General features: G+C 51.7%; 1 protein-coding gene across 2 annotated transcripts; it reads right to left on the bottom strand.

Moving 5' to 3' along the window:
• Positions 1-41,678: 41,678 nt before the first annotated feature.
• PAX7 (paired box 7) lies at positions 41,679-140,831 on the bottom strand. Of its 2 annotated transcripts, none has more exons than XM_057746725.1 (9): positions 140,747-140,831; positions 137,994-138,229; positions 137,299-137,428; positions 136,137-136,271; positions 87,250-87,449; positions 81,263-81,428; positions 79,886-80,088; positions 49,027-49,273; positions 41,679-41,946 (listed from the first exon to the last, which is right to left on the bottom strand). In XM_057746725.1, the coding sequence occupies exons 1-9, from the start codon at positions 140,829-140,831 to the stop codon at positions 41,831-41,833; spliced, it is 1,518 nt and encodes a 505-aa protein (XP_057602708.1). In that variant the 3' UTR covers positions 41,679-41,830. The 2 variants fall into 2 exon arrangements, with proteins under 2 accessions (XP_057602708.1, XP_057602717.1); XM_057746734.1 differs by having other exon boundaries at positions 136,137-136,265.
• Between the last annotated feature and the right edge of the window lie 1,854 nt (positions 140,832-142,685).

The raw sequence follows: 142,685 nt of genomic DNA, 5'->3' as shown, positions 1-142,685 counted from the left end.
TGGAGTATAGCTGATTTACAATGTTGTGTTAGTTTCAGGTGTACAGCAAAGCAATTCAGTTATACATATACATATATCCATCCTTTTTTCAGATTCTTTTCCCATATGGGTTATTACAGAATTTTTTTTAAGTGTAAAGCTTCATTTATTAGCACAAAAGTTAAGAAGCAGAATATTATCAACTCCCCAGAAGTCACCTGTGATCCCTTATAATCACCAGCTCCTAACCACCACTTTTCTCACTTTTGACACCATGGTTTTTGCTCCTTCTTTCTTTTTTAACTTATGTTGATGAAATAACGCAGTTTTTTGTCATTTGTGATTGGCTGCTTTTGCTTTACATTGATCCATGGTGACATGTGGCTGTAGTTCATGTGTTGTCATCGTGTGTAACAGTCTATTGAATGTATTTGTTTTACAGTTGAGGGTCTGGGTTGTTTTAAGTTTTGCGGTAATAAAGTTTGAACTTCCTTGAACATGTCTTTTGGTGTACCTGGGTTATTACAGAATATTGAGAAGAATTCCCTATGCTATACATTAGGTCCTTGTTGAGTATCTGTTTTATATATAATAGTGTGTATACAGTTTTTTTTTTTTTTTTTTTTTTGGCCGCACCATGCAGCATGTGGTATCTTAGTTCCCTGACCAGGGATCAAACCTGCACCCCTTGCATAGGAAGCACAAAGTCTTAACCACTGGACCGCCAAGGAAGCCCCAGTAGTATCTGTTCATCCCAAACTCCTAATTTATCCCTCCCCCTCCACTTTTCCCCTTTGGTAACCATAAATTCGTTTTCAAAAAAGCAATACACTTCTTTTTTTTAAAAAGAACTTTTATTGAGATATAATTGACACACAATAAACTGCATATATTTAAAGTGTACAATTTGATTTTTTTTTCTTATTAGCAATGTATATATGGCAATCCCAATCTCCCAATTCATCCCATCCCAGCCCCCCACCACCTTCCCTCCCCACCACTTTCCCCCTTTGGTGTCCATATGTTTGTTCTCTACATCTCTGTCTCTATTTCTGCCTCGCAAATTGGTTGATCTGTACCATTTTTCTAGATTCCACATATATGCATTTATATACGACATTTGTTTTTCTCTTTCTGACTTGCTTCACTCTGTATGACAGTCTCTAGGTCTATCCATGTCTCTACAAATGTCCCAATTTTGTTCCTTTTTATGGCTGAGTGATATTCCATTGTATATATGTACCACACCTTCTTTATCCATCCATCTGTTGATGGACATTTAGGTTGCTTCCATGACTTGGGTATTGTAAATAGTGTTGCAGTGAACATTGGGGTGCATGTGTCTTTTTGAATTATGGTTTTCTCTGGGTATATGCCTAGTATTGGGATTGCTCGGTCATATGGTAATTCCATTTTTAGTTTTTTTAAGGAAACTTCATACTGTTCTCCATAGTGGCTGTATCAGTTTACATTCCCACCAACAGTGCAAGAGGTTTCCCTTTTCTCCACATCCTCTCTAGCATTTACTATTTGTAGATTTTCTGATGATGCCCATTCTAACTGGTGTGAGGTGATACCTCATTGTAGTTTTGATTTGCATTTCTCCTAGTAACTAGTGATGTTGAGCAACTTTTCACGTACCTCTTGGCCTTCTGTATGTCTTCTTTGGAGAAATGCCTATTTAGGTCTTCTACCCATTTTTCGATTGGGTTTTTTTTTTTAATATTGAGCTGCATGAACTGTTTATATGTTTTGGAGATTAATCCTTTGTCTGTCAATTCATTTGCAAATATTTTCTCCCATTCTGAGGTTGTCTTTTCATCTTGTTTATAGTTTCCTTTGCTGTGCAAAAGCTTTTAAGTTTCATTAGGTCCCACTTGTTTATCAAAAAAACAATATACCTCTTAATCACTTCCACTTAGCAAGCTAATTCTAATTGTCTCTGAATCAGAAATGAATGAGAATTTTTAGAAAGGCTTTAGTAGTGAAAAATATAGCACTTTAATTTAGTCTTTCTGGGAAAAAGCAACTACCATAATCAGGGCACATGGATATTTTCTTTGGTGAAGTGTCTGTTAAGTCACTTGACCATTTTTCTGTGGGTTTCTCTATTTCTTATTTATGGGTAGAAAACAAATTTAATATTCTGGACATGCATCCTTTGTCAAATATATGCAGATAGCTTCTCCCTCTCTGTGGGTTGCATTTTCACCTTCTTAGAGAAGTCATTTGATGAATAGAGTTCTTGATTTTAATATAGTCTAGTTTATAATTGTTTTCTTTTACGGTTAGTACTTTTTGTGACTGGTTAAAGAAATGATACCCACCTACAGGTCACAGAGATGGTCTTCCCTTTTCCTGTAAAAGTTTTATTATTTTACCTTTCACACTTGGAGCTGCTGTCCACCCAGAAATGACTGTATATGGTGTGAGGAAGGGTTTAAGAATCACTTTTTTTTTTTCCATATGGATTTCCAGTTTTCCCAGTGCTATTTATCATTGTTGGGGAGGGTGATGTGGGTGGGGGATGTGTTTGCAGAGATATTGGGGTTGGGGGAGCAGGGGAAGAAGGTAGGGGCATCTTTTCCCCTAATTTGCAGAGCAGTCTGTCCCATGATGTCTATTTCGTAGACCCTGGGACTTAGGGTTTGTCTTCACATTACTCCTTGTCAGAAGTCCATGCAAGAGACTGTTCTTGAGTAGAAACTGCCCCTGCCCCTCCCACATTGGAGGAGCCTGATTGCTCAAGGCTCTGAAGTGCTGGGTTGTTGAATGTCCAATGTGAATGCCTCTTTCTGGAAAACACACGGCTTTTCTTCCCTCATTCATTCATTTCTTCATTAATTTATTCACCCATTTCTGCCTTCCTCCATCCTTCTCTTTTCATCTCCCTCCCTCCGTTCCTTCCTTCCTTTCTTCCTTCCATGGACACCCTATGTAAAATTCCAATCCCCCAACCCCAGTTTCTTCCTTTAGTTTCCTCTTAGCGTTTAGAACTACCTAATACCATATACATTTTCCATACATATATATTTTACTTATTCTTTACTGAGGCTTAATTTATATACAGTAAAATGTGCAGATCTTACATGCATGGTTTGAAAAGTTTTGACAAATGTATACAGCCATGTTATCACCTCCCCAATCAAGATATACAACATTTCCTTCACCCCAGAAAACTCGCTCGTGCCCCTTCCAGCCAATCCTCCCTCCAGAGGCAACCATTGTTCTGATTCCTGTCACCAAAGATGAGTTTGGCCTGTTCTTGAGCTTCATATAAATGGAATCCTACAGCAACACTATGTGTCTTATTTATCTTGTTTATTGTCTGTCTCCCCAGCTAGACTGTAGACTGTAGGCTTGGATTTTTGTTTGTCCTCTTCATTGCTGAATCCCCAGCTTCTAGAATAGTGCCTGGCATGCACTTAGCAGTTCTCTGAGCCTGCCAAGTTCTTTGGTTCTGGCCCCACATGAAAATCCCAAGTTCAAGGCTCAGCTCCTCCAAGAAGCTGAGGATGTACAAGTAAAATTATGGAGTTGCCCTTTCACTCACCCATTTGTTTATTTTTTCTCTAATAGGAGTTGGGATGAAGTTAAGAGAGAGGGCCCCAGAGTCAGACTGCACCCTGGCTCTACCACCTATCTGCTCTCTGAACTGGGAGAAGTTGCCTCAGTTTCTTCATTTGTGAAATGGGGATGTGAATGTACCTACCTCATAGGTTAGGAATCTCACCCGTAGGGTAGGATCATAGGAGCTGATATATGTAAAATGATTTAGTAAGCTTTCATTAAATGTTAATGATTGTAATTAATTGATTAATTAACTGTTTGTTAACATACACTTAGAGGTCATCCAGGCCATTCACTCATTATTTGTTCAACAAATATTTATAGATGACTTGCCTGGTGACACATACTGGTGTTATAACAGTGAATAAATCGAAGTCCCTTCTTCATGGGGGCTAGCATTTTGGTGAGAGAGTATATTAGTATTATATATTAGTATAAGCTGCTAGAAAAAATAAACCCAACAATACAGTTTCTTAAAGTTTTTTGTTTATTTATTTTTTTACCTTGAGTAATACTCCAGAAGTGGTTCAGCCCTGTTAGGGCAACTCTGTCATCCTTAGCATGTGGCTTCTATCTCTGGGTCCACAATGGCTGCTGTAGCTCCTGCCATCTCATCTGCAATCAGGTAAACAGGAAGTGGGAAAGGGCAAGAGAAATGTCTGTTCTTTCCTTTTAAGGCATGACCCAGAAGGGTCCTATGTCACTTTTATTCACATCCCACTGACCAGAACTTACTCATGTGACCACACCTCACCACAGGGAGGTTGGGAAATAGAAGCTCTAGCTGAAATTTCTAAGAGCTTGGGAACTAGTGGTTTGGGGCACTGACTCCATATCCCCAGGTGAGCCAGGCCCCTTGTGGGGTAGTTTGGGATATCTCAGAGCTAGGACTGCCAGATTTAGCAAATAAAAATATAGGATACCCAGTCAACTTGAATTTCTGATAACAATATTTGGGACATCTTTATACTAAAAAGTTATTATTTATTTGAAATACTATATTTTATCCATCAATCCTGTTCAAAGCTTTTCCTTGGGTAGGGCCCAAACTAGTCTTCTCTAGGTCTCCCAGTCCAACCCAGCTCTGCCTCCAAAGCCCATGGAACAGTTAAGCCAAGGCTTACCTATGGGGTGCTAAATGCAGCAGAAGAATGCAGAAAACACAGGTGATGGGGCACCTGCTCCTCGGGGCATAGAAGCTGCATCAGGACAGGCAGCTGCATCTTTCCGCATGAAGGTGTATTAAGCAGAAGCCCACGGTTTGTGCCGGGAGACAGCTGATCCAGGGCAGCCTAGAGGTGCCCATCCTGGAAGTCTCATCACAGTGGGCTGAAATCTGCCTGAGAAGGCTCCTTTGAGAAGCTGAGCCTTGAACTTGGGATTTTCATATGGTGCCAGCGCAAGGCCCACGTCCTAGAAGCACCCTACCCCCGGTTCAAATCCCAGGTCTGCTCCTTCCTAGCATTGTGATCTTGGGTAGATCCCCTCACCTCTCCAAACCCGGGTTTTCTTATCTGTAAAATGGGGATCAAAAGAGAACCCGCTTCAGAGCATGAAGGTGAAGGCTGGGTGAGACAGTGTCCGTGCAATGCTCCCGGTGCAACCTTATCTTGCAAAATAAGATCTGGATTGATGTTTCTTGTCTGGCTGCTGTAACTATTTTTATTGAGCCTTTGAGGGAACAAAGGATTGGGATGGCTATGCAGGAGGCAGCAGGACTCTCACAGCAGGATGGGGGTGGGAGGGAGGGCAAAGGCATGTATGTAAAAGGGGTGGGGGTCATCCTCCTGGCCACGCAAGGGGGCTTGGCACCCCAGGGCCAGCCTTGGTGTCATGAGTGACCTGGCTGGGGACAGATGAGGGCTAGTAGGACCCTGAAGGATGGCAGCACTATCCATCCTCTTGTCCCCAAGCCCCTGCCCCTCTCTACCCCCTCACTCAGTCCAGTGCACCTCTGGTTCCTGCACCCCACTGCGTCCTAGCCCACCATGGCCACGGCCATGGCCACGGCCATGCTGTGGAATTTCCAATTTTCAGCTAATGTGCAGGTCGTGACAGAGGCTCAGAGGCCCTGGTCAGACATAATGGCAGAAGAATTGTAAATGTCGCCCCAGTGAATGGCAATGAGGAAGGGCAGGGAGGGGACATTTTCCATCGGCCGCTCGCAGAGCCCGGGAATACATTTTCTCTCCGAGTGTGTCGCATTAGATTTCCAGAGGTGCTGGGGCTCCAGGTACATGTCATTAGTAACAGTTTGGGCGATAATGAATCCTTTTATTTCTTTTCCTCACAGCTCATGAATACATAACGAGGCCCCGCTCAGGCGCATCTGGCCTGGGCCCCGAGCCTCTGCCACCTAATCTCGTCCTTCTCCAATATCCAGGCGGCCCAGCTGGGGCCTGCCTTAAAGGAGCCGTGTGCCCTTTCCTGCCTGGGGATGCCCGGCCAGGCTGGCCGAGGAGCTGAGCCCTGACTGAGAGTCTAGCACATGGAGGAGAGTGGCAGAGCTGGGGAAGAAGAGGTCCCCAGATCCTGCCTCAGTTGTGAGCATCACGCGGTGCATCCAGCAGGCACTCAGCTTAGTGCACAGTGCCTGTCTGGCTGGGGGGGGAGATGTCTGAAGGCTTTATAGAGAGCCCCATGTGGAGCCTGGCCAGCTGTTCTATCAGGCGGGGTTGTGAGGTTGTGATCCCATTTTACAGCTAAAGAAACTGAGGCCTAGAAGGGTGGGGGGCTTCGTCTTGGGCTTAGCAAGGCAGGACGAGGCAGAGCCCAGCTCCTCCCCAGCTGGCCATCATTTAAGCAGGTTCCCAGGGAAGGGTATTTTATCAAGTGATTCTTGGTTTTTTAAAATGTTCCCTACCAAGAATTCGGTTTCTGTATTCATTGTGAACCTGTGTAGTTTTATCACTTAATTGAGCAAATGCTTCATGGGAGAACAAAGGGTTGGTTTTTAAACATTGTTTTCCTAGATGTCTACAAACTTCTTTTCCAAAAATCTCCTTCCTCCCCTCTTTGGCCCACCCTCTTTTCTTCACTGCACCTGTCAGGTCCTCTCATGCTCTCTTACATCTCACATTGTATTTGTTTTCTGTCCCATGAGGATGTGAGCTCCATAGGAGCAGGGACTTTGTTCTCAACTGGATCTTCAGTACCAAGGACAGTGCCCGGCACACAGTAGGTGATCAGCCTACAGGTGCAGAACAACTAATCAGGTTGCATCCCAGTCATGGTCACCCCAAGGCTGGGCTCTGGACTCCACTGACCCCAGGAGGAAAGGCCTCCACGGTGGCAGGCCTCCAGGTCAGTGTGTGGCCTCGTGTCCGAGGCTCTCTGGGACTTTCAGGTGTGGTCAGGACTGGCTGGCCTCCTGGACACCGTTGGGGTGGAGGAGAGGGTGCAGGTAGTCATAGCTCCCTGGTGGGAGGGGTGTGGAGGCAAAGTTCAGACGCTGAGGTGACAACGCCATTGTGATGACCCGGGTCTCAGCTTTCTGATGGTTCCTCCTCAGGCAGGAGGCGCCTGCCCCCAGAGCTACGGGGACCTGATAATGTCTCTGGGGGATAATGCTGGGACTCAGAGAAGGACGTCCATCTATGGAGGGCTTGTTATCTGCCAGGCAACGTTTCAAACACATTTAAAACATTAAAAAACACTTAACTCTTCTGGGAGGCAAATAGGTATTGTCATGCACCCATTTCCTCGTGTAAGGAAACAGAGGCACAGAGAACTTAGGCAACTTGTCCAAGGACACACAGCAGTAAACAGCAGAGGTAGGATCTGAACCCAAACTGTCTGGCTTCTGCATTCAGATTCTTAACTACAAGACTGTTCTGCTGTTCTGATGTGACTTCCTAAGAAGGCACATAGCATTATGAGGACCCTCTCTGCCAAGCCAGCCAACCCATCTTTCTGGATCCACTGAACGCTGAGAAACTCTCTACGATTCCACTCCTAAATCTGAGCTGTGTTGGTGTGAGGTCTCTAATGGACCAGGGCCTGGGAGGCAGTGTTAAGTGTGTGGGCCCTGCAGTCAGACAGACCCGGGTTGAAACCTTGGATCTGCTACTTAGAGTTGTGTGATCTTGAGCAAGCCACTTTCCCTCTGTGCCTCAGCTTCCTCATCTGTAAAGTGGGGATGATACAGCACCACCTCATGGGGATCTGGGGGATCAATGTGCCAATACATGTAACGCTTTTAGACCAGTGCCCACGATGCTCAAGGAGGGTTAGGTGTTTCTAGGAAAAGCATGAAGGGGGGCAGGAGAGGCACTCTGGTTAGGGCTCCACCATGGCTTTGTCATGGTGATCACTTATCATGACCTCTTACCTCATCCCCTCCACTGTCTTCACCTCCACCATCCTCATGGTGACCGCCCCATCAGGCTCTGATCAGATGATTATTTATTAAATACCTACTATGTGCCAAGTCCTAGGGCTGAGTCCTTTGCATATTACCTCATGTAATGCTCCCAAAAATCCTGAGAGGAAGGTGTCGTTATTCCTATTTTATAGATAAGGAAACTGGGGCTCAGAGGGGTTAAGTAATTTTTCCAAGGTCACACAGTGGGTACAAGGAAAAGCCTGGATTCAGAACTGGGTCTGACTCCAAAGCCCATGGTCTTAATTACAATGTAGCCCTGCCTTTCTTCCACCTACCCATCTCTGCCTCCCGCCCCTGAACTTGCGCCCTGGCTGAGAAGCCTTCCCAGATGAAAGGACAGAGGGGGAATAAACGCCCCATCCCCCGCCCATGTCTGAGGTTTGTCTTGCACAGAATTTGTCCCATAACTTTCAGGGGCTGTGCCTTAGAGCTGAGTGTCTGGGTGGGCAAGCTCGGCCCCTGGAGGCTCAGGAAGGCAGGAAGCTGAGTGTCAGAGCCTTGATGCCCAGCTCTGCCCCTTAAGGTGCCAGAGTCCTTGACCTAAACCTCATCACCCCAGGTTTGCCATCTCCACCGTGTACTTGTCGGGAGGCAGTGTGATCTGGGGTAACTACACCCTTGGGGGAGGGAAAAGGCCTCGATCCCAGCCCCAGCTCAGCCACTTACTAGCTTTGTGACCTTCTGGCCAGTGGCCCCTCTGTGACTCAGTTTCCTCATTTATAAAATGGGCGTAATAATGCTACTTCCTGTGTAGATATTGCCTGTGCTGAAACAGTGGTCAGCACTTGGAAGTTCTCAGTAAACATCAAGCTATAATTACAATAAGGATTATTTTATTTCCTTCTCTTAAGCAGTCTCTGTCCTGTGGCCTATTCACTCAGGGCCCTGTCTACACAGCCCTTGCTTGCCTGCCTTGCTGAGTTCACTCTTTAACCTATTTTGTGAGAGCTGCCCTGATGAGTCTTCTGAGAACACATCTCTGATCATGTCAGTGTCAGCCCCAGGAATCTTCAGTGGCTCTCTCTTGTCTCTAAGACCAAACCACTTACCCTGGCATTCACAGCCCTTTGCAAACAGTCGTCAGCCTCCCCATCCACTCGGACCCTCACATGGCCCCAGGCAAGCCCTCTCCTCCCCGCAGGCACCCACCCCACGCGTGCCCAGTCCTGCCTCACTGGCTTTGCTCTTGCTGTATTCTCCTCCTGCAAAGCATTCTCCCCCTTCCAGCTTGAGTTTCACCTCCTCCAGGAAGTGGTCCCTTCACCTGACCTCCCTGAGCCTCTGTTTTCTCATCTGTCAAGTGGATGTCCAGTGTGCTTGCTTTGTGGGGTTTCCGTGACAACTGAATGTTCTCAAAGCAAAGTAAGGACTTTGAAAATCGTCATCATGGAACATCTTCTCATGATCCCGCCTCTAATCCCCCAGCACATGGCAGTGAAGCCCCTCAGATGCTGTCTGGTGAGGACCCCGCCCCGTGCCCTACGCAACCTCTCCCAGCCTTGCTGTTGACTTTGGCACGGCCCTCACCTGGGCTGCCGTGACCGGCCTGGAATTTCAAGCTGAATTTGATTTGACCTGTTCCGCGGGGCTGGCCCCTAAACCAAACCATATTCCTGCCGAGGCCCCAGTGCCCAGTGTTCCCCCGAAGATCTGGGGATGGAGCCTGGCTGGGCCACCGCCTGGGGCCACCTTCACCAACCCCTGCCCAGCACTGCCTCCTGAACTAATTCCATAATCCTACCTCCTGCCTGGCCCGGCGGCTCAGGAAGGCTTCTCTGGCCGGCTCTGATCCCACCTTCCTGCTCAGCCTGGGCTCGCAGCCCCTCGGCCCCTCACCAGCCCACACTAGAGCCCTGCTGGGGCTCTGAAACTCATTTAAGTCCCGTGCTCTGCTGCCTTAGCACCCCCACCCCTGGACCCCCAGCCAGGCCCTGTAACAGGATCCAGATGTTCCTTCCCCTGTCCCCAGGGTCCTTGGGATAATCCGTGACAGTCGGGGGGCCAGCTGGGGCAGGCACAGCTGCTGGGATAGAGGACAGAAACAGGGTATGGGGCCCAGAGTCAGTGGAGGGATAAATATATGCACCCCAACCCAGGCACCCTCGGTCCAGACAGCTCCACCCTCCTCCAGAAAGCATCCTCATCTCCCCAGGGGAGGGTGGAAGTGCTGTGTGACCTTGGGTAGGTTGTGGACTTCTCTGAGCCTCATCTGCCTCACCTGCTGGAGCAGCTCTGACCTCACAGCATTGCTCTGCACAGGTGAAGGGCTGACTTGGCGCAGGAGCCTGGCACATAGTAGGAACTCACCAAACAGTCTCGGGAAAGTCACCTCATCACTTGGAACTGATTTCCTCATGCATAAAATGGAGATAATAGTGCCTGCCTTTCAGGGTTTCAGGGAGAACTGGCACAGAGCAGGGGTTCAGCTAATGGCAGGGGCTCCCCTCTTGCCTTCCAGTGTCACTGGCCAGCATCCGTGTGGCAGAAGGAGGAGCCAGCCATCTCCTGGAGCCTGCCTCAGAGGAGTCCCTCATCCAATGGGGAATCCAGGTCAGGAAGACCCGGGTTCCAGTCTGAGGTCCACGTCCAGGCGAGTCCCTTCCCCTGAAGGCCTCAGTTTCCCCATCTGAAACATGAGACCTTTTCCAAGCATCTTTGAAATAGTTGATGCTCCATGAATATCTGTTGAATGATACTCAGGATGCCCTCCATCCTTTTCTCTCTTCCAGCTTTCTGTGCCCACTGTTGCATTCCCCCCAAATGGCTGAGCTACCCGTGGGCCTGACCACCTTCCGCAGACTCTCACGGGCACACCCACGCAGCAGAGGAGGGACTGAGGGCCAGGTGATGGGCCCAGAGGACAGGTCCTGGAGGGACCTCCTGGCCTTCCAAGGCTCCCCATGAAAGACTCCGGGGAGACAGAGTGGGAGACCGAGCTTCTTGTTGAGGTTGTGGTCTCAGCAAGTCACTCAGCATCTTTGTTCCCCAAATTCCTCCTTGGAAATAGAATAACAGTAGTTACCATGATCTGAGGCATCACAGGAGTCGGGCACCAAACCAAGGCCTTTATGAGTCTATTCTCTTCCACCCTTATCTGAATCAGGGATGCTCGAAGTGGTTGGCAGCATCTGGGAACTGGTTAGAAATGCAAATTATCCAGCTCCATCCTAGACCTGCTGAAGCTCCAGCTCTGGAGGTGGGGCCCAGCAGTCTGTGTTTCAACAAGCTCTCCTGATGATGCTTGTTTGGAACTCAAGCAGGAGAACCACAGATCCACGTCCTCCTCCTCCTGCTCGCCCCAGAGCCTTCTTGTCTACAGTTCCTTGGGGGCATCCTTTAAAAAGCCCCCACTTCTCTGACAGGATACAGGGAACTTCCCCCACTTCCTAGGGTCTCCAGTGTTACCGACTGTGCTCTTCTCTGATCTGGAGTCAGCCACGCACCTGTGAGGTCCCTGCAGGCAGATGCCCTGTCCATCCCCCAGTGCACCCCCAGCTGCACATGTACTCCCATCTTTGCGATGGGTCTGCTGCCAGCCCACCTCTTCTATACATGGACAAATGCCTGGCAGCCATCAACAGGCCACTCACCCCGGCTCCATGCCCCATCATTGTGACCTAGTGAAATGAAGTGATTTAAAGCACTCACTGAACTTCCCTGGTGGCACAGTGGTCAAGAATCTGCCTGCCAATGTGGGAGACATGGGTTCGATCCCTGGTCCAGGAAGATGCCACATACTGTGAAGCATCTAAGCTGTGCACCACAACTACTGAGCCCGTGCGCTAGAGCCTGCAAGTCACAACTACTGAGCCCGTGTGCCACAACTAGAAAGAACCAACGCAGCCAAAATAAATAAATTAATTAAAGCACTCACAGCCTGGGGTTGAATCCTGGCTCCTTCGCTTACCAGCTGTGTGTCCTCAAATAAGTTTCTTAACTGCTCTGTACCTCATTTTCTCACATTTAAAACAAAGAAAATAATACCTTTTCTAGGGTGTTGGCAAGAATTAAAGATGATAATATGGGTATGTACTGTATGAAAAGTATATGGCAGGTACTGTACAAGTGTTAGAAATTATGGTTCTCTGGGCCCTGTCCACACAGTCCCTCAGTCTTACCTGCTTCTCCTTCCCCCCTTGTACCAAGTCCCAGCCAAAGTGGGTTACTGTGACTCCCTGAACCTGCTGTTCTCTTCCATGCCTCCATCCCTTTGCATATGCCGTGATCTCTGTCTGGAGTGTTTCTTCCTCTTCACTTGGAAAACTTCTGCCTGCCCACCCTTTCTATTCCTGTGAATGACACTTCTCTACTCACAGCCTGACTGGCTTAGCTGTCTGCCCCACCCCCCAACATACACCCTGATCCCTCCCTCCAAGCCCTCAGTTCCTGGGCACTTAAATATCTGATTTGATGTCTGGCTTCTCCTCTACAATGTAAGTTCCTTGAAAGCAGAGTCTGGGTCTTATTTATCTTCATATTCTGGGTCTGATTTTTAGTGAGTGTTTAATAAATGTTTGTGGAGTAAAATATAGGAGGGAACTTAAAAAGGTGAATTAGAGTTGCAGGGACTGACAAATGAAGATCTTCAAGATATAGTGAGTGAAGCTGGCAAAAAAAATCTACGATATGATCCCATGTAATCACCCTCCCCAAACTGCATTTCTGCACATATATTGAATGCTTAGAAAGGAATCTGGAAGAGTGAACACTGGACGTGCCAAGCCTTTTCTACCACAGGGCCTTTGCATCTGCTGTTCCTTCGACCCAGAATGCCCTTCCCCAGCTTCTAGGTGGCTGCCTTCTCTGGATCATTCAGGTATCTGTAAATATAGCAACCTCAGAGGCATCTAATTGAGCCTATCATCCTCTGCTCTTTCACTATGCTTAGTACACCTGCGATTATTATTTTCAGTCTTTATCTTTCAGTTGCTTACTGTCTGTCTCCACTTATAGAACATGAGCCCTCTGAGGTCAGGAACTGTGACCATGTTGTCCCTGCTGCACCCCAGTGCCCAGGGCAGCTCTGGGATATAGTGAGAGCTCATGTAATATTAACTGAATGAATAAAATCCTCTTTAATGGTCTTTTTTTTTTTTGGTCCAGTGTTTTTGAGCTTTCGGGGGGTGCGTGTGTCTCCCTCTTTTTGTATGTGAGTATGTGTGTGTGTGTGTGTCTTTTTTCTTAGCTTCTCTAGTTCAAACATTGACCATCTAATATATTCCCTACCCTTGGAACCCTGGAGCTCTCACTAACTCAGTGTCCTTTAAAGAACTGCCCAATGGTCCAAATAAGCTTTTCAAGCAATGACAGTGAAGAAATGCAAGCCTAATCCTGTGAAACCCCAAAACTTCTCAGAAGAGATGGTTCAGAGCCTGTTCTAACGAACACATGGCTGGTGATGACAGCATATCGGTGCTTTTCAAGCCAATGCGTTCTTTGTTTTCCTTAAGTGTCAAAAATTTTAGCTATTGACTCATACATCCACATCATTCAAAATTCAAAAGGACAAAGGCATCTCTCCCTGTCCTCTTTTCTACACGGCAACCCATGCGACCAGCTTCTCAAGTAGCTGCCAGAGATTTTTTTATATATGTTCAAACAAGCACACATCTATATGTTCTATTTTTCCTCTTTCATACACATACAAATGGTGATATACCATACACGCAGTTCTGCATTTCTTTTTTTAACCTAACTGGATATCTTGGAGATCTTTTCATGGTTAATAACTAAAGGGCATCCACGTATTTCCTTACAGCAGCAGAGAGAGAAAAATGCTTTTTTGCATGCAGTGGTCCAGGTGATGTTTACCAGGCTCCTGCCTTAGTGAGCTGAGCCTGGTGGTGGTGAAGGTCAAGAAACCAGGGCTTGAGTTCCAACTCTGCCACTGGCCCGTGAGGGAGTCGCTTAAGTGGAACCTCTGTGCACATCTACAAAGGGGACAATCCCAGCATCTGCCTCATGAGTGGTGGCCAGGATTAAGTAAGGTCATGCATGCCGGAGACTTAGTTCTTACACATAAGGTGCTCAATAAGTGGTGGCTGCTTAGACAAGCATTATTAATTATAAAAATAAGTATTACTGTCCAGTCCCAATTGCTCAGCTGGGGGGTGAGGATTGTGGATACTGTGACATGGGTGTCTTGTTGAAACTGGAACCCTCAGTTTATTATTATTATTATTTTTACAATTAATTAATTTATTTATTTTATTGGCTGTGTTGGGTCTTCCTTGCTGTGCATGGGCTTTCTTTTAGTTGCGGCGAGTGGGGGCTACTCTTCGTTGCCGTGCGCGGACTCCTCATTGCCGTGGCTTCTCTTGTTGCGGAGCACAGGCTCTAGGCACATGGGCTTAGTTGCTCCACGCCATGTGGGATCTTCCTGGAGCAAGGCTCAAACCTGTGTCCCCTGCATTGGCAGGCAGATTCCCAACCACTGCACTACCTAGGAAGCCCTATTATTATTTTTTTAATTGAGGTATCGTTGATTTACAATGTTGTGTTAGTTTCTGGTGTACAGCAAAGTGATTCAGTTATACACACACACACATACACACACACATATTCTTTTTTTATATTCTTTTCTATTATGGTTTATTACAAGATGTTGAATATAGTTCTCTGTGCTATACAGTAGGACCTTGTTGTTTATCTACTTAATATTTTATATATAGTTGTTTGTATCTGCTAATCCCAAACTCCTAATTTATCCCTCCTCCACCCCTTGTCCCCTTTGGTAACCATAAATTTGTTTTGTTTGTGAATCTTTCTGTTTTGTAAATAAGTTCATCTGTGTAATATTTTAGATTCCATGTATAAGTGATATCGTACGGTATTTGTCTTTCTCTGTCTGACTTACTTCATTTAGGATGATAATCTCTAGGTCCATCCATGCTGCTGCAAATGGCGTTAGTTCATTCTTGTTTGTGGCTGGGCAGCATGGAATCCTCTGTTTGGAAGAAGCTGTGATGACGGCTCATGGGAGGTGGCCTTGGTGCATCTGGGCAGAAGGGACCCTGGGAGGCCATCCACCCTCCACCCCCTTCATGTGAGAATGGGGAAGAGGAGCAAAGGCCAGCGAATGAGCCCAGGGGTCCTCCTTGTGCATTGGGTGACAAAGGGGTGTGAGCTTTCCTTTGCAGCCTCACAGCCTTTTTTAGTTCTTAGTCACTGGACGCATTTAGGCTTGAAGATTTTTGGATTTTGTTAAATTCCTTTGTTCCATTTTCCTTTCCCAGGTAGAGGCAGCTTCTGCTTTCCTTGGAGAGAAGTCATTAATAAGAAGTAATAACCAAGAACAGGGCATTTTCCCCCCTAGTCTTCTTTCTCCCATTTACTCACTGTCTGCCTTTTGTTTTATGAATTTCTAATTATCAGAGTTATAGAGCATCTCTTTGGAGAGTAAAAAGCAAATCCCCATAAGCCCATTCTCGACGGCAATTCCTGTGAACACTTTCACACTGTCCCTTCTGCTCTACCTTCTACGCACTTCAACATATTTGAGATCATATCAGAAAGCCAGTTTTCTACTCCCAATTATTTAGATCATCGTTGGAGCATCACCTTTCCTTGTGTTGTTAAAAAAATCATAAATGTCCATTTTAATGACTGCAGAATAGCTTATCGAGTGGAAATACCGTATTTCCTGCAACTGTTTCCCTATTTTTTGGAACTTTGGGTTTTTCTCATTTTATTTCACTTTCCTGGGCATTCACTTAGAAAGGGCTCTGCCCCCATCATAGGTTTTTTTCCTCTGAGGCTTGGATTCCCAGGAGTGGAGTCCCTTGGTCAATGACTGTAAAGATGTTTAAGGATCTTGATTCTCCCCACCTCCATTACCTCCAATCAGTTTTATTTTAATATGTGGCTTAGTAACTCCTGCCTCCGTAACAGACAGGGCTCTGACCTGAGTGACTTAAATTTCACACTTGTTTCCCCTAAAGCATCTCTGAAGTCCCTGAATCCAAGACCATTAGAACCTGGTGCAAACGACTTTCCAAGGCATCCATGATGGCCCCACCGCACTGTCAAAGCAGCTCAGTTAAGGACAGAAAATCTGCCACGTCCAGCAGACCTGTGTTCCAGCCATTCCCACTCACCACCCCATCCCTGTCACTTTGTAGCTGTGTGATCTTGCAAAAGATCTTGGCCACTCTGAATATCAGTCATCTTTAAAATAAAGTTAACCCTCCACTCTTCTGAATATTGGCTGCTGATTTCCTAAGGTCGCTACAGTTCGAAGAGGACTGTGCACACACTCTTTCGTTTACTCAATACATATTTAACTAATGCTGTGTCAGGCTCCTGATTTGATTCCTCATTGCCCACAGTTCCATCTATACTCATTGATTCAACAGAGATGTGAGCTAGAGTCAAACAGTTGTGGGTGTGGTACTTGGGGAAGTCATAGAAATTCTCTGAGTACCCGTTCTCTCATCTGTGAACTGGGGACTATAATGGTACCTGTAAGGTGGTTGTGAGTATTAAATGATGTACTGCATGGACTTAGTAAGCACCCAGCAAATGTTAGCTATAGTAGGAATTGTTAAACTGTTATTACATTGCATAAGAGGGTCTCAAACCACTTCTAAGATAGTCATCTTTCTCCCTTTTTTGGAGAGCAATTGCCTTAACTCTGTTCCAGTCGTGTGGCTATAGAGGGAGAGGAGAGGCTACTATTGCCTGGGTACCTACAGGAAGGTTCTCCAGGGCTTATTCATGGGGCCTATTTGCCCCCCTAGCCTCCAACTAGGGTCTGGTCAACCCCCCTGTCCATGACAGAATCAGATACAGGTGAATTGAGGATTAGAGGGCTTCAGTGGAGACCAGACAGATTGAATGTTGGAACAAGGCAGGGCCTGCATGTTAGAATAATGTCATTATCAAGGGTGACAATGTTATAATATTAGGATGTTAAAATGATTCAATGCTAGAATGTGTAGATATTATAATAACCAATAGAACATTATACTGGAAGAACTTTGGCTTTGGAAGGGCTTATTTAAGAGGATCTGGTCTTTTGGTGAATCTGCAGATATGCAAAACCACAGAAAAAAGGCAGTATAACATTTCTGGGGATTGGCGGTAGTGGGTTTAGACAGAATTGCGAGGGGGAATATTCAGAAGTGAACTGGCACCATTTTCATATTATAGCATGCATGTGGGAACAGAATGCAAAATTAGAATGCATTTTTAAGATTTAAAAAATTTGACCATTTAAACGAATGTTGGTTTGGGGTGGGCTGTTTGGGGTTATTCGCCTGCTCCAAGTGCACCGGGCACAGCACCCATGGTCCCTCTTCTGCTCTTTGGGAAGCTTGTGGAAATATGAGCAGACCATTGATTTCAGATCAGACTTTCATTCTACAGGTGAAGATGAAGTGATCTTCACCTTGGCCCAGGGATACCAAGTGATCTGGTCAAGGCACATGGGGGGCTTTGCAGAACCACGAGTGGAATCTGAACTCCTCCTAACTATGCATCCCCTATACTCCCCACCCCTACTGCCTCAGCTGCTCCCTGGGTCATGGTCTGACCAGAGTGCCATGGGGGTGCTTGGTAACACTGCCTCTTATGTTTGACATGAGTGAATTCTGCCTTGGGATAAAGCTAATTGTGCACATGCCATTCTCAACCCACTAGCTGTTGACATACCTTTGGTTCCTAGGACATGTCTTATTTAGTGATATCTTTTTACTGAGAAAAAAATAGTTGGGGAAAGACAGGCATCTGGTCTACCTAGAGCACTTGAATATGGCAGCTTTTAAGAGCCAGAGTCTCCAGCTCTGCCACTTCTTACCTGTGTGATCCTGGGCAAATAACATAACCTCTCTGTGACTCAATTTTTCTGTTTGTTAAATGGGGTTAATAGTAGCCTCATAATATTGTCATGAGGATTAAATGAGAAAATGACCCTTGTGCAGTGTCTGTAACAGAGAGTAGGTGCTTAATAAATGTTATTCTATTTATACTGATAATTCGTAATAATTTAAAATAATCTTTCCTTCCTGTTTCCCCTCAGCTCCTACCACCCCCTCCCTGGACGTTCACACATTCGTCTTTCAATACCCTGGTGTCTGCTTCACGCACAGTAACTTGACTCACCCCCAAATACCAACATGTTTCCAAGTGATAGATATTATGAGGTTTGGAGTTTCTTGATGAACTGGAAGGGTTTTTTTTTTTTAATATCTCAAAATCCCTTAGCAAGCTGTGAGCCACTGCATGAGAGGGGGGAAGTTCACACCTGCTGAAAGCTTACCACATGCTCTCAAAGTTAGTTCTCACAGCCTCCACGTAGAAGAAGTGTCACTACCTCCATCTTACAGGTGAGAAAACAGAGGCACAGAAACCAATTAATTTGGCCAACGTCAAAGAGCAAGAAACAGATGGAGGTTAGATTCTGAAACTCTGAATGCTTGACCCTAAAACCCATTCTGTTTCCACTAGAACAGCCTGTTTTGCTTTCTGAGCTGGAATATGACCCAGTTTTCATCTCGTCCTGGGGTCAGGAGGCAGATAAGAGGGTGGCGTGTAGGGTAGGATGGAGTCAGAGGAAGAGGATATGGTCCAAGTTCACAAAGTTCCATGAAGTACCTTCCAAACAAATACCTGGGAGACATAGCAATGGGTTTGGAATTGCTTTGGCAATTTCCTGCGTGGGCCTAGAATACCTGTTTACTTCCTCTGTAGCATGCTCTGTGCGTCCCTTGTGGGTGAGGTCCTCCACACAGGGCAGTTGCTAGATGGGACTGAGTTCCAGGCAAGTGAAAGTGCTTGGAAAACAAATGTAAGTGTGCTAAGAAAAAGCAAGGGGCTCTAACTGCTGCATCTTAGCATCAGTGTTTCACATCGGGCTCCTTTTACATCTCAAAGAGAAGATAGGAGGATGACCGTGCTGAATGGAGGAAACTTGGGTCAGGCTCTTGACTAGCCCAGGATGGACTGTGAATGAGCCAGAATTACCCTTAAGGAGGGAAAGGCAGGGCATGGCTGGCGGAGAGAGTGAAGTGAGAACACACAACAGATGGAAACCAAGTCTTGAGGGCAGCAGCTGTGGGGTTGGGAGTGCTGAAGCCCCCACAGCAGGCAATGGGTCAGGGTAGGAGGCTCAGAACCAAGACCAAGAACCAAGTGAGAGTTCCAAGGTCTGCTCTCAGGTGATTTGGTTGCAGACCTAAAGGTCCAGAGGTCCACCCAAAGCTCAGACCAAAGGGATGGGTTGTTCAAGATGGCGGACTTGCAGACACAGGGAAAAGATGGATTAGGGCAGGAATGACCTTCATCAAAGTCACCCAGCTTGGGCGATGAACAGAGAGCCCCACCCAGAAACTAAGATCCACTGGCCACCTCCCCTATCCACTCCTGCTGAGCCCCAAAGTTCTTTAACCCACAAGGCTGGAGCAAGTCACAGGCAGCGCTGCTCATCTTTCGTCTTCGGCCATAAAGAGACAACAGAATGGAAAAATAATTAAAAAATAAGAGTGGAGGTTGGGAGGGGGCGGTGTGCATTGGTAGGGGGGAGAGTGGGGGTTGGGGAAGCGATTTCCAGAGAAGAGAGGGATGGAGGGTTGGAGTGGCTGGTGTTGAGATAACCAACAGATGCGATTCTTCAGATAAGCGTAGCAATTTAGATAAATCTCAGGCTTTGGAGCTGGTCGCCTGCGTCCCCTCTCCTCCGTCTGCCTTTTTTCAATTTTATCTCTGAGCCAAGGGAGGGGGAGAGGGAGGGCAGGGAACTCTGAGGGGTGAGGAGATGGGAAGAGGGGGGCCAACTTCATCTTCGGGGACTTTGGCTTTTCTTTTTAATGTGTTTTTCCCAGAAGGTGGGAAATGCCAACACACACTCGGAGACCTAGAAGGCGGCCTATGTTTTTTAAAAAGCGGCGGACAAAAATCAAAATATTTGAAAATGTATTTCATGGTAATTATGTCATATTTCATGGGCTGGTGCCACTACTGAAAGAGAGGCTGAATGCCTTAATTTGTATAGAAATTGTAATCATTTGTTCATTTCAAGGTGAAAATTGCATTTTTTAATTTAAATTGTATCCTGCATGATAGTCTATTATCTAGTAAAATTGTCTCCATGTCTGAATGCCTTATATGCAGCTGCAATGCTTGTTACAAATCCACTTATATTCATAAAAGCAGGTGGACATCTCAGGAAATGGAAGCTGTTGTGTGTGCGTGTGTGTGGATGCGTGTGGATGCGTGTGGAGGCGGTGGCTCCTCTGCCCATCTCACTCCTGCCCCCTCCCGCCCCCCACCTCCGACTCTTCTCTCAGCATTTCCAGATCTGCTTAACAAATGATAATTAGTTGGAAAAAGTGAGGGAGCTACACAACGTGGAGGAACAAGCCCGGGACTGAGACAGGGGGCCAGGCAGGGCTCTCTCTCCACCTTACATTGCACCCCTGTTCAGGTTGCAGCCTTGATCCCCACTCTGGGCCTCAGTTTCCCCATCTGTAAGGTCAGAAGCTTGACTTCCCCCAAGTGACGTTTCTATGCTCACGTAACAGCAGGGTGGTTAAGAGTCTGGGTCCATAGCCTGGTTGCCTTTGCCACTAGCAAGCTGTGCGAGCTGACACAAATTCCTTAACCTCTCTGAGACTCAATTTCCTCATCTCTAAAATGGGAAAACAATAAAATCAACTTCATCTGGTTGTTGTCAGCAAACGATGGCCGGTGAACTAAATCTGCTTGTCAGTTGCCTACACAGCCTGCCAGCTTAGAGTGGTTTCTACGTTTTTTTTTTTTTTTTTTGGGGGGGTACACCAAGTTCAATCAACTGTTTTTATACACACATCCCCGCATTCCCTCCCTTCCTTGACTCCCCCCCCCTCGAGTCCCCCCCATCTACGTTTTTTTAATGGTTGAAAAATAAATCAAAAGCAGAACAATATATTGTGACATAATATTATATAGATTCAAATTTAAGTGTCTATAAATAAATAAAGTTTTACTGGAACACAGACACGTTCATGGGTTTATCTATGGCTGCTGTCACCTTATATCAGATTGAGTAGTTGCAACAAAGCCCATATGGCTTGCAAAGCCTAAAGTATTTACTTTGGCCCTTTATAGGAGAAGTTTGCCAACCCCTGAAATAACATAGGTCAAGTACTCAGCCCAGTGTCTGGGATGTCAGAGCATCAGATCTTGTTAAAATTACTACAGAGTGGGAGATTTAAGGAAGTTTGGGTGCCAGGAAGAAAATCAATCAACCAGTATTTATACAATAGTTACCAACAGTTACCATCTGCCTCTTAGATAGAGAATTTCTCTGTGGGGCAAAAACCAGAATTGGGGGCTTTGTTTTTCCAGAGGAATTTTACCCAGAGTTAAAAAAAAAATTCTATAGTATTTTTTTAAAAAATTCAAGAGTGTCAGAGGGGTTCTGGACCAGAAGTAAGATGCTCTCGTCCATCCACCTTAATTTTCCATGTAAAATGGATCCCTTCCAGCAAAAGGTACAACTTCAAGTGCCCCATGCCACATGTAAAGGGTTAGCATGTTGCTGGGCATGTAGCAGCTGCCCAGATGGTTAATTTCTTCCTCTCCTTTCACTGGGGCAGATTCCTTGGTCACTGGAGGACCCTGTTTAGAAGCACCTACTCCCATCTTGTAGCCCAGCTTGTCCCTTCCTCCCTCCTCCCCTCCCACTTTCTCTTCTTTCTTACCTCCCTCCCTCTCTTTCTCCCTTCCTTCCTCTTCCTTCCTTCCTTTCTTCCTTCCATCCCTTCTTCACCCAACGATTTCCAAGCATCTCTATGTCCCAGGCACTGTCTTGGAGGAGATTCCATGTAGTTCTACTTAATTCCAGCCTCCCTTTGGCAAAAGAGAAAGACACCTGCACTCAAAACCAAGCTGAATGGTGAATGACTTGGTCTCTGAGCATCATTTCCCCAACTAGAAAATGGAACTAATAATTTCCCTCTCCTTCACAGGATTATAGGGTAGGATTCAAAGAGATGATGTGTGTCAAAATGCCTTGTCAACTGTAAAGAGTCATACAATTGTTATTTAAGGATTTACCTTTTTCAGAACCCAGGTCAGGGATGACTTGCCCCAGGCCACACAGCTAAAAAAAGTAACCTAGATGAGTTTTTCATCAATGTTTCAGTTATGGACTGAAAGTTTTTGTGCCCACCAAATTCATATGTTGAAATTCTAACTCCCAAGGTGATGGCATTTGGAGATGGGGTTTTTAGGTAATTAGGGTTAGATGAGGGTGGAGGCCCATGATGGGATTAGTGCGCTTATAAGTTGAGGAAGAGATCAGAGCTCCGTGTGCACTGAGCAAAGGCCATGTGAGCACACAGGGAAGAGGCAGCCGTCTGCAAGTCAGGAAGAGAGTCCTCACCAGAACCCGACCATGCTGGCACCCCAACCTCACACTCCCAGCTTTCACAACTGTGTGCAAATAAATGTCTATTGTTAAAGTAATTTGTTATAGCAGCCCAAGCAGAGTAAGACACCTGGGCTCTTTACCACCCAACACGCTTCCTTCCTGGACTTATTTTATGAAGGCAGAGAATGTCAGCCTTCTGTTTGCAGGCTGGGGGAATTTCGGGTAGGAGAGAGTTAGGGTTAGAGTTCAAGGGTCTCAGTTTTCCCATTGATTGTCAATATTGGCTGTGTGACGGTGTCAACTGGGGAGCTAAAATAATAATAGTAATAATAGTAATAATAGTAATAATAATAATAATAGCATTAGTAGTAGTAGTAACAATGCCTGAGCTTCATTCCCAGAGCTTCTGATTTAATGGGTCCAGGAGGGGCCTGGACATTGGTGTGTTTTACAGCCTCTCCCCCTGCCCTACTCACCCATCCCTCTGTGACCATACAGGGTAGTTGTTGGGTGGAGACCCTTCCCTAAGCAGCAGCCATCTGAACATGAGGTGATCCTCCTCCTTTCCCATCGGCCCAGGGGAAGTGGAGAGCTGCTGTGGGCAGGGGGGCCAGTTCACGTGGCAAGTCCGTCCGTGCCTCATACCCAGCCAGGATACCTGGAGGGCTCCCAATACTTCGTGTCAACTCCTGAGAGTCTGGGAACATTGAAATGATTCAACCAGAGTGGATCCTGGGGCTTGAGGGCTGGGCCCCCGAGCCTGCATGCCTGGCCAGGGAGCATCTGTATGGTTGAAGAGGGCCTATTGGTGGACTGACAGGCAGTGGCGAGGAGTTTGCAGATGGGGCGCTTTCTTGGCAATCTCCCAAGCACGTTTAGCATTAATAACAATATTTAGTGATGACTGCAGGCCTACAATCTTCTAGAGGCTTTGCTTGTGTCATGCAGACCTACTATGTGCCAGTGTGTTGCCTCATCACCTGCTTCCCCTCTTGGCTTCTGGCACCATCCTCCCCTGCTTGTCCTCCTGTCCCCAGCTGCTCCTTCACTGATTCTTTCCCCAAAATTCTCTCTCTCTCTCTTTTTTTTTCTTTTTGAACTCTAGAGGCTGGAGTGCCTGCAGCCTGGTCCTTGGCTCTCTTTTCGTCTATTTTCTACCTCGCTCGCTCTCTAAGTGGTCTCAGCCAACTTTAAAAACCAACCAGACTTCCAAAGTCACCCATGAAGCATCATCCCCTCCTCCAGTTACAAGAGTGTCAAGTGGAGTTTTCTCCACCTGGGAATTCTCAGCTCTAGTGTGGCTGAACAGGCCCAGTGAATCTCTGCTCCACTTTTTATTGAAATAAAATCCAAACCCTTTGCCAGAGTCTGCAAGGCCTCCCATTATCTGGCCCCAGCCCATTTCACCCTTCCTATCTCCTACTGCAAATGAATGCTGATTGGCTGACTGCGTGAACAAATGAATGAATGAATGAATTTTCTGGGAAGGGTCTGGTCTGAGAATTAAGACATGTACTCAAGCTCTGGTTATTCTGGAACTTTGGACAATCCCCTTTTCCTTTCTGGGCCTTTGCTTTCATAGCAAATAAATTCTTCCTGCGAAGTAGGCTTTGTTACACCCATTTTAAAGGGAGAAAAAATCGTCTCGGAGGGGCTAAGTCCCATGTCAGGGTCACCCGGTGGTAACTGAGAGGGCTAGGGTTTGAACTCAGGTCCATCTGGTTCCAAAGCCTACATACATCTTCACTGTGCTTCTGCTCTGATTGTGCCTCCCATCCCAGACCCCTCCCCTGGTCTCCAGGTTGGGACCAGAGACATACTCAGCTGCCGCTGGAACCCCTGCCTTCCTTCTGGATGGGGGCTGGGGCCCCTCCTTCTGCAGAATCCTCCATCCTCCAGAACCTGGCTACCCCCAGACCAGCTGCACAAGCTTGGAGAAGATACTTTATGAGCCACAGCGTACCAGACTGAAAACGGGCACGTAGCCCGATCCAGCTGTCTTCCGGAAAGAACCAGATCAACTGCTACTCTGGTAAAGCTGGGAAAATTCCATTAATTTAGTGAGTCTGGACACAGTGTGAGATGACTGAAGCCTCAGTCTCCCAGCCTCTGTGTGATGGAGCTAACCCTCTCCTGATCTTCCTCTAATCCCCAATTTCTCAACCTGGGCACTATTGACATTTAGGTCAGATAATTCTTTGCTACAGGGGCTGTTCTGTGCATTGTAGGAGGTTTAGCAACCTTCCTGGTCTCCACTCACTAGATGCCAGTAGCAGGCCACTCATCCAGTTGTGACAGCCAAAATGATCTCCAGACTGCTAAACGTCTCCTGAGGGGACCCAAACTGCCCCTGGTTGAGAATCACTAATCCTAAGCATAGCTTGGTCCTCATCTGTTCTAACTTACAGGATGGTAACCATTATCCTAGATGGTTATTTTCCATGCATCAGACTTCCAATGCTTAGGAACTCATGTTGAGCACCTACTATGTGCTGGGCATAGACACTCAATCCTCACAGCAGCCCTTTGGGATGGGTAGTATTATTATCCCATTTTACAGAGGACGAGACAGGCACAGAGAAATTAGGTGAATCACTTGACATCTGTTCCTGCAGACCACCTGCTTCAGCTAGGCTGTCTGCTGGGCATGTGCCCGCATTCATGTTCTTCTTCACTCCTCGCAACTTTGCAAGTCACAGTGTTGTGATGCTCAAATTCCCAGGAGGAAATTGAGGTTCATGTGGTTTCCATGAGCTCACCCAGTGTCCCATAGCCATTGCAGTGGACAGAGCTGGGTTTGAACCCAAACTTTTTGGTAAAGCCCATTATCTTCCCACCTCTCCTGGCTACCTTTTAGAGACTTGTAGATATATTTTCAGCTTGACGGGCCCTTAGAGGTCATTCACTTACTCAACAAGTATTTATTGATGCCCGTTCCATGCCAGGCCTTGTGGTTAAGAGTGTGGGCTCTTCCTCATCTGTTAGAGCCACTTACTGAAATATCTAAGGATAAGATGAGGTAGGATCTGGGATTTGCTCCAAAGTATGGATGTGGAAGGGAGGTGGGCAAGGGTACAGATGAAACAAGCTTGGTGGTGCGTTGATAATTATTGAAGCCAGGTAATGGCTACATCTTTACTTCTGCGGATTTTCCCATCATGCAACACATTTAGAAGTGTGGATATTGATTCCTTGTCTGGGTTTAAATCCCAGCTTCACTACATTTGGTATAATCTTGGGTAATTTTCTCTGCCTCTCTAGACCTCGGTTTCCTCATCTGCAAAGTGAGGGAATAATTTGTAGCTTACAGGGTTGTTGTGAGGTTTAAATGAGATAATACAAAGTATATGTGACAGTTCCTAAACAGAGTAAGGACCTGGCTGAGAGCAGGCCTCCTCAGGGTCATAGCATCTTAACTTTCTTCACTGCAAGAACCTCAGTGTCTACAATGGAATGGGGAGACCCAGTCTCATCACAGAACTCCTCCTATTGGTATCCTTGGTCCACCTCCAGCCCTGGTCACCAGGGAAACTCTATGCCCTGTGACGGCCCTGGAGGGAGGGACTCTAACCCCAAGTTACCCACAGAGCGAGGCAGAGACAAAACTCCTAATCCCCATGAAGGACTCTGAGTCCGTGCAAGTCCCCCCTCGGCCCCAGCTGTGACAAAGCCTCTTCTGGAATTCCTGGTGGCCAAACTGCCAGCAAGATCCTTGCAGAAGGCCCAGATGAAAGGCCCCTCCTGCCCATTCAGCCCTCTCCCTGCACTCTCTCTGTTCTCCTGGTGGGACAGCCTCTTTCATTCATCAGCTGTCTGTGCTGGTTGAATTATTTCAATGTTCTCAGACTCTCGGGAGTTGGCATGGAGTGTTGGGAGCCCTCCAGGAATTCTGGCTGGAAACAGGGCACAGATGGACTTGACTCCATGAGAACTGTTCCCCACTCAGCACCCGTCCACGTCCCCTGGGTTGATGGGACGGAATGAGGACCATCTCATGCTCAGAAGGCTGCTGCTTGGGGAAGGGCCTTCACCAACAAATATCCTGTGGGTGGCTCTACATCTCCCAGAATGCCTTGAGGCAGTAAGCTGCAGCCATGAGGCCAATGGCCAATTCTATGAGAGGACATGATGGGTAACTTCTGGGCTGAGACTGTAAGAGCCAGTGTGCCTCAGCCGTCCTTCCTTTCTGAGCTACGGTGACCTGGGGGCCACGCATTCCAAATGGCGCAGGAACATAAAGGAGAAAGCAAACCTTTATTGTGTAGGGCCACCAAGATTTGGGGATTATCTGCCTCTGCTGGTGGATGTAACAGCCCCACCTCCAATGTCTGGAGACCACAGGCAAGCCACGTGGGCAGTCAGCCTCAGCTTCCCAATAAAAACTCTTCACCATGAGGCTCAAGTGAGCTTTCCTGGTTGGTGTTAGCCTGTGTGCACAGGTACTATCACACCTATTTTCCAGAAGGAGTTAACGTGGTCTGTGACTCCACAGGGCAAGAAGCTCTGTGTTTGGAACCTTCCTGGATTCTGCCCAAGCATCTCTATTCTAAGCTGTTTTTAATCTGCATCCTTGAGCGGTCCTAAACCATAATAGTGGGTGGAACAAATTTCAATGAGTTCTGTGAGTCCTTCCAGCAAATTACTGAACCTAAGCATGGTCTTGGCAACCTGCAAAGTCTGAAATAAGTGAGTATCAAAAGCGAGGGTGACCATGCAGACTACACCGCTAACTTCACAGTGTTCTTCGGTCATGAAAGAACTACAGCTGAATGTGACACCATGCAAATGGACCTCATGTACTCTGGAGATAGGATTCATGGGCCAATCTGTCCTCCTGGGACAAAATCACCAATGTGGACAATGACAATGAGATCCCCCTTGGACAGACTTGGGCTATCCAGCAGTACTTGATGGCCTCACAGTCCCACTGCTGGGTGCCAGGCCAGGTCTGCAAGGGGGCTGGTGCCAAGATGTTCATTCAGCACTGTCTGTGGGGGTGTGGAGCGGGAGGCCACCAGGCATGCACCTCTCAGGAGGTGGAGAGGGGACATCTGATGGAATGTTAAGTAGCACACAGAGCTGCTGCTCCAATACAGTCACGTGGACAAATTTCAATGTCACCTGAGAGCAGAAGAAACATAAGGCAATCCACAACACAAAGACATTTCTGCAAATTCATAACACACACAAAGCTATTTTTCAAAAATCTGTTTAAGGATGTACATTCAACATGGAGGATGCTAATGGATGAAGAAAATGATAAACAAAATAAGACAATGAAAATTAACATCTGATTGGAGATTATAGAACTATGGGAGGCATTATAGTTTATAAAATTACTGGCCTAACTTTGTCCTCTTTGGGGGTCTTTGCATTGCCCTGCCCCCCTTTCTTGACTTTCTTTTCAAGCATGCACGGCAGCCAGCATCGATTTCAATGAAGTTCCTCTGCCTTATTTTTCCCTGGCTTCCCTGATTTCCCACCTGCCTTTGGCACCCCATGAGCCCAGATACACCATTGGGTAGACCTCAAGCCTCCTCCCAGGCAGTCGGGGGTCTCAGTCCTGACTGCAACTTAGAATTGCTTGGGACACAGAAAATTACCCACATTCCCCACCACGATGTTGATATAATTGGCTGGGGTGGGGGCTGGCATTGGCCCTTTAGACGGCCTCCGGGTTGCATTCAGGGATGGGAACCACTGGGGTGGATGCTCCTTCCTGGGGCTTCTCTCGGTCAGAGCCCCACTCATTGCCAGTGTCTTTTCAACGTGTCTTTCCCCAACTTCGCAACTGTTTCTGAACCATCTTGAACAGGACCTGGCATAGACCAGCCTCTCAGAAAAATGTTTCTTTGAGATGAACTATTTTTAAGCTGTTCAAACAGATGGGACACAGATGTCCTTATTCAGTTCAGCCTGGCACTGCAGTCATAACTTTTTTCAGCCACCCCAAGATTCAGCTTCTAATTCCCACTTGGATCCTGGTCCTCTTTCTTACAGAGAAAGAAATGTCTTCTCTTTTGCTTTATAAGTTTTAAACAGCTGGGATCCGCTGCCTTGTCGGTCCACTGCTTTCTTGGGAGGCCAAGGGTTTGAGGTGGTAAGCCGAGTGGTTCAGGGCAGGCTCTGGGATCGTTTGGGCCTGGGCTTGACTGTTCCACCACTCCCAAGGGATGAAACCCCAACTTCTCATCATAAAATGGGCTGTCTTGAGAATGAAGAGTGATAGTATATGAAGAATGCTTAGTATGGTATCTAGCACATATAATATGCGTCATTAGCAAAATCCATAAAAATATTGAGTCACTATGTTGTACACTTGAAACTAATGCAATATTTTAAATCAACTACATTTTAATTTAAAAAAAGCTATGTGAGGGACTTCCCTGGTGGCTCAGTGGTTGAGAATCCACCTGCCAATGCAGGGGACACAGATTCCATCCCTGGTCTGGGAAGATCCCACATGCTGAGGAGCAACTAAACCTGTGCGCCACAACTACTGAGCCTGCGCTCTAGAGCCCACGAGCCACAACTACTGAAGCCCATGTGCCTAGAGCCCATGCTCTGCAACAAGAGAAGCCACCACAATGAGAAGCCCGCGAACCACAACGAAGAGTAGCCTCCCACTCGCTGCAACTAGAGAAAGCCCGCGTGCAGCAACAAAGACCCAACACACCCAAAAAAATGAAAATAAATAATAAATATTAAAAAAAATTCTAAAAAAAAAAGGAAGAAAAAAATAAAAATAAAAACAAAAAAAGCTATGTGAGCCCCCAACCCCCCAAAAATTATAAGTAAAACCCCCCACTATTTTTATCAGCTTCTTTTGGTGATATTGTTAGGCACTTCCAAGCATTAAAACTACCTGTGGAACTTGGGGTCCAAGAAGGCACAGAAGCCTGGGGTCCATGGGTCCATGGACCTCATTTACCTACAAGTGGAAAGCTCTAAAACCTTGACTTTCTGGCCATAGGACCAGGGGTAAATGTTCCTGTGAGCCAGAGATTATGAGAGAAATCCCTATTTTCTTCTTATTGTTTTAAAAAACTGTGCCCCGAGGCCAACTCCTGCAGAGGAGCTGCACCACCACGAGGGCAGTGGTGGCAAGAGGATGCCTAAGAGTAGGGAAAACCTACCCTCTCAACGGAGGTACCAGGCAAAGGGGCCTTGTGTTGTGAAGAGTGTGGCAAAATCCCAGGATTTTATTATTTTTAAACCTTTTGTGCTGTCTCCCTGAAAGTGGGTGTAGTCACATAGTTGTGACAGTATGGGAGGCTAAAACACTGAGAGAACCCTGTCTTTCTAGCCAGGAGGACCCAAAAAGGGGACCCCGGGAGTCAGAGGATATGGCGGAAGTCTCCAAGAGGAGAGAAATGGGGACGGGGAATCGTTGATTCTTTATGTGAACTGACACAAGTACCTGGGTCACCTTTGGGCCGTGTGTGCATGGAACACACATGAAAACAAAACAACAAGGACCTACTGTATAGTACAGGCAACTATAGTCAAGATCTTGTAATAACCTATAATGGAAAAGAATCTGAAAAAGAATATAGATACAGATATAGATAGATATAGATATGAATCACTTTTCTGTACCCCTGAAACTAACACAACATTGTAAATTAACTATACTTCAATTTAAAAAATGGTTTTAAAAAACTAAAAAAAAAAGCTCTTCCATTTGCTCAAATCTTATTCTGTCTTCCAATAAGACTTCAGTCTTCTTCACAGAATTTCTGTGGCTTTCTTTTAAAATTTATTCCTAAATAATTTCATAATTTTTTCATTACTGTGAATGGGATATCTGTTCCTACTTCACTTTTAGGAAATCATTGCTTAGAATAAAGAAAATCTATTGTCTGTTGTATATTTATCTTATATGTAGCCATCTTAATTTTTCTTAAGTCTAGTTGATTTTTTTATTAGACTCTGACTTTTTAGATTTTTCTATCAGCAGCAAAAATACAATTTTATGTTCAATTTTCTCATCTTTATGGTGTCCTTTCTTAGTGCTTTCATTAGCATTTGCTTAATAATAAAAAGCATAGTTCTAACTTTAAAAAAAATAGCAAAGGCTTTGAAGACTGAGGATGATACAAACCACTATTCAAGTTCCAGACCAATGCCTGGATGGCACATGAATAGGACAGACCCAAACAGCATAGTAAAGGCTTTGAACACTGGAGTAAAGTTGAAACCACCATTTGCAGAAGACAAGACAGATCTTGAGATCTGAACTTAAATGGGTTGATTGTCTGCTAAATTAAAACAACAAAACAAACAAACAAAAACCTATTCTCCAGAGGATGTTTAACAGGATCCAGAGACTCAGAATGTAATATTAAAAAAATTCAAAATTACTTGACATATCAAGAACCAGAAAACACTAAACCAATTCTCCAGGGAAAAGACAAGAGATGCTGACTCTGAGATGACCCAGATATTGGAATTACCAAAGACTTTATTTATATTTATAATCATACCCCATGAGGTAAAGTGAATGTTCTTGAAATAAAGGGAAAGGTAGAAATTCTTAGCAGAGAAATAGAAACTACAAAAAATAACCAAATGGAAATTTTATAACTGAAACATAATATCAGGAAAATTTTAAAAAGTCACTGGGTGAGTTTAATAGCAGAATAAAGATAACAGAGAAAACAGTCATTGAGGTTGAGAAGAGATCAATAGGAATTACCTAATCCAAATAGCATAGAAAAAATATTTTAAAAAATGAACAGAGCCTCAAAGATCTTTGGGATAATAAGAAAAGATCTAATGTTTCTATCATTGGAATCCCTGAATAAAAGGAGCAAGAGAGATAGTAGGAAAATATTAAATAACATATGATAGCTAAAAATTTCCCAAACTTAAGTGAAAAACATACATTTACAGATTCAAGAGGTTAGTGAGCCCCAAAGAGGATAAGCCCAAAGAAAACCAGGCCCCAATACAACGTAATCAAACTTCTGCAAATAAAAGATAAAGTCGTTAAAGCAGTCAATGTTTTAGAAAAACTACATGTTACATAAAAGGGAACAGCAATTCAAAGAACTGTGAATGTTTCATCAGAAACCATCTATAACACAATATCTTTGAGGTGTTGTCTTTGAGACAACATCTTTTCAGAAAGAAAATAACCATCGACCCAGAATTCTATACCTAGCTAAAATATCCTTCAAATATGAAGATGAATTAAAGATATTTGATGAAGGAAAACTAAGAGAATTCTTAACCAGCAGATATGCTTTAAAAGAAAGACTAAAGGAAGTCCTGGCTGAAGGAAACTGATATCAGAGGGAAACTTGGAACTTCAGGAATAAAGGAAGAACAGCAGACGTGGTAGATATGTGGGTAAACATAATAGACCATTTTTCTCCTCTTAAGTTCTTTAAAACATATGCTTGTTCAAAAAAAAGTATTACAGGGCTTCCCTGGTGGCACAGTGGTTAAGAATCTGCCTGCCAATGCTGGAGACATGGGTTCGATCCCTGGTCTGGGAAGATCCCACATGCTGTGGAGCAACAAAGCCTGTGTGCCACAACTACTGAGCCTGCTCACTGCAACTAGGGAAAGCCCACATGCAGCAACAAAGATCCAATGCAGCCAATAAATTAATTTAATTTTTTAAAAAATTATTACATTATTTGGGAAGGTTCAATGTATGTACATGTAACACACACAACTATAATATCAAGGGTTGTAAGGCTTCTATGTTTTATAAGAAGTTGTAAAATATTAATGCTAAGTAGACTGAAGAAGTTAGGTACATATACTGTAATCCCTGGACCAATCGCTAAAAGCTAATATAAAGAGATAGAGGAACTTCCCTGGTGGTCCAGTGGTTGGGACTCTGCACTTCCAATGCAGGGGGTGGGCAGCACAAGTTCAAGCCTTGACTGGGGAACTAGGATCCCATATGCTGCTCAGTGCAGCCAAAAAATTTTTAAAAATAATAAAATAAAATGAGACTTTTGAACAAACACTTAGCTGCCTGGGGAAAGGCCATTAAAAAAAAAATGGAGATAGAGCCAAAAAGCCAAGAGATAAACTAAAATGAAACTCTAAAATACATTTTAAAAAATCCAAAGTAAGGCAGGAAGAAAGGAACAGAGAAATTAAAAATGGAGTAACAAACAGAAAAATAATGAAATGGTAGACATAAACCCAATGACATCAATCATTAAATTAAAGGTATTTCAGGATTTTATTCTTGAGTTGTTATTTATTATATCACACTGTCTGTTTAGCAATATACCAGGGAGAACCTTTCTTTAGCAAGTTTCTTTTTTCTCATTGACACTGGTACTTGGATAACTTATCAGGTTTCCCATTTTCCATTGGCTACTAGGCAGCTACAGGAACCTCCCCATAATGTTAATAAGCATTCCTGCAATAAAAGATCCTGTGGTCAGGATCTTTGTGAAACACAGGACTAAAGAAAGTTAAATAAATTTCCTTATTCTGTCTCATTTAGTCTTCATAACTATCTTGGGAGATGGTATCATCATGAGGCCAGTTTTATAAATGACAAGAAAACTGAGTCTTCAGAGAAGTTTAGACTATTTGCCCAGAGTTATCCAGTTGTGACATTAGGATTGGAGCATAGGATGTCTGACTTCAGAGTCTGCCCTCTTAAAAATGTAGAAAAATTATGTATATAAAGTCTGTGTCACAGAGGAAATGCTCTTCCTTATGGCATGGGCAGTTCAAGGGCTAGCCTTAAGCCTTGCTTCACAAAAGGAGGGTGTTCTATAGGGTTAGGGAGGTGTGACCCAGCCCAAAGAATCAAGGAATCCAGCCATCCCTACCCCAATACTTACCTAAGTCCTTCTGCTTGGGGATGCTCATGATGACACCAGTTTTATCCAAAGCTGCTCCTGATGACCCCAAAACCTCATACTGATCTTCACCCTGATTTCTCCTAGATCCCACTTTCCTCTCTTAGAGGCTTTCTTCAAGAGATAAATTTGCGGGGCTGGGGAAGAGGGCTTCATGGACTTCAAATTCATCATAGAGGCAACTGCTTATTGGTCACCTGTGTACCCATGGAAGCGGAAGAGGTAGAACAAGACATAATTTTTTTGGCTAAATTTCTTGTATAATGGGTCCCAGTTCTTAACTCCCCTGTGATAGAATTTGACATCCATATCCTTTTCGTGTCTCAAGATGTGTGGAATGGACTTCCCCAGCCCTTGACTTTGGGCTTGCCCATGGAACTTGCTTGGCCAATGGGTTGTTAGTAGATCTGATAAGAAAGAAACTTGCAGTATGGCTTGAAATGGAATCCCACCCCCCTCACCAATGCCCTTAGAACTCTGGTGATATGTAATCATGGGCAAGTATCTACTTTATTCATGGGCCTCCCAAAACAATTATTGCCAGACTAAGAGCTTGAAGCCCAACTGTCCATCTGTGTTATTTTTCTATTGCTGCATAAAAAATTACTACAAACTTAGTGGCTTAAGACAACTCATTTATTATCTCACAGTTTCTGTAGATGAGAGGTCTGGGCACAGCATAGCTAGGTCCGCTGTTTAGGATCTCACCAGGTTGAAATCAAGGCAGGGGCTGTGAGCTCATCTGAAGGCTTGATGGAGGAGAATCTGTTTCCAAACCCATTCAGGGTGTTGGCAGAATTTGCTTTCTTATGTAACACTGAAGTCCCCTCTTTCTTGCTGGCTGTCAGCTCCTAAAGGGTGACTTCACATCCTAGCAATGGCCCTCTCATAACACAGCAGCTCACTTCTTTAAATGTAGCAGGAGAACCTCACTCCAGTCTGCTGTGGTGGAGTTTTATGTAATGTAATCACACGAGCGACTATCCCATCACCTTTGCCAGATAACATAACCATGTCAAGATAGTGACCATCTCACCATCTTCACAGATCCCACTCACATTCAAGGGCAGGGGATTATATAGGGCATGTACACCAAGGGACAGGAGTCTTGGTGGACATCAGAGAGTTCTAGCTACCACACGATCCAAGCCTAAATTTACCAAACCATGGTCAACCTATCAACCTGTGAAGGAAAGAATGAATACTTGTTGTGAGCCGCTGAATTTTGAGGCAGCTTATTATGCAGCATTATTGTGGTGATGGCTGACTGATACACTTTTTTTTTTCCCCAAGAAGCATTGCCCTCCTAGTTCATATTTCCATTTTGGGGAGGCAGCTTTCTATGATGGACAGGGCATCGGGACCAGTGAGGTCTGGGTTTGAATCTCCACTCCTCCCCCTCCTGGCTGGGGGGCCTTGAGCCAGTTACTTCACTTCTGTGGATCCATTTCCTCATCTGAATAGTGGGACCCACAATGCCTACCTCATCTGGATGTTGGGAGGGTTAACTAAACAATGAATGAGGACCACCTGGCACATAGTAGTCTCCACAAATATTAGTGTCTTCTCTTTCTCTGAAGCTCATAGCCAACATGCCCCTATCTTCAGAGGATGAATGTGATATGAATTCTGGGAGGGGCCACTGCACTGCTGATACCTGGGGGTTGCCTGGGGAATGCCTTATCATGAGATGAGGGGCCGACCTGCAGGGCTCTCTGACCTTGAATGGATTCTCTGTTTGAGCTAGACTGTGGAAAGCAGCCCTCCCTGGTTTCTATAGGGTAGAGACCCTGGGCATCCACTCTCAGACGAGACCCTGGTTCCATCCCTCCAGCACTTTAATTTTAAATTAATTTAGAAACATAAAATGGAAGCCTTCTTTTAAAGAGTTCTGTCTCTTTCACTAACCAGCTGTGTGAGTTTGGGCAAGTGACCTTAACTTTCTGACCCTTGGTTTCCTCCCCAAACATTAAGGGTAATATCTCCACCTCACAAGGTTGTTATGCTGATGATATGACAAAAATTGTGTGCCTGGGCCCATCACAGACACTTCACAGATGCTGTTCTCATTCCCGCAGAGAAGTGACAGTCTATGTCTGTTCTTTCAGTGCTACTCCCTGCTCCTCCCTACCACCTGGAGAAGAGCACATTTCTGGCTCTTAAGGAAATGTTTGCTGTCATTTTTTCATCTTTAGCCTCATTTGATGCTAGTGTAAACCCTGTGCTGCAGGTTGGTGTGGTGGTCCTGAGGGTTGTTTCCAATAGTTCTGCCTCCCACCTCCCAGCACAGGGTCAATTATGCTTCCCTGCTCCCTTTCAAGTTCATTGTGGCCATAGGACTGGCTTTTGTTGTTGTGGAATGAGTGGAAGTGTTATGTGTCACTTCGGTGGAAGATTTAGGGAGGCAGTGCATGATTCACCACCTCTCTTTCCTTCTGATACCAGTGACCAGTAACACAAGATAATGCCCATTCTCTGTCAGGCTGACTCTGATGAGTCTTGTGCATGAATATGAGCAAGAAAAAAAGTAAACCTTTGGTGTTTTTAAGGCACCGAGATTTGGGGTTGATTACTGCCTTCCAGCCTGATATACTGGGACAGACTTTATCTCCATTTGAAGGATGACAGGAAGTGGCTTACCTACAGTCACACAGAAGGCACCCAGGACCACGGGTGGGGTTTTACCTGAGAAAGCACACTTGATTCATCCCAGGGGAAAGAGTGGAGGTGACTGGAGCGCTGAACGCACTCTCCCTGGTGCCTGTGGGAAGTGAGTCTCTGCTCCCTGCCACAGCTGTTTACATGATCAGGAGCAGGAGTGATTCTCTGTTCAGAGAAAGTCAGTGACAGCCTGGGGAGTGGATGGGATGGAGTTCTAGAAGCTGTATTCTCAGGAGGACTTGACATTCTAGACTTAACTTTGTAACAGATAGGATTATACTCAGAAGCCCCAGTCTCTGTTCTGTGTTTCCTTCCCCATCTTGATGGCTCCATTTATGTCCTGTCTCAGGAGGCTTTTTCCTTCACAGTAAAATTTTCTCAAGAAAAGGCTGTGGAACTCATCCACCATAAGGTGTGCCTGACAAATGAGACCAGGAACAGAGATGGCTATGTTATGCAGCATTGCTGTGGTGGTAGCTGACTGATACACTTGTCTAGTTGATATCCATTCTTCCCTTTTCCCTTAGGTACAGAAACCTGGTTTTATTCTGGATAGTAGTGTGCCTGGGCAGGGGACTATGTTTCTCAGCTTTCCTTGGGGTTATTAACAAAGGTTGTTGAGTGGGATCCTTAGGAAAGCTCCCTAAGAGAGGGTCGGAGAACTCTCTGGGGGCTCCCAAGGGCAGGTCTGTGTCTGGAGCAACTTGGCATCCTACTCTCAGCACCTAGCACTTTGTGTTTCCTCCACAGCATGGGCGATGGACAGCTCTGAGCCACTGGGCACTCTCTGGGCTGCTTTAAGACCAAGCTTTGGCTCAGTTTATTGTCATGGTAACCTGGAAGATCTTGGATGTCATCTAGCCTGCTTTTTATAAATACACAGAAATAAGGTCTGAGAAGGGGAAAAAATCATCTCAGGACCCACAGTGAGTCATACACAGAGCTCACAGTAGAACTTGAGTAGTTCTTGACTCTCCCCCATATCTTCCTGTTTTACTGAATGACAATTGCTTGGTTGGGGTGGTGGGTAGGTAGAAAGACAGACCTGGGGTGAAATACGGTTGGGAGCCCTGATCCTGACATAAGCTGCCTGGATTCCATAGGGGGCTGGTACAGAGCTCATCACACTGCAGGGATTCTATGTGGGAAAGGATGTTTGGCAGCCTTCTGATTGGTCTGAACTTGGGAAGAGAACTTGATTGGATTGGATGGACTCAGGTCCTTCCCTCCTGTGCACCTTACCAATCCTTCATGTACACTTTCTCCCCCAAACTCCTCCATCTCGCCTCTTCCCTGTTCAGATCATCCACGTAAACCAGCACCCTCAAATGGCATGGATGCCCTGGTGTAGAGCCAGGGGAACACATGTGGAGTAGACGGTGCTGGTCCTTGCCCAGAACCCCTTTTACTGGGCCAGCACACCCGCCCCCTAACTGATGTGAATGTTGCTGCTAAGGGCTCACGTCTGCACCTTTCTCTGGAGAACTGCCCTCAGCCCATAAGAGCCAATTTAACCGAGCTACTTGGCCACATAAGCCCTTTACCCGCCCGTCCGCAGCCCCAGGGACAGCCAGCAGCCAATGAATGATTGAACCGTGCAACAAAAGTCCTCTGGTCTTAAGGTGAGCCTAACTCCATGCAACGATTCACACTCCAGACCTCGCTGCAGTATAAGGTTGGGGCTAGACTCCCTTTGCCAGCTCCTCCCCCTGCCCTATCTTGCTTCCTTCACTCCCTTATGGATTTCTCTTGAGCACTCTCCCTCAATAATTTGCCTGCCCAAGAATCTCCATATCAGGATCTGCTTCTAGGGCAACAGGAAAGCTTCTGAGCTCTCTCTCACCTTCCAAATTCTACATACTGGGAGATGGCCACAGAGGGTTCTAAGTTCAGTGGCAGGAAAATTTGTCCTGGCGGATAGGAGCGAGGTTTCCCCAGAGAGATGCTTTAGAAAGGCATCTATTGATCAATTATTGATGAGGCTTTCGCTATGTGCCCAGCACCTGCTTAGCACAGGGGGACATGGTGGGCCACAAGAGAAATGCAGTTCCTACCCCACCCCCATCCTCTAAATTAGGTCAAAGGTCTTACTGACTGCCCCTGAGTCCCTTTTAAGGGCAGCCGCGCCTTGGAGATCAACTGAGTACACAGAATCTTGGAGATGCTTTTAATTTCTTTTTAATGTATATGTAACAGTTACGCCTGAGTTACAGAGGAAGCGCTTACAAGCAGGTAGTTAAAGCAAATGCCAGTTTCTCTTTCTAGTCTACTACTCCATATAGCTGAATAAATTATGGTGCGATTATATTTAAACACACGCCTTTGCGCACACACGCCCTCGTGGACACCCCACTCACACTCTCATGCACGCACACTCACTCCCACGCGGAAGAAAATGGCTGTGAGTCAAACACGGAAGCAACCAAGTTGCAGTTACTAGGAAGAAGGAATGATCTAGAGTGCTATGCAGATAGTTCCCAGTTAGGGGATTGGCCTCGTTAGATTTGGCAGAGAAAGCATTCGATACATAGATGTCTCTGAGCATTTCAAGACAGCGGCTGGAGGACCCCCATTTGGCCTTGGTTTGGTTCCTCTGCAGGAGGAGAGAGGAGAAGATCTGTCGACCTCAAAAAGCATCCAAGAGTGAAGGGCACATTCGGGAGCTAGAGGAGAATATCAGCCTGACAGAGGCCCCAGAGCATGTCTTTTTTGGGCCATCATGGAGTTTCCCAAGTCCCAGGATCCAAATCTCAGAATTTTTCACCCGCTCCACCTCAAACAGCATAGGAATTTGGTGGCATGATCAAGGTCTGGGACACACCATGTTCTCAAGCCATCGTCAGATTGGAAATCTGACCTTCTCATTTTTCTTCTGGGCAAATCTCTCTCTTGATTCTTCTCTCCTGCTCTCTCATTCCCCTATCTCTCTTCTCCTTCATGTTCCTCTGGCAAAAGAATGGCAAATGTAAATCAAGGAAAACATAAGAGTATAAAAGCATAGCTTGGTTCTTACACATCACTGCTTCTTCTTCTTTTTTTTTTTTTATAGCAAGAGAGAAATACCAAATGAAAAACAAAGCAATAAAAATGAAAGAACCCAACAGAGCCCGGAATGTATAATTTGAAACACACGATATGCAGATATATCCCTACAGATGGTCCCTGGCACTAGCACGACACACACTGTGGGGGTTTTCTTTCCTTTTTTAGTATATATATATATTTATAAAAGTCAACTTCCTATAAACGAACAGCACATCACCACGTTTCCAACTAATGTACAATGCGTTCAGAAGAGGGCCCCCATAGGTAGGACCAACAGCTACTTGTGATAAGTTGGAGGAAATATCTTTTATTTTGCTATGGACTCTATTTATAGGGATGGATGGGGATTGTTTCCGGGCCGGCCTAGCCACCGGGATTCAGGCCTTCTTCCTCAGCCTGTGGTCAACGCTCAAGAGTTTGAGGCCTTGTAACTTTCATCCCATATCATCTTTCTGGTGAAGCTGCAAGCTGTTAACACAAGACTAGATTTTATAGACCGAGTTGGCTAGACACATTAGCACACTGAGTTTTAGGAAAACCTGTTAGGGTCAGGGTCTCTTTCTGAGGAGGGTGGAGCCCCTGGGGGAATAAGATGCATTTTCTACCATGATGGTGGCCTGGGAGAACTCCAGAGAAGATGGCGTAATGAGAAATCATTTGGTTTGTCCCCATTTCGCCACTGGGGGCAGATATTTGGCACTGGTCCCAGCACTGGAATGTCACTTCCTGGGGGTGGGGTTGGGTGGTTTTGATGTCACCTGCCTGAGATCCCTGCTCCTGAGTAACCTAGGGTGTAAGGAGATCAGAGGATTTCTGAGACAGGCCTCCAAGGGGAAAGATTGACCATTCAAGGAATGTGGATGAAGATTGTGGTTGATCTCAAGGAAGAGCTGCTTCCTGGCTATGATAGCTACAAAATCATGGACCAGATCACCAACAGACAACACACCCTTCCTTTTCGTCCAGAGCTTGAAGAACCCAAAGTCTCTTGCCGTGGATGCTTCCGTTGAAACCTTGGCTGAACTTGATGGGCCATACACCTCTGGGCATCCGCTGCTACCAAAGAGTCCGTTCGTCCCCAATTAATAATAGGTTCCTTGAAAGCAGAGATACAAACCACCTTGGTCAGGGTCCAGGACAGGCTTGAGATGACTGAATCTGAAGAACAGAAGCAGGTGAGCATTTGTCACAGCAGTGATGTCCATGCAGGAAAGTGTCCTAGTATCTTGCCAACCCAGCTCCCCAGTAGAGAGGAACTCAGGTTGATTCTCAAAGCAGCAGCCCTTCCCTCTGGGAATGTCTTGTTGGCTGAGGGCAAGAGGCATGGGTTGAGCGAAGAGGTGGCCTCCGGTGCCCAGGTGGGGTCAAGCAATTTGGTCCGGTCTTCGTGGATTCAGTACTGTGTCTCCCATGTCAAGTGCCTTTGACCCAGCAGCACTTGACACAGGTGATCCAACTGTAGATTATAACGATGGCGATGGAGAAGGTAAATATAATTTTGATCAACAGGTGAAGGTGGTGAAAAGTTCCAAGCGAGGCTGTAGTCAGGGGCTTGAACCATTCCCCAAAGGTCTCAACTTGTAAAGAGAGGGGAGCTGGGGAGAGCCACAGGAGCGGCCAAGGAAGGCGACTTTGCCCTCTTCTCCAGAACCTTTGGTGTCCCCCTCTGCCCAGGGGTGGTGGCTCAAAGTTTAGCCACACCTCTGTGCCCAGCCGTGCTGGATCAGAAGACAGAGGCACCTCGGCTGAGAATGTGTCAACACTGAAAGATGCCACTCTGGGTGGGACAGGGACATGCCCCCAACCCCAAATGCCAAGGGGAATCGGTGGTCTTGTCTGTGGGGCAAGCAGCCCCTAATGATCCAAGAACCCGCCTCCGGAGCTCCAAGGGAAGCTCTCTATACCCCCATCAGCTTAAAGGGGCTTCTGGACAGATGGAGGCCCCATTCCTAGAGGGTAGGGCATGCAGGAGAGAGGCCTGGGTCTCCAAAGGAGGCTTTGTGAGAAATCGAAGCTCCACAGGGTATGGACCTGAAGGCATAGAGTCAAAGCCTTTGGCAACAAAGGTTTGCCGCCCACAAGCAGAGGGACCCCAGTTATGAAACACCCTTCTGAGCCTGCCTTTTCACTCACATGTCCTCAAGGCTTGATCCCCTCCCCCTGCCATCTGATTCAGTGAGTGAGAAAACTGGAGGGTCTATGGGCTCCCCAGGCCCTACATGTGGTGGGAATGGTTGGAACTGGGGCTTCAGTCTAAGAGCCCAAAGCTGCTACCGGATGCCTGGCTTGGGTCCTGGTACCCTGGGCCTGCCCACTGCCAACAAGCCCCACCCACATGGCCCTGCCCCTTGGTTAAGCCTCTTCCTGGTCATCCCAGTCCCCCTGCCTGGGCTAGAGTCTCCCCTTCAGCCAGCAGAGATATGTGGACAGGGTCCTGAAGTCCTAAGAATTCCTGGGTGATTCCCTGGGAACACCTCAAGGTTAGGATCCCTCCTCTGCTTAAGTTCCAGTGTCCAGAGGAGGAATGGGCTGTGGTTCCGGCCCTGAGCCAGAGACCCACTTGGGAGGGCCAGCTCCCAGCACTCCCAGCAGAGAGAGGCCCTGTGAGCTCCACCTCCTCCTCTGGTCAGGGGACCCACTGGAGTTGGGTCTACAGGGCTCCAGAACCTCATCCTGGACACCATCTTCCTTTGGTTGCCCAAGGTGCTGTATTTAGGGTGAACCATGACAGGATTTGGCTGGGGGAAGACAGCAGGTTGACCAGAGACTCTCCTGCGGGGAGAGTGAAGGGACAGACTCAAAGGGGGTCACTCCAGGTCCCTAAATACAGGCGAATGGTGGGTGGGCTGTTCACCTCCAGAGGGCTGGCCATGAGAAGGGGATGGGCTCCTTTCCTGGCCTCCTGGGACCCCAGGGCAGTGAAGGGACTGAGGCTGGGAGGCTCAGGGATCAGTAAGGGTTAGGCTGGGACTTGGGCTGGGGCAAGTCGCCCCAGGGGCTCTAGTAGGCCTGGCCAGTTTCCACAGGCAGGAGTCCCAGCACAGCCGAGTGCTCCCCAAGCTTCATGCGACGCTGTGTGGAGAGGCTCACGTTTTTGGCCAGGTAATCAACAGCAGCTGGAAAAAAAAAAGAGAAACTCCTAGAAATTGAGGTTATTTTTGCCTGTTATTCAATCTGCCTCATATCCATCCATCCATCCACCCATCCATCCATTTATTCATTCATCAATTTATCCATCCATCCTTCTGTCCATCTACCATCTCTTCTTCCATCCATCCATCCCTTCCATTCCAACCATCCCTCCCTCCATCCATCCACCTCTTCTTCCATGCATCCCTTCCATTCCATCCATCCATCCAACCATATATTTATCCATCTATCCATCATCCATCCATTTATCCTTTCATCAATTTGTTCAACCACTCTTTGTCTATCCAATTGTTCATCCATCCATCCATCTCTTTATGACTCTCTGTCACTTCCTCGCCAATCATTCAGCAAATATTTGCTTGACACATTATTTACTCTCTCATGGGTTCTGTAGGGACGTACAGAAGGTATCACACTGTTTAGTGAAGAATGAGTCCCTCTTTCCAACACGTCTCTACCTATCCCTGTTCTGGGGGACATACAGTGAGTCCCATGGTGTCTAGATAGTAATGAGGGCAAGGTCCTTCTGCCTTTTCTGGACCCTACGCCCAGCTCACGGATGAGGCAAAGCAAGACCTCTTACTCAAAAACCAGAGGAGCTTTTGGCGGGGAGCTGAGGGGTCCACGCAGAAGGAAGAGCCAGGAGCCTGTAGGGCAGGGAGCTGAGACCTTCAGCCTCGTCAGTTCTGGTCTCCCAGAGGAAAGGAGGAGAGTCTGAGGGTGTGTACTCATGTGTGTGTGAACCATGGAAACAAGAATCTCCATGATGTAGTATTAGGCATACACAACACTTGCACATATACTTGTGCACGGATGTGGGTGAGTGGTGTGAACCTGCATGAGTAGAACAGTGGGAACACCTGTGCATGCACAGGTAGCTGTGCACAGGTGAGTTCTACCTAAGCCAGGTCGATGAGTCGGGGTGTGGGCACGTGTGCTGGTATGTCTGCGAACGTTCTGTCTTGACTGTCCTAATTGTGCCCTCCTGGGGCTGCAGCAGAAATCATCCCTGACCGAACGATCTGACTGGCAAGTGACCAAGGCCTCTCGAAAGGCACAGAGATGCTGCTTCCCAAGCCAGAATCTGTGGCTGTGGTCCATCCAACCCCCTGGGACCCCTCGGATCCAGAGGCGAGAGGAAGATGGAGAGGCGGCTACACTAGGAAACACCCTCGCTGTCACTTGCCCACTGAGGGGCCCTGTAATACTCCACATGCCTCCCCAAAACTGGGGGCTCCTGTCTAGGGCAGGTGGGTGGAGCCGGGAGGTGATGGGCATGGCTGGATGGGCTGTATCAATAACTGAGCTCTAGTGGGACGTCCCTGGTGGTCCAGTGGTTAAGACTTCGCGCTTCCACTGCAGGGGGGGCAGGTTTAATCCCTAGTCAGGAAACTAAGACCTCCCACATGCCAGGCAGCATGGCTAAAAAAAAAAAAAATTCTAAAAAATAATTGCATTCCAGGAGGCCAGATTGCCTAGGGGCTCCAATGACCTAGATGCAGACTCTGCTCCTGTCAACTCTCAGAGTGTGATATGGGGCATACCATCTCACCTTTCCAAGCCTAAGTTTCCTTGGAAGATAACAGCACCTAAGTTGAAGGGTTATTGTGATTAAATGAGAAACTGTATATAAAGTGGGTAGTTAGCACTGTGCCTGGTGTGCAGAGTGAGTTGGATAGATGTGGGCTCCTAGGATTGGGGCTTAGTAACCAGACGTGCCCTTTGATGGGGGCAAGAAGGAAAGAAACAGTGAATGGGACAATTCAGAGGCCCAACTACCTCCTGCTTATGTGGCTTTGGGCAAATCACTTTGCTTCTCCAGCCCTGTTTCCTTGTTTGTAAAATGAGGAGAACAAATTCCAGCCTCCTCAAGGGCTGTTATGAGGGTCAAATGAGATAATGTGCTTTAAGATGCCGGGCACAGAGGGCTCAGGGCATGGCCCCCTAGATTCCTAAAGGATGTGCAAATGTCCTGGGGTCTTTCTGGAGTGTCTGGACTCTGCCCCTCAGCTTCCCAGGCTCTAGGGCCTGCACTGGGTCCCCTGGGTGCTACCTCTGCGGTTACTCAGCCTCTTGGCTCCCAGCTGGTGGGACAGAATGGTGGTGGCTAGCCTTGCCCTGCCTTGGGTCTGCCCCTTACTCTGGCTGAGGGTGGGAAAATCTCCCATCTCTGGCCTCAGGGGGACCCAGCAGCTGTGGCCACACCATCTCTGCTACGTGGAGCCAGTTTTACCTGGGCTCCAGGTCCTGCCCATGAGGAGGTCTCACTGTCAGAGTGATAACAGGAAGGGGAGGAGGGGGAGCTAACGTTTCCCCAGAGCTGGCTCTCTGCCAGTCCTGTTCTAAGCACTTTATGTGCATCATCTCATTTAATTCTCACAACAGCTCTGTGAGGCTGGTATTATTATTATCATTCCCATTTTACAGATGACAAAATCGAGGCCCTGCCCTGAGAGACTGCATAACTTGAAAGATCCCAGGGCTCCTAAATTGTGGAGCCATAATTCAAACGCAGGCAATCTGATGCCAGCTGCTAAGCACTCCCACCAGTGATGCTATAGCATCACCCCTGGTCTGTGCACAGCACTTCAGTGTGTACAGGACACTCTCCACCTCAAAGCCTGCATTAGCCCCATTTTCTACTCCAGGACTTGCCTAAGGGCACAGCTTTTCCTGCAGGAGTGGCAGAAAGGTCTGTCTTTGAAATAACAATGATGGGAACCTCTAGGTGCTACGTAGGCAAAATCTCATCTAATTCTTTCTACAGCCCCATACTTTAGGTACGGTTGCTCCCATTTTACAAACATGCAAACTGAGGCTCAGAAAGATGGCTGGCCCAAAGGCAACACACACAGCACGTGAGCTGGAGGAGGCTGAATTTGTCCTCCTTGCACCTCTGGTCACTCTGTCTCTTCTCCTTTAGCCTCTCCCTGTCACCAGCCATGGCCCTCGCACAGTAGGGCCATGTTGTCAAGGTGAGCAAGGAAACACCAAGACGCCAAACTTCACTGATGACCCAGCCAACTTCAAGGGCACCCGCCATCCCGCAGAGCCTGCCTCTCCCTGGGGTCAAGCTAGGGTGCAGCGAGGGCAGGGCTGTGACATTTCTCATTACAGCCTCTGTCAACGGCCCTTCCTGTCCCTCTGTCTCTCTGCACGTCCCCTCCTCTGCCTCACACCCGAGCCTGGGCTCTAAACGTCTCAAATTAGATTAATCGGGAGTTGGCAGGAGAGGTGGCAGCGATGCCAACCGGTAAACAAATCTCAGCCGTCAGCGTCTCGTCAGCCCACGGCCCCAGAGGAGGACCCTTCTAGACACAAATTCTTATTAGACTTGTCAGATCTATTAAAATTCTTTTCACACTTCTGCGTTCTATCAGCGCCATCATTAGCACGGCCCTGGCCTCTGGGAACACCAGGGCCATATTAATCTGCCGTGTGCCCCATCCCTGCCCCCACCCCCACCCCACCCCCTTTACGGATGGGGAGAGACAGACAGATGGATGGACGATGGAGGGGGCAGGAAAGGAAGGTGTGAAGGTATCCCCGGGAAGACGGGAGGCCCGGGGAGAGGAGGTGGACTCTGCTGCTTAAGAGTTTGGCCCATGTGACTCCAGGCACACCTGAAAGTGATGCTCTCTGTGGCTAGAGGTGTGGCCGTGTACACGTCGATACGTACCACTGGGTGATCTCAGGCAGCCAACCTCTCTGGGATCCCATTTCCTCATCTGCCCAGTGGGAAGAACCCTGTACCCTGTACAGGGTGGCCGTGAGGATGGATTGCCAGGCCCATAGTAGATGCACAAGAAACGGTCATTTCTCCTTTCTTTATACACATACCGTTTGTATAGTTCTACCTTGAAGCCGTGCATAGACACACATTAGTGCATACTCACAGAGAAATAAATCTCTGTCCGTGCACAGGTTCATGTGAAGTTATGAACATGAAACCACACCCAGGTGGGTCTAGGTGGGCATCCTCACCCAGCATCTTACACAAGTTTGCGGTTTGGCCCAAAGAGAACTGGGTTTGAATTCAGGAGACCTGGAGTCCATCGTTTGCTTTCTGTGTGACTTGGGGAAAGCTCCTAGCCTCTCAGCCTTAGCTTTTGCAGCTGTAATCTGAGGGCAAATACTGTGGGATTTTTGAGGATTACATGAAATGAGAAACACGCATCTCGCCCAGTGCCCTGTGGGCTAACCCCGTGCACGGGACAGATGTGGGAAGATGCCAGGTGGCTTGGAACATGAGGCTCTCACACACGGACTGTGGGAGCCCAGTCACAGGTGAATTTGGCTGCCTATGAACATGTGGTGGTGGTCAGTGTGTGTCCCTGGGCTGTCCCAGGATGTCACAGCTGAGGGGGATGTTACCAGGGGAAAACATCAAGATGACTCAGTCTAATCCCCGGGCCCCCATTTCACAGATGGCAAAACTGAGGCTCAGAGAGGCGGGTGACTTGCCCACACTGTGGTGGCAGAGGGGCAGACTCTCCCTCAGGCCCCTCCCAGCCCAACCCCGGAGCCTCTGTGGGGTGGGTGGAGGGGGATGGGGTCTGAGCGGGGAGGGCCAGAGAAAGTGACCCAGGAGGAACCCTGAGCAACCCCTGGAGGAGTGGGGTGGAGGGGGAAGGGTGGAGTTAGAGGGGGAGTGAGTGGGAGGAGGAGGAGTCCGGGGGAGGAAGGAAGAGAGTGAGGGGGATAAGGGGTGGGGGGAAAGGAACTCTCTGACCAGCTTTTCCCCAGCAAAGGGGAACAAAACTTCTTTCTCGCCTCCTGGGCCCTTTGCCTTTTGATCCCCGCTCCCTCACGGCCCCCGTGCTGACTTTGGGGTTAATTCTATTTCCGAGTTGGGCAGGCGCCCCTGCAGTGGGGCTCGGGGCTCCGGGTGTGACTAACGCCTGCCCCCGGCTGGGCAGCCACCGCTGGAGCTGCCCTAAGCTCTTTATCAAGAGCATGTGTGTCCCGCGCGGTGCCCGGGAACACGGGCTGGGGCAGGGGGTCACCCTGGCCCCTCTGGAAACACTCCCGTGCACATGTGCACCCTGCTCTCAGATATACACGCGCACACGTGTCCTGTGACCCCATGTACACACATTCACACAGACGCAGTTACACACACGGACAGCATCATGTGTTCACACCCAGATGCACAACTGGACACCAGTACACACAGCCATACCCACGCACACACTCAAGCATACCCGCACCCGTATGTACACCCTGTAGACACATGTACCCCCAAATACTATCACTCACACACTCCAGTGTATGTACATGCTGAACACAACTTATACACGTGTACAAACAGCCATACGTATTTGTACGCTCACACACACACCTCCATGCCCACATATTTATAATACATTCCACAGAGTGACGCAGGTCAAACACACAGGCACCTACATAGACACCAAGCCACCTGTATACACCTGAATGCATATTTCAACCCACGTGCGTATGTATTGTAGCCACGTACACTCACGTGACCAAATGTGGGCAGGTGTGTTCACATACAAACCCACATGCAACCACGTGTACACAATATGCTCCTTTATACTCACACACGTGTCAACTGTCATATACACATATACCCACATGGGCCGCTCACACATTCACATGTGTGCGTATATACATATTCACCTAGACACAAGATGTGTGCACTAGCATGGGTATGCCGAAACACACACACATACACACACACACACACACACACACACACACTCTCTGTAATGTATCCATGACACGTGTATTCACACTCACCCAGATACACGTATGTGAGCGCACACACACAGGGAAGGGGCCATGAACACAGCTGGGAAGTGGAGGCTGGCACAGCTGGCCCTCATTTAGCCGTGGAGGCCAAGGCTGTGTGAGGAGGGGTGGGTGGCTGTGGGGTCAGGAAGCAGAGGTCAGTGGGGCCGGGCCGAGGCTGCGGTGGGGGCAGAGAAGGCCCTGGGGCTGGGAGGTCGCACTCTCTCGACACACGCCCTCCTGATTAGTTTGACACCAGCAGGTGACGCCTTTGCCAGGGGGCGGGGCAGGAAGGGCAGCCCATGGACCTCGGCTCCCTGGGCCGTCTTGACCGGCCCTGCTGCTACCCCATCCATCTGGCAGCGGGAGGCTGCGGCCAGGCCCGCCTTTTGCAGCCTTTGGCCTGAGGGTCCGCCGTCTCTGCCCCCAGACCAGGTGCCAAGGGTGTGGCGGCTGGGGTGGGCACCTGAGACCAGCTCACAGTTTGGGGAAACCAAAGCTGAGGATGGGGGGGGGGAGAGAGCTCAAGATAGAGCTTTGCCCCATAGTGGGGGCGGAGAGGGGGCGGAAAGACGCAGGCTCTCTCACGAGGCGTTGCTGGACTCAGCCGCCGCCAGCCACGTGTGGCTCTCGAGCCCTTGAAATGTGCCTGGTGCAACCCGCGAACCGAATGTTACCTTTTGATCTCATTTTATCCAGCTTAAATTTAAAAACTGAAATTCACTTTAATTTAGGGGTTGGGAAAGTTTCAGGATATTTGGAACAACTTGGGTGTGTAAATCTACTTCCTCGGTTGTAAATTTGATGAAACTTAAAGGCAGATCAAGTATTTCCAAAGAAAACTTAGTATCGGAATGAAAATGGGCTGGATTTCAAAGGTAGAGTATGAAAAAAGAAAGTAAAAAAATCTTCTTACTAATTTTATATGGATTACATATTGAAATGATCATCTTTTGGATATACTGGATTACATTAAAAATGTTAGTAAAAATCAATCCGCTTAAAAAATGTGGCTACTGGGAAATTTCAAATGACACCGGTGGCTCGTATTAAGTTCCTATGGGACAGCGCAGCTCTAAGACAACATTTAGTGGTGAGTGCAGCGGTCTGGCGCAGCAGCATCTTAGGACAACGCTTCTGCCTTCCTGGACCTCAATTTCCTCACTTGTGAAATGGGCACCCCCACCCCACCCTGCAACACCACCTTGCAGTTCTCTGCAAATAAGCGGGAGGTCCTTGGAGGGGGCGGGGCAGGGAGAGGGAGGGGGACGCCCAGGGCGCCAGGCACTCACTCTGGCCATACTGGCCGTACTGGTAGCCAGCCACGGGGTCCACGCTGTAGCCGGTGGTGCTGTAGGTGGGCGGGCAGTAGGACTGGGAGGTGGGCAGGCTGTCTCCCGGCTTGATGGAGTCAGCCCGCTGGCTGCAGCTGGCCGAGATGGAGGTGGCGGAGTCCAGGCCGCCGTGCAGAGGAGAGATGGAGAAGTCGGCCTGAGGCTGCGGCGGCACCGCACTGGGGTTGCTCAGAATGCTCATCACCTGCGGGGGAGAGACCGTCAGTGCCGGCCCCACGGCAGGCGTGGGGGCTCGGAGCAAGGACCTTGCAGACGCACGTGTGAGCAGGGCAGATGCCAGGCTGGCCTTGGACAGGCCTTTGCTGGAGTCACTCCCTTGGGGTCTCTGCAGCTTTGAGATCCTCCATCTACCTGGCTTGCTTGCCTTTGTGGGTGAGATGGTTAGTGGTGTCTCTGGTGAAGCCCTGGCCCATGGAGCCTCCCTCCGCTGAGAGCTTTCCAGGGAGGGGGCAGGGCAGGCCTAGTTTCCCTCTCTATTCCTTGGCCTGGCTCTGACGGGCACCTTGTGCCTGTCTGCTGAATGGATGAATGCGTACGTGCATGAACGAATGAATGAATGAATGAACAAGCTAATTACGTCTTTCTCATCAGACAGGGAGCTCCCCTGGGACCCGTGTCTCCCCCATCAGACTGGGAGCTCCCCTAGGACCTGTGTCTCCCCCATCAGACTGGGACGCCCCCATCTTCCAACACAAAGGTTAAAGACGCTGGATCTGTCCAGCTTCAACCCCCATCCTGTGCTGGGCCTACTATGCTCTTAACTTTGAGCTTCCACCCCTCCATGGCCAATGCTTTCAAACAGCATTGATTCTGGCAGCTCCCAGATGTCTGGGACCATCACCCCATTCCTGCTTAGCCTAGTTTAACAAACAGGAACCTACCACCCATCAGTGCTGGCAACCCCAGCTGACAGACAGGGTGAAGCTTGTCTCTAGAAACTCAGCTTAAAGAACCTGGTGTTGGTTCATTAGTGTGTTTATTTATTTATTCATTCAACAAATGTACATTGATGTACCATGGCTCCAGGCCTCAGGTCGGGCCCTGGGACTTCAGAGGACCAAGAGACATGGTCCCTGATCTCCGCAGAGGGAGTGTCTGGGTCTGGGGGGTTGGCAACTAGCAACAGCCCATCAAGATGTGGAGTGATGGGGGGCATGACAGAGGCAGCCGAGGGGGCTGTGGGAGCCCAGAGGAGGGCACCCAGGCAGCCTGGTGGTCCAGCTATTGGAGAGAGAGTGGGAAAGGCGGTGCAGGCAGGTGGGGGGGGGGTCCTGGTCAATCCAGGGGGAGGGGAGGGGGAGGGGGAGAGACAGGCAGCCCTTGTGGACCTGACCTGCAGGGCCCAGGACCCTTATGACCTCCTGGTAATGGCACCCCTTATGGGGGGAGGCCCCAGGGCCAGGGGGGTCAGCCTTGCTGATAATTTGCTCAGCACAGAGCTGAAGGTCCACACCGTAATCCATGCTGGGCACACGATGTGCTCTTGAATGTCCCCACCTACTCCCTGGGGAGAAAGCAGGCTTCGGGCATTGGAGCAATGGTCTTTCTGCCGACTGGACACCTTGTGAAAGTTTTCGCCTTCCTATTTTTGACCCGTCCCCCTCATGAGGTGTGGCCGGGGTGGAGGGCATGCATGTGGACTCCTCAGGCCAGGGGCAGACATGGAGCTCCTCCACTTACTAGCCGTGCAGCTGCCAGGGGTCCCTTCATCCCGTGACCACCTCCATAGTCAAGAGTGTGGCTGGGAGGTTGAGCCGGGCTCTGAATGGGAAGTGCTCAGGCATCAGAGGCCCCAGATCCTCTAATCCTTCTTTTCCCCTTCTCCTTACATTTCCCTTCTCTTAGCAATGAACTTGTATTCTCCCAAAGCAGAGCCCTGCAGAGATGTGTGGGGTGGAGCCATGATGCCCATTTCTCAGATGGAGAAACCAAGGCACATGAAGGACTGTGGCTTCCCCAGATCTCACAGCAGGTCTACCAGGGAGCAGTCCAGCATCCCATTAGCTTGACCCCTCTTGCCTGATAATTGCAAGTCTGACTCTCAAGGATGGGTTTTAACCATGGTAGAGGTTCTCACTCCAGATGTTTGTTCCCTGGGCAGCTGTGGGTGGGGGTGTGGAGGGGTATCGTGGAGAGCCTGGCTCCTCCAGAATGCCATGAGCAGTCTCCCCTTGACTCTTCCCGCAGTGCACCCAGCATGCTCCCCTCAGCCCTGGGGGTTACTCCTCCTCCGTCCTTTCATTCCCCACCCCCTCCCAGAGCCAAAGTCAAGGGCACCGGCCCTGCTGGGGTTGGACTTTGTCTCCACCACAGCTGGTGGGATTTAGGTGGGAGTTCACGGGGTGTCAACCCAGTGAGGTGGCAAAGAGACACGGGGATGGATTTAGGAGGAGATGCCTGTGCTACTTTGGGAAGCAGCGCTGGTTTAGGGAGCTGAGGTCTTCCAAACTCACTCTTTGTTGGATACACTTCTGAGGCCTCTATTATAGCAGAGTCCACACCGGGGTGCTGGGGTGCTGGTTAGAGGGACCCCGTGAAGCACTGGGGGGCGGTGAGGATGTCTGACCCTGTTGAGCTGGGTCTGTTGCTCTCTGATTGCTGAGATGGGGTTCTGGGCCTGAGGAATCTCCTAGGTATGTGTGGTTGGTGGGGCTGGTGGGGGACTCAGCGCCCCCCGCCCAAATCGGACATTGTCAGGCATCTAACACTGCACTGGCGTTAGGAGACCCGATTCTCTTCCAGGTTGCCTGTCAGCTTCCCAGTCTAGACCTCACTTTCCAGCTAAATCAAGAAAATCACCATCATCCCATTCCCTACCCCATATACACACTAACCCTGCTCTTCCCTTCAAGGAGGCCTGGGCCCCAGGAATAAACTTAGAGGCTCAGGGAAAACACACAGGTCCCATTTCCCTACCTTCAAAAGGATCACTGTGGGGGTGGGGAGACTCGTGAGGGTTTGTAAGCTCTGGTGAGACCCCAGTTTAATCCTTCTCTCTTGTACATCACCAAGACGTCATGCCCAGAAAGGGGAGAAATGGGGGTGGGGAGTTAGGGAGAAGAGGAGGGTGTTTGGGGGACGGGCTGGGAGCTGTGCAAAGACTGACTACTCATCCTGCAAGACAGACCTACAGACAACTGCCACCAAATCTGACCACATCGCTCAAGAATTATCCACGGCGCCTCAGTATCTCCCAGATGAACAGGGCAAAGGCTTCTTGTGATTGGACCTCTACCTGCCCATTCCAACTCCTCCCAGCCCTTCCTACCTTGCACTTTATGTCTCAGCTACCCCAAACCATATAGTGTTTCCTGAAGACTTCCTTCCTTCCTTCCTTCCCTCCTTCCTTCCTTCCTTCCTTCCTTCCTTCCTTCCTTCCTTCCTTCCTACCTTTCTTCCTTCCTCCCTCCCTCCCTTCCTTCACTTATTCATTCATCAAACATTTCACAGAGTGGTACTGTGTGCCAAGCTAGAGATAGGGCTGGGCTGTGAGCTCTCTGAGGGCAGGATGGAACTGTGTTTCATCCATCATTGCAGCTCTAGTGCCTACATTGTACCTACTACATATTATAAGCTCAGAAAATCCTCTTGAATTCATGCATATTCACTTAACAAATATTTATTGAGCACCTAATATGTGCCAGACACTGAGCCAGGCACTGAGATACAGTAATGAACAGCAGCAGCTCCACGCCCTCCTGAGCTGCTAGTCAGATGAAGGAGGCTGGCAAGAAACAAATGAACAAATAAATAATATAATTTCTGATACAGATAAGTTCTGCAGATGAAAGATGAAGGGAACATGTGGAACAGTCAGGCAAGACCTGCCCAGAGAGGTGAGATTCAGCAAGACCAAAAAGAACCAGCCAAGGAGGCTTCCCTGGTGGCACAGTGGTTAAGAATCTGCCTGCCAATGCAGAGCACACGGGTTCAAGTGCTGGTCTGGGGAGGTCCCACATGCCAAGAAGCAACTAAGCCTGTGCACTGCAACTACTGAGCCTGCACTCTAGAGCCCGCGAGCCACAACTATTGAGCCTGTGTGCCACAACTACTGAAGCCTGTGCACCTAGAACCCGTGCTCCACAACAAGAGAAGCCACTGCAATAAGAAGCCTGTGCACTGCAATGAAGAGTAGCCCCCGCTCTTCACAACTACAGAAAGCCCGCACGCAGCAATGACAACACAATGCAGCCAATAAATAAAAATAAAATAAATAATAAATAAATTTAAAAAAATATCTCAAGGGAGAGGTTAAAAAAAAAAAAAAAAAAGAACCAGCCAAGGGAAGACAGAGCAGAGTTTTCCAGGCAGAAGGGCCAGCAAGTGCAAAGGCCCTGAGGTCAGAACATGCCTAGCAGGCTTGAGACATAGCAAGAAAGTCAACGGTAAGAGTGAAGATCTTGGGAGCTGCAAGCCTTCCTGGGATACTTTGTTAGAAGGGGCTTGTGAGGTGCCCAGTGTCTCAGAGGGGTTTGGACCCTGGGCCATTAGTAGACAGCTCAGAATCTGCTCAGGCCCAGGGAGCTTTCCCTGTAATGGGATTTGTTCAATGGGATTTGCCCTGGAACATCAAATCAAAGCCACATCTGGGACAGGTGTGAATGGGGGATATATAGCATCTGTCTGCTCTCTTCCAGAGCACGTGGAGGCCTGGGGACCAAAGGGCTCCCCTTGCATCCAACCCCTGACTCAAGGCATGACCGCTTCCAAGCCGATGGGATTGGACCTATCTAAAGAGAGGTGGGAGAGGGGAGCACTGAATGACTTCTCCAGCAAATGGGCTATTACCCCCATTCTGCAGATGGGGAAATCGGGGAACAGGAACATGAAAAGGAGTGCCTGAGATCACACAGCCTATACATGGCAGAGCTGGGATTTGAACCCGTGTCTCCCTGACCCCTAGCTGTTTTCCTTCCCCACAGCAAGCTGTGCTGGAGAGTACAAGAGAGAGGGCCTTGGCAACCCCACTGCGCAGAGCCCCACAGGCTCACGTGGGCCTTACCGGCGTCTAACCGGCCCGTGGACCTCCGGGAGTCCCTCTTTGCCTGCGGAAGCAGAAAGCCTTTGCCCACAGTTAGAGGCCCAGCCAAGGTCTGGGGTCTGCAAACTTTTGAACTTGAGGAAGTCCTGGTCTGATGCGGTAATCCACCCCCCTCAAGAATGCTAAGGCCTCCCCCCAGTGGGTTTTACTTTTTTCCCGGTGACCTTGCTTTCACTAATGTATTACTTCTTGGTACCTTACCGTTACTAACTCAAAATCAATACCGACCTCCACATCTGTAAGGTTTTATCTGAAGGCAAATCTCCAGGCTGTCCGTCAGACTGAGTGACAGCCATCCCTTCCTCTCCCCCCCCACCCACCGCGGCCCCCACCCGCCCCCAGCCCCTTCCTCTCCCTCTGCTCTAAATCAGTCCCAGCCTCCACCAGACTAAATCAATAAGGGGCCGGCCTCACTCCCCCCACCACCTTCCGCCGCTGGGGAGAGGCTTGTAGGTTTTGGGGGGTGGGGGCCGCGAGAGCCCAGCACCAGCCCCCCTTCTACATCCTCTGCTCACCGCCCCCTCCCCCAGGACGTGCCGGCACTCCCCTACTTTAAAAGAAGGGGATGGGAAAAATGTAATTAATTCCCTCCGTTCCTGAGCTGGCCCCGAGGGCCTGGGACCGAGGAGGCTGAGCTGTGAGATCTGCACCCTCTGTGATAACCGAGCGTGGCTTTGGGAGCGAGGCTGCAATTAGAAGGGGTGATCGCCATCATCGGGGCTCTGTGGCCTGGTTCGGGGTGGGTGAGTGGGGGCCGTGGCAGGATGCAGAGGGGAGAGAGGGGGCAGGGGCCGAGACTGGTGAGGTCAGGACAGTGGACCTGGAGATGAGACTGGGGCTAGAATGAGGCCAAGGACCATGGGACCAGCGACCAGGTGGCAGGTTGGGAGCCTCAGCTCTGCAATGCCAGAAGGGGACCCCAAGGCCTCAGATGGACAGCGGTTTTGCCAACAGTACTTGGCCAACCAGTGCTCTGAGGGGGCTTCCCTGTCGCATTGGGGGCCAGGATAGCTGCATGAGCATCCATGTTCTGCCGCTGACTAGCTGTGACCCTGAGCAATTTCTTTAACCTTCTGGGCCTCAGTTTTCTCACCTGTATAATGGGAATGATAATAATTGTCGCTGCCTGTAGAGTTATTGGAAGGATTAAATAAGTAAATGCACATAGAATGCTTAAGCAGTGCCTGGCCCATTACTTGTTCTCAGTAAATGCAAGCTCTCTCCCTCCTCTTCCTCTCCCCCCACCTTCTACCTGGATTAGATGGCACGTAGCTTGAGAGAGGGAAGAGCCAGGGAACTCCTCCCTGTCAGGGACCCTCTCTTCTCCATCTCTTCTCCTCCACGGGGCCTGGCACCCACTGGGTGCTCTCTGAACGCATCACTCTACCTGCACTCTGGAAAGGAAGCAAGGTGTGTGTCATGTGGACAGGTCACAACCCCTCTGGGGAATGCTCTGGGGGGGAGCCCTGTCACAGCTTGCCTTGGTCCCCAAGGGTCCCTGAATGTGCTTATTTGTAGAGAGTGGCGAATCTGTGAAGTCTCCAGCCGAGAACTAGCGAGGCCCAGAATTCACACACCTGCACAACACAAACGCGGCACAGAGCAGCCCACATCGCACCTCCACAGGGACACACACCCGAAGCCCAGAAGGTGAGACAATTCAAAACACCTCTTCTCCAGATCGCCAAAGAGCTTTTCATCAGAACTCCAATAAACCGTCATGATAAACTTCATGTATGCCCACCCACCTTGCTTAAACTCATCGATGCCCTTCTACGCACACACCTGCACATAAACACACCTAAATACACACATGAAAGCTGGGAGGCACCTCGGAGACGGGCACATCTTCAGAGATGGGGAAACCGAGGCTCAAAGAGGGGCAGTGGCCTGCACTCGGGCAGAGTGTCACTGCCAACTAGCGGCAGTGTAGCCAGTCCCGGGGCTCACAATGGCCATTCCTCTTGCCCCCAGGCTCTGCTCTGGCCCCACAATGACCGGCTGGCTTGGCACACTGAGCACTTTTATCTCCAAGCCTCAGGTTCGACCGCCGCCCTGCCTGGTCCACCCTTTTATTAACTCATCCCCCTGAATTCCACAAGAGCTGGGAGGGGCGTGGGGGGGGCGGAGCTCTTTCCCATTGTCAGGGAGAGAAGGTGAGGGCACAGCTTGCGAGGAATGGAATGCAATTTCCATCTGCATTACGTGAAATATGTCCCTTTGGACCACAGACGGTCCCAGGCTGGGAATGACCTGGGGAAGCCCAGCTCACGACTTGCCCTGGTCTCTCAGGGTCTGGGGCCCAGAGCCCATCTCTGTGTCCTGATAAACCCCATAGGGACAGGCTAAGAGCCGGGGAGAAGGCACAGGGTGGCTCCCCTGAGGTTCGTCTGCTCAGATGCTGCTTCTCCACCTTGGATGCCCAGTGCAATCGCCTGGACAGTCTTTTAAAATGTTGCTGTCGGGACCCTACCCCTTAGAGATTCTGATTAGCTGGTCCGAGGTTCTGCGAATCCAGGTTTTTAAAAGCTCACTCCCCCAGTGATTCCAGTAGGCTGCCGAGTTTGAGAACCACTGCTCTCAGAACATCACTATGATTGCTACATGCACAATGTGACTACACATCCACACCGATGTGGATGAAATCACACGCACGCACATAGAATACACACAGACACTCATACCGGGATAAGCACAGCATTACACAGACAGGCCAACACGGACACACAAAGAATGATACACGTGAACAACTGCCTGCCCCCACACCATCCACACACTTCACAGACGCACACAGGCAAAGAGACCTACACACGCCGCACACCGCCGCCTCTCAACTCCGTAATCGCCAGCTCACTCATGCAAGCCTCCGTGCCCACGGTCACCACCCCCCTAAAGCCCCCAACGGACACCCAAACACACATCACACAAATGCACCCCCGCCCGTCCCCCCGCCTGTCCCAGCTCCATGCTGGGATTAGTGCAAGTGAGAAATCACCCACCCAGGCAGCCGCCCACCGCCGCTCCCCCTCTCTCACGCTCAATTCTCCGCTAAGAGGATCTGGGCCTCCTCCCCTCTCCCTGCCCCCTGTGGACAGCGGTAATGGGCTTCGGGTGCTGACTTTGAGCTTCCAAACAAGATTTCCTGCAGGTCTCCCTGTCCCCGCCTCCTTCGCCTTCCATCTCTCTGCTTATGGCCCTCGCCCGCCACCTCCTCCACCAGCCACCTCTCACACAGCAGCCCCCCCCCCACCAGGGGAGCTAGTGCCCAGGCAAGCACCCCCCCGCCCCGACCTCACCCCGGCCCCCTGACTCCTGTTCCCCTCTTGCTTGTCCCCTCCCAGTCTTCCATGAAGGCCATTCTCTTGCATGAGCACAGCACCTTACAGTTTCCAAAGCATCTCCCTTTAAGCCTCAGAACCATTCTATGAAGTGCCGTTACCCCATTTCTCAGATGAGGAAACTGAGGATGAGGAGGGGCTCACCCAGAATCACCTAGGGGATGAGTGGCAGCATTGGGACAAGAAACCTTGAGCCCTGACTTTTAGTCTAATACTCCTGCCCTGCACTGGCTGTGGTCTTCATTTACCATAGGTAGCTCTTACCTCCGTGTGTGTGTATTACACGGGAGCGCATGGGGGATGTTGCACCTGTGAGACTAGTGTGGGTGTGTGCGCATGCAGGTGTGCGTGAAAGTATTGTGTGTGTGTGTATTTGAATTGTGTGTGTGTGTGAGTCTGTGAGCATGTGTGTGTTGTGTACGTGCACGCGTGTACACATGGGGGTACGTGTGCAGGTGGGAGTGCTGTATGTGTGCTCGTGCGTCCGTGTGAGTATCATGTGAGAGTACTGTGTGTGCATGTGTGAGTACTGTTTGTGACTCTCATGTCCGAGTGTTGCTAGTGGGTACAGCACACGTGTCAGGGCACATGCCCAGTCTGCCCCTTTAGTTGATCTCACCAAGGGCACACACTGGGGCTTGGGGACCTCAGACGCTCAGAGGGCACTCAGGAAACACCTAGCCCTTGACTGTCATCTCTGGTCAAGAGGAAACACCCCACCCCCAAAGTCCACCCGCTTCTCTCTTCCCTCTACGTTCAACAGACCGGACCCAAAGACTCAGGAATCAGGCTCTGTTTGATAGGAGAGGAAAGCAGGGAGGGTCACTTCTGCAGAATTAGGACTCAGCCAAAACTGTGGGAAGAGCCTCCAGGTGTGTGGAGGCAGACACTCTGAGAGACGAAGCTAAAAAAGGGCCTCACCGAGAGAAAATTTTCAGCCCCACCGTAGTCCCCCTTTCTGCCCTGGGCACAGACGGACCTTGACATCGGTTTTCATCACCTGCTGCTAGAGGCACATTTGCTGTCCTGTCCCCTGTGCCAGTCACAGAATAGGTGTCCAACAAATATTTATTGAGTGAATTCATGAATGAGTGAATGAATGAATTTACTTATCTGTTTATCCCCAGCACAGGGCCTGGCATAGAGCTGGGTGGATGAAAATAAATGGAAGGTGCCTCCCCTCCCCTCAACTCAGTGGGTTTCAGAGCCCTCTCCTCTCCCTAGGGGTCCCTGTGGGCTTCGCTAAAGCTGTCTAGAAGATGGGGGCGGGTGGGGAGGAATGCACAGAACGACTTCCCACTCATTGTCCAAGAAGCTAAGACTCTCTCTCTCTCTCTCTTTCTCATACACACACGAAACACACAGCACACACACACATACATTTCCAATGTTTGGTCTACAAGATGTCAACTTCCAAAAATCTGTAAACATCTAGAAGCATCTAGAAACACTGGTGGGGCAGGGGCTGACTTTGGCTTGCCCCTCCCTAGGCGGATGCCGGGTTGGCCCACGTCTGGAGGGGTCTGTGCCAGGATGGGTCCAAGGGCTCCTGGCCCGTGGCGGGTGCTGGAGCTGATAGGGTGCGGTGGGATTCAGAGCCCATCTCCGATGGCGTGATAATGGCGGTGGGGATTAGCGCGACTCTGCTCAGAGCGGCGGCGGGGTTGGAGAGGGAAGGGGCCGATCGCCGGGAAAGATATGACTATTTAAAGATAATGATTGCATAAATTTAATTAGCACACTTTCACGCGGCAAATGGCCGTTTTGTAATTAATGTATCTGGCCTTACTAAGCATGAAAGATCCCATCTCCTCCCCCTCCCCTCCCGCTCCCCCTCCTCGGAGGCCCTAATGAAAGACAGAGAGCAAGTGACAGAAACAGTTTGTCAGCGGCTCCAGGTGTCAGGGGCCTAATTGGCTGAGCCGAGGGGAGGAGGGGGAGCCGGGAGGGCTGAGAGGGGGAGGGCGGGGGTGGGGGTGGGGGGGTCCTTGACTTTGGCCAGGCCCAGGTTGGGAGAGGAGGAGGGGGACAGGGTGGCCTGGGCTCTCGGGCCCCCTGGCGTGGTGGGGGAGCTTCCCCTCGGTAATTACCGGAGACGAGGACGCAGATTGGCCATGGCAGGGAGTGAGTGGTGGCAGGGAGGCCTCGTTAGTACCTGGGCAGACAAGCTGGCACGTATCACAGCGCGTTAGGGACTTGCGGCCATGACGGCTCAGGCCCCGCTGGCCCGCTCCAAGCAGCAAAGTCCCTTAAGCGGAAAGAACGAATGAAAAAAGGAACAAACCTCAGTTTCCTCTTCTGTAAAACAGCCCCTGGTTATCAAGAGGCTCACAAGGAAACCTGATCATAGCCTTCCATTATTAAGCACCCACTAAGCGCTGAGCCCCTACTATGGGTGGACAGCACCGCCGCTCACTCCTGATCGCAGCTGTCAGAATGATGTGCATTTTCATCTTTCTAGAACAGGAATGCATTTCACCATCCATAGTACCTTGCCACGGCTCTGGTAGCAACGATGCCAGCTGTGTGCAAAGCTCCTGTTGAGGCCTTCTGATCAGATCAAGAAAGGGACAGCATCAAGTCGTCTTAGGTTCAATGAAATACGGGTATTGGCTGTTCCATGTTACAGATCAGGAAATTGAGGGTTGGGGGAGCTAAAAAACGTACCCAAGTCTGTACAGTCAAGAAGTGGTGGGGGCTTCCCTGGTGGTGCAGAGGTTAAGAATCTGCCTGTCAATGCAGGCGACACAGGTTCGAGCCCTGGTCCCGGAAGATCCCACATGCCGCAGAGCAACTAAGCCTGTGTGCCACAACTACTGAGCCCACATGCCACAGCTACTGAAGTCCGAGTGCCTAGAGCCTGTGCTCCACAACAAGAGAAGCCACCTCAATGAGAAGCCCGTGCACCACAACAAAGAGTAGTCCCTGCTCACCACAGCTAGAGAAAGCGTGCCTGCAGCAATGAAGACCCAATGCAGCCATAAATAAATAAATAAATACATACATTTATTAAAGAAAAAAAAAAGTGGTGGGCTGGGACTTGAACTCAGAAGGTGTAACTCCAAAGTCAATTCTCTTTCTAGCACCTATCTCTGGTACCCACTGCAGGGCCAGCTCAGCACTTTCCCACCCCCATGGTACCATCCCCTGCAGGCTGCCTAAGATGCTTGCCTGGCCCCCTTGGGAAGCCTCTTTGTCAGATGGGTACAGCAGTCAATTGCAATAATATCCCCCAGAGTTAGAGCTGCCTGGTTGTCTTGTAGGGTGAGCAGGTAACGAGGTTGAGAGGGTTCCAGCTAGCAGGCCTGACCCTTGGGCCATGGCCGCCTTGGTGGCTGTGTGCCCTCCCACCTCTCTGACAATAAGCCTCCAATGGCTTCACCAGCTGCCCTCTGGCAGCCTCAGGCACCAGCCCCTGCCCCAGCCAGCCCAGCCCCTGCCCTGTTTTCTTGGAGGAAGGCAGGGCAGGGAGGACTTGCGCCAGCCTCGGCCAAGTGGAGCAGGGCCCAGCCAGCCCTCTCTCGGACCAAATTCAATTTCAAAGCTTAATGAGTTTGCAGAGGAGCCGGGTGTGCTCACTGACGCCACTCCTTGCCGGCTGGGTGGTTCCCGGCCGGGCCACCGAGCGAGCAGCGGCCCAAGCAGGGAGAGCCCTGGGCTCCATCGAGAGTGGCGGGGGCACCGAGCGAGTGAAAAATGTCAGAGCAAATTGCTCTTGACAGCGTTAATATCTGCACCTCATAGCAATAATTACATGTAAATAAATAGCAAAATCACACTCAGCTGGAGGCAGCTTGGGGAGGACAGACGCTGCTAAGGACCAGCTGGGGACCCGGGATGCTCTGCTCCATCCTTTTCTTTCCTTCTTAGAGTCTCTGCTCCCCAACCCCCACAACCCAATTCTTGATGCAGCACAGAGCAGGGGCCTCAAGATTCTGGCCATCCATACTAGAACTGGAAGGGAAAAAAAAATTTGGGTTCTCCCATGTTCTCATCCAGCCTAGGGAAACAGCAGGACCAAGCATCCTCCCAGCCTCTTTCTCTTCTCTCCCCCTGAGTATATTTTTCCATTTCCCGGTCTCTACAGAGAGATGCCTCTGAAATCCATATCTCTGCCCCAACCTCTCTCCTGGGCAGCCCCCTGGCCTTGACCTCCACACATCTACCCTGATCCAAGTCCTCCTCCTGCACTCCCTATATCTATCTACAATTACATCAGCTTCTTGGTCACCCGAACTCCACACGTCCAGTCATCTTTGCCTCCGCCTCAGTCTCAACATCCACGATGTTGCATGGCATCGTGTACCACGCCAAGTCACAAGCTAACATGGCACAACTTCCTGGAGTGTCCACTTGCCCTGATGCTAATTAATTTTATTATGATGGTCAACAAATACGGCTCCACAGTGGCAAAGCGTGCAAAATGAGCGTGCATTTTAAAGAAAATACATGAAAGTCTGTTACACCCCACCCCCAGGGCCTCGGGGGAATACACTCAACTATTACCAGAAGGACTTTGGAGTGAACTTCAAGAAGTCCAGTGTGCAACCAGAGTTGCCTCTTGCTGCCATGTTCAGGGGCTTCTGGGTTTGGTTTTGTGCTTTCGTCTATAAAAGCAAAGACCATGTCTCATCCATGTCTGGATTCACAATACTTAGCAAAAGTCCTTTGGAGGTGTTTGAGGGAGGAAAGGAAAGAAACAGAAAGGAAACAAAAGGCTAGGAGGAAAGGGGGGAGGGAAAAGAAAGGCATCAGGATGTAGGAGATGCAGACGAAGCTGGCCCCCAGGGAGGTGACAACTCCAAATGAGCACAGGCATGACAGGTAGCTGGAATGAACTCAGGGTTCCACTCTCTCCTCCCCGGAGGGACCCTGTTCTCTTGGGACCCAGCCCCGTTTCCACTTCCTGCTTGCCCTGTAGAGAGTTCCCACTAGTTAGGGCTCCCCTGCCCTTGGAGAAGGAGCTCCGAGGGCCGGCCCTCCGGCTACTTTACCGCCCTGTCTGCCTCGCCTGCACAGGGCAGGGAACGCAAGCTCCATTCTTTGCGAAACAAATATCTTCTCCGAAGCAGCCCCCGCGTCCCACACCATCTTGTTTAGCTCACCGACTAATCCACTTATCGAGGATAAAGCGCCTGTGAATCCCCATTTGATAAAGGCAGCCACAAAATTAGCAGAAACGTGCCCACGGCTCCGATGTACCAAACAAACAAGAGGCTGGGGAGGGCCACGGAGAGATGTTGTCTCTTTGCAGGCCCCAGGCTGGGAGAGATGCGGGAGGAGATAGCAGCTTTCTGCTGGCGCTGCAGGTGGGGAAGGGCCCTGGGTTATTCGAGAAAGGGGTTGGGCAAGCTGGGCGAAGGAACCAGAAGGGAGTGCCCACCCCATCCTCTGCTGCATGCACCCCAATACCTCCAGTTTCCCAGCTCCCAGTACAACCCAACTCCATGACCCTGTGCTGACTGCACTTTCAAAGGCAAGAACCATCTGTAATCCCAGCTAACAGGCTTCGGTGCTTACTCCATGCCAAGCAGCGTTCTAAGCATTGCCTGTGTTACCCGATTTACTCCTCACAACAACCCTGTGAAACAGGTACTGCTGCCATCCCCATTTTACAGATGAGGAAACTGAGGCCCAAAGAGGTCAGATCATTTGCTCGGGATCACACAGCTGGTAACCACCACTCCCAACTGGAGAGCTTTATTATCTAAAGCTCTCCCATTCAACCATGACCAACTTGAACTCAACCTGCATCTCCACCCAAGGTCCCCAACCCTGACAGCAGTCCCCAAACCACCTGGCAGTACCCCCAACGATTCACGGTCCCCTGCCCCACCACCTGGGGAGACTTCACGTGGCTAAAGCCTGTATGCCCCCCACATGGTTTGATGACTGTCAAGTACACCTCCTGGGGTCACCGTCAGAGCCAAAGTTGTTTTTCTATGCCCCGCGTCCACCTTTAGTGCTTCTGTTATCAGGGTTGTACGGGCCTCCCAGCAGGCCCCCAGTGGTCTCTCTGCTTTTCCCCAAGGTGCTCCAGGCCCTTTGCTGATGCAGCCTCCTGGCCACCGCTGCAGGGTCATGAATATCACACAGATGGGAAAACAGGGACTTGGATGAAAGCTCAGCTCATCTGAGTTTAACTGGCTCCTCCGAGGGTGGCTTCGAGGAAGGGTCATCCCTGCTCTTGGGTCTAGGAAGAGGGAAAACCAGGAGGGGATTCTGGGCGTCTCGGTCCCTGTGCTGCCCACACACCCACCAGTTCTGGCTTGGGGGGGGAGGGGCAGGTCCCAGGCCTCGGGGGTGGGGACATTAATCACAGGGAGCCCCTGTCAGGGTGGCATCTGGAACTAAAGGGAAACACTCATCCAAAGGCCAAGACTTTTCACCCCGGGCTCCGGGGGCTTGGAGACCAACCACTGCCACACCAGGAGGCCAGGGCTGGGAGCAGCGCATCTGGGGTTCAGGCCTGGGCCTGAGAAAAGGTCCCTGCCATGGACACCTGCACCATGAGGGAGAGAAGGAGCATGGAGAGTAGCTCAGCTCTGGCAGGTTCCCACATGCCATGGATGCAGGATCCCATGGTGAAGTTCCTTCCCTCCCCAAGGCCACATGGCTAGGAGGTGATGGGGCCAGCATTCACACTTGGGTCTGACTGCAGAGCTGGTTTGTGTCTCCCTCATGCCCTCTGCACTTGCCCTCCCTCCAGCTTTGGGGTCCTCCCTCCTGCCTCGGCTCCCTGTCCTCATCCCATTACTGTGAGTTCATCTCCCTCCAACAGTGTCTCTGACCCTCCATCACTCCTGGCACCCTGGCCTCTCCCTGCTTCTGCCTTTCGCTCCCTGTCCCGGTCCCCGTCTGCCCACTCTCTCTGGGTTGCTTTGTCTCCTTTTCTTTCTTGCTGTCTTTCTTCCCGTTTCTGTCTCTCGGTCTCTGGGTGTCTCTCTGTTTCTGTCTCTGTCTCTCTTCCCGTCTCTCTGCGGGCTTCTCTTCCAACTCTCTTTGCCTCTTCCTGCCTCCCTCCCTCTGCCTCCGCCACTCCTCCACCCCTCCCTCTCCCTGGCCATTCTGCATGTCTGTCTGGACCAACCTCCCTTCTCTCCACCAGTGTCTCACACCTTGATTCTCTCTATGGGTCTGTCGGTCTGTCTGTCCACTTCCATGCCCCTCTGCCCTCCACTCCTACATACCTCCAGCAGGGGGCACTTTCTGGATTGGCCCCAGAGCTTAGTGTGACAGAATTGAGGCCACCAGACTGGGAGGCCAGGTTCACAGCCTGGTCCAGCCTGTTGTCAGCAAAGCACTGGGCTTGCAGGCTGGAGGAACCCTCAGCTGACCTCCCCTGCTCCCCTGCCTCTTCCTCTGAGGGATTTTGGCGGATTCCCTCCGAGGCCCCTTCCTTTTCCCTTCCTCTGCTGCCCGGGGTGGTCCATTCTGATTCACTCAAGGAGCTTCTGGGGCACCTGAGAGCTGGGAGGGCATAACGAGGTCATTTCAGCCAGTGCTTCTCAAGCTTTCCTGCACATGGGAATCCCCGGGGAGCTTGTTCAACTGCAGACCAGACCTGGAGAGGCAAGGGCTCTCTTCTGGCAGCCCGGCACAGAGGACAGAATTTAATCTCTGGCATTGGGCAGACCTGGGTTTTGAATTCCAACATTGTCCCTTACTGCTGACCTTGAGCTTTGCCTCTCTGACAATTCCAGGCTCTCAGGGCTCAGGGAGGACCAAATAGCTAATGGGACCAAAAGTGCATCGTTGACTCCTGTGGTTCTGAACAAATCAGGCTTTGTGGTCATTATTATGGACGATAAAGATGCTGGAGAAGTAAACCCATTTCTTTGGGGGTCAAAGCAGGGTGGGCCCCAGTTGGGACAGCTGCTTCCCCAGAGGCCTAGAGAGGGAGACTGGAGTTGGCTGGGGTGGGAGTCAGCTTCCAGGGGCTCAGGGAAGGACGCCTGGGCAGTTAGGGGTGGGGGAGGGCTTTATCTGTGATGGGAAGGGAAGGCAGCCCCCCGGGAGAGGCTCATGAACTTCTGCCTCCGGGCATCACATCTCAATTTCAGCCTGGACGCATCCCCTTTGTGTAAGACACTTGCCAGGGCGCTCGTGGGGCCTTAATCCTCTGATGCCGCAGGTCACACCCCAGTCTGGCAAGAAGGTCGCCCGCATGCTAAGCCCTCTTACTGTCTGCTGGCCCCCAACAGACCAGCAGGATGGAGGGACAGGAGCCGGGCAGGGATGGGTCTCCCTCCCACATCCCATCGGGTCTCCTTGTCTGGTGCTCGATGCTTGAAAAGGTTTCCCAGGGCTTTGTGTCGACGCAGGAATTGCCCACGCCACTTAGAGCAGAGGCAGAGATGACTGTAAATGCTGTCCACCGACTCTCTGAAAGGATCCGCCCATTGCCACACCCACCGTGCCCTCTGAAAAGCCCGGCTAATCCCTGAGTCTCTCTAGGCAGTGAAAAGTGTGTAGGGCTACCGCAGGTGTCTCTATTGTAAAAGGAGGAGCCTTCCTCTTACAATATTCACAGGAGCCTTCCAGCCTGGAGATTGCTGGAGAGGGGTCTCAGTTCAATTCAAACAGTGCCGCCCCTGAGTCACTTCCTAAAGAAAGGGGCTTGGGGGTCAAGGTGCTGATGCAATGTGGACAAGGTGAAAGCTTGCTAATCCAGTGTTTTGGATGTGCCAGACCTCACACCAGCTGCCTCCGGAGGGTGCCTTCGTTTTTGTTTTTTTTTTAATATATTTATTTATTTATTTTATTGGCTGTGTTGGTATGGGCTCTAGGCGTGTGGGTGGCTCACGGCTCTAAAGCGCAGGCTCAATAGTTTGTGGCACACGGGCTTAGTTGTTCCGTGGCATGTGGGATCTTCCTGGAGCAGGGATGGAACCCCTGTTCCCTGCATTGGCAGGCGGATTCTTAACCACTGCACCACCTAGGAAGCCCGGGTGCCTTTTTTAAAATACAGACGCCCCCACTCCCACAAGGGAACTGTTGTGTTGACCTACCAGGGTGGAGCCTAGGAATTTTGATTTTCAACAGGCATTCCAGATCATTCTGACAAACAGCTTTGGGAACTACTGACTCTAATCCAATGCCTGACCCTTCCAAGAAGCCACTCTCCAACAGTCTTGACAAAACCAGATCCTGCCTGTACCCCCAGAGATGGAGATTCTGCCTCCCCATGACCTCTGCCCCTTCCCATCACCTGGACCATGCTGGCCCTCCTGCCTCAAACAGAGAGCACTCTGGGGCTTTAGGGTGGGATTGTGAAGGTTCCCTTTTGCTCTCACTTTACATAATCTGACCTCTTGTCACCTCCTGAACCTCCAAGGTGGACCCCAGCTTGCCAAGAAAGGTGGTGGGAAAGCAAAGCTGGACCTCCAGGTGGTCAGTCCAGCCGAGCCTGGCGGCCCCAAGGAATCTATTTCGCGTGTCAGGTGGGGGCGGGGGCCACAGATACTTCCCTACCTCCACACCCCCTCTTGTCTGGGGCATCCCCTCCTCTCTGGAGGCTTCTGGCTCCTGGTTTGCCTGCTTTCTTTTGCCAGACTAAGCAGAAGGTCTTTGAAGGCAGGGGCCATGGGGCTGGGCACACACGATGGATGCTCAGTGTCCAGTGCAGGGCCCACAGCTGTTTATCAGACCCCTCCTGTGAGCCAAGCTTTGTGCTGAGGCCATGCATCACCTGAAAAGCCTGGGTTTTGTTTTAGGGGAGAGAGCAGTATTCAGAAAGTTAGAATTCAGAGGCAAAACTGCTACCCTGGGAAGGAGTGCAGCCACCCCGACTAGAGGAGGGGAAATCTCAGAGGAAGTGAAGAGGGCTTGGCTAAGGGAAGAGGGGGGAGGGTGTGAATGTTCCAGCAAGTGCATCATTGGCTAAGAGGACCAAATGGATGGAGGATAGGAACAGGGGAGGAAGCCCTCACTGGAGGCGCTACCAAGGAAGGAAGTGCCTGTCTGCGGAGCGCACTCGCTGCCCCTCACCGGCCCTGCGCCTCGGCCACCGGCCACCAGGCACCGCGGGCGCATCGGACAGGCCGGCGGAGGCCGGACCGCAACCGCACGCCCCGCGCCGGGCCCGGCGTTCCGGGAGCGGCCAGGCTCGCTGCTGCTCCCCGATCCCTGGCCCGGGCTGCAGGAATTAAGCAGGCCGCCGAGCCCGAGCGCGTCCTTATCTCGGGGAGACAGTTGTTGGGAATCACTTTGACTGAGTGGTTTTGTCTCCCCGCATTTTCCACTGTCAGGCGGCCTCGGGCCATGGATCAAAGGCGCGGCGGCGGCGGCGGCCGAGCGCGGGGAGGGGCGGCCGCGCGGATCCGGCCCGATCCCCCCACCTCGACGCCGCCACCCCCGTCCCCACGCCCGCCCCCGCCCCGTCCCGGGTCCGCCCGGCCCGGCCCGGCCCGGAACCGCGCCCAGCCCCTGCCAGGAGCCCACCGTCCCGCGAGCTGGAGAGGAGAGATGGGGAGAAGTGGGAAGACAGAAATGGGAGGGGCTGGCGGGAGGGGGCGGAGGCTGAGGGGGCGGGGAGGGGCTGGAGAGGGAGAAGGAAGAGGTGTTTGCGGGAGAAACCAGGAGAATGAGAGAGATTAGGGGAAAGAGAGTGGGGGAGGGGGGCTGGATTTGAGAGAAGGAAGGATGGAGAAAAAGAGGGTCGGATGCAGAGGGGGCTAAAGGGGGAAAAGGAACAGGAGGGCTGGAGGTTGGAGGGAGGAAACGGGGAAAGGAGAGAACTAGGAAGCGAGAAGAGCATCAGTGCAGAAAAGAAAGCAGCGGTTAATTTCCCATCACTTGGGCCCAAGAGAAAGTTCTGGGCTGAGGGAGGGGACATAGAGAGGAGACTGCCTGGAGGAGGAGAGGGGGAGGGCAGCCTGGCTGAGCAGGGCGTAGGGTGGTGGCTGTCCTCCCTCCAAAGAAAGCGCTGGCCCTCATCATTCAGAAGGAAAGAGAAGCACAGAGTGGCGGTGACTGACCAAGGCTGCAGGGGAGCTGGGGTGACACTCAGGCCTGACCCTCCAAAGGTCACCAGCAATGCGGTGGACACTGGCCCAGGTCTCAGATACTCCCAGAAGCCCCAGGAGAGGAGCCGCCTCTGCCTGTTTCCTCCCCATCAGCCCCCACCCCACAGCAGAACTCCCTGGGGCAGCTCAGAACACCTGTCCCAAGCCCTGAAGGTGTTGGAGAAATGATCCCAGCTAGGGGGAGGGCCAGGAGAGAGAAGGGGCCAGCAAGAAAGGTCTGGAGAGAGGGGGAGCCCTTGTGGTGGGGCAGGAGCCTAGACAGGAAGGCAGGAAGGAGCAGGGGAACTCACAGGTGCTGAGAAGAATCAATTGAGGCCTGGCCCTGCACCAACTCACTGTGTGGCCTTGGGAGCCCCCATCTGCAGACAGCTACCCGGCATTGTGCCAGATGCCAACCTGCTCTGCATCTATGGGCATGCTTTCCTCAGACTGGCTCTATGAGATGGGAACTATTTATTAGCCCCACTTTACAGAGGGGGAAACTGAGGCAGAGAAGAGCCTGTTTGGAAGCACCCAGGTAGGAAGTGACGGTGCTGGGGACTGGGCACAGGTCCAGGGAGTCCAGAGCTGGTATCCTGATGCCTCTCCTTTCCTGCCTCTTAGGGCACTGGGAATAGCTGAGATCAAAGAGTTTGGGGCCCTCAAAGATCTCACCAGCGTGTGGGAAACAGACCATTTCTGTGACATATACTGGTGAAGGGCATGGTCCCTGGGGCCAGGCAGGCTGAGTTCAAGTCCACGCCCTGACACCTGTTAGCACCTGACCTTGGACAAACTGTTTAAACTGCATGGTGCCACTGTCCTCCACCTCATTTATAAGACAGAAGTAATTCCTGGCCCTCCCCTTCCAAAGGAGATGTTATGAAGATTAAATGGGATAATCCATATAACGGGCTTAGCACAGCATCTGGCCTGTGGTATAAGGGCTCAAAAAGTTGAACCGTTATTATTATTACTTAATATTTAATATTTTAGTATACCAGTAAAATGTGGCAAATGCACAGGGAAAGCACTAGTAACCCAGAATGAGGGGGTGAGGGAAGGCTTCCTGGAAAGGACCAAGTCTTTACAAGTAAGTAGGAGTAGGGCCTCCCTGGTGGCGCAGTGATTAAGAATCTGGCTGCCAATGCAGGGGACACCGGTTCAAGCCCTGGTCCAAGAAGATCCCACATGCCGCGGAGCAACTGAGCCTGTGCTCTAGAGCCCACGAGCCACAACTACTGAGCCCAAGTACTGCAACTGCTGAAGCCCGTGCGCCTAGAGCCCTGTGCTCTGCAACAAGAGAAGCCACCGCAATAAGAAGCTCTCACACTGCAACAAAGAGTAGACCCGCTCTCCACAACTAGAGAAAGCCCGCGTGCAGCAACAAAGATCCAACACAGACAATTAAAGTAAATACATAAATAAATAAATAAATAATAAAATAAATCTTAAAAAAAAAGTAAGTAGAAGTGAGTTTGAGATGATGATGTAGTGATGGAGGAGACCCAGACAGAGGGAACAGCAGATGCAAAGGCTTGGAGGCAGGGGACCATATGGCCCTCTGGGGACCCTCAAAGTCACCCCTGCCTCTCCTATCTGGGGACCTGCCCAGCCTCCCAGGTCCGGCTGCCCTGCCATCCTGGAGACCTCCCTCCTGCTGGGGACTCAAGGGACGGCCCTGAGTCTGCCTGCTGTATTAATTGCTAATCTCTCTCATTTTCTTCCCCTCTATCTGCCTGGACTGTCTCGTTCAGAGCCCCCCACTGCTAATCAGAAAAAAAGACAAATCCGCTATTTGCATTATTTTCTACCAGGCCAGGCAGGTCTGGTTGGCTAAACCCCCGGCCTGTTGGGAAGCCCACCAGGCCCACTCTGGGGACCCAGTAGGGTGGATAGGAAGTGCAGGATGGAGAGGAAGGCTGGCCCCCACCCAGAGACCTAGAGGCTATGACTCATGTGCTCAAAGAACCCGTGGGAGTCACAGTCTCTGACCAGGAAGGTTCCTAACTACAAGTTGGTCTGTCTCTTTCATTACACAGATAGGGAAACTGAGGCCCAGAGTGGAGAGGCACCTACCAAGGTCACACAGTGGGTCCGAAGCAAAGTCTGGAGGGAACTCAGATCGCCTGATTTTCCAGCCAGTGACCAGGCCTGGCCTGGGCTGAACCAGACCCCCAGTCCCAGAAAAGAATGGCTAATTCAATTTCTTTTTTTTTTTTCCTTTTGCATTATGATTTATTACAGGATGTTGAATATAGTTCCCTGGGCTACACAATAGGACCTGGTTGTTTATCCATTCTATATATAATAATTTACAACTGTTAATCACAAACTCTTCATCCATCCCTCCCCATTCCCTCCCCCCAATTTCTAATTAGGGCAGGGAGAAGCAGAGAGGGAAAAACTGTCACTTATGAAGCTCCTCCTCTAGTCCAGGCATAGTTTTAGGTGTTTTACATGAACTATCTCCTTTATTTCTCAAAATCCTACAGGGTGACGAGTACTGGCCCCATCTTCCGGATGAGGAAAGTGAGGCTCAGAGAGCTCATGTAATGTGCCTGTGGTCACATAGCAAGTAAGGACAGAGGACCTGGGATCTAAACCCTGGTCCATATGATCATTTCACTCAGCCCATGATGTATCTGAATTAGACATTATTTTAGCATCTGCCATATTGTTTGCTGCTGTCCAATCTGCACCAACTTCTTACCCCTTCCCTTCTTTTCCCCTGAGCAAATGCTGCCTTGCCCTTTGAGACTCCTCCTCCAGGCAGCCTTCTTTGACCACACCCTCCATTTGCCAAATTCCTCTGCTCTTCCTATCCTGTCTGACCAAAAATGCCTCTAAACTGTCAATAACTGATTCTCTCCCTGCTCTTTGGTGGTGAGCGGGGCGGGGGGGGAGAACTGCCTCCCCCAAAATCTACTGGGTAAGAGCAGAGATAACCAACCACGTGTATTTCTTTTTTGCGCCTCCCTATGTATTCTATTGATAACAGGAGCTAGATAAATGAATTTGAAAGGAATTGCACGTAATGACAGTCAAACTTACTGATCGGCTGCCTCAAAAATCTCTTGGGCACAGACCACAGCTGTGTGCAGTCAGGCCTGCAGTATGCCTGGGGGTTCACCAACACTTGTTGGAGGCCGACTCCAGGCCAGACACAGCTCTGTGTGTCACCAGAATGAACCACCATGCGCAGAGTACTGCTGCCTCACCTGTGGTCCTACTGAAGACCATGGTCCCTGACATCAAGTGGTGCCTGGAAATAGCTAGATCTCCCCTTCCTCACTTGTTTATGCCAGGCCTTACTCTGCCCACGGGGAGGGGCAGAGGTCAGCTCCCGCCCACACCTTCTGAAGGTGTGGGGTCTTGATTGCTACAGATGTATCTGTGGTGGACCAAAAAGAGGCCCAGAGCATCCCCTGAGGGCGGCCCTCAACCCACAGCCCTTGTCCAGATTCAGGGAGATGGGCTCAAAATGCCATCTTCCCAGAATCCCACTCAGTCCTCTAAGAAAGGAGAAAAGGCCAGGGTTGCCCTCAGTGATAAAAAGATCCCAAAGTCACCCAGAAGCATATAAACCAGCCCCCCCCCCCCGCCCCAATTCTTAGCAGGGCCTGCACACAGGCATGACCTGCTCCCATCACCAGCATTCCAGAAAGTTCCTGATCCCGGTCTCGCCTTTCTGTTCCCCACCCCCTCAGTCCCCTCCACCCAGGAAAAAGGGGTGAGAAAGGCAGAGGCATAAACATGGGTCTGTTTTCACAGGAGACGAGGCTGTGTCCAGGCCTCTCCCTCCCTGTGGGCTGGAGCTGGGCCTCTGATTGACGTGAGCAGGTGGCCTTGTTTGGCCAGCAGCCGCCAGGGGGGAAATAACTCCGCTTTTCCCACTGAGGTAGGTTAACCGTGGACAAAGGCAGAGCTGGATGTGAGAGCAGCGTCTTGGCAGCGTCTGTCCCCCCAGAGGCTGGAAGGGCTGAGGATGCCCAGGACCCCATGGCCGATTCTCTGAGCCAGTAGCTCATCCCTGCTCTGGGGTGGGCCTGGCTGGGAGTCGTGGGGAAGGAGCACTGGGGGTGTGAGGAGGCCTGGTGAGCTGAGTGGACACTCCTCACGACCCCCAGTGGATACCCCGATCAGGGCTATGACTGGGGCTGGCAGAGGTGGCTGTTAGTGGGGGTGGGTGGTGTCTGGCAGCTGGGCTGTTACCCGTGCGGTGAAAGCCAGTCGGGGAGGGCAGACACTGCGAAAGGGCGTTTGGCTTCAGCTCCGAGAAAATCCGGCCACAGACTCTTGGTCCTTTCCACAATCTGACCCCGACCCCACACCTCACCCACTGGTCACCGTGATAAATGGGTATCCGGGTGCGTGGGTAGGATGACTCAGTTAGCTTCCCCCTAATGCGGGGAAAACTCAGTGTCAGAGCCAGTGTCCTTCCAACTGGAGCCGGTCACTCCTTCCATCCCAACTCATCCTTCCCTGGGACCCGAGGGTGGAGAGGGGTAGACGGCCTTTCCTGTGCCGCCTGCACCCTGGCATCCTTTCTTCTCAAGGCTGGAAACCAACTCAGGCGTTTTCCAGGAGGGACGGGAAGGGGGAAGAGATAGAAGAGATGCGGTGGCAGCAAAACAGAGCTGGGTGGCCAGGGCACAGATGGGGGAGGTGGGTGGAGATTTTATTAAGCACCTGCTGTGTGGCAGGCACTGCACTCAAATTCTCCCTTAGTCCTCACAGCACCCCCTGAGAGGTAGGGATTATCACTCCCTTTTCCAGGTGAGGAAAAGGAAGCCCAGAGAGGTTAAGCCAGCTGCCCCAGGGCCACACAGCAGTTTAGAAAGTGGCAGAACCAGAATGCCAACTCAGCCAACTCAGGGCTGCTTGTTGGCAGAAGCCATGCAGTTTGTCTTGCCCCAGGCTTCCTGGGAGAGACTTCCCGGGAAAGGAAGAGCCTGGAAGAGACCCTGAGAAGGCGAAAGGAAGGAAGTTGGAGGCAGAGGAGGGCTGGGAAATGAGGAGAAGGAAGGGCTGGGCGGGGCCCAGAGGAGCGTTCACTAGGCTGGGGTTAAAGCCCCGTGTTCCTACAACCCGCTAAGCCGGAGAAATGAATTCTGATCCCTCCAAAACCCAACCTCGGAAAATGTGCGAGAGAAGGGTCTCCTTTCAGGGGAGCAGGAAATCCTCCACACCTCCTCCCGACGCCCCGGTAATGCCAGGATGTCCCCAATCTGCTTTGAGGAATGGAGAGATTAAGAATAATAAAAAAATTGCAATAAAATATGTGTGAAGGAGGGGGTAATTGTGGACAAACGCAGCATTCAAATTCATTTTTCAGCTCTTTTACACACCATTTCAATCTTATTTTCTGCTTGTTAATGAGATCTTGTTGCCTGGGCTAGGCAAAACCTTCCAATATCAGGACGTAATTGCACATAATTTTCTCTCCTACCAGTGATTTGCATCAGTTTTTAAAAAATTCTGGGCTATTTAACACCCCATGATCCCCCTCCCCGTCTTCCTGCCTACAAATCTCCTACTCCCTCCTCCTTCCCCGTCCCTGGTCCAGCAAGATTCATGTTAAATGCTTATTATAAAAGCAGCGTCGCCAATAAAGGGGGAAAAAAACCACGTAGAGGAAGTGAGGGGAGAAAAAGGCAAAGAGAGCTTCCAGTGGCCAACACGTAAGGGGCTCGGCCCAGGTCCCCAGCGCCAGGGGACCGTCTCGACCTCATCCTGCTCAGGGTGATGAGAAGGCGAGGTGTGTGGGCCAAGCCCATTCGCCTTAGAATCCCATCGCCACCACTCACCTGCTCTGTGGCCTTCAGCAAGTTACTTAACCTCTCTGAGCCTGTCTTCCCAAGTTCTGCAGGCCCGGAGGAACTTCATAGAACCAAAGTGCTGACAGGGGACATGGCATCCCGTAGGTGATCAGCTGATTGAGTGTCTTTCCTTGCTGGACCGGCTCTCCTGGGGGGCCTCAAAGGATGCCAGGAGGGCAGTGGTGGGACTCTACTATAGAGAGGATTCAGGAGACCCCATTCATAAAGAATTGAAAAGCCTGAAGCTCTATTCCTACTGATCTAGGGAGGAGGGGAAAGCTTGGCTTCTGAAGGTGTAGACCATGAACTTGGCCAAGCCATTAACTGCCACTGTGGCCTCAGGTCCTGTTGGACCACAGGACCAACCTTACAGGGCAGATACAAGAGAACAGCGTGGTGGGCTCTAGAGCCCAGCCATTCGAATCCCAGCTCCGCCACTTTCCAGAACCTACCACGGGGCCTGGCATGTGGTAGGGGCTTCATTGATGTTTGTTAGATGAGTGGATGGACGGACGGAGGACCCCGGACAGATCCGTTTCCTCATCTGTAAGCCAAGGTCACAAGGTGACTGCCAAGACGGGCGGAGTGAAAGCTGGTATGACACTTCGCCCCTCCACGGCTGGCCCACAGGAAGGTTCCCTCCATGTAAGCCGTCACTGTTAACTGTTCCAGGAGGGAGAGGACAGTGAGGCTGGGTGGACTGTGATCACAGCCGCGTGATTAACTTCACACTTAGAGAATCTTTTTCATTAGTTCCGTGCGGGGAAATTATCAATATGTAAATCCCTTTACAGGTTCCTCCACGTTAAGCTCCAGAGAGGAGCAAAGGGGATGGAAGACACATGAGGGGCCTCGTGAAGAAGCAAAAGGGGTGGTGGTGGCCGGACAGGAACGCCCCCTTCCCATGAAGCAGCGGCAGGAGCCCTGGCCGAGGGGTGCGGAGCCCTGGGTGCGGGTCCCCGCTCGGCCGCTAACCCGACAGTGGGATCTGGGCTATTTTCTCCCGTCTCTGGGCCCCAGTTTCCACTGCCAGCTCTGACAGAGTCTGCATCTAAGAAAGCCTGGGGGAGACGGCAGCTCCCCTTCGGGCTGCCCTCAGGGACGCATCTGCACAGTCCCCAAGGAAGCCCCAGCGCACAGCAGCCTGCCCGCGGCCTGCAGCCCAAATGACCCTCCAAACAGCAGAGGCTTGCTCCTGATTCTTTGCTTGGGAGCTCGGACTGGTCAGCACTGCAGCTGTGAATGGCCTCCGTGGACTGCGTCCCCCATCCCACTGGGGACTCTCCAAGACAGGCGTATGCTTCCACCATCAGGCTGGGGCATCTCAGGACAGGGGTTTCTCTTCCATCAGACTATGGTATGGGTTCCTGAGGACAGAGCCGCGTCCCTCCTCGCGGACCGGGAGTTCCTCAGGGCAGGGGCTGTGCCTCCCCCATCAGACTCTAAGGTCCTGAGTGTCCTCCTTCTATCTCTGCCCCTCACCCTTAAAAGCGTGCCCTGCTTGTGATTCCTACACGTGGGCTGGCATGAACCAATCTGACTGCAGGAATCAGATCACTTGAGATGATGTCACAAAAGGGTCCTTTGGTCCTCAGCTCTCCTGAGCTGCTTTCTAAGCGTTGTTTCCAAGTAAAGCCGGGGCTGTGTCCACGTGTTGAGTCTCTAATCCCACCAGGCTGGGCTCTGGGGGTGGGTGGGGGCCTGGACCCCGAGGGAACCAAGCCTCAGGGTCATCTAAGCCTCTCAGGAGGCTTTTGCCCGTGTGACCCAGCTCTGCCTGTTGGCCCCTAACCTGAGGCCCTGGCCTCAGTGTTCTCATCCATAACGTGGGCTGAAGGAGCTTTCCCCTCCATTGAGCTGGAGGAACTGGCTTCCTGAGATGATTTCTCCTCGCTGCCAGCCAGTCTCTCAAAAACAGAACAAGGGTGGGCATTTCTGAGAAGCAGGAGGGCAGCGTGAAGGGGTAAAATCTCAGGCTCTAGGGATGACGGTTGAATCCTGGCTTTGCCCCTCGAGTAGATTAGTATATAGGAAACACTGAGAACAGGGTCGGAAAGGGGCTCAGAAAGTTTAGCTGTCCTCGTGCACGTCGGTATTAAACATGTTGCCTGCCTTGCGGTCTTATTATGTTTATTGTCTGTCTGTCCTGTTACACTGCCAGCTCCACTAGAGCACAGACCTCCATCCCTATGTTCACTGATTTATCCCAAGTGCCGAGAACAGTGCCTGGAATGTGGCAGGCGCTTTGTAACGGTGTGTTATATTAGAGCCAGAGGACAAGTGCAGAGCTGAGATGAATAAATAGCTTTTCCCATGAGATTCTGCCGGGCAGACTCTCTGTGGAGTCTCTGAGGCTTGGACAGACCCACTTCCCAGGCTGGGTCTGAGAGACCAGCACCCAGGTCAACCCCTGGGGAGAAGGCAGGTCCTTGCCAGGCAGCAGCAAGCTGGCAGCTGTGACGAGCAGGTGCTCAGCAGAACCCTAACTGCCTCCCCAACTGCATCCCCTCGGGCTTTTGTGAGAACAAGGGCCAAGGCTCTCTGGGTGACAGTGGGCCTGCGATCCTGGATGGGGAGGAGCATGCTGGCCCCATAGGCCAGGTGGAAGCCCCTTCCCAGATGAGGCCCATCCTCTCCCTGTCGTCCAGGTGAGTTATGGAGAAACCCCTCCTGCTGGGAAGTCAGGATATGGTAATGAATCTGTCTTGGTGGAGAACCCCCCACGAACCCCAAGACCGCAGAGATGGCTGAAGATGTGTAGTTGGCCCGCTCAGATGGGGGAGGGAGTATACTGGGAATCAGAGCTCAGAAATGCCGTGAACTTCTGTATGAGACCCCGACACACCCCCTCGCTGCCCCCTTCCTTCAGGAAGTGTTTGCAGCTTAGTCCTGGTGGTTCACACACACAGAAACACACACAGCCTGCCCCTGCCCTCATGTCCGCCCTGCACGCGGCCCCCTCCCCACCCGCCAGCAGCTGTTCACCTTCTGGTCCCCTCTGCCCCTGTCAGACCCTCCATCTGTCTTCACACCTTCGGTGGGAACCTCCGGACGGGTCTCCGAAGTTCGTGCAATCCATCATGCCCAGCTCAGCCTCTCTGCCCTGAGGAATGGGGCGGCAGCCTCGAGGGTCTCTCCGAGGAGGGGTGAGGGTCTAACTCAGGCGGGAAAAAGGTCGGGCTTAGTCTGGCTGCTCACAGTCGTGGGTCAGGCTCTCTTCCTCCTCCTCCCTTCCTCCCTGAGGTTCGTCTCTGGGCCCAGACAGTGCATGGGACATCCTCTCTTTAATGCCATTGCTGAACCATGCTCTAGAAGCCAGCGCTCCCTTAATATGCTAGTGTCTTCTCTGCCCTGTGACAAAAGTGCTGCTTTGGGGATAAACCTCAGCCCACACAGAGACAGGGTGGCTGGGAAGAGCAGTGGTCAGGGAGGCAGGTGCCCTGGACTCTCAGGCCTGGCCCAGCCAACGTGTCCTGGGCCCCTCATCTGTAATGTGAGCTGGAGGGCCCGCTTAATCTCAGTACCCCTCTTCAGATTTCCTATCATTTATTTTGTACCATAAGGCCAGGCCTGGACCACATTCGCCGGTGTGGACACCACGGGTCTCTGCAGTCATCCTTACCCAGCCGGCTCTGGATCCTGTCCTGTCTAAACCTGGCTCGGGAAGGTTACCTCGGCCTGTTAGTCTATCTCATCGGCACTAATGAGATGGAAGCGGTGGCCTTGAACCCTAAAGAGGTCGATTAGGTTAAACTGGAAAAACATTCTGGTCTGCAGGCTGCATCACCCCCACGAGGGGCCCACGAGGACTTGGTGCTTTACCACTGGGAGCTCTGCCTTCAGTTGCGTCCATTCGCTGGGCATTCTGCTCTGCACTGGACCTGGGCTAAGTGCTTTAGGTACATCATCTCGTTCACTCCTCAACAACCCTATGAGGTAGGGGCTGGCATCACGCCCCATTTCATGGATGAGAAAACTGAGGTGTAGAGAGGGCAAGGGATCTTACCCACAAGTAAATGATGGAACTGAAATACAATTAGCCTTCAATGACACACATTAATTGAAGCAAATAGGTATGACCCCCAAACGTGCAGGAAATTAACATCTGGGGGAATATTTCAGACCAACGGTGGCCAATTTTTTCTGTAAGGGCCAGATAGTAAATGTTTGAGGCTTTACAGGCCATGTGATCTCTTTTGAAGCTACTCAACTCTGCTGTTGTAGCACAAAAGCAGCCATAAATAAATACATAAATGAATGGACACAGCTGTGTTCCAATAAAACTTTACTTACAAAAACAGGTAGCTGGATGGAAGTGGCCTGGGGGGATGTAGCTGACTTCCTCTTCGGTCCCTTTCTTTCTTTAGGTAACAAATTTCTCATACTACCTATTGTCCTGGCAATGGCAGAGGCGAGAGAGAACCAATGGTTATTTGGCCCCTATTTTGTGCCAGGTTGTGTGCTAGGTGCTTTGACCTGTTAGCACATTGAATACAGAGAACACCCTTCTTAGGAGGTTAGCAACTCTCTGTGTAATTATTCTTTCATTTAATGAGGGATAAACTAAGCCTCAAAGATGCTCACTAGCCTAACACCCTGAGCGGTGGAGCTGGGATTTAAACCCCCTCCAAGCTTCACCTTTTCTACCACGCTGCAGCTGTTCAGGGAAGTTTGCATCACATGTGTTCTCACCACAGACATGAGAGAGGTGTCTCAGAAGGTGGGAGGCAGGGCAAAATGAGTCCTGGATTTAATTCTTTCCCCCGTGGATATCTGACAGCCTGTTATAGCGACAAAAATGAACTCAGCAGTTCTTCCAACTCACTAGGATTCTGAGCATAACTGAGTCCTGCTCCCCAAATCCACCAATAACCACATCAGCCTCAGCCTTGTCTTTCTGGCTTCATCTGAAGCTGGTCCCCACACTTCTAACAGCACCATCAGACAATGAGTGACTTAACCAGCAACCAATCACATGTGAGTGAACAGAGTTTCAAGACCCAGTCAGAGTAGAGTTCCTGGCCTAGAACCACCCCACCCTTTCCCGCTCCATTGCTACAGTTCTCTCCACCACTAGGACATGGTCCTGCCTTTCACTCATTGGTCACTCCTGGTGACGAAAGGCGGGAGATGGAGCCCAGGATGGAATCCAGGAAGGACTCCTGGTTCTAGAACAAAGTCCCAACCACAGAAAGCACCCCGTAGGAAGTGGTGCAAGGCTGCCATCGATGCGCTGAAAACATCTGGCTTTTATGGACTGAACAGCCATGAGGGGGGTGATGGACCAGTTTAATAAGCTCTGGGTGGTAAGAAGTATGGAGACCCGCGATGGAAACCTTTTTTCTGCATCTGCCTCCTGGGTCGCCCACATCTGTGACTTCAATAAGATAAACCCAGGGTGAAGGGTTACAGAATAGTGAGAAGTGAAGGTGGAAGAAGCATCTCCGCCTCCCACTTAAACTCTCTCAAGGTGTCCATCAGCCATTCTTCCCCAAGGGAGAGCCAGCCTGTGTGTCCCCCAGATCCCTCGCTGGCTGGGCGGCCGAGCATCTGGCGATGGGACCCAGGGCAGAAGGGGGGGCCACCTACCTGAGGAGACAGGCCGTTGCTGACGGGGTTCATGTGGTTGGAGGGCGCCGCAGGGTTCATGAAGCTGTCGGAGTAGCTGGAGAAGCTGTGGCGGGCCCCATAGGCAGAGCTGGTGTCGGCGGCCGCAGCGGCCGCAGCCAGGCCCCCCTGGTGCATGGTGGATGGTGGGAGGGGCTGGGGCCGGTGCACGGTGCTGCCCCCATCTGCCGAGAGACCCAGGAGAGGCCTGAGCAAGTGGCCGCACCCCAGAGGCCGAGGGAGGGCCAGCGCTTCCTGGTTGGAAGGCAAGCCCTAAGCCTCCTCCTTCTCCCAGCCTCCATCCAGCCGAGGGAGCAGAGAGGGCACCACCTTCTCTCGCTACTTGCGATGGGACGACTGGCTTCTGGGCAGGACACTACGGACTGGCAAGTCTTGACTGACAGCCAATCAACATTCCAGACAACCTCTAGGCACCTACTGCGCGCCAGCCCTGTTCTCAGTGGTTGGCACATAGTAGGTGCTCAATAAACATTATCTGGACTGAAAGTCAGATCTCACTGAGGACTCTGTCCATCTGCCCAGGCCTGTGCCGATAGCATTTTGTGAGCACTGACCACTCACCAGGTGCTTTTACAAATAGTGTCTAAGGGTTTGAAGCAAGAATGCTTCCCATTTTATAAATGAAGAAACTGAGGCTCAGTGGGGTCGGGGCCCTTGTGCAAGGTAACAAGGCTAGTGAGTGGCGGGCCAGGGTTTGAACTGCCTGTTCCTAGCCGCTGGGCTGCTCTTCCTTTCTGTCACGGCCCCTCCACGTAGCCTTCCAACAGATGGGACTATCACTGTTGGCAGTGGTTCGATTTCTCATCAAGAATCACAGGGAGGCTTCTCTCCTCAGCTTCTAGAACTCCAGCCTGCCAGTCCTTTAAGAGGAGGCCACGGAGCTCCATGAGGCAGAAGTCAGTTAGTGGGATTCCTAATGTGTGCTGGGGTGGGGGTGGGGAGGGAGGAGGGGGAGGATAGACTGGGGGCCAAGAGCCAGGGAGGGAAGAGGGAGGGGAGTTACCCTTCTCTGCCTAGGGGACCCACCATCGTCTCTTCTGCATTTTAATAAGACCCAGGAGATGCATGTGGCTTTACAGTCTGAGAAGCTCTGCTCTAAATGTGTGTATGAAGGCGACCTTGTTTATCTTCACCTGGATGCAGAGCCAAGAAGTTCAAGGGCAGGACCCCATCTCTTTTGTCTCAATGTCTGTCCACATGGAAGCAGACAAACTGCCATTAAAGGAAAAGAAACCAAATACCCTCTTATTCTTTCTCTGTTAAAGAAGGAAGGAGTGGGTGGGAGAGGGGGGGATGAAAAGGTGTGGCTGAGATGCCAGGATGGGGCTGAGCACTCACCTTGGGAGATGGTGGTGGTGGGGTAGGTGGAGTCCGGCAGCTGGTAGGGGGGCAGCGTGGGCATGCCGGTGGGCGGAAAGCCACCTGGCAGAAGGTGGTTGAACGCTGCCAGTTGGTTGGCTCCTGCCTGCTTCCGCCAGCGGGCACGGCGGTTACTGAACCAGACCTGGGGGATGGAGAACGGAGCATGGAGAGCCTCAGCCTGGCTCCTGGCAGGGAGCTGAGACATGGCTAGAACTGGTCTCTCCATCCAGTCAGCATGCTCTTCCGCGGGAGGAGATCCCCACCTTCCTGCAGCTCAGGACAGTTTGCAAAGCAATTTCATAGGCAAGATCCCATTCTGTCCTCATGACCACCCAGTGAGGAGTCATTATCATGATGCCCAATCTACAGATGAGAAAACTGAGGCCCAGAGAGCGTGGGGGACTTGCCCACGTGACAGGATGGGTCCGAGGCACAGCCAGGTCTGAGTGACTCTCAGTCCGGTGCTCTTTTCCTGCAGCTGCTCCTGCCCCCAAGGATGTATGACCATCCTTGTTTATACACATGCTCACTCCTCACCTCCTCCAGGCAGCCCTGAGCAGGAGGCCACATATCCAGAACCCACCTGGATGAGACCCACCTGCTGCACTCCGATGTGAAAGCTAGCTCTTTGTCCGGAGCCTGAGGCCCTGCTTGGCTTACACTGCCGAGGCCCCCTTGATCAGGAAAGCCCACCTCCCACAGACACAGGGATTGATGAAGCACCGGTGGGAAGATAACCTAACATCTTTGAGTTTCCCTTTCTTCTGAGCCCTGTGCTAGCTCTTCGTATGTCTGTCCACACATAGACCCATGAGGCCACACCGCTAGTCTGTAATGGATGTGAGGTTCAAACTTCAATCAGTCTGACTTTCTAGAAACCTCTTGTCCGGATTTGCAGCAAGTTCCCTGGGACGGGCCAGAGAAATACAAGAATGAGTGTGCAAAAGGGGGCTGCTGTGAGGGAGCGACTCTCCACCTCTGGACTTGGCATGTGCTGTTCCCTCCAACCCAAACACGCTTCCCAGTGCTGGCTCCTTGGCCTGCAAGGTGCAGTGGAAATGCCTCCTCCTACTCCAATAAGGAATCCCTTCAACAAAAGTTAAGTCCAGGCAGGACTCCACCCTTTTCTCTAGGGAGGCCTTCAGCTGTGCACTGCCTCAAACAAACCAAGGCAAAGGGGAAGCTGGGAGGAAGTGAGAGAGTAGCATAGACATAGATACACTACGAAATGTAAAATAGATGGCTAGTGGGAAGTTGCTGTATAGCAAAGGGAGATCAACTCGCTGATGGGTGATGCCTTAGAGGGCCAGGATAGGGAGGATGAGAGGGAGTCTCGGGAGGGAGGGGATATGGGGATATATGTATAAATACAGCTGATTCACTTTGGTGTACCTCAAAAGCTGGTACAAGAGTGTAAAGCAATTATATTCCAATAAAGAGCTTAAAAAAAAAAGTATTGTCTTTATCTGTTTCTTTGTCTCCCCCTAAGGCCCTAAGCCCCCCAGGCAGAGGCCAAGCATCCCTGAAATACTTCTTCAATGAATGAACGAATGAATGAACAGGGGAAGGCAGAGATGGCTCTGGTGTGTCTTTGCTGGTGCTGGGCCCACAGGGCTCTGTGGGGAGTCCCTCCCATGGTGGGTGAAGACCCCGGCCTCCCCTGGCACAGATCACTTGAGACCCCCAGAGCTCTAGACCGTGTGTGCTGACCTGCCGGAAGGGCGTCTCAGCAGGAGTGGGGGATGTTTATGGCCCCTGCTGTCATCTGTCTTTTCTCCAAGGGGTGAAACCGTGTTCGGCTTTCCAAGCTGGATGAACAAAGCAGCTGGCTCTGACCCGGTTAGGATTCACAGAGGAAGGGGATGTGGCAGCCAGATCAAGGTCAAAAATTGGCTCCTGAATAAAATGAAGGTCCTGGCTTCTCCCCACCTCCCCACGGCAGCGAGGGCTTCCCCAGGGGCGTCCTGGGTGGGATGGATGCCGGCCAGACAGACTGAGGCTGCCTCTAACCTGGCAGCGTTTCCTGCTCCCTGCTTCCGGGGGAGGGTGGGGGAAATGGCTTTGTCTTAAATCAGTGTTTCCCAAAGGGTGGGGTTCCTACACTCCGAGGTGGAGAGACATCCCCAAAGGCTAGTGACACAGACTTTAAATAACCCTGAACCACATCCATCTTTTCCATGCCTGGGCGTGTAGAAGAGAAGGTCTCAACTTGGCGCTCAGCATCTTTCATGCCTTCCTAACACTTGCCAATCTCTCTGTTAAAGGCACAGAGAGGACACCCTGGCAGGTGATGTCTTCCTGCAGGCCTTACTTTCCCATGTTGTCTTGTTTTCCCTTGTATGCATGTTTCCAATTGCCTTCTTTTTTTTTTTTTTTCAATTGCCTTCTTTTTATGAGTGATATGCATTTACTTTAAAATACACTGATTTTATTAAAAAAGTAAATGATAACACAGATAATAGGCAAATGTGGCAAAAATCCTGAAGATGGTCAGAGAATTATTTGCGTTTGGGACACCGTGCTCTAGTTTTGTTGCATGCAGCTGTTTCTTTGGCGTGGGTCAACCGTTCTTCAAATAAACAGGACTCAACCAAGTAGGAGGCGTTCTCCCCCTTCCCTTCCTTTCCCGCCTCCTTCCTGCCTTCCTTACTTCCCTCCTTCTCATCTCAAACTGTTCCTGGGACTCTGCTCTGTGTCAAGCAGGAAAATAAGGACAGAGGGTGAGCAGGACACAGTCCTAGCCCTCAAGCTGCTCTCAGCCTGGGCACGACGACGAGTCAAAGGACAGCTGCTCTCTGGTGCAGTCGGCTCAGATGGGGTGGCATGCAAGGTGCTATATAGAGGTCTGAGGAGGGGCTTCCAAGTCCTCTCAGAATCCAGGAGGACCTCCTGGAGGAGAGGACATGCCTTTTGCTTTTCTTCTCTCCTCTCTTCTACCTCATTGTCCTATTTCCGCAGGGCTGTCTCCACCCCAGCAGGCACCTCTGTCTTCACAAAATATAACGACAGTTAAGAACAGGCACTCTGGAGCCCAACTGCCTGGGTTTGAATCCTGCCTCTGACTCCTAGCTAAGATGGACAAATTCTGTTATTCTGCAGGGCCTCACTTTTTTCATTGCTAATGGTAGCACCTACCTTGTAGGTGGTCCTAGACCTCAAAGGAGTTAACACAGGCAAAGTACTTACTTAGAACAGCATCTGCAACACTTATTCTGCTGGAAAGCCTGCCATGGCTGAGCTGGAAGGGCTCTTAGCCGGTATGCACTGCAAGCTTCCTATTTACAGATGGGGAAATGGAGGCTCCAGGAGGGACAGTGGTGGCCCCAGATCCCCACCCAGAATCCCTCATCAGGGTTGAGTTCTTTGAAAACAGAGAATACAGTGGACCCTGTTATTGTTATCTCCATTTTGCAGATGAGGAAACTGAGGGCTGAGGGAGTAAGTGATGGAGGTGGAATTCACACCAAGGCATCTGGCTCCGAGCCCACTCTGAACCACTCCAGTATCCCACCGCCTCCTGGCACCACTGAAATGAGATGGCATAGGACTGTAAAATCCTTGAACCATAGACTCTTAGAATCAGGGCCAAGACCTCAAAACTATACAGCCATAAAATCAAAGCAGTGCTCAGGGGGCTTCAAGGTCTCTGCCTCTCTGTCCACAGCAGGAACCGGGGTCTCACCAGGGGCTCTGATCCACTGGACATTGCACTTTTGCTTGAACACTTCTGGTAACGCGGATCTCATCACCTGACAAGGCAGCTCTGATTGTTAATAAGTCAGGATCCTAGAAGTTTAAGGAGCCTTAGTGCTCATTTAATTTGATCCCTTTATTAATAGATGGGAAATGGTCTTAGAAAAGGAAACTGACCCGTTGAAGGTGACACAGCTGATCAGAGGCAGAAGCCAATGGGAACCCAGGCCTGTGGCTCCCAGTCCTGTGCTTTTGTCCCTGCACACCTTTATATGAGACTTAGGACATTCTCCTGTCGGCTCTGGTCCCCACCTGTACTCGCCCCCACCCCCTTACAGCCTTTCAAAGCAGCCGTGTCTTCCAAGCCTTCTCTTCTCCAGGCCAAATGTTCTATTATTCCTGTCTTGATTTTTTGGGGTCCACCTTTGTCCATTCTTTAAAAACTCAACATGTATTGATCCCTCCTCTGCTGGGATCAGGCCAAGTTTCAGGCTAAGGGTGGAGGAGAGACTCAGCCCCACCCCAGGGGAGCTCAGAGTCTGATAGCGGAGTTAGCGCGTGTAGGACGGCTGCCTTGGCCCCCTCACCATGGATTTGCCTGGGCTCCAGCTACTCCTCCTGTTCCCAGTACCCCCTCCATCCTTGGACCTTGAGTGACACCTGTTTCTGAGTCCCCTGGGCCAATAAAAGCGCTGCCCTGACAGCCAGGAAATTTTACAATAAGCGGTCAGGCTTCAAGGTGGTGGGAAGCAGCCGTGGCCGCCAGACGTGGGAATGAGAAAGCACCCAGGAATGTGCCCAGGAGAACAGCTGCAGGAGGATCAGAGGCGGGGGAGGGAGGCCCGGGGCTGGGGCAGGCTCGGGTATCACCCCGAGAGGAGGGGAGGGAATGAGATGAGCTGGCTGCTGTCGCCCCACTTCCCCTTGGGGTCTCCCTCAGTGGCAGCCAAGGGTCTCCCAGGCCAGGATGGGGGTGGGGTGAGCCGAGGGAGGTACGCTGGTCCCTGGATTGCTTAAATGCCAGTCTGCTTCTAGAACTTTATTGCTTTCAAATCCCAGGCTCTGAGTCCATTCCTCCCTTCTGGATGGGTAAAACCTGGGTTTGGCATCCACCAGGCTTGAGTTCCAGGCCCAGCTCAGCCTCTGTTGAGCTCTGCACCCCCCTACATATTGCTTCTCTGAGCCTCAGTTTCTCTGCCTGTGGCTTGGGGAGTGAACATCCTGACCTGACGAGGTGGTCTGAGGTTCCACCAGGTCATGTGGGAGAAGCCCCCAACACTGTAGCTGCCTCAAGGTAGATACCCAACAACGACTGGTCCCCCCTTGGATAGAAGCGCCCCCAGTGAGCAACTGCGTCTGGCCCTCTGCAGACAAGCCTCCCCCATTCACACAGAAGCCTGGCCAAGAATGGGTTCCCACAGGAGCTGTTCATCAGACCCCTCTCTTCCTCCTCTGCACCACCTTCCCTCCCCCAGCCTGAGCACTTCCCAGCTGGGCCCCCAGAGACTCTGACTTAAAAGAACTGTAGACCTCATGGAATCTGAGAGCTCAGCTTGGGGAGAGAAGGTAAGTCCCACCTCCCCCACTGCAGGTCTTGAACCCCAGGCCGACTCAGCTCTTTCTGTGCCCTCCCTTCCCCCAGGCCCAGTGACTGGGAACCATGTACTTTGAAGGTGTGGAGGGGGAGTTCAAGGTCTGCCCACTTTCCCCCGGGTGCTTCTAACCCACCAGGAACATGCGCCTAGTCAGCTTGCATGCTTCCCATAACAGGAAACTCATTACCCATCTTAGGAAGCTAGGTCTGCTCTGGAATTTTTGTCCTGATTCCTTCCTCCCCTTCTCAGAGATTTGGTGATTTTTCTACTCCCTGGGCTCCCTCTCTTGTGGCTGAACTCATGTCCTTCCTTCCTCTCTCCCTTGACCTTTTCTCGTCTCCCTTTCTGTCTCTCCCTCCATCCCCCCTTCCCTTGTTTCCCCAAGTACTTGTCAGCAGGAGGATGGAGGCAACCCAAGTCCTCCCTGCGGCTCCTGGCTTCCCTGGCGCTGTCCAGGGATTGATTAGTCAATTAATCAACATTTGCTGCCCATTTACTCTGTACCAAGTACCGGGGGCATTACTTGTCTACAAGGTTCCTGGAAGCACGTGCTACAGAACCCCCATTCCCATCCTGGCGGGGGCCCACTAAACCCTCCGACCCTGGCCAACCCCACCTCCCCAATCCCAGTCTCTGGATGAAGCCCGCAGCGCAAAACCCCAGGCACCCCCTCACCTGCACGCGAGCCTCGGTCAGCTTGGTCCTCTGCGCCAGCTCCTCACGGGTGTAGATGTCCGGGTAGTGAGTCCTCTCGAAGGCCTTCTCCAACTCTTCCAGCTGCTCGGCTGTGAACGTGGTCCGACTGCGGCGCTGCTTACGCTTCAGAGGGAGATCGGGTTCGGACTCCACATCTGAGCCCTCGTCCAGACGGTTCCCTACAGCCAGGCGAGAGGGAAGGAGAGGGTGGGGGCCCCGTGAGATGGAGGGGCACTTTGTGCCCACCTTCAGGTCACCACAGCACTGAGGATCAGATCCCTCCTGAGCACAAGAAGGATGTTCCCCCAACACTGTTTATCAGAGTGAAGGCTGGGAAGCAACCTCCCTGCCCAACCCTTGGGGATTGGTCAAATACCTTACGGCCTAGCCATTCCTTTAAAAAAAAAAAAAGATCACCTGCAGTTGGACATTTAGGTTATTTCCACTGACATGGAAGGATGTCCACGACATAGGACTCAGGGGAGTTCTAAGGCTTCATGATAAAACATATTTGTCAAAATTCCTAGAACTACATTCTTCAAAAAGGGGAGATTTTACTGAATATTCACTGTACCTCAGTAAACCTGACTTTGAGAAGAAGGCAAGGTACAAACCAGTGTGCGGAGATCATTCCCACTTTCGGAAAAAGCACGCCTAACACCTTATGGAACACTGTGCTCAAAAGATTAGCAAATGTTGGACTTCCCTGGTGGCGCAGTGGTTAAGAATCTGCCTGCCAATGCAGGGGACACAGGTTCGAGTCCTGGTCCGGGAAGATCCCACATGCTGTGGAGCAACTAAGCCTGCACGCCACAACTACTGAAGTCCGTGCACCTAGAGCCTGTGCTCTGCAAGAAGAGAAGCCACCGCAATGAGAAGCCTGTGCACTGCAATGAAGAGTAGCCCCCGCTCTCCACAACTAGGGAAAGCTGGCACGCAGCAACAAAGAGCTAATGCAGCCAATAGATAATAAATAAATAAAATTTTTAAAAAAGATTAACAAAATGTTAACTTTCAGGATGATGGAACTTTTGTTTTCTTTTTTGAAAACTTGTTTATAGTTTAAAATGATGATCATTTAAACAATGACACTATTGCATTTTGGGAAAATACTGCAAAAACTAAGGAAAGGAGGAAGCAGAAAGAAAGGAAAGGATGAAGGAAGGGAGCAAATGCTTGTGTCCAGGGCTGGCGGTCAGGAGGCTTAGGTTCCAGGCTTGGTTCTCTCCCGGATGCCCTGAACTGTAACCCTAGGAAGGCTACCTTCCCTCTTTGGGTCTCAGTTTCCCCGTTTATAGTATGAAGGATTTGGACTATGTGACTTCCACACCCAGGCCCTTCCTGGGATGTTCCAACATCACCGAGTGATCTTCCAGGCTGGAGGAGGAGACCTCACCTGATGACCTTGGCCATGGCCATGACTCCCACCCCATCATCCCCATTAATTTCCACCCTGGAACCTAGGAAATTGGTTCCTGTGCAGAGAGAGCCCAGGAGTCTGGGGTCAGCTCACTTCCTGGCCCTAGATGGGCTCTCAGGCCAGGAATCTACCCCTGTCCCAGGTCCGGGTGAGGGAGGCTGCAGGAAGGTCTTGATCAAGCTCCTCAGCAGTCAGGGCTGAAGACACCTTGGGGACAGAACTGAGTCTCTGCCCCTATCCAGCTTGGGCCTCTTGCCCATCCCTGATCCAGCAGGAGGAATGCTAGCATGGAGCTTCCTAGCCAGGGCTCTGAAGCTGCACCCTCGGGGACCCTCAGGAACTGTAGGGAGCATGCAGGAGGGGGCTGGTGAAGGAGGAAACCAAGGAAGAGAAAAGAGAAAGCAGGCAGAGACGATGTGCCTCCTCCCCACTCCTGCTTTCTCCCTTCTCTTGTTTCATTTCTCTCTCCCCTCCATCTTTCTACCTCCATCGTTGGTATTTCTGGAAGCAATTCTGTGTTTTGTCATTCGTTCATTCCCAGAACACCGACGGAGCACCTGCTATGCGCCGAGCACGGGCTATGTAAGCTGTGCTTGGAGAGCTCACCTGAGTCAAGCTGGAAGAGCCTCAGAGATCATGTGCTCACACGACAGATGGGAGAAACTGAGTCACAGAGAGGTAACGTTACACGCCCAAAGGCCCTCAGCAAGTGTCCACACCCACACTCGGACCCTGCCCTCCTGTTCTTACCCAATGATTTCAAACGTTGGCTACACAAATAGGTCTAGGCTCCTCCCACAAGGGATAACCTTCCCCCAACCGTGCAAACAATAAGACACCGAACAAACGCAGCCTCTTAGATGTCAAGTGGAGGTGCAGGGAAAGACATTCCAGGCCTGGGGAAGAGTAAGTGCAGAGGCATGGCATGCTAAAGAGCATGACAGGTGATGCTATCACGGGGCTGCATCCACAGCTGGCAGGTCATCCGGTCTCGGGCAGTGCCCCTCTGCCCTGGATCCACTCTCCCCCATCCCGCTAACATGGCCACTGGGAAGTCATCCCTGCTTTTCATTGGCCGTTGGTTGTGACTCCACACAACAGGGGAACCAATGGCAAGGAGACCTGCCTTCGTCGCTGCCTGCCTCACCCCTGAAGGCAGAGAGACCTGGGGTTGGATCCAGCCCTCCCTCTGCCCTTTCCCAGCTGCCCAGCTCCCTGTCACTGAGAAGAGGCCACAACGGGCACAGCTGGCATCCTGGGGTGCTTTCCCCAGCACGTCTGGGGCTCAGAGCCAAATACAACTAATCCCAAGGATTCATTTCCTGAAACTCACTGCATAACTTCAATTTTCTGACGTTGACAAGGAGAGAGAGCCCTTGGGGCCTCAGAAGGAGGAAGCAGAGATTGGCAGGCAGGAAGGGAGGCCAGCCCACAGATGGGGAATGGGACACTGGGCTCTGTCCTCCTGTGGGGACCCTTGGGCTTGGACAGGAGCTGAGATGGGGAGCAGGGTTGTCGGGGGCAACATCTATCGGCAGAGATCATACGCAGAGCTGTGAGGTCAGACTGGGGAGGAGAAGGAGAGCCCTAGTCTGATGGAGGAGCCATAGCTCTGTCCTGGGAGAAACCCCAGCCTGATTAAGTCTTAGTTCAGTTGAGAGCAGTGCCGCCCAATAGAACTTTCTGTGATGACGGCCATGTCCTAGGTCTGCGCAGTTCAGTATGGTAGTATCAGCCACCTGCAGTACTGAGCACTTGAAATGTGTCTAGTGCAACTCAAGGTCTCAGTTTTTCATTTTATTTCATTTTCCTTCAAATGTACATAGCTGCACAGGGCTGGTGGCTAGCCCACAGGACGGCATGTCTCTAGCACTGTTGGTCTCTCTTTTTAACAAGGAGAGGACAGGCCTCAAGATCTATCTACAACGCACTAGCCTCCAGGTAGAATTTAATGAGATTGTTTGTTTTTAGGATATTTGCTTTTATGGTTCCCATCTGTTTATAGGATGCGATACGTGTATTACATTTACAAGAGAATTCGTTTCCTTGATTTCAGTTTTTCAAGATACTTTTGTACCAAGTAAAGTCTTAAGGAAATAACAGGGCAGGCTATTGGGCCGTAATCAAAATCATGATTTTGTTAGCAAATGACTGACAGGGGATGAGTTCAAGGTGCTTCTGATACTAGACCTTGCCCAGCCTCAGTGCCCACCCAGGCCCCAAGTGCATTGGATGGTCTTGCCATCCAAAGTACTTCCGGCTTTCTAGGCGCCTCATGGAATTCTGTGTTTATTTCATCCTCGTCTCCCTGCCCCTCCTGCCCCTTATTCAGCAAGGATCTGGGAACTCCTCAGGCCCAGAGAGATACCCAGATGGAAATCCAGACTGGAAAAGGCAGAGTAGGGCCCACAGGTCTCTGTTGATTGAAGCGATCTAGAATGATCCACCAGGAGGATGATGGTTGCCATAACAACCTTCTGGATGCTGAGTGGGGAGAGCAAGGCTGTGTCTCACTAGCTGGGAGATTCAGAGAGATCTCAAGAGTGCTGGACTATAGTCCACAACTTCAGGCCTCTGGAAAAGATCTCCCACCTCTCCCTGGCCCATTCCAGAGGAAGAGACCTCCCATGCTAGGTCAGAGCCATTCTTTGCTGTGCCAGCCTCATGGCAGGTCTATGAAGCTGGCACTGTTAGTTCCTTTACAAATAGAGAAACAAAGCTCAGAATGGTTCAGTAACTTGAGTGAGGCCACACAGCCAGTAAGCCCATGCTTATTCCTGGAGAGGGATGGGGAGGAAGGACAGATTGAGAGGGAGTTTTGGGGGCCCGCTGGGGCAGCTCTGGTCTAGGCAAGAGTCCTTTTCTGGGAGGCCTGACACCTGGATTCTGAGCTCTGTCTCCACCCTTGCTGTGTGGCCCTGAACAAGTTGCATCCCCTCTCTGGACCTCCGTTGTCTCAGAGGTAAAAATGAGGATAATGATACTTCCCTGCATGCCTCACTGGACTGCTTTGAGAACAGAATGAAATAAAGACCGTGGGCGTGATGTGGAACCTGTAAAAGGCACAGGAAGGATTCTTATTATTATGGAGATGGTGAGGATGAGGACGATGACAGAAAAAAGGAGCATCGGGGCACTCCTGCTCACCCAGCAGAACCCAGATAGTGGGTGTCCTCCCCAGGCAAGCCTTCCTGGGCCCATCCAAGCTTGTTTCACTGCTCATCCTCGGAGCTCTCAAAGCTCACCAGGAGATATCAGACTTGGCTGTTTATGTCTCTCGGTCCCACTGGACCAGGAGAAGGGACACAAAGAGCCCTGATGCCACCACATCGCCTTCCCCCTCCCAGACCCCTGGGGACCCTTTAGCCTTCGAGCCAAAAATTTTCTTTTTCCAGTTAAATTAATCAGAAGGATTAGGTGGACCTGGCCACAGAGAGGCCCTGCTGGTTGGGGCTGAGTCCTCCATGCACCGAAAGCTGGTCGCCTCTTGATGAAGCCTGAGCAGCTGGCACGGAGATGGGGACACGTGGGGAAGGGGACATGGGTACACATTCATTAAACAGAGGCTGGATTTGGGGTGGACAGTGGGGGAGCAGCCTCCCAGCCAGCTGCAGCCCCTACCCTCCTACTTTCAAGCAGCTGTGGATGGAATGGTCCCAAGGCGAGTGGGACAGAAACTGGAGCTGGCCTGGAGACAGCCCCAGGAGAGGAATAGGATGAGAGACCCTCTCTCTGGGTTCCCAGATCCTCTCTCGCTTAGGGATGTGCGGAGTCCAATACAGAGCAAGGAAGAAACAGCCCCTCCCTTGGGGCCCTCCTAATGTTATGGGGGGAAAAAAAACGGCTTCTGGGTTAGGAAGCTCCCAATCTGACAGAGGAGGCATCACCCCTGGGTGCTGGGAATTTCCCAGTCTGATGGAGGAAACATTACTTCCAGATGAACTGGGGCCAGGACGGGCATAAAAAAGGAAGACAGCTCTGTGATTTGAGAGCAGCTTGAGGATAGAATAAGGGATGAGAGGGTAACAAGAGCTGTCTGGCTTGTCAAAGCTTTAGGGTGGGCAGGAACAGGTCTGCTCAGGTCAGAGTCCAGCCCAGGCCAGGTTGATGGAGGTGGACAGAAAATCGCTGGGGGGCAGCTCTCCTGTTCTCTATCCCAGCCTCTGCCCCCTCCTTCACAGCCCACCGGCTTTCATAGCCACTCACACCGGAGGCCTCAGTTATGCCAGCGAGGCCCCACCATCATTGGCCTTGCCCACATGTCCAGACTCACCTCGCCACTCCCAGTCCAGCACTTGGCTTCCTAAACGACCCAGCTGGGCTGTCTCACACCTCCTTGCCTTTGAACTCCAGCCTCCTCTGCTTGGAACGCATCACCCTTTCGTCGGCACACTCCTACTCATCCAGCAGAACCCAGCTGGTGGTTTTCCTGGGTCCACCCAGGCTAGGCTGATTTCACTGCTCATCCTCGGAGCTCACAGAGCTCATGAGGAGACATCAAACTGAACTGTTTTTGGGTCTCTTGGTCCCACTGGACTGGGAGATCCTTGAGTTCAGCAGAGACTGTGTCTGACACACAGCAGGGGCTTAATAAAGCCTTCTTAAATGAATAAAGCCTTCCTGGCAAAATGATCACAAAGTTCCTTTCAAACTTTGACACACCACCTTATACTTGTGCAGGCACTCTACAGTTTACAGGCCCTTTCATTGTTCCAACACTAATCTCTCCCAATGGAGGGTCAAGCAGGCAGGATTAGCCCCATTTTACAGATGATGGGTGGAGTCTCAGGCCAGTGAGTCTGGGAAGAAAACCCAGGACTCAGGACTCCCAGTCCAGTGAAAGCCAACTTTGCTATAATTGCCAGGTAATGGAGAATTCCATTCCTGATCGTGAAAACTAAGGTGGCTTCTTCTCCATCCCATCCCCCCCAAACTTTCTCTGTTTTCCCTTTTGCCAAAAGAAAAGCCTGGAAATGAGACGGTCACAATTTCTGGACCAACCCACCTCTCTCTCAGAAGGCAGGAGGGACCCATCTCCCATCCAACTCCTTGTCATCCCAGATCCGTGGAAGCCAGCAGTGGTCCTGAGGTTCGGGGTCCTTGTCTAAGCTCCCCCCAACTCAGAGATGCCCTCCCACCCCACGTCTGAGCTCCCCCGTCCCCGCCGCCTCCCAGCCCAGCCTTTATTACAGTTTAACATAGGCCAGCTCGGAGCCTGGCAGAGAAATGAATCACATAATAGTTGATATGCGTTTTAATCAAGTAATTCGGGCAGAGCCCAGAGCCGCCGAGTGTGGGCCGGGTGTCCCTGAATACCAAACAGGCCTGGGCGCAGGTCTCAGAAAATGGAAAAGTCATTTACAGCTCAGCTGGGGGCCGGGTGAGCAGGGGCTGTGGCGGGCGCCCTCCCGGCCCCTCTGCAGGAACTGCTCAGCTGTAACCATTGCGTGGTGCGCGCAGCTCGGCAGGGTCTGTGGGAGTCGGACCAGACTGCACACAGAGGGTGGGAGACAGGGATGGATGGAGAGGTGGGGATCAGACCCCTAGTTACACTTCTCTGGAAGCGACCCCTCCCATTCACTTCTTCTGCCCAAACTTCTCTTGGGTACCCATCCCAGTACCACCACCCAGGAATCCAGGTCAGACCTTAGGAGTCCTTAATAACCCCTTTGCTCTCCCATCACGCCTCACAGGCAACCAGCCCAGCACCAAAACCGGGTGATTCAGAATCCCAGTTAGCTGCGAACTCACCCACCCCCACGCCACCGTGCCCCTGCCCCAGAGTCTCTCTCTCCCTGGGCTCCAGCAGCCATCTTCTGCCCCAGCCATCGTGGGCCCTTGCACTGGCTGTGTCCTCTGCCTGAAATACCCTCCCCACCCCCTTCTTGATCTGTAGTTTGCTGCAGGGCATTTAAAAGCAGAGGCTCCTGGGACTTCCCTGGCAGTCCAGTGGTCAAGACTCTGCTTCCACTGCAGGGGGAGTGGGTCCAATCCCTGGTCAGGGAACTAAGATCCCGCATGCCTCGTGGCATAGCAAAAAAAAAGAAAAAAAAGAAAAAGAAAAAAGAAGGGCACAGGCTCCCAGTTTGCCTGGATTCTGTAGACACCACATGTAAAATATGGATAATAATGGGAATCCCCTCCCCCCGCCCCAAGAGCCACTTTCCTTGCTTGGCGGCTTTTCCACAGCACCTATCACAGTCGGATATGCTAAATATCCCACTTTATTTCACCCCTCCCCCCCCAATCATCCTGGCGGTCACTAGAGTGCAAACTCCAAGCAGGTGGGCGTTTTTTTCTCTTTTGTTTACTGCTGAATCTAAAGTGGACATCCGACTATTTGGTGACTGAGTGAATGAGTGAGTAAATCAGTGAGTATACTAAGGCTGTAAAGTGGACATCCGACTATTTGGTGACTGAGTGAATGAGTGAGTAAATCAGTGAGTATACTAAGGCTATAAAAGAGTGCCCGGGACAAGTGAGTGCTCAGCAAGCGTGAGCTTTCATCAAGCCTCGTCCTTTTCCCACTCAGTTTGGGACCACTCCTCCAGGAAGCCTTCCAGACAGCGCCCTCTCCGTCTGGGTCTGGGGAGCCCGCCTCTGTGCCCTCACGGCGGGGGCTCAGCCACACTGTCCACGTGGATTCATTTCAGTCCTGCTCTCCGAGAGCCCTCCGGAGGGGTTGGGAGGCATTGGTGAGGTGGGGATTCTTCTGACTCCAAATCCAATGCTGTTTCTCAGCAACCGACTGAGGAACTTCCCTGTGCCAGCTCAAGGAGGAGAGGGAGGGGAGGAGAGTGGCTTTAGGATGCCTGGGTGGAACTCTCACTTTGTTCACAACCTAAACGTGACAAACGTTTTCCTTCTCCAGGAATTGCCCGCATAACCCCAGCAGACTGCCATTTTTTTTTTAAACTGAACCTTTGGTAGCTGATTTGCATTACAAAATATGGGGCTCACATGGGGTATTCTCTGATTGTGGTTTCTGTGCTCACAGGTATAGTCCTGTCCTCAGGCACTAGAGGGCACTCTTTATACAGTCCTGCCAGGAAGGGGCATATTTAGGAAGAAGGAAGTAGTACGGCTTGAAATGGTACTGTGTAGTTGCATCTCCAGAATTCAGAGTCATGTCTTCTCATGAGGGATCCAGAGCTCTTTCTTTTAATTAATTAATTAATTAATTTGCTGCATTGGGTCTTCATTGCTGCACGGGCACCTTCTCTAGTTGCGGCGAGCAGCTTTCTACTCTTCATTGCAGCGTGCAGGCTTCTCATTGGGGTGGCTTCTCTTGTTGCAGGGCACAGGCTCTAGGCTCAGGGGCTTCAGTAGTTGTGGTGCATGGGCTCAGTAGTTGTGGCTAGCGGGCTCTAGAGTGCAGGCTCAATGTTGTGGCACACGGGCTTAGTTGCTCTGTGGCATGTGGGATCCTCCCGGACCAGGGATCGAACCTGTGTCCCCTGCATTGGCAGGTGGATTCATAACCACTGTGCCACCAGGGAAGCCCTGGAGCTCTTTCTGTACCAAATTGTGAACCAAGCACAGATCACATGTAGGAGAGAAGAGTGGGTTGGTAGAGGGCTGGAACTGTCTGAGCCAGCACTCAGGAAAGACTTCCTGGGGGCAGAGAGTTCAAAACTAAGGTTCATCTGCTTAGGGAAAGAGGTTGAAGCTGAAGAGTAGTGATTGGTGCTGGGCAGATGGCAGAGCCCACTCTGTCAGCTCCTGAAAGGGGGCTTGACAATGGGCCCCTGTCTCAGACAGCATGGCCGAGGCTGCCACCGGCAGACACTGGGAGGAGGTGGGCAGAACAGAGGCTGTGGGATCAGATGGACCTGGGTATGAATTCTGGATCTACCTCCCACCGCTACAGATGCGGACTGGGTGACTGAACGCTGAGACTCATTCTTGTCCTTTCTAAAATGGGGGCAGCGATGGGAGTCAGGGAGGAAGGGAAGAGAGAAAACTGTGTCTGGAGGCTGAGCTCCAAGAGCAGCTGAGCAGACCCCTGTCTCTCCTCTCATTCAGACAGAAGCCTGGCAGGTGGGGAGCCGGCACTTCGGGCCCAGTCCCCAATCTGCTGTGTGAACTTGAACATGTCACTTGTCCTCTAGGAATCTCCATTTCTCCATCCACCCACTGCAGGTAAGAACAGCCATCCACCCACTCCTCAGGGTGCTGGTGTAGCTGCACAGATGGAAACCTCGAGATATACCAAAGGGTACCCTTGATAAAATAATCACAGCCTGTTCTCCCACTAACTCAGGAAAGTTACTTCAGTCCTCTGGGCCACAATTTCCTCATCTGTAAAAGAAGGAAAATGATATAGCACCGACCTCACAGAGTCGTCATACAAGAAGATTAAATGAATTACTGCAAGACAAGGCTTACAGCACTGCCACGTATACAGTAAGTGCTCAATATGTGTTTGTTATTGTTATTATTGCTATTATTATTGATGCCTGAGTACAAGGAGAACTTCATCTACCTCTGTAGCCCCCAGAGGCAAGCACGTTTGCCTGGAACAAGACGCAAAGGCAAGGAATGTGTGGATGAATGAATGAATGGATGAACAGATGAACGAATGAATGAATGAATACCCCTTGTCAATCTACGGTGGGGGCTCTGCACAAACCCAGCCACACCCACAGACCCACATCCCATCCCCCGGAGGAGCCATCCCAGGTGCAACTGGTGCTCACAGAGAGAACACGGTGTGAGGGTCTCAGGTCAGCCACCCAGTCCGGGCACCAACGCTGGAAGACACGAAGGGGCCGAGGAGGGAGGCAGGCCCGCAGCAAGCTGGCCTGGGGGAGGCCTGGAGTGAGGCTTCGAAATCAGCCAAGGGGAAACGGCAACAGCTGGGGCCCCAGTGGCCAGACGAAGCCACCCAGCATGGTGGCGAGGAAAAGGCAGCCTGGCCACCCGTCTGCGCCCCACAAAGCCACTGTGAAAGGACCATATGCCTGGGAAGTCAAGCCTGCCCAGGGCCCTCCTTCCCCTACCTCCCGACCGCCCCTCTCCCCCTCCTCAAAGCTGGAGCCTGGAAGGCTGCAGCCACTGGAAAGTCGTCCCAGGAAGCGGGATGGAAACTGGTTTCAGGACCCCCACTCTATCCATCAACCCTCCTGCCTCCAGACTCAGCCCTGAGGAAGGGCTTAAACCTGGGGCTTGCTGAACCCCGAAGACTGGGCTCTGTGATCACACAAAGTCTCCTACAGCAGGACTGGGTGTGAAGGCCACAGGAGAATACGCATTAAAAGAGCTGCTGATGTGTTTTGAGCTATGTGGCTTTCCCGTAGCAAGTCATGTGGTCCAGGACAACCCTAAGAGGTGAGTGTTACCATGAGCCCCATGTTACAGATGAGGAAACAGGCTCAGAGGGACTAACTTCGTGGCAGACTGACAATTAAGCTCAGGCAGCTGGCCCCCGAGGGCCCATCTTCACCATCAAGGTGACCTTTGTGCAGCTGGCAGTCAGGGTCCTCTCTGCCTTGGCCCAAACGTGCCTCCCTTGCAGGCCACTTCCAGGGCTTCATACCCTGCCACGGCCTGGGATGGTGCCCTCACAGTACTTCCTACTATCTCACTTCCCCCATCCTTCAAGTCTAGACTCGAAGTTCACCTAGTCCAGAAAGCCCTCCATGACTGCTACACCCTGAACGCTCTCCTGGAATCCCTGTGGCATTCCCCCCCCCAGCCCCCCGCCCCATGCCACTCTCTTAGCACATTGCTTCAATTCCTGCTGGGGACTGACAACTAAGTTTGTGGGTTTTTTTGTTTGGTTTTGTTTTTGTTTTAGTTTCTGGCCACACCTCGTGGCATGTGGGATCTTATTTCCCCCCGAATAGGGATCAAACCTGCACCCCCTGCGTTGGAAGTGCGGAGTCTTAGCCACTGGACTGTCAGGGACGTCCCAAAGGTTTAAGGCTTGTATTCTGTTAACCAATACGCCTCATCATCCAGTTTGTAAAAGGTTTATTTGAACTTCTCAACGATGGGAACTAGGTCTCCCCCATCAAGCTGGGGACACCCCAGAGTAAAGGTTATGCCTTCACAGTAAGACTGGGAGTTTCTTTAAGTTGGAAACTGTATTTCTTCAATTATAACTGGGCATCACCCCAGGGCAGGGTGACTGGGCACAGCTTTGTGTTCCTATCACTCTAAAACGTTCTTAATAACAGTTTGCAATAGGAAGTGCAGCCATCAGTTAAACAAAGAAACCATGGACCTTGCCCTCCCACACACAACAAGGAGAAATGACTCAAGCTTCTCCAAAGCCATAGGTTCTCTCTCGGAACTCTGGGCTGACTCCTGTTCCCTCGGGAGTCATTTCTAGCCATTCAACTTCCATCGGACCCTACCTCCATCTTTCTTAAATGGGCCTCGCAGAAAACTGTGAAACCTAACATCACATTGCATATTAAGCTGCACCTACTGGTTGCCCCACAGACCCACGCGGACAAGAGCCATAGCAATTACTGTCCACTGCCACAAGCAGATTTCTCAGAACCTTCCTCTTTTGAAGAGAACCTCTCTCTTACAGGCAGGCAGTACTGTGAGCTGATTCTAGGGCACAGGCTTGAAAATGAAGCAGGGTCACTGGAGAAATAAGCCGGACCTTTAATGTTGCTTAATGGGGGCCAGCCTCCCTCCTTAGACACAGAAAGCTTTACCCGCGAAGCCCACCTAACAGAACAGACTTCCCTGCTATAGATCAACACCAAAGCCTTCAACTTGAGTTACCGCTCCAACTATTGCTGCCTCCAGGAACTCCAGGTTAAAATCAGATAGTCACTGCAGACGGCTCCCCCACCCCCAAACCTGCTACAGGCAGCCGGCACCCCGGCCAGAGGAGGGGATTATCACCTTGCCCAGGGGACGGTCCCCAGGGAGCCTGTGGGCTGTTTGGAAAGACTAGGGGGTTCCAGACTGGAACCCTGCAATTTGTTCCTAACTTTGCCTCCAACTTGCTGTGTGACCTTTGGCAAGTCTAAACCCCTCTCTGGACCCACTTTTCCCCATCCCTGAAAACCAGAGGTCCTCCCGGGTCTCTAAGAAGGACGCTGAGAAGGGGGCCTGGGCCGTATCTGATGTATTCACTACTCCGCACTTCAGAACCCAGTCCCATTCCTGGCATACAGTAGGCATTTGTGTAAATGTCTGTTGCTGAATGAAAGAATGATGGTGGTTGGGGGTAGTGAGGAACTCCGGAAGGGACTGGGATTCTAACTTGCAGATGCAGCGTGGGCTACGGGACACCCCAAGATCATCTGATTCCTGTGGGGGTGGGGAAGGATGGATGTCATGACCCTCATATTCTGCCTGGGGCCTGCCCTGCTTCCCCGTAGTCCCCAGCCATTCTTCCTCTCTTAGGGGAAGGAGGTGGGGAAGGCTTTTCCCCTTCTTGCCCCTCCCCCTGCCCCGCCCCCACCCCGCCCCTCCCCCCAAGCCAGTCGTGGGCCCCTCATGTCTCCGGCTGGTCGCTGGGCAGCCTGGCCTTTCATGGTGCATTCTCCTGCTGCCCCCTCCCCACCCTCGCTCCCCAGCAACCCCATCCTGCCGTGCCCCCATCAATCTACAGCGACCCAGCCTCTCCAGCTGGCCTGGCTGGGCCGTTCCCAGGCAGAGCAGGTCCACAGTGGAAGGTGGTGGAAAAATGTGGACAAATTTCTGATTTGCAACACTCTGGGAAAGAGTTTATTGCCATTGTTTGAGGACGAATGTATAAATAAAGCAAGGCGAAGATTGCAGGGGGAGGCTGATGAAAGGCAGAAAACGAGAAATTTTATGGCCATAAGGAGCGTACTCTAATGGTGATTTTTGAGGCACTGGACCATGGTAGTTACTTAGCCAAATGATCGCTGTGAAGCTGGGCAAGGCGGCTTATTTCTTAATTACTGTTACGTACTATGTCAGGCGGACGCCCCGGCCCTGGAAAACTTGGTCTTGAAGCAGACACCAGCTCGGAGCCGAGTCCCTGTGCTGGGATGCTGGTGGGTCCTTGGGAGGCCATCACCTGCACCCACCAAGGGCAGGGGGTTCCCAGGGCCTGATGCCCTCTCCCCCCACCCCATCCAGGCTCCTGCCCCCAGATTTTAATTCATCCACTCAACACACAGGTGTTGAATATGTGTAGGTTCTGAGCCAGCTGTGGGTGATACAGCAGAGGATGAAATGGACAAGATGTCCAGCTTGAAAAGATATTTGCAAAAAGCAGCTAGGGGCTCACTGGGGGCTCCTCCTGCAAAATAAGTCAGCAGGCAGGACAGAACAGGGAAGGAGGCAGGCTGTGTGGTCGGAAGGGGATGGAGGGAGAAGAGGGATGGCTCTGGCATGCTGTGTCACCTGCGCCAGGTACCCGGCCTCTGTGAGCCTCTGTTTCTTCACCTGTGAAAAGAGGGGCAGGACTAAATTATCCCCTTTTGGCTCTAACATAATATGGTTCTGAGATTCTAAGATGCCGTGATTCTGTTGCTCTTGGAGTTAGTGAGGTTGATTTTTCAAAGGTGGTCAACAGTTGTCCTGTTAAACACTTACATCTTCTTTTAATGGTTTGCTCCTGTCACATGACACAGTAATAGGAGAAGGGGGGTTACAGTTTATTCAGGGTCTGCTACGTGCCAGGAACTCAACACGCATTGTGTCCTTTCGTGAAATCCTCACAAGCATCTTGGGGCCAGTGCTCTTTGGCAAACGCTCAGAAAGGTGTGGAGACCTGTCGGATGCTAAGTGGCAAAGCCTTCTTTCAGCCCTGGTGGGTCCCAGGCCAAAGCCAACGAATGCATCTTAAGTCAATCAAGCTGCCTCCCCAGCATCTCCTACATGAGTGGTTCTCAAGCTTTAGGGCTTCAGAATCACCGGGAGGGCTTGTGGAAACACAGATTGCTGAGGCCCCCAGGGGAGTTTCTGATTCAGTAGGTGGAGCCTAAGAAGTTGCATTTCCAACAAGTTCCCCAGTAATGCCACTGCTGCCGTTGGGGGCCACACTTTGAGAACCATTGTTCTTGTAGCAATTCAGAGAAAAGTAGCAACAGCTTACAAACAAAAACTATGCTGCTCTACGGAAAGAGAAAAGCATACAATTTTTCTTACTATTAACGAAATGGAAATAGAGGGGCTGAAGGAGCCAAGCCCACAGCCCTTCATGGCACCAAAACCCTAAATCTCTTTCACAATGATGGGGGAGAAGACACTCAGCCCAAGGGGGACCCAGCCAGGGGGTCAGCTCAGCTGGTGAACTTTCTTCTCTGTGGTCCTTGCTCCTGCAACTTGCCATGGTGGCTGCTTCACCATACTCTTGACAGATCACTGGGATGCCTGGAACCCTGACCAGGGCCCAGCCTGTCCCTGCCCCACATCAGCCTCTGGACCACCTCTTTCCACTTCTTCTATCTACCCTGGCTGCCATCCTAAGCCCTCTTCCTTCTTCCACCACCTCTCCCTCCACGATCAGCAATCAGACGTGCCCTGGTATTAGCAGGGGAAAGACCTGCCCCAGCATCAGAGTAGTGACTTTAAAATGCTGAAGTCGGGGCCTCGGCTGACACCTGCCTCCTCCCTGACCCATCTTCCAGCCTCCCAGCTTGAATTATCTGGAGAGGTGATGTTTCCACTCCAGAAGAATGGAAAGAAGATAAAGAATCTGTATCTTTTTTGTTCACTGCTTTATTCCCAATGCCCAGAAGAGGGCCTGGCCCATGGGAAGAGCTCAACACACATTTGTTGAGTGAGTGAATGAGTGAATAAATGCACATGTATGGAATGAATGCACTGCCCCTAGCCCCCACATGCTCAGATCTCCGCGATAACTTGCGACGTTCTGACAGATGCTGAAGGAGGTTTGCTCTTCAAGCCAACGTGCTTATTGGTGAGGAGACTCATCCCGCACAATGATCTCATTAGACATGTATTTATGCATCGCCAGGCACCTGGCACCACGCTGAAAGCCCCAGCTAGCCAGCTGAACAGTTCCAAGAGGTCTGGGGGATTGACACTCTGTAAACCAACACACAGGTACTCCACTGAATCCCCTCATCCACATCCAGATGTTTGGTCCGCTCAGAGGCAGCCCAGATGCTAATGCAGTGTCTGAAGGATGGTTGCCAAACAGCCTCCACTGCCGCGGAACCCCTCGGCCACCTTGGACTGTGAGCACCTCCCTGCCAAGCATCAGACATCTTTGGAAATAGGTTGCTGGAGGAGCCCGTTTTTAAAGGAGTTAAAATCCAATTTGATCCTGCTGCTTACGCCTTTTCTAGTTTGATGTGTTTTTGATAAAAAAACATTTTTTTGATCAATAAAAATAAAATCTGTTACTCGCACCCTGGGACAATTATTGCTCTGGGCCCAGTTTGCTGAACCTTGATAGAATAAATAATGTTATTTTCCCCAAATGTGGCCAGCCATAGGTTAGTTACGTGAAACCAGCAGGGAGGGGGCTGGAATCTGAAAACATACTGGTTCTCCGAGGGCGAACTCACAATTGGAGATGATGAGGGATTGGGCAGCCCGGTTCTGGGGAACAGGTGGAGATAAAACTCCATGGGGATAAAACAGTGATAACAGGCATTTGTGATGCTCTTACTGGTGCCAGGTGCTGTGCTTGGCATGCATAATTGGCATCATCCCACAACACTCAGAGCTGGCAGGCACTGATACTGAACCCATTCTAAGGATGAGACTCAGAGTGGGGCAATGACTTACCCAAGGTCACACAGCTCTATGTGGCCGTGTTGGGACTTGAACCCGGGTCCATCAGACCCCTCTTCCCCTCCATCTCCCTTTCACTAAGTGAGGGCAGTGACAAGGCCTTGGAAACGGTACAACATTCACAAGCCAGTGCCTCTTTCTCTACACTCCTCTGCCTTCTTCCCCTCTCCCCACAATGCCATACTGTGCTTGCTCCAAATCGCTCCATAGGGCTGCTGAAAAGACCAGCGCTCTCTGGCCTGGGGTGGCATTTGAGGGAGGAGATGCCGTCCTTGACATATGGATGGATATTGTGGGAAGGTCTGGATCCTGTGTGTTGTGAAACACACGTGGAAGGACCCACATCTACTGTTAGCCGTGGTCCTGCTGGGTGTGCGCATGTGTGCTTAAAATTCCTGGGACTTTTACTTTCTGTTATGTACTTGTGAACAAAAAAGTTGATCTTAAACTAAAAGAATCTGAAGCATCCTGCAAGACGCCAAGTGAAAGGGTGAAGGAGGGGGAGGGTTGCTTGGCCACCTCAGAAGCTGAGCTAGATGTGTGATGCCAGGAGTCTAGGGGACCTGGTGCCTAGGTTCCGAGGGTCAATGGTGAAAGAAAGGCAGATGGTGCAGGGAGATTCTGAAAGTGAAGGAGATGGGTAACGGCGGTGGATGAGGAAGGACAGAAATATACAAACCCAGAGGGCCCGGTGTGTATCCAGCTCAGATGGTACATTCCCTCATTTCATCCTGAGGCAATAATGAATTTTATCTTTTCCATTTTTTTTTTAACCTCCCCACGCGGCACGCGGGATCTTAGTTCCCCCGCCAGGGATCGAACCTGTGCCCCCCTGCAGTGGAAGTGTGGAGTCTCAAGCACTGGACCACCAGGGAAGTCCCCTCATTCCCGTTTTTAAATGAAGAAACAGATGATCCTATCAAGCCTCTAGCCGAAAGACATAAGGCAGAGCCAAGATGCGAGATTCGAATCCAAGCCAGCTGAGCTTCCTGTGATGCTGGCAAGGAAATGCCTCCCCCAGAGCCCAACTTTTACCCTCGCAGCCAGCCTCCCACGCAGCCCACGGGGCCTCCCTGCCCCAGCCTCCAGCTTTCACTCCCCCCACAGGCTGGGCCGCCTGCCCTCTAATTAGATTCCCCTGGAAATAAGAGTGCATTGTACCGTTCTGCTGAAGGCAAACTGATTGTACAATTTCTTTTCTTTCCTCCTCTTTAATAACTCACCATGTCTCAAGGAGGTTTTACTTAGGGCCTGCACACTGGAAAATTCTTCTGTCTCTCATGCACTCGTTTTTCTCTTGAGGAAAATTGAAAACTGGATTTCTCCTCCATCGCTGGGCCCCTCTCTTGGCCTATCTTGTGCCCAGAATATGCTACTCCACTCCCAAATCCCTGCTTGGCCCTTCTCTACCTCGAAAGCAAGGCCCCCTGCCTTCCTGCCCCACAGCTCGGAAAGGCTGGCAGCCCCACTGACGCTGGGAACAGTGAGGAGTCTTTCAAAAGCTGGGAGAGCCGCTGGGCGGGTGGGCAGGCAGGCGGGGGGAGAGGTGGCGGGGGGGGGGGGGCAAAGCAGTTCGCTCCACTTTGAGATACTTTTGCCTCCAGAGAACTGGACCAGCTCCAGCACTTTTGAGGTGGGAGCTGGGTGAGGGCAGGGCCTTTATTGGTCCCATCGGGTTCCCGTTAAGTGTCAGAGAGTAAATTATAAACAAATGGGTCCCATTTCCATTTCTGAAAGCATCCCCAGCCCTGCCCTTGCCCTCCACATTTAAGGGTACATCCCCTTAAGTGGTGCCTGATGGGACCAGGAGCCAGGGATGGCGTCACACAGGTGTGGGCTGTCATCTGTACAGCCTGCAGCCCCCACTGGCCGGCGGGCACCCACTCTTCAGGCACTGGGGCCAGACCAGTGATGACGTGTGACAGACAGACAGACAGACAGACAGACGGATGCCCCCAGGGGACTGCGGATCTGGGCTCTGAGTGGACAGGTTTCATAAATTAGAGTTTGAGAGCTGTGGCCCCAGGGGAAGCAAGAGGGCGGGGGCGGTGGGAGCCGACTGCAGGATGAGGCCTGGGCTGGGGCTGGGCTGAGGGTGTGGCTGGCGTGACCACAGCCTAAGAGGGTGGCGAGGGGCACAGCAGGTCCCCAGGGCCTGGACACTCAGGGCATATGGGACGGAGTGTCTTCAGCACCCTGAGCAGGGATACACCCCCATGTCCCCCCACTACCTGGCTCCCACCACCCCTGCTCCCATGAAGGGGGTTGGAAATGGGGCGAAGCCTCAGCTACACCCGTGCACATAACTCATTTTACAATAACTGGGGCCATTTGCTAGGCACCGAGGTCCAGGCACTTATGACCTCATTTAATAGTGGCAATATCCCCACCAGGTAGGCACTGTTACCCCCACTTTACAGAGGAGCACTCTGGAATGCAGAGAAAGCGTTCCCAGCGGTCATGACAGCTCCCAGGCAGTGCTTTCTCTGTGCCAGGCACTGTTCAAGGCCTTCTTGCAGATTAGTGAACTCACTTAACCACGGCAACATGTTGCAATGATTATTATTTCACTTACAGATGAAGAAACCAAGGCTCAGAGAGGCAGAGGGTGAGTGGATCTCAGGCCCAGTGCAGGCACCAACCTCTCTGGGAAGGGGAGGCTTCCCTGGATGAACTTGGTCTCTAAATTTTTGAAATCTCCTTTTTGTGTCAAGAAAGTCCACTGGTTCAAGCTAGGAGCGACCTGAGAGATCACTGAGTCCCATCCCATTGGGACTCAACTTATAGTTGAAAAAACTGAGACCAGAGGGGGAATGTGACTTGCTATGTGACCTCAGGCACAGGTGCTTGCTACATCCTCGTGGGCCCTGACATGTTGCAGGAAGAAACCTGAGGAAGATGGGTCTCGCTGGGGAAGGGACTCGGCTACGGCTGAGTCACTGTTTGCCGAAGGTTACCTAAGATGTGTCCAAACAAGAACCAGCCAGGGTCCTCCTCCAGGGCCTCCAGACGCACCTGCCTGTCCAAAACTAGGACAAAGGCAACCCTCCTCCTGGGAAAAGACATACCAACCCAGGAATCATCCAGGTCTAGAAAAAAGCTCATGTAAATGCATGCAAAATACCTGGCATTGAGCATGTACTCCATGACTGGGAGCCATTATTATTTTAACAAGCATTTAATGAGCACCTACTAGGTACCCGGTGCTTTCTCACACGCTCCCCCTTCTAAGCTGCCTTCCAGTATAAGACGGTTCTGATGGTGCCTGGTTTTTGCAGGTGAGGAGGGTGAAGCTGGGAGGGTGTGGTTCAGGCATCCATGTGTCTGGAATGCCCACACCTCTGATTCTGGGCCAAGGGTTCTCAACCTGGGCAGCTCTTTAGAATCCCCTGGGGAGCTTTTAAAAATACTGCACCCCTTCTGATGTAATGGTCTGGGGTGCAACCTGGGCACTGAGATTTTTTAAAGCTCCCCCACGTGACTCTTCTGTGCAGCCAGGGCTGAGAACTGCTGCTCTAGGGCTCCTGGGCTTTGCTCCAGAATTTCCCATCTCCTATTTAGCTCTCGAGGTGGCATGGTTAAGAGATGGGTGGTTAAGAGATTTCAGAAGAGGGGAGAATCAGGATCACGCGTCCCATTGACCTTGGCTGGGGGAAGAGAAGAGCAAAGATTGGACCCTCCCCAACGCCTGGCGCTGGCTGGGCTGGCTCAGGGGTCCCAGCTGAAGGTGACAGGTGGGCAGGAGCTCCCGTGCTGGGCTGGGCTGGGGAGGTCATTTACACCATCCCCTTGCCCCTACCACATTCTCCGAGTAAATCCCAGCCCTGTCCCGCGGCTAATCTTCCTCCTCACCCTTAGGACCTCATGACTTGTAGAGACTAATGAGTGTGCATTCCCTTAAATCTAACCTCAGTCCCTCCAGCCTCATCCTCTGGAACCCATCTCCTGGAATTTGTCCTTCTTGTGCCCCATTATTGTGTGAGGATCTAGGCTTCTTGGGAAAAGGATTTCCCTTTATGGGGCTGCTGCAAAGTCAGGGGTGTGTGTGGCCCCAAGCATCCTTCCTTCCCCTGCAAGTCTCTGAAGGATGTAGCCGAAGTCCAGCCACAGAACAAACTTCTCCCCAGCCCTTCCCTTTCTGTAGGATTTTACACTTGACCAAGAACCTCCAAGTGGGTATTATTATTCTCCCCTCCCCGCATCTTACAGATGGGGAACAGGCACAGGGCAGTAAAGCAGCTTGCCCAACAGCCCACACAGCTAGCTCTGATCTGCAGCTGGAGGGAAGAGAGTCAGACCAAAGGAAGAACTGCCCAACCTTAGTAGTCCCAAGCCCTTGAACCAGCTGCTAGGGGGAAGCTGTAGGCTGTCTTGATGGCTTTTCTGGATGACCCCAAAGCATGCCTGCCCCCTAAGCCTACCACTGGAGCCAGGCTCCCAGATACCCCCACCACCAAGCAGTCTGAACTCTCCCCCAGGTGAGTCGGAGGGGAAATTCAATCCTGTTTCCTTTTCTCTGAACTTGCCAAAAGCTTGTTTGCTCTGAGAGGCCCGTGAGGCCTTGGCTTCCCTGGTTTCAAATAATTGACTTTCAAAGCCTTTCTTCAGGTGGAACGCTGCCACGCACCACCTGGGCGAAGGGTTGAACCCTGAGGACTTTGCCAGGGAATGAATGGGGAAGTGTCCGAGCTCCATGATTGGCTGGATGCCTCCCAGAGTCATCTCGGGGCCCCACCAACCCCTTCCCCCACCCCGCAGCCTTGCCCACAGTCACCGACTGTCATGGAGTTGACTCTAATTGGGGCCCCCCCTGCCCCCGAGATGAGCAGGGCAGGCTGCAAGCCCCCTCACACCCTGGAGGATCTTACTGGGCAGCTATTAGAGGGAATGCGGCATTTGCAGGTGTGTTCACCTGTGCCCTTAGCCCTTCTGGGGTTTCAGGCAGAGAGTACACCTCCCTGCACCCAGCAACTTCTTCTCTGGAGGGCCCATGAGGTCCCCACAGGCCAGAGTGCTCAGGGTCCCCCTGGACTGAAACCAGACCACTGTGTGTGGAGGGGGTGAGGACAGGCTGAGGTTTGGAGTTGCCGAGCTGGGGTTTTTTTCCCTCCAGGTTAAATGATTATTTTGAAACAGAATGAGTTGAATTGGCACGGTCTCTGGAGAAACGAGGTGCAAATAACCACTTCCTTACTTTCCCCTGAAGGAAACTTCACCATTTCTGCAGCTGAAATGCCCCCCGAGCCTGTGCATGCCCGCGTCTGTCCAGCTCCAGGCACAAGACACCTGGTCCCTTGGCCTTCCGTGTTGGCTGGAGACCTGGGAAGGACACGTGCCATAGGTGTGTTGTCAAGGCCACTGGGTCCGAGAGCTGGGCCAACCTCAACCCCTCTCAGTCTGTCCTGGAAGTAAAAATAATCGCCGCCACGTTTATCAAGAGCTGTGTCCAGGCTCTCTGATGAGCTGTGCGTGTGCGTCAGGTCATCCAAACCACTCAGCTACCATCCGGAATGAAACTCCACAGTGGACATGAGAGAACTAAGGTTCCGAGAGGTAAGGTCATTTTCCTAAGGACACACAGCACAGCACAGTCAGGATTGGAATTCGGGGTCCAGATAACTTGAGCCTAGAAGCTTACCCCACACTGCCATGTTTAAAATCACTGGAAACAAAGAGTAGTATCTCAGTCTGGGCCTCGTCCAGAGGCTGGCATGGTCCCTGGGGAAGGTAATGCATCGCCCTGTTACCCCTCAGGATTTGGGGTTCACCTGTCATATGTCTAGGGGAACAGTGTATGTCTAGGGGAACAGGTCCTAGAATAGTGAGCTCCTGGCCTCCCCTCCTCTGGGCCTTACCTTTCTCATCTGTAAAATGGGGACAGAGAGCTAGATGATCCCAAAGCTCCCTGACTCCCAGCCCTGGTCAGACACTCCATCACTTACTGTGTGGCTCTGAGCTACTGATGTCACCCTTTGGGCCTTGATTTCCCCATATGTAAAACAGGGTGACAACCCACAGAGGGTGGTGAGGATCACAGCCTTGGGAGAGCTTTGTAAACTGTAAAGTGCTGGCCAAAGGAGAGGGCTGTGATAACTTCGTGAATGGACTCCCAGCATGGCTGCCTCACCCGCAGCCCTGGGAGCAGCTCCTCTCCCCCACCCTCCCCCACCCAGGCTTTGTCTTCCCTTTTCCAGGTCACCAGCTCCCCATTTGTTATGCCTCCTCCCCTCCTCTGGGTTTGGAAGACTCTCAACAGTTGGTAAGGAAAAACCCAGATGTGACTATAAGCCATGTGGGGGCCAGGAGAGAGGTCACCCCTGCCTCAGAGGAATGAGATCATCTTTCCAGCAAGATGGACTCGGTCCCGGCGCTGCCACTAATTAGCTGTGTGACCTTGGGCAAGTCACTTAACCTTTCTGGGGCCTTTGCCCCTCCATCTGTGAAAGTGAGAGGGTCAGGCTAGATGCTTCCAGAGCTGACGTATGAGATGGATCTGATGCAGGAGAAGCTTCTTTCAGCTCCAGATTCCAATCTTAGTGCAAGGAGCTGGGGGAGCTGTGTGTTTCACGATCCTAGGTGGGAAAGGGAACTGCAGCCCTGGGATCCCACGTTCTCAATGCCAATGGATGAGATGTGGGATGACATCTTTCTTTCTCTTCGCTCTCTCTTAACAGGAGGGAGAAGGGAAGGCTGTGGAACTAGTGAGCCAACTTGGATGGGCTGGTAGCAGCCAGCCTTAACTTCAAGGCCATGTTGAAGTCTTGTAACAGTTCCTGACCTGTTGGGAGAATGTCAGCACTCCTTATCTTTTGCCACGAGACCAGGTAATTTGATCTGGAGTCTGTACGCTGAACTCAGCAGTTGTATTTTAGGATGGGGCCAATTCCTCCGCACACTCCAGAATATTCCAGAGGACTTAGAGTCAGAAAACCCAAATTCAAATTCCAGTTCAGCTACATTCTAGCAAGAGGCTTGAAGGAACATTCTACTTCTCTGGTCCTCAGTTTTACCATCTGTAAAATAGAGGCAGCAATTGGCTTCTAGAGTTAAAGCGGTGAGAGTGACAGGCACAGGGCCAAGTACATCAGTTCTCACCTGTCAGATCAACAGTAACAAAGCAACTGACAAAGCCCATGGGTAGTGAGGCATCAAGGAGGAAGCAGCCTCTGGTACGAGCCTCCAGAAAATGATGTCCTTGACACACGAACTGTTTAAGTCTAGAACCGTGCATATAGCCTGCTTTGTCAAAATAAATATATGTTTGGGTGTGCACATTTCCCTGCAGAGAAATATCTAGAAGATCAGACTTCCAAATTATTCACAATATTTAACTCTGGGGGATAGAAAGAAAGAAGGGGATGACAACTTTTTTTACTTTCTGTACTCTTTGGGTGTTTGACTTTTGTTTTCACAAGAAGCACGTAATTCTTTTATAATAAAGAACTAATAGGATGTTTGAAACCAACTTTCTTTTTCTGTTGTTCCAAGCGGAAGTCTGACCTGCAGCGGTAGCCTCTCTTACAGGGCAAGAGAATAAGCTAATGAATGAATAAATGAACTAAAGAAAGAACAGAGAAGCCACTACAAACTCCACGCCTTCATAAAGGTTAGCTAATTTTTTCACATCACTGAGCATCACTTAGCACATCCTACAAGGCTGCTGGGGCAGGGTCAATCATTTTTAGGTCTGTTTTGAGGACAAGATGACTGACGCTCAGCGTGAATGAATGACTGGGCTAGGGCCCCAGATTCGGAAGTGATCACTTCAGGCTCCGGGAAGCCAGGCCCCATCCCACCCTATCCCCGACCCCTGACTCAGGGTCCTCCAGGCCTGCCTCTTCTCGTGGAAGAAAGGCTGCCTCCCTGGCCCTTGAGTGCCCACCCAGTCCTTGACAAAGCACCTACCCTTGTTGTCCAGCCCTAGAGCAGCTTCTGAAGACACCGGTGTGCTCAACCAGGGTCCAAAAAATAAATAACGCCACTCTCTGGGCTCTGGGAGGCTGGCTTCCACCCCCTCCCTGGAAACGTTCTTTGATTTCAAAACAGGCTAGAGTGTAAAACAAATAAAGCTTCCTGTGCGCATAAACAAACAGGCAGCCGCTTAACCCCCACCCCCTCCGACGTCTGCCTACCCCCTGCCACTGGAAGGTGCAGGCAGAGGGCAGGGCTGAGCGCCATTGTCCTGGGTAATTAATTGCGGTAATAAGGAGCTGCACTGAGCTTCAAAGGCCAGCCCGGCCACAGGAGCGGGGAGCCGTGGTTCCTGTGTGCAGCCAGAAGCCAGCTTGGGCTCCAGGCCCGCCTCTGCACCTGCACCCTGAGGACCCACCGAGTGCAGGCCTGGCCCCAGGAACTTGGCTTTTTCCAACATGGTACGTTGGTTGTCATTCACCCTATTTTACAGATGAGAAAACCGAGGCTCAGAGGTTCCACAACAAGGGAAACGACCAAGTTGACAGAACCCAGCCCCATGTGGGCTTGCAGAAGATCTGGAAGGAGAGTCAGGACAGTCCATTCCCCTCCCTTCAGCCTCTGCTTTCCCATCAAGAAGGGGAGAATTTCAGTCTAATGCAGGAGATGTTGACAGAGCATAGCCAGTTTGCGGAGATGGAAGTGGGTGGTAGCGGGGTATAGTGGTGGGTGGCAGGAGAGACCAGAAAGTTTCTGGAAGGATGCACAGGAAATGTGAGTTTGAAAAAAATAAAGACAAATTCATTTCCATCTCAGAACCTCAAAGCCTGAAACTCTCCCAGTCCCTGTGGCCCACCCCAGACACCTCTCACACTGAATGTGTGAGGGGGTACATATCTGTTTGCCTGTCTGTCCCCCACACCAAACAAGGGGCCCCTGAGGGCAAGGATGTCCCTATGTTGTTCTCTGCCTCAGCCCAGCACCTGGCATTTGGTTAGAGCTCAACAAAGACTAATTGATGGACTGACAACCAGGTGTCAACTATTTCAATCCTCCATCATCCCCGCCCCCCAGTCTATGCCCCTTGCTTTATCACATTTGTCTTTTCATCTTTCCCCTCTAGCACTCTTGAACCCCTATTATTCTCCAGGCTCACGTAAGCTCCTTTCACCCACAGGATTTCACCAAATCCTTACAAAAACCCTATGAAGACAGTACTTTTAGCTCTGTTTTACAGGTGAGAAAACTGAGGGTCAGAGAGAAGTAACACCTTCTTATTTGAGGGGTCGGCTGCACACTGCTTCTCCCCTAACTCTCTCTACCTCCCGCCCCTCCATCCCCACCGTCTCCTCCTTGGCCACTTGCTCACAACCTGAGTCCCGCCCCACCTCGGAGCTCCCTTCTGTTTTTTCGCTCAGGATTCCTGAGCCCAAGGAGCCGGGTTTGTTTATAGCCCTGCCTGCCCTGTTGCCTGGGTCCCAGCTCAGGTCAGCTCTCTGGGGCTAGGAGGGACTTTTGAACGTGCTAAATACAGGTTACAGGGGTCAGGGGGTCACGGCCTTTCCTTGGGGGAAGTTTGACTTGAACGATGCATGAAATAGTGACTCTTATCTTGGCGGGGAAGGGAGGAGAGGCAGGTTTCTTAAATTATGATGATTCTTCAATCACTTCCGCCCCCCCCAACCCCGTATGCCTCGCTCTCCCCCCAACCCCACTTTGGTCTCTCTGGATCGACGTGGCATCTGGATTTTCCGTTTTCTTCCCTCTAATTCTGTCCTTAAGCCAGAAAAAAATGAGGGGTCTAGGGGGACAAGTGCAGAGCAGAAGTGAAGGGAGGAGTTAACATTCGCTGGAGGCCTGCTTTGTTCTGAGCAGACTGGGATTTGAGGGGGGTCTCGCCTCCCTTTCACAGGTCGGGTGATGACTCCGCCGAAACCACCCAGGTGGCAAGTGGCAGAGTCAGGGCTGGAACTCAGTCTGAAGCTAAGGGCCAAGTCGCCAGTGGGAGTCAGGCCCACCCTGGGGGCCCCTCCGCTGGCAGAGGCTTCCCCACCAGGCTCTAGCCCTGAGCTCCACCTCCACGCACGGAGGACCCCCCTCAGCCACCCAGCACACGTGCGCATGCCCCAGGGGCTCCTGCTCCCGCCCCCACCTCAGATACTGGCTCGAAAGCACAGAGCCCCCCATGCTTTTCCAAGTCCCTTTGCGGTCCCTCTTCCCTTCCCACCCAGCCCTTTCGCAAAGCTGGGGTGAGGCTGAGATGACCCCACTTGATGGTGACATATCTGAGCCTCAAGGCCAGAGAGACTTGTCCCTGCACCCCAGGGAGCAGGGTGATCAACTGTCCCCAGTGTGCTTACGACTGAGGGTTTCCTAGGGATGTGGGACTCTCGGTGCTAAAATCAGGACAGTCCCTGGGAAACCAGGGCAGTCTCTTGCCCCACCGGGGAGGAAAGGCCCGATGCAGAGGCCAGGCTCCTGGCTCCCAGGTAAGAGCGTTTTCCTTCCACCTGCTACTTACCTAAGCTCCCTTCCCTTTCCCTGCCCATCCCTTTCTCCAGGGAGTAAACCACCAGGCAAGATGACTGCAAACACCCTCACCGGCATTGCTACGAGGGGAGCTGTTCGGAAGGTAAAGGCAAATCACCCAGTCCGATACTCTAGCCCATGATCATGAGGGATACTCCCTTCTCGGGCCCCCTCAGTACCCAAATTAAGACAGGTGTGGGATGGGGAGAGAGGCAGGAGGAGAGGGGAGGGGGAGAGGAGGGAGGGGCTGGCCTCACCCTCAGCAGAGGCCTGGTTGCCCCTCTCCCCTCCACTGCTCACGTGTCTCAGGAAAGTTCCAGATTTAGGGAACATGTACTGAGCACTTACTCTGCCTACAGCATTGTACCGAGTAGAGAGATCAAAACAGAATAACACACAGTTAACCAGTCCTTGCCCTCCAGGAAAGTTCTAATGTGGCACAGGAGGTGGAAGCACAGAATGAAACTCACTAGGACAGTGACTCTGAAGGACACACACGTAACACATACGCAACACACACACACACACACAAGTGCACACACACGACTGCACACATGTATCTGCATATATACACTCAGGCACACAGACCCAGACCCACACACAAACACATACACACATACACATTCCCCATCCCAGTTAGAGGGAATCTGGAGTTTCTCCCTTATGGTGGCTTATCGGAGTGATCATCAGGAAAGGATTCCCCCAAACCTCCCTGGTGGCGCGGTGGTTAAGAATCCACCCGCCAGTGCAGGGGACACGGGTTCGATCCCTGGTCCGGGAAGATCCCACATGCTGCGGAGCAACTAAGCCCGTGTGCCACAACTACTGAGCCCGCACTCTGAAGCCCGCGAGCCACAACTACTAAGCCTGTGCTCCGCAACTACTGAGCTCGTGTGCTGCGACTACTGAAGCCCACACGCTCAGAGCCTATGCTCTACAAAAGAAGCCACTGCACTGAGAAGCCAGCAAGCTGCAATGAAGAGTAGACCCTGCCTGCCGCAACTAGAGAAAGCCCATGCACAGCAACGGAGACCCAATGCAGCCAAAATAAATAAATGCATTTCCAGAGGCCACTTCTGGTCCCATACCCCCGCCAGGTCTTCTCCCACAGCCCCGCGTCCTGGGGCTCAGGCCTCTTCCAGACAACTGCCCTCTCAAAGCACACTGATCCTCTCAGAGCTGAGCTACAGCCGCCCGTTCAGAAGCCCACTGCCATCTCACTGGGACTTTTGGCTTCAACCGCCATCCTGAATGCAGCCCCTAAAAAACAGGGCAAGGCCTCAGGCATCAGCCAGAGGCTGGAGAGCATCCCGGCTGGAGTCTTCCTTCTCTCTTGCCTCACTTTCCCATCCACAACTTGGGGGAAATAACACTATCGTTAAAGCTCACCTGAGCCACGACACACATCCGTCCCCCCTCCAGCCCCCGGGGACGTAGTAAGTGCTCAATAAAAGTGGTCATGAGGATGAGGACAGACGGGAAGAGACCCTGGTCTCTCGCTCTTCTCCAGAAACACCCACCCTGGGGTCCCTCGAAGACTCCAGCAGGCTGTGCTGGGCAACATATGGCTGGGGGGAGGGGCGGGGAGACTGGGGGAGGAGGGGCAGGTGGGGGCAGGGAAGAGGAGGAGGAAGGGTGTACTTAGGAAAAAAGAAAAACCCACACAAAACCGACAGAATTCCAGCCGATTATTTCTCCTGCTGCAGATGTACATTAATGCAGGAGAAGCGGGGACGGAGCTCTGGGCCGGGGAAAGAGAAACAGTTCCTTTTAACAAGCCGTTGTCTGGCTTGATCTTGTCACTCTAAAGAGGGCCATTGAGGGGTATTCATGCGTCGGCCCTGGGGGGACAAAAGGGCCCAGTATATATACTGACTGCTCAGTTGCCCGCGGGCCTTGGGGCCTTTGTCTAACCTTCTCTTAATAAACTTTTGGGAAGAGTTCATCAATCCGCTTCACTAGCTGATGTTCTCATTTTCAGAGAGAGAAGAAAAATAGCAGAAGGCTGGCGTGGCCTTTTTTTTTTTTTTTTTTTTTTTTAAAGGAGGCATTCTCAATGAGAAGGGGAATGGGAAAGAGAGAGAAAAGGAGAAAGCCTGCAGACACCCCACTTTAAAGGGAAAAAGAACACATCACAGCTACAGCCACAAATCCTAGATAGGAGACCAGACAAAACCGCTATTCATGGGGCCCAGGTCTGCCTCAATCTGAGTGTCTCAGGGCCACTGGCGCTGGGTCCCCTTGGCAGCAGGAAAGGCTGAGTTCGTCGCTGTAGGGAGTCAGGGGTGAGAGAAGAAATTTCTTAGAAGGGAAGTGTGGCTTAGAAGGGACAACAAGCAAGAGCCTTCTGTTCCATTTCTGAGTTAGATCTGGGGTCACTTTCTTTCCCATCAGACGTTTTTAAAAACTGGAGGGTTTTGTTTTTTTTTTTAATCAAGGGGATGTGGGGTGGGGTGGGCAGTTATTTCTCCTCTGAGCAGTTTTTCCTTCTGCGGTTTCAATCCCCAGCCCCAGCTCCCTAAAAAGCTCTGCTTTAAGTTTCAGGAAGTGCCTCCCATGCTCCTCCTCAAAGGAGTAAGACCTAGAAATTCCTTCCACCCCAATTCCTTGCTGCATAGTGAGTTGGGGGGAGTGGGCTGAATTGGAGGGGGGAGGACAAAAAAGACAGGATATTCCTAATATTCCTACCGTGCCAGACACTGTACCAGTTCTGACTCTATATGTGTTGTCACTTCTCACCACTATCCTATTTTCTAATACATTTTTTCCCCTCACTTTTTCTCATCTTACTGGGGGAAACCAAGCCTCAGAGAAATGATCCCTGATCCCGAGTTCCATAACAGGAAGCTGAGGTCCAAACTCAAGTCTTATCAAATCCACGTTTTCAAGTTCTAAACTAAGCTGCCTCTTACATTTTAAGGTATTATTAATAGTCATAACCGTTACAGAAGTCACCCTTTTAAAATGTGCTGGGCATCGTTTTCCCAAGAGCCCAATGAGATGGGTCCTATTATTATGACACCCATAATACGGATGGGGTGACTGAGGCACAGAAGAGAAGGAACTGGAGACAGCCTGATGAGCAAAGTCAGATTCAGACTCAAGTCTGTTCTGACTCTGGGGCTCTGCCTCGGTCCCCAAGCTGTTCTGCTTTCGATGATGAAAGGCAAATTCAGGAGGATGGAAGCAGATGAACCCCCGACAAGCCTGGAAGTGGGTCTCCCAGGTCCTGGTTCAGCTTTGCAGTGCACGCTCCCAGCCACACACACACACACACACACACACACACACTCCAATCTCCCCAGTGGCTCTAGTTCAATGTTTTACAGGCCTAATGAGTGTTGACAAGTTTAATGAGTTTGTTTTAAAGAGGGGAGGGAGGACCTGGTCAAACTGAGATTTCCGAGTCAAATGAATTAGGGGAGGCCGCCAGACTTCAGCTGACAGGCCTGGAAACCCTCCCGCCGACTGCAGCCTTAAGCCACGAACCCCGGCTCCCTCAATGGGAGCAGGGCCCCACGCCAGACACTGGGGGCTCTCGGGGCCTCAGAACTGGCCCTCTGGTACCTGGGTCCCAGTCAAAGCCCATGTCTTCATCCCGCAGCCCCCCTCACTGCCAGCCCACCCCGGTGGGTCCCCCTTCTGCTGGACTCTCCTCCCCCACTGGGTCCCCAATGAGAAATTTGATTCAAACCCAGTTTGGCACTTGTTTGCATATTGATTGCGTGGTAATTAAGTGGCTTCATCTAAGGAGTGGACGCGCCACCTGCATTTCTAAGCTTCCCAGTCATGGACTGGGACAGGGCACAGCCCTTGTTTCTGATCATACAAACTGGAATCCAGGGAGACCGGCTTCTGGCTGCTGGAAGGGACTTTTGTTGTCCTCCTTTAAAATGTGTTTTTTTTTTTGTGGTGTTGAGATGAATTGGGAAGGAGCTTGCACAAACCTGACCAGCTCCAGATGAAAGAGCAGAGTTAAAATTAAATCATAATAATTATGCCGAAAAGAAAGGAATACACATGCGCTTCTGATAACACTGTCACCATAGGCACGTGCAAAGCAAGGTTAGTTCTCCCTTTGATTGGCCCCTCCTGAGCCACGGGGGATGGGAAGGGGGGGCTGACCTGAGTCCTGGACCCCAAGCCAGAGAGGCCAGGATCCCAACTCCTTCTGCCTCTTTTTCTAGACCTGATCTTGGACAAGTGACTTTACCTCTCTGAGCCTCAGTTCCCTCGTCCATAAAATGGCTTTAATAAACCTGTGATGCTCACAGGGTTGTGGGTCTTAAGGGGGCTATTGCCCCTGGCACACGATGAGTCCTCCACCATCCCAAGTTTGTTTCCCAAAGCTGCATCCCAGCTAGAAATAAGTATGATCTGTTCATCTCGAATTATCACAGCTTTGCAAATTAGCACATGCTACCTTCCAGCCCACCCAATGTTGATGTCATTTTTTTTTTCCTCCACTAGCCCCGGTAGCCCTTGAAGTTCCCAGGGGGCATCTGTCATCCTTGCCATTCGCCAGGAAGAAGTGGGTGAGTGGAGATTCAGGAAGGAGAAAGGCTTTGCATCCCTGTGCGTTGGTTTTGCTTTATTCTGCCCTGTTTTGTCATCCGTTAAGGAGAACAGAGTTGGAGCTGACACATCTCAGGCTGGGTCACAGCATCCAGCTGGGATTCCAGCAGCACCACCAGCAACACCCCCCCCCCCCCCCCCGCCCCTGCCCTCACCCAGCTCTCTCCCACATGTGATTATTTATTGGATATTTCCTTCTGGGAGGGGATGCCCCTCCCCTTCTTTAACTTTCCCCTAATCTCTGGTCTAAGGCGGTGAACTTGTGAGAAGTGTTCTTTCCAGTGAGAATTTCTTTACAGACTGTTTTCCCTTTCCAGCTGGGAGCACAGAGCTGGGGGGTGAGGAGGGGAGCAGAGGAGAGAGGAGGGCAGGGAGGGGGATGGGTCACTCCAAGTCAAGTAGGCAGACCCTGTGAACCGCCTCTCTGCCCAGGGCTGTGGTGCCTCTCTGGTGATTTCCTCACTTCCTAGGTCTTGCCATTGTTCAGGGCTGCAGCCAGCTGCGGGCGTTAATCTTTGGCATATTTGCAATCCCAAAAAAGAAAGGCCTGCATGCAACAGGGCTGGGCTGGGGGCCCAGGGAATGGGCAGAGGCTGAGACGCCAGAGTGAGGAGGGGGACATGCATGTGACTGCACACATGTCTGTCCGCCAGGCCCCGGGACAGAAGGAGCAGCTACGCATGCTGGCATGTGAACCTTTTGTTGTCACTTAAACCCTTCCTGGGGAGCAGAGGAAGGAGGCTGGAACTCAAGGCAGCCCTGGTTTTCCTTCTTGGCTCAGCCACTTACTAGCTAGAAGACTCCAGGCAGACCACTTGGGCTCTCTGAGCCTCAGTTGCTGTCTGTAAAATGGGGGCAGGTGCATTTAGACCACAGAGAAATGCACTGACCAGTGCCTGTCCGTGGTGGAAATGACGTAGCCCCATGACTACACATACACCCAGGGCCACCCACCCCACAGCGCCAACAGGCTCACACCCACACACCCCTGATCACGTTCACACTCGGTCCTCACACTTCATATCACAAGGACATCCCCACACATATCAACAACCCAAGACAAAGTCCCCCCACCCAATCTAAGCAGGACCCACTCTACCTCTGTCCTGACTCCCAAAATATGAGCCATCAGCAACCATGTGTACACAGTTACAATCACAACAAAATACACACAAGGAAAAACATTCCCTTAACAGAGATCTCAACATCTACCTTCCAACATACTCCCAAGGCCCCCTGGGATTTCTCAGTTCATAATCCCAAAAGCAAATCAGAAACGTGGGCAGGGTACCGCACTAAAAAAGCAAATCATTAAGCCCTCCTCTTGCTGAGTCTTCTGTCATGACAAGCCCCTTGCTCTAGAGACAGGGGAAGCCACTCCCCAGGGACGCAGGACCCTGTACATCAGTAGAGGGCATTCCAAAATCAGATGCCTGCCAAAAGCTGGTGCGTCATAGCGGGAAGACTTTGTGACGCCCGGATTCTATTTCTGGCTCTACCACTTGCTGGCTGTGTGACTCTAGGGAATCAAGCAAACCTCTCCGAACTCTGCTTTTGTCTGCAAAATTGGGATAATAAATATCCACAGGGCAGGGCTCTGGGGGGTTGAGATGAGACACCTGACGTGGCGTCAAGGGGTAGACAGGCTGAGAGCACAGGCATCCAGTCTTCCAATGAGACATCACTGTGCCCAAAGGGCTGAGTGCCTCCTTGTGCCTCAATTCCTGTATCTATAAATGAGCATCTTAATAATCCCTCCACCAAGGTGCTCTTGGGAGGATTTCATCCATTCATCGCTGTTAAGGGTTTAACCCAACACTTGACTCACAGTCAGCTCTCAATGGACTATTCTCCTAAGTAGATGTTCAATAAATGGCTGCCTCTTTCCTGCCACCCAGGTCTCAGGTCAAATATCACCTCCTTCAGGCAGGCCTCTCTGATAACCCATGTGCCATCACTTCCCCGGTCAGCCACTTTCTATTAGGACTCTGCTTTATCTTCTTCAAACCCTTGTCCACCTTCTGAAAGTATTTCCTTACTTGAGGACATGTCTGTTGCCTCCCTTCCCCCAGGGGCAAGCTCCGGGAAACCAGGGCCTTGTGCGTTCCAGGCTGTTCTCCCAGCCCCTGGACCGGTGCCTGGCACATCGTGGGTGCTCAGTACATCATTATGGGAATGAAGTGGTAGTTCTAGCTCCACCCTCCTGGGGCATTGGTGGCGGGGGAGGGGAAGGAGGATGGTGGAAGTTGCAGGTGGAGGGGCCCTTCCTTTTCCCACCCGCTCTCCCTGCACACATACCCATCCCCCCCTTGGGAATGTGATTCCCGGCTGCCGGCCCAGCCTTTCCGCTGCCTGCTGCCAAGGGGCGGGTGAGCCTTGATGGGTTTACCTGGGTGTTAATCCCCCAACAATCCTCCCTGGCCTGACCGGAGGGCCAGCCTCCATTCTTGTCCTGGGTCTAATTAAGTGCCTGAAATGCCACTTCCCCTTTCAAACCAGGCTGCTTTTCTCTGAGGTGAGTCAGGTAAAGCCCAGCCTGCAGCTTTGGAGCAGAGGCGGCCAGAAGCCCAGGCAGGTGCACGAGGGGAGGGGGAGGCACTGAGGGGCCTGGGGGGAGGGGGGACTTCTGCCTGCCCCTCCTCAGAGACGACAGACACCTGCAAATCTCCTAACTCAAGATGCTTAATTCTTTTGGGAACCCCGAGCCCTAGGAGACCCAGGAAAACTAAGCATTCCTCCCCAGGGAAATGCATGCATACATACACAGCCCCAAGACTAAGAATTAAATTCTGGGGCTTCATGGTCACCCCCGAAGCCTCTGTAGTCCCCGGGTTAAGTTGACATGATGCCACTTTCCTTTAAATATGCATCTGTATCTAGATGGATGGATAGATGGAGACTGTTATGATCTAGATATATGCAGTGAGACAGCTCTACTCCCAGTCTCAACAAGATTATCTCTGGGGAAGGAGAGGATTCTCAACTTTTATTTTATATACTTTTTTCTTCTGATTTGAAATTTTACAAGCATATACTACTTTTATAATATACCTTTCAAATTCACATGAAAAAATATATGCATGTATATTTTAGAGCCCCTGATAAAACAATGTGTGTGTGGTTTAGGAAACTCCCTTAGCAACCTTACGGATCCCTTAACCCCCACAAATTACTTTCAGGCTTTTATCTCATTTTAATCCCACACCCTATATGTGCCAGCCATCTTTTCTGTGTTTTAACTCATTCGCTTCTTTTGTAATTTCTAATGTCCACCGGATGGATGGGAAAACCGAGGCTCAGGGAGGTGAAAGGCACACAGAGCACGGAGGCTGCTTTTGGGTCTCACCGATTCTGAGTCCAGTGTTCCTTTTGTGGCCCAGCAGTGGCTGCCTTTGGATGTAAGGGCTGAGGGCCCAGAGCTGAGATGAAAGTGAGTGTCTGGAGGCCATCCTTGTGGTGCGGGCAGGAGTTGGGGACAGCAGGACAGGCAGGGGGCTTGCCCTGTCAGGCCCATGGTTCCTAGCCTGGTGCCTTGGCAGATTATACCCTCGATAGGGGCAGGTGATAGTCACGCAAGGTGAGGAACCCAGAGACTTTGGAAGAATGTTTCATGCATGTTGCCTAGTGTAACAGTCTGGAGACCAGATCCCTGCTCTGACTCTGTTCTCAATTTGTTGTGCAACAAAGAACAAGTCTCTTCCCCTCTCTGGGCCTCAGTTTTTCCACTTATAAACAGGGCACTGCACTGGGGTCGGCCGTTCAGAATGACCCAGGCAGCTTACCCAAAAGCCACTCCCCTCAGATGTCCCAAATCAAAAAAGTGCCCAGGTGTACAAGCTTGGCAAAAACACCTGGGTGACCCTGGGGCACACCCTTCTGCCCTCCCAGCTTGTGGGTCTTTCCATCTCCCCCACTTTGCATGGAATCCTCCTCCCAGGACCAAGGCAAGATGGTGCTGCAACCCAAATGAGGCACAGAGAGGGTAACTGCCTCCCCTTGGTCACACAGCAAGCTGGGAAGGGACACAAGAGGTAAACCAGCCCAGCTCTGCAGGTTCAGAGACCTCCCAGCCAGGAGAGAAAGTTCCCAAATCAAGAGAAAAAGAAGAGGAGGGGAACCATTTGTCACCAGATAAGCAATATCAGCTTATCTCTGAAGACCAATAACCACAGCCTGGGGCTCTGATTCCAGGAGTAAACAGAGCTTGTCCCTCCTCCCCTCCAGAAGAGCTGAGGATAGTCCTCCCAGCCTCTCCCTAGGACAAAGCCCTGTCTCACCAGAGTTTCCTCTATCAATGGGGAACAATGCTGGTTTTGACATCTTCCCCTCCAATGCAGTCATGCCCAGAGCATCAGAGCTCGAAGGATCCTCATGGGCTGCATCACCCCTGAAACTCCTGTTTGGAACCCTAAGGTTCCATGGAACACAGTTTGAAAACCACTAGGCTGATTGCACCTTGTCATTGTTCAGACAAAGAAGCAAGGACCAGAGAAATTAAATGTGTCCAAAGCTACACAGCAGTTAGTGTTGAAGCCAGGGCCTCTTCATGGGAGGATCTGAATTCCAATCCTAGCCAAGATACTGTGGCTACTTTCCCTTGGGGGTGTATTTTTCTCTTGCTGTTAAAAAGAATCTTCCCACAAAGATGAACAGACTCTCAGAGGGCCAAATCTGTGGCATCTGTCAAGTCTCAAGATCCCAGTAGGAGCTCATGGGTGGCAATGGGGGGTACTGGCTTAAGCCACAGTCTCCTTGGGGCCTGAGGATCTAGGATTCATGAAGGATGGGGAGGGTGCTGGGGGCTGCATTGTTCAGACAGGGCAAGAAGCACAGCTGGATTTGTGCCCTTCAGGCTTCTTAGGGTAAAGGCATCAGGGTCCTGCAGACCCTATTAGGGAAGGTCCCCCATATCCTTTCTTCCTTAGGCTAATTTCTCTGTGCCTCAGTTTCCCGCTCTGAAATGGAACTTAAAAGCCTGTATCATGTTACACAGGAAGAATGATGTACTGTAGGGATGGGAGAGGGCTGTATTTTCCGTGCCTTCACCCCAAGCCTTCAAATTCCTGGAAATAAGACATCTACCAGCTTATTTTGCTCCTTTATCAGTGCAACTGCTAGTGGACCCGGGTTACTTCTCCCTCCTTTGGGCTCACTCAGGCCATGCCCTCTGGACCTCAGTTTTTCCATCTGTAAAATGACCCAGTGACCTCTAAGGCCTGTACAACTTGGTCTTACCCTTTGGGATCTCAGCCGAGAGAGGAATTCCAAGGTCCCTTTAATTGACCTAGTCAGCCATGGGCTCAGCACACCTGGGCATCGCGTGGGAAGAATCTGGAAACAGCTGCTTCTCTCCCTTCCCCTCCATCTCAGGCTGGGGCCGCCCTCTCCTAAAATCTCTCCACTCATCCTCTGCTCTCTATCCCCTCTGTGCCCCACTCCCCTCTACCCCGCATTAACCTCCTAGCTGGTCTCTCTGCACTTTCCAGTACATTCTCTGCTCAGTCCATCCATCACTTCCCTGCCTTCGCTCCCCACTGCCCTTGGAATAAGTCCTAGCTCCTTCACTCAGCCTCGAGGAGCCCACAGCCAAGGCTCTGGTAGTCTCATTCCCAGCACAGCTCACGGAAAGAAGGGTTTCATAAATACTTGTGGGACGAACGGATGGACAGCCTTCAAAGCCTTTCCAAGTCATTTGGGTCAGGGCCTGGAGCTACCTGATTTGGGAAGGAGGCAGCTATGACTGGGGAGGGCATGTGATTGGGGGCCTGTGTCCCATACCCTCACCTGCCTCCTTTATACCTGGAGGATACTTCTACCATCTCCTCAGTCAGCACATGGTGCCCACCTTCCCACCCTGCCTGCCAAAGCTGCCCAGCCTTTATCTGGGAGTGGGGGCGAGGCAGAGTTCACTAGGGAGGAAAGTCTCTCCACACATCTCTCAAGTCTTTTGGGCTCTGTTTCTGCCTTCTTCCCTTGGCCTCTGTTGAATGAGGAGCTGCCCACAGGGCCCAATGATTTCTTTTAGTTAAGAAAGAATACTATTCGTTGGCACCTGTCTGAGCACCTGCCCTCACTTCACCCCAGTCCAGTCCAAGTATGGTGATCACTTATAGATTTCCAGCTCCTATTATTTCTGAAGGCACAGGGAGTGGGTTCTAGATTGAAAGAGGCCTTGGAGAGACTAGGTGGAAGGGATTGGAGAGGAATACTTATTCAGTTTCCCAATCAGTCCTGCGCTTTATGTCATTATATTGTTGACTTTTCCCATTGCACTTGGAAGTTGTCATCCATGGGACCATTTTGCAGATGGGGACACTGAGGCTCTCAGGGGACCTCACTCAAAGTTACCCAGATTTTTCAGGCTGGAGGGCTTCCCTTTTCTCCTTTATCCTACCCCCTCTGGGCCTTCCACTCAGGCACCTCCTCTAGAGCATCTCAGAGGAGCGGCCTCTGCCCACCAGACATCACTGATCACAGGCTCGCAGGTGGACGCAGCTGGGGATGGCTTCTGGAGGCCTCCGGACCGACTCCCCAGGTTCACGGAGGAGGAAGGCAAGGCCTGAGAGCCAGAGCCGCGTGCCTAACCACGCAGCACGTGGCGACAGACACCTTTCTCCCTTCTTCCACCACCGCCTCCCAAGAAAGCCAGGGACTCCAGGCTCCTCTGCTACTCCCCCCCACCTCCGGGGGCCGCCGGGGGCAGCTGACCCCGCAGAGGCTCAGCAGCCCACCGGGGCCTGGCTTCCCCTGGCCCGGGGCTCGGTTTTGTTGTGGGGTTTTGTGCGTCCTGTTTTGTTCGCTCTCTCCGCCCCTTCCCGCGCGGGGCCAGCCCCCTCCCCACCCCCACCCCCCTCCCCGTCCCCTCCCCCTCCCGGGCTCCCAGCGTGCCCGCTCTTGACTTCATCCACTAAGTCAATAGCCCGGGCGCGGGCGGGCCGCGCCCCCCGCTCCCCCGCCCCGCGCCGCCCCCCGGTTTTCTTCTCGGGATAATGGGGGCTCTTTGTGGCCTAATCAGCCTCCTGAGGGGCCGGGAGGCCGGGAGCGCTTCCCCCGCGGCCGTCGGTGAAAATGAAAGCGGGATTAGGCCGGGGCCTCGGCCCACACCATAGTAAAGCGCCACCAGGCATTCGCCCCTTCAAAGCCCCTTTCGGGGGTTTGGTTACTTTATTTCTAAAGTTGTTTGTATTTCTAAAGTGGCCATTGAGGCGCGAGCTGGATGGTGCCGAGAGGGCGCTGGGAGGAGGGGGCGGCCTGTCGGACGGAGGAGAAACTATCGGGGCCTCCCTCTCCCCATCCTCGGACCCGCCAACCAGTTTCCAACGAGCCTCTCCGCGCCCTGATTTCCTCCTGCCCCGGGAGGTGGGGAGGAGCTCTTATCCCCACTAATCAGATCGGGAAACTGAGGCTCCGGGACTGGTGCAAGGCTCCACAATAGAAGATGGGCTCCCGGGATTCAAACCCATCACGCAGCCAGGAGGGGGAAAAGGGTTTTGTTTTTGTGTTTTTCTATTTTTTTAGGGGGAGACGCCAAGGGGCATTGACCGCGATAATCGGCCACGGCGCACAGTTCTCAGCGCACCAGCTAAACCTCTTGCTGTCGCCTGCCTGTACAGGCCATCGAAAGGAAAGTCCCAACCCGAACATGATTCGACCCCCTGAGGGAGGGAAGTTCAGCCCCACTTATTAAAGAAAGTTCCAGAGCCTCTTTTCTTAGGGTTCATTCTCAACACCTCCAATAAATCCCAGAAATGTCGGAGCAGTAATTCAGAATCTTCCCCCATCACCGAAGGGGGAGGGCAGAGATTTTTGAATTTTGGCGTTTGCAGGCAGCTGGGGGGGGGGGGGGGGCGACAGAGTAAGAGGTATAGACGGGGATGAGGGGGGCAAAAAGCAGCAGAAGAAAAGGGTTTCTCCCAGCTGCGTCCCTTCTCCTACACGCACACATTTGGAATTTCTTTTTTTCTGTCGTACTTTCTAACCCTCCGAAGGGTGAATCCGAGCTCCAACAGTCCAGACGTGGAGGAAAACTGTAAGGAGGAGGATCGTGAGGGAGGTGGGGAGTTTAGTGCAAATTCGGGGGGAGGGTGCTGGTCCTGCGGCTGGACCAGCAGGGTCAGTTGTATCCGTGGCTACAAGAGAGCTCGGGAGGTAGAGGCACTTCTGCGGGCTTTCACTGGGAACGATAGAGTTCCAGAAGGTTCCTTAACACTCCCCCGACGCCTCCCATCCCCAAAGTTGTTGCTCTAGAAACTTGAGCTTCAATCTGATGTGCTTGTCTACACAGCCCAGATATATTCAGTGTGGACTTCCTGGACAAGTTTCCAAGGAACAGAAATGTTTGATCCCATCTCCACGCAAAAGTATATAATACAACACATCCCCCAAACTCATGTACACCCCACAAAACTTGACCTGAATGTTGCCCTCTCCACCTTCCCCAGTCACCTAGACACCGCCGTCTGAATTCACACCTGAAGCCACAGCATCCTCTCCACCTGTCACCATGCCACCGTGGAGAGGGCCTGGCAGAAGGGTGGCTGCCCACTCGGCTGGGGCTCTGTTGGGTCTGGGTCCCACGGAAAGAACCCCAGAAAAGTTCAGGGGGGGAGTTTTTCAAGCTAATTCTCGTGCGGACGCCCCACCCCCTTTTCTGTCCGGTCGAGGGCCTCTTTGATCTTCGGTCAGACAAAGAGCGTAGTGAAGGCCAGAGGCTCCGGAGCCCCGCGGCAGGCTGCTCCTCCCTCCTCCTCCCGCTCAAACCCGCGGCGCTTCGAGGCCCTGGCGCACGCCGGCGGTTCCCGAGATCAGGTTGGAGGCTGCCTGCCAAATTCAGCAGCGGCACCCCAAACACATCTTGCTGTTGTGCTCAATGGTAGAGCTACTCAAACACACACGGACACTTCATCCTCCCTTCCCCCAACGTTCACAAACACCCAGACACACACACATAGCTTGGCAAGGAGGCAGGAGCACAGGGAGATGTAGGTAAACACACAAACACAGGCACGTCTGTGTATCACCAGCCTTTTATTTTTTGTCTCCACTACCTGGCTCAGAACTCCACCAAGGCAGGGACCTTCCTGATGTCTCAGGTATTCCTGGGCACTTAACCACAATGCCTGGCACATAGTAGGTGCTCAACAATTTTTTACAGAATAAATGAAGAAACTGACCCCCCTGAGAAAATCTTTCTTTTTTCTTCTTTTTTTCCCCCTTTCCTTTTCTCTCTCCCTCTCCTTTCTTTCAGACAGACAAAAGGGGAGCATAGCATTTGTGCTTATCCCTGCGTATGACAGCCTCGTGAAGGACCCCTCCAACAACCAAATGGGGATGGGAGGGTGGGATTCACTGCCTCAGTTTTGGAAAGAGAAGGAGGAAGCAAGGGCCAGACAGAGGGCAGGCTCTCCCTTTTCCCCCACTCCACTCCATCCACCATCCACCTCTTCCTCCTGAGCTCCTGCTCTTGGAATCAGACGCTCCCTCAAGGATACCAGAGTCACCAGAAAACGTGTGTATGTGAAGTTGTTAATGGGGTGTGGCCTCTCGAAGCCCAGAGACCCTTTAAGACTGTAAAATTTCTCCAGTATGAACCTCTGTGAATAGCTAATTCCTTAGGTTTTATCCTATTCTCAGAGGGGTCCAGGGTCCCCCAGGATAAGAATCTTTGTCTTAGTGCAATTCTCTGGTTTTTCATGGAAGGAAACTGAGACCCAGAGGGGCAAAGACAGTTGTTCAAGGTTGCATTTCCAGTGAACCCGGGGCAGGACAGATGGCAGAACCCTTACTTCCTGGGTCTACCGCAGTGCACTTTGCCTCTCCAGGATTCATCCTGCTGGGTTCAGCTGGGGATTGGGAGAGGAGACCATCAGAGGCAGGAATCGAACACCCAGCCACCAGGAACTGGTGGGTGTGAACTGGACCCAGAGCAGCCTGAAGCCGTCAGCTAGTCCAGTGCTGTAACCTCACTCTTACTCACCCGCCAGTCTGCAGCATCCAAAGCTAGGGAGTGGGGATGGTGGCCTTCGCTCCATCCCTTCCCCAAACTGGGCACTCAGAAAGGGCGGCTTCTAAAAACCAGAAGGCGATGAGGCTCACTCTCCCAGCTCTGAAACCCGGACTGGGATGTTTATTTAGCGACGTTCTGAATAAGGGTTCTCCGCCCCACTCGCTCCTCGTCCCGACGGGGCCAGGCGCGCGGGCCGGCCCCTTTCCAGCACCCGGGTCGGAGCGCGGAGCCCGGGCCCCCGCCTTGGGGTCGGCCTCCCGCCCGCCCCGCCGGCCCGACTCGCTCGCCTCTAATTAAGCGGCGGGATCGCAGCGAGCCGCCGGGCCGCGCTGTAATATGATGAACTGCCTTTGTGCCGGTGTCACCGAAAGCGCTTCTGATAAGGGGAAGCCGCGGAGGATCAAAAGGACGACAGCGGCTCGCCCGCCTCCCGCCGCCGCCCGGCTTTGCGCGCTCGCCCTCTCCGCCCGCGCTCTCCCGCAGGCTGTCTCTGGGTCCCGCGGTCTCTCCTGATCTGCCCGTCCCAGGCCAGCCTTTCGGTGCCTCTGCGTCTCTTTGTCTTTCTTCCTGCTGCTCTGCGCCTCCCTCGGCCCGTGCGCCTTTCTCAGCATCCTCAAACGCTCTAAGCAAGGTTCTCCCATCCCGCGCTGGGTGTTTCTCTGAATTTTCTCGTGCACGCGCGCTCTCTCTGCTGACACTCTCCTCCTCCTTTCTGACTCTCTCTCGTCCCCCCCCCCCCCCCGTGACTCTGGGTCTCCCCGGCCTCTGCCCATCCTTCCCTCGGTCTCGACCCGGGCTCAGCCCCAGCACACCCCCAGGGCCCAGGCAACCGAATCTTGGAAAGGTCCACGAGCTGACCCGCAATCTTAGGAAGTCGAACCAATTCATCCTCAGCAGACTTCGGAGCTCTCCGGCCCCTGGCAACCGGCGCTCACTCAGCTGCCGCACAGAGGGCCGAGCACGAGCGCCCAAGGCGCCCTTGGAATGCCCTCGCAGCCTTTTTGGAGCGACTTGGGGTGCACACAACTTCCCCTCATCCCTCTATATGCTGCAGCGGCTCGCGACCCTTTTCCTCTCCCCTGGGGCTGAAGTTCCAAGTGCAGTCCATCCCCCTTCGGCATCCCCTTCCCTACACCCCTTCCTTTGGCCCCCACCTCCCCTTTGCCCTCGACCCCTTCTCTTCCTCCTTCAGGCCCCTCCCTTTTGCTTGCTCCTCGTTCCCCCTGCGCTCTCTCCAGACTCCCTCCCTGTCTCGCCTCTCCCTTCCCCCCACTTTGTTTGAAGTTCTGGAGAGATCTATCTACTAATGGGGAAGTTTCCCCCTTAGGTCACCGTTCTGCCTTGATTCGATTTGGGAAGGCGAGTTCCCTCCCTCCCCCTACCCGACCCCAGCCGGGGCCAATCGCTCCAGAGCGGGTCAGAAAGCGCTGACCCCATTTCCACCTTTCCTCTTTCAGCCAGAGTTGGGGGAAGGGGGGGAAGAAGAAAGGCCAACGACAGCAGAAACTGGGGGGGGGGTCCCAACCTTCCCGTCCCTCTCATCCCCATCCCCACTGGGTTTCCTAATTACCTCATTAGTCTGGAGTGGGAGGGGGAGAGGAGCTATTTTTCTGGAATTCCTGGAATGTGCCCCCCCCTTAGTCATGGCCTTCAAGGCCCCAAAGCCCCTGGAGAACCTCCCCTTTGGGGTGTCTCTTCGGTGTGCTTCTTGGTAGCAGGCACTGTCTATTCTGTGGTGGGAGTTCTATATGGCTTTAGCCTATGGGCTTCCGGGGGCCAGAACCAGGGCTCTTGCGCATTTCATGTTTATGTCCTTAGGTGCCCATTAGGAATGAAGCCTCATCAACTTTGCTGATGATGGTAGATAGGAACTCCAAAGAAGCAACCCAGAAGGAAATCTCATTTGCTCAGTCCTCTCTCCCTACATAAAAAAAATGTTTGCATATAATATTATTTACATAAAATGTAGTGTGTGACAAACTATCATTTTCAAGAAGACATTCTTAAAAAAAAAAAAAAGCCCAAATAATCACCTTACTGCTTTAAGGCTACTGTTATATGTGCTTTTAAATCCTTCCATGTAAATTCCACTGAAAAATTTGGAAAGCTGTGAAAGGGGAGGGGGCCGCGAGGGTGGGAGGGGGGAGGTTAATCCGGGTTTAACGCTGCGATGCCGTCTTAGGACCAGGGTTAGCCTGATTGCGTTATCTCTTCGCAACATTTGAGACGCCCATATTTCACCCAGCCAAATAGCTCGGAGAGCAGCGCAGATGGCTGCCGTGGTCGCGCCTCAGGAAAATGTGTTATTAATATCTAAATAACTTCCCAATACTGTCTGGTAAATCTTCCCTCTACCATTCCAAATGATGAATTCGTTTGAAGTCTTCCCCCAGCCTCATCTTTTCAATGTCTCTCTCTCTCTTCTCTCTTCTTCTTAGGCTTATTTCAAACTGGTAAATATCTAATTCCTTTAACGGCTGTGCTGCGCACACGAGTCTTTTAGCTACAAACGCCTGGAAACAGCCGGTGTGTGGCGGTGAGTGCCCGGAGGTGAACAGAAAACCCGCATGCCCTCGCAGCGGGGGACCCCACCCTGTTTAGAAATGCGTTCGGGAGAGTGGGGCTGCGCGGGAACCTCAATCTGGGAGCTGAGCCCTTCCTTTGCGCGCCCCGGGGACCCTCTCTTGGTCCCCCGCGGCGTGCCGAAGGCATCCCCCCTCTCCCCAACGCGCAGCTCTTGCGCGGCTCGCGGCTCCGAGACCCCACCCGCAGCCCTCCGAAGGCGTCCCTCGCTCTCTGGGGCGGATAATTACCCACCGCTCGCCTGTTCTCCCTTGTTTAAAGTTTGTTTTCTAAATGTCTTCTATTAGATTATGTTCGTTCATTCCCCCTCCAACCTTATCTCCTTCTGTCTCTTCTCTCCCTGCCCGTCACACTCGATTTAGGCACGAGTTTATCTGGCAAACAGTTTGCCGACTTTGTTTATTTACCGCGGGTTCTGGGCTGCGAGCGAGCGCGCGCCAGTGTTCGCCTTTGTAATAGTTATCACATTGTTGTTCTTCGTTAGTCTCAGCTCCTTCCACCCCCTCTCTCTATTTCGGTGGGGGGGGGGATGGAGGAAAGAAAGGGGGAGTCTTGTCAGCCCAGTGTGGGTTCGCCCCCTCGCCCGGAGCCCCCTCCGCCGGGATATCTCCCCCACACCCCGCATCCCCACTCTCCTCTCACCCCATCCCCCCACCACCCCGGCGCGGCGGAGCCCTCACCCCCTCCCTCTCCCCCTCTGGTCTCACTGAATATCCACCGCCGAGCGCTGCCTAAAGCCGGGGAATTGCCTGACACCCTCCCATCTTCCTCCGAGCCCCCATTATGCGAAGCTGATCCCACTCTGAACAGCCTCAAATCCCGCCTGGACTCTGTTTGATTAGATTGCCAACCCGGGGTAATCCTTTGATTTGGTGGAGTGTCAATTACCTTTCTCTAAACACACATTTACAGAGGAGGGAACTTGTTGGTTTAAATCAATGCAGATTGTTTCTTGATAGATGGACTATCTTCGACCCCTCCCTCGCTCCCTCTTCCAAGGCCCCACTCCCTGGGGGCCCCTCCCCTCCCCTTTCCCGTTCTCGCCTATCCAGTAAACAATGCCCCTTCCAGGTGTGAAGCCGAAAAAACAGTGTGGGCTGAAGGGAGCCCTGCCCCCCTTCCCCTATTCATTCGCTCCCCCGGAGCCTAATTAAATTTGGCAGGTCCTTGTACACACAATCAAAACAGCTTCCTCCAGTGTAGCAAACGACCGAAAACCGCATTAGCAGCTATCGCTGCTGCCAAATTAAATTGTTTCCCACCTCCTTTTACAAGTGTCTAAAACCGACACTTCGGGCTCTCCCCTCCTTTCCGATCCTTCTCCGTCATTTCTCACTCCACACCTGTAAGTTTGCTGCTTTAAAAAATAAATTAAGGGAAAATGCAAAGAAATACAAATCTGCCTCTCTCACACACACACCCTTGGCCCCCACCTCAGATGGTCTTTCCTACCGGGAAGTCAGCAAATTCTCGGATGGACTGGGACGTCGCCACTCACCTCCCTCCCCCACGAAAATGCACACTCTTCTTCTTTTTAATCTTGTGACTTTCCCCCTTATTTCATATTAATTGTGACCTGGCTCAGCTCTCTACCCTAGAGATCAACGTGGTCTGAGCTGGTCAGTTTCAGCCTAAACTTGTGCATCGTCAGAGATGCAAGAGGCTTTGAGGCTCTTACTGTTTATTACCGTGGTTATTGCTTTTCTAAATTATTGCTTATTTCTTCACACTCACTCTCTCAGCTCCCAGGGAGGAATGGTTTGACTCTGCAAAGCCCTATCAAATTTCCCACAAGAGTCTCCCTGGACTCAGGTTGGGAAAATCTTTTTCTTTCCCCGTCCCTCCTCAAATCCTTTTCCAGCCTGGTCCCTGCCTGTCTCTCCCCTGATCCTCGGAGAAGGGGTGAGGAGGAGACAGTGTCCAAGTGGATGAGGGCAAGGAACCTTTCCAGGTGTGCAGAGCATGGCCGGAGCCCCTATCCACAGCGGTCTGAGAATTCTCACAACCAACAATCCTAATAACTCAGTCTTAACAAGGATAAGAGCAAAAAAAAAAAAAATATGAACAGCCTCATGAATATCAGCCCAAGGGGAGCAGGAGTGAGCTGTTCAGAGATGAAAGTGCACAGAAATAAAAGCTCAATTTAATCTGCTTTAAAACCCTTCAACTTAACGTTTGTGCTTCAAACTCTGAGAGTGAGGACTGATTGCGGATAAATAGTTTCTTACCATGCCTGGAAGCTATTACACCCCTCTCCAACACAGTTTCCTATTCAGCAGTCCCAGTTTTCATTACCAGCTCTAATAAGTCTTAACATTATTAAATGCCAAGCGGACGATAGGAAAAAACGGACTCAGGGAGGGATCTCTCTTTAGCGCTTAAAGAGGAGAGCTCTTAAACCCCTTCTTCGGCGGCTCCCCGCCATGAGAGGGGCAACCCCCGGAGAAAGCATTTGCCAAGAGCAAGAAGCCAAAACAAAGTTTGTGGGTGTGCACCCCTCCCCCTGCTCTGCCCAAGGATATCTCTGCCTCTCGCCACCTGAACTGCTCAGGTGGAGGTTGGGAGGGTCTTTTCACCTTTAACTTGGCCATGAAACTGACTGCCAGGCCTGGGAGAGAGACGAAAGTTTCCAACTGGGTAGCTCACTGGGATGCCAGCCACTGGCCAAGGTGGCTGGCATCCCAGTGAGCCAGATCTGGAGCTGATACCATTTGTTCACAGATGGAAAGACAACCCTCTCTCATCCCCACTGTCACACTGCCCATTGCATGCATCTACAATCAATCACACTGCACATCCACGCAGAATCCCATGACTCCCATCCAAAGGCCCGTGGGCATGTATCTGAGAGACACACGTGCTTACACCACCATCCAGCTCCCAGTCACAGGGCCCAACATGCCCACTGTCACTCAAAAACCACGAGGATTTCTGGACACCAGGCCCACCGCTTTCACTTCATTTCTGCAACTCTTCTTCAGACTCAGTGCCAGTACTCTCAGCCTGCCCATCTGGAACTGCCAGCCTCCTTCTTAAACACCTGGAGACTTGGAGCTTCCTGGTTCTACTGCAGGGAAAACCTCTGTCCAGCGAAGTTGCCTGTCCGCTGGTTTTGTAAGCCTGGATCAGTACCGGAAACCCCTGGACTCCTTTGAGCCAAAGGGATCTCCAAAACCCAACTTGCTACCCTCTTCCTTTCCTTTCCTTCTTTCTCAGAAGAAATTTATCTATTGTGCTTCCTTACAGACTGAACTGGACATACCCCTGCCACACACACATACACCTAAAGTCTCTCCAAATAAAACCAAACCTCCTTCGCTTCTCCTCTCAGAAGCTGCGTCTGCTGTGTTGTATTTGGCCAGCAAAGATTATTCAAGTTCTCTGTCCCCCTCCCCCCACCCGCAAAAGAAGTCCAACTAAATCCAATCCGGTCGGAAATAAGGAGTGGATCCCCCCTCTGTGAGGGATCCCCAGGCTCTGGGCTGCCTCAGCCGAGCCAGGGGCTACTTGGCAGTGCAGGGCCGCCTCCCGCCGCAGACCCGAGGCCCTCCGGCAGGCCCGGCACAGCGGGGTACCAGGCACAGCTCGCTCCCTTTCTTCCCTGCCCTTTTGTCCCCGGTGGGACTGGGCTCCACTTGGGGCCCTGAATGTCAATAGCCCGCCCCTTCCCCAGCTCCAAGCAGCTCCCACACTGGGCTGCCCCTGCCCTCCCCCCCATCCTTCCCCCTCAGACCAGGCCTGTGGGGGCTGGGCCTCTTTGGGAGTTGTCTTTGGAAGCGGGCTTTGTCTGTGAAGTTCATCTTCAAGGTTGGGAGAGACTACTGAAAACTGGAGGGAGACCTGAGCTAGGAGTTCCAGGGAGGTGAGGAGAGGAGTACCTTGAGAAATCCCTGGAAGGAAACTCAAACAAAATTGTGCTCTTTTACAAGTTTCAGGGTTCAGAATACTCCCCCACTTTTTCCAAAGCCACCGTTTTTGTTTGTTTGTTTGTTTGCATGTTTTGTTTTGTTTGCAGGTTATAATGGCCACTGCCTTTCTTGTTTGCCTGCTGCCTCCCTGTGTGTGCGTCTGGGACTTAGCTTCTTTTCCCCGGCTGTCTTTGTGACTTTGGGTCTTCCCCTTGACTTTGGGTCTTCCATTTTTATTTCTTTTCCCACGTCCCCCATTGAAGCGCACTTACCAAGTCTCAAAGAGACCTGCAAGGGGAGTGGTGATGAGGAAGGACTTTCCCTTCTGAAACTTCCCCCGTCAATAAACAAAAGCACAATCCCCTTTTCTGGGCGTGCAGGCGCTTGAAAGATAAATGCCTTCCCTAGCTCATCTCCAGAGAAAGCAGGGCTCAGACTCCAGCCCCACTAAAAGCAGGGCAGAGGGTGTGTGGAGCCCGACTCTCTTTTCGCCACTGGGATCCTCCAACCCTGGGGATCTGGGGACTTGGCCTCAACTCCTGGCCCCACTGGTGGGTGCCCAAGAGGAAAGCAACTAAAACATGCACCCTTCTGTCCCCCACTGCCTCCGCGGAATCTCGGTTCGGCCCTGGCATCCCAGGATGGAGAATTAGACGCCGGCCCACGCGGCCCTCGCTAATTTTTATTGATTGCAGCGGTCAGTCAACTGTCAGGCGGGGTTTCAAGGGACCGTTTAGAGAGCGTGTGCGGGTCTGGTGAACAAATTCATTTAGGGAGCCGCAGGCCGGCTCCTTTTTCCTCGCCCCCCGCCCCCCTGCCCAGATTTCTTATAAATAATAGATCGACCCGGGACTAGCAGCCAAAACGGCAGCTCGGGAGGACACCCAGCCCGGAGTCCTAGGCTAGAGCCGGCGCGCCGGGGTGCGCAGTCGACCGCGCCCGGAGCACTAACCCGCCGCCGGGCTCCCCGGGGATGCAGAGGCGGTCTGGACCCCGCTCCACCGCGCAAGGGAGTCGCGGGCTCCGCGCCCAGCCCAGCCTGGGGACGCACCGAGGGGGCGCTCTCCGCACACCCCAAGAGGGTCCCGGCTGCTCCGGGGGCTGTGAGTCCTCCCGCTAAAGTTCTGTCCGCCAGTCCGGGTCGGGGAGGCTCCGCCACTGCCCCGCACCCTGGCGCGCGGGGAGAGGCGGGCTCGGGCATCGCCGGCTCCGGGCGGCTCCCTACCTTTGTCGCCCAAGATGCCGTCGATGCTGTGCTTGGCTTTCTTCTCTCCGTCGTCCTCCTTCTTGTCGGCTTCGTCCTCCTCCTCTTTCTTCCCGAACTTGATTCTGAGCACGCGGCTAATCGAACTCACTAAACCTCAGAAATTCAAAGGCAAAAGAGCGAGTATAAGTCGTTGGGGCCACCGAGCCGGGCTGCCTGGGGCCCTGGGAGAAGTCAGGAAGCCCATTTCCCCCCAAACACACTCAGGGGGATTCACACACACACCTCCCCTTAAACGTTTACACCTACTGGGAGGCACCAGCCCAGTCACCCACATAGACCCACACCTGGGGCACTCACAGGGTGGCAAAAGGCACCCACCTAGAGCAGTCCTATCACATCCTTGCACACACTTGTGCTTTCCACTATCACATACCCTAGATGCACTCACACCCACACCCACCTCCCCAGGACATCTCTGGAGGCCCTCCAAGCCCCTGCTGCTGCACTCCCCACCCTCAGGTGTGCATCCCAGCCCGGCACGCTTGAATGCCCAGGTGCACACACAGATACCCCTGGCCACTTTCCCTCCCACAGGCAGCAAGATTCACAGCCTCCATATTTGGGACCCACTGGTGGCTGGTGGCAGCAATAGAACAGAAATGGAGACTTGCAGAAAGACGTCCAGGGAGCCCACAATCTATCCCTCTGGGACAGACTAGGACAGACATCTCTCTAGGTCACTTTTCTGAGAAGGCACCAAGGGAGCTTTCCTTATCACCCAACTGTATAGGATAACTTTTTGCCCATTTCCTTCCTGCTTGCCTCCTTCCCTCCCTCCCTTCCTTCCTTCCTTCCTTCCTTCCTTCCTTCCTTCCTTCCTCCCTTCCTTCCTCCCTTCCTCCCTCCCTCCCTTCCTCCTCCCTTTCTTTCTTCCTTCTCCTCCTCTCTCCTTCTTCCCTAACTTCTTTTCTTTCCTTCTTTCCTATTCCCATCTTCCTTTCAGTTTTGAGTCCCTCCTGTGCCCTCACCCTCTCTGCGCTCTGGCTTTCCCTCCCAACTTTTCTCCAAGTTCCCTGTCATCCATCATCTCCCCTGCCCTCCCACCTCCAGCCCCACATAAGCTGAGCCCTGGCCAGACTCCCGGCAAGGGCAAGCGCTGCTGGCTCAGCTGCCTTCTCACCTGAGGGCACGGTGCTGCGGTCGCAGTGCCCGTCCTTCAGCAGCCGGTCTCGGATCTCCCAGCTGAACATGCCTGGGTTTTCCCTCTTGTACTCTTCGATCTTTTTCTCCACGTCTGGAGTCGCCACCTGCTTCAGAGGTGGAGGTGGGAGAGTAGGAGTGGAAAGATGGGGTGGGGGGGGAGGGAGATACTTTTAATATCAACCTCCCAAGAGCCCCAGGCCAGGCTGGTGGCTCTGGTCACCATGCGTCCATTCTGAGATTGGCTTTATCCTTTCAAGAAACCTGTTCCTGGCTCCCAGGAAGGCAACCAGGGTTGGGGGATGTGGAATAGGGCAGTGATAGGTAATAAAATAGAAACCTAATTAGGACCAGGGTGCCCCCTCACTACCCCAGGCAGGACTGGGGAAAGATTTCCCCTGGCCTGGGACGGTGGCAGGAGGTCTGGGCAGATGTAGGGACAGCACAGGAATGACCTCTTGGGCAATCTGGACCTCAGTTATCCCCATCCCTGAGAAATTCAAATAATGGAGGATGTCTGGGGGTAGGGACCCTCTTCCACTGTACTTCCCATAGGAAGCATATAGACACCCAGTGCTATATGACCCATATGACACAGGGTAGAGAGAGAGGCTACAGCCAGGATCCCCCAACCACGGGAAGGCTGGCTGCCAGCACTGTGGCAAAGACACTCACTCTGGGCTTGCTGCCGCCAATGGCCCCAGGCCGGATGGACCCAGTCTCCTGGTAGCGGCAGAGAATCTTGGAGACGCAGCCGTGGGAGACACGCAGCTGGCGGGAGATGACACAGGGCCGGATGCCGTGGTGGGCCATCTCTACTATCTTGTGGCGGATGTGGTTAGGCAGGGGTCGCCCATTGATGAAGACCCCACCAAGCTGATTGACCCGGCCTTGGCCAAGTGGGGTGGACACTGGAGAAGGAAGGGGGAGATGAGGAAAAAGAGAGGCACAGGGTGAGGATGGGGAGGAGACACTGAGCCCCCAAACCCCTGAAAGCAGATCTCAGTTCCCCACATTTGGAGCTGTGGCAGTCCGGAGGTCAGGAAAAAACCTGTCATGAAGCCAAGGGAAGGTCTGGCAAAGATGGAGAGAGGGGTCACGGCTGGCTGCAAGAGTTCCCATAGATGCTGTGTGTCCCCAGTCCTGCCGTACCATGGGAAATGAGGACACACCTGGGGGATCCGAATGCCTCTGAGAGGGGAGGGAGAGAGACAGAGGAGAGAGGGCAGAGCCTAGAGTCTGGGGAGCCTGGGGACTCTGGGACCAATGACTCCCTGGACCTGAAGCTTCGGCGGTGGTCCGCTTGCCTTTTAAAGAGGCCGACAACGGGTGAGATGTGGCCCACCTGGCCAGTTCCCTGCTCTACGTGGTCAAGTCTGATCCATTTTATTGGAGTCCAGCAGGGGCTGGTTGCTTACTAGCATTTACAGCCCTGGCTTGGGCAGCAGAACTGTCCTACCCATAATTGAACAGCCGAGGCACGGCAGAGGGACCAGGAACAGAATGCCGTTAGCTGCTGCCTCTGGGGGCACCTGGCTGTCCTTTGAGGGACTCTCCTTCCTTCCAACCCCTCTCAGAGTTCGAACTTCGTTTTGAGATGATTTGGGGACATGCTCCATGGTCGGCAAGCTCCTAAATCAAATACTCATTTGGCCTCAAAAACCCATGAATTGTCCCTGCAGGTTCAGAAAGGCTGGTACACAGACGGGCCAGAGTCCCTGGGTGTGGGTGACTTTGGGAACCAGAAAGACAGACGCCTGATGTGTGCTGGGGAGGGGAGAATGCCTGGGAAGCTTTAATGCAAAGTCCGCACAATTTCCTCCCAGGAGGTTGGGGGACACCCGGTGCACTAATCCGGCCTCGATCCCCCCAATTTGGGGACTAGGTGGCTGCGGAGGTCTGGCAGATTAGAACAATTTCACAGCCGCCGGAGTGGAGGGAGCTGACAGTATAATTGGAAGGGAGGAGGCGAGAAGAGGCTCCATTGCTGAGCTGTTCCTACCGCCTCCTCCCTCTCTCTGCCTCTCCCCCCCCACCCCTCTTTGTAAAAGTAGGTGTCTGAAGCCACCCTCGGATTTAATCAGAAATCGTGCGTCGCCAAGTCAGAGTCACTCGGTCTCCGTGGCGGGATATGCCATTAGCGCTCGAGAGCTCTCAAGCGCCCAACTTTATATTCAAGAGCCTCTTTAGCGACCGGCACTCGGCTCTCCTCAGTATTCTCCGTCATGTTGGGCAAATATTGTCCTAATCCGCTGCGCGTCCTCGGCCGCCTGTTTTACTTGCATTCGCTACAGGAGAGTGCTACGGCAAATCCCCGGGCTGGAGCGCTCTCCCGCCTGCGTGGTTGCTCGCGCACACTTGATCACGGAGCCACTCTTCTCGCCTCTGTCTAATTCAGGGATCCGCGCCGTCTAGCTGCCGGAGGGACCCCCCCTTCCAAATCGCAGGCTGCCTGCCCATCCATTCCCTTCCTTGCCTTCTCTCTCCTTCCTCACGCACAAGGGGAAGAGTAATTAAATAGGAAGAGTAATTAAAAAGTAAAAGCCGCACCTATCTCTAACCACTTCTGACATCCTGGGCTACCTACTCCCAGAAGCCAAGCGATCCCTCAGTTGACAGGTTGAGGGCCTTCTATTAGTTTACAAAGAAAACAAAACAAAAACGCAGGACAGGATCTTGGCAGTGCGCTCGCAGCCCTTGCTAGGGCCCGAAACCGATTTCACCGCCTGGTCCGTTCTGCTCACTCTGGGTACTGGATATTTAGGGAGGACACATTACAAAACTAACACTTTCCCCACATTTCCGTGCTCCGTCGCGGTCCTGAGTTCTCTCCCGAGAGATTTCCAGAGTTTGGAAGCCCGAGTGGAAAGTTTTGGGGGAAAATCGTTATTATGTATTATTTCAAATTAGTTTGTTTCCAGACCCAAACGCAGGGTCCTGGTTCAGACATATAAAATACCACACATTGTTGGTATGTCGAAATAAAAGGGATTGGAAGACCATCCTGGGGGTGAAAAGAACAATTCAAAACAAGAGTAGAAAGCGCGTAGCCGGCGCACGCAGAGAGCTGAGAAAGTATTAGGTAGAAAGTATTAGGTGGAAAGTATCTGAAAATAGTGGAACGAGTTGAAATTCACTAGGACTTGAAATTGACCAGGAGCCGAAATCTACTCTGAGTTCAGCCCTGCGGGTAAAGGCCAGAACCCAGGACTTGTGAAACTGAGGCCGCGGGTCGGTGAAACCCACGCGAAAACCGACAAGCGTCGGTCCCAGAAACTTCCTGGGTCCGGCGCCGGGCCTTGGACCCAGAAGGCAAGGGGACCCCTCCGTGCTGCCGCTGGCACCGCCTGCACCCCGTGAAGATTGCCACCTCTCCAAGGACCTCGAGGTCCCGGCGGAGGAGGCGAGGCAACCCCAGACGCTCTTACCTTCCAGAGGAAATCCCGTGCGGGGATAGTTCTGCCCGGGAGCCGGCCGCATCATCCTTGGTACAGTGCCGGGAAGGGCCGCCATTCTTGCGCACGCCGGGGACGAATCCAGAGTCGGCAAAAATCGCTTTCCGTCCGCTCCCTTTACCCCTGCTGCGATCTCTTTCTTTCCTTCTTCTTCTTCTTCTTTTTTTTAAAAATCTCTTCCCCCTCCCCTCCGCAAACGCTCCCTACCCCCACCCCCCACCCCCGGCTGCAGTCGCTTGCGTCCAGAAGCTGGGGAGGGGGGTGATGTGGGGGCGGAGGTTGTGGGGGGGGAAGGTGGCGACAAGGAAGTTCAAACAAACAAACACACCAACCCCAAGGCCTCCTCTGCAGGCCCCGCTCGGCCAGAAGTTGTGCGGGAGGATGCGCCGGGCAGCAGCGGGAGATGAGGCCGGGCCGCGGAGCGGGGGCTGGGGGGACGCGGCCGGAGTCAGGGTCCCCAGGCTCGGACAGGCGAGCTACGCTCTCTCGCGCTCCCGGCCAAAGTTTCTGAGCCGAGAGGCTGCGGAGTGGATTTCTTTTTCGTATTTATTTATATATTTATTCTCTCGCTCTCGCTCCTCTCCCTCCCTTTCCTCTCCGACTCCTCTCCACGCCTTCTTTCTCCTATCACACCCGCTACTCCCTTACACACCAGCTTTCACACCCCCGCCCCCCCCCCCCAGAAGACTTGGGGAGGGAAGAAGGTGCCTCTCGGGTTTCGGGGCTAGAGGGGAGGCGACAAGGGGTGACGGGGTTGGGAGGAGAAGAGGGAAAGCTAGGGGGCGAGCGATCCGCTGGGTAAGTTGTGCAAAAGTGCTCACTGGAGTACGCGGAGGAGGAGGAGGTGGCGGCGGCGGCAGCGAATGAGATCTGATAGGTTCGGACTTTTCTTTTATTCATGAGGAGGGAAGGGGGCCAGGGCGGAAGGCAGCCGAGGACCAATAACGAAAAGAAATCTTCAACGAATATTTTTTTCCCTCTTTTCTAATCCCCGGCTCACCTCGCTTTTGGGGGAGAATTTGAACCGCCCGTTAAAACAGAGGGAGCAAAGGCGGGCTGTGGGGGCTGGGGGAGGAGGGAGAAGGGAGGGGACCAACTTAGTCCCAGTGTCTTCCTTTGACGAATGGGCCGGGTCCGCAGAGTCCCCAACCCCGGGTCGCCCACGGCCCCTCTCTGCAGTCCGGCTGCATGGGAATGCCTGTCTCCCGTTGGTGGCTCCTTTGGATTCTTGCCTCTTCTCTATCCTCCCAGAGTCAGAGTCTGCTGTATTTCACGTCTTCTCCCTCATCTCACTCACACACTCTGAAATTGCCACCGGTGGGACCCACCCGGAATTGGCCTAGGTGACTTCAAGAGAGGGGTTTATGACTTTCTCTGGGAAATAGCCTCTGAGTCCTAGTGTTTCATTCTTGCCTGGCCCCCTGCAGCTCTGAGAAGCCCAGAATGATGGCCGAGTCTAGTGCTTAGAAAGCGGTCTGCAGAGAGCTAGGGACCCATCTCTTCCTCCCCTCCCCTCCCCTCCTGGTCCCCCATCCCTCACCCATCTCCAGCCGGGGTTAAACCATGCTCCTCTTCAGGTCCCCAGCCCACATCCAGAACCCCTCTCCAGTAGGTAGTCGGGTGTGCTGAGGCAGAACAGCAAGTGGGTGCCCAGGATCTGGGGGTCCCAAGGGGTGGGAAATGGGAGGGGCGGAGTGGTCAGGACTTGGTACCACCCTGAGATCCTCAATTCTGAGCTCCTCTGCTTGTGGATAGAGGGGGAGGGTGCCCCAGTTAATCGGTGGGGAGTGGGGGTGGGGTGATAAGTCCAGCAATTCTGTGCTCTCCCCCTGGCTCTCCCCGCTTTCCCCAGAGTGACCAGACATCCCTGCCTGGGGAAACGAGTCCTGGGGGTGAAACGCCCTCCCAGCGG

The sequence above is a fragment of the Hippopotamus amphibius genome, chromosome 1, assembly GCF_030028045.1.
Source record: "Hippopotamus amphibius kiboko isolate mHipAmp2 chromosome 1, mHipAmp2.hap2, whole genome shotgun sequence".
NCBI classification, from domain to species: Eukaryota; Metazoa; Chordata; class Mammalia; order Artiodactyla; family Hippopotamidae; genus Hippopotamus; species Hippopotamus amphibius.
Note: the sequence above shows the minus strand (reverse complement) of the source record. Positions and strands in the feature narration are given on the sequence as shown.

Coding starts and splice junctions, on each gene's coding strand:
- PAX7 (XM_057746725.1), bottom strand. CDS start 140,831: ATGGCGGCCCTTCCCGGCACTGTACCAAGGATGATGCGGCCGGCTCCC. Junction 81,429..87,249: donor TGACCGAGGCTCGCGTGCAG/GTGAGGGGGTGC, acceptor TCCATCCCCCAG/GTCTGGTTCAGTAACCGCCG. Junction 80,089..81,262: donor CACCACCACCATCTCCCAAG/GTGAGTGCTCAG, acceptor GTCTCTCGGCAG/ATGGGGGCAGCACCGTGCAC.